The 144,179-nt window shown below is 38.4% G+C and overlaps 4 protein-coding genes and 3 long non-coding RNA genes across 10 annotated transcripts; 3 read left to right on the top strand and 4 right to left on the bottom strand.

Annotated features, from left to right (window-relative positions):
• The first annotated feature begins 15,828 nt into the window (after positions 1-15,828).
• On the top strand, positions 15,829-25,121 carry LOC139132870 (monocarboxylate transporter 13-like). Its single transcript, XM_070699226.1, has 4 exons — positions 15,829-16,181; positions 20,311-20,454; positions 20,901-21,712; positions 22,153-25,121. The coding sequence occupies exons 1-3, from the start codon at positions 15,914-15,916 to the stop codon at positions 21,161-21,163; spliced, it is 675 nt and encodes a 224-aa protein (XP_070555327.1). The 5' UTR covers positions 15,829-15,913; the 3' UTR covers positions 21,164-21,712; positions 22,153-25,121.
• Positions 25,122-42,827: 17,706 nt separating this feature from the next.
• LOC139132457 (uncharacterized) lies at positions 42,828-46,782 on the top strand. The gene is made up of 4 exons (XR_011552302.1): positions 42,828-43,079; positions 44,085-44,220; positions 44,505-45,030; positions 45,485-46,782. It is a non-coding gene; the product is annotated as an uncharacterized lncRNA (long non-coding RNA).
• Positions 46,783-50,014: 3,232 nt separating this feature from the next.
• On the bottom strand, positions 50,015-76,367 carry LOC139132824 (uncharacterized). The gene is made up of 9 exons (XM_070699082.1): positions 76,207-76,367; positions 58,617-58,763; positions 57,812-58,000; positions 55,695-56,036; positions 54,938-55,270; positions 54,300-54,707; positions 54,046-54,136; positions 52,365-53,092; positions 50,015-50,222 (listed from the first exon to the last, which is right to left on the bottom strand). Exons 1-9 carry the CDS (start codon positions 76,280-76,282, stop codon positions 50,104-50,106), a joined length of 2,433 nt encoding a protein of 810 aa, XP_070555183.1. The 5' UTR covers positions 76,283-76,367; the 3' UTR covers positions 50,015-50,103.
• Positions 68,380-69,852, bottom strand: LOC139132607 (kremen protein 1-like). Its single transcript, XM_070698888.1, has 3 exons — positions 69,573-69,852; positions 68,812-69,144; positions 68,380-68,561 (listed from the first exon to the last, which is right to left on the bottom strand). Exons 1-3 carry the CDS (start codon positions 69,850-69,852, stop codon positions 68,380-68,382), a joined length of 795 nt encoding a protein of 264 aa, XP_070554989.1.
• A 3,931-nt stretch (positions 76,368-80,298) lies between the features above and the next one.
• On the bottom strand, positions 80,299-84,745 carry LOC139132823 (uncharacterized). The gene is made up of 2 exons (XR_011552454.1): positions 84,345-84,745; positions 80,299-81,673 (listed from the first exon to the last, which is right to left on the bottom strand). It is a non-coding gene; the product is annotated as an uncharacterized lncRNA (long non-coding RNA).
• Positions 84,746-92,525: 7,780 nt separating this feature from the next.
• On the bottom strand, positions 92,526-115,958 carry LOC139132456 (uncharacterized). The gene is made up of 4 exons (XM_070698796.1): positions 115,788-115,958; positions 111,733-111,867; positions 94,553-94,643; positions 92,526-94,346 (listed from the first exon to the last, which is right to left on the bottom strand). The coding sequence occupies exons 1-4, from the start codon at positions 115,873-115,875 to the stop codon at positions 94,190-94,192; spliced, it is 471 nt and encodes a 156-aa protein (XP_070554897.1). The 5' UTR covers positions 115,876-115,958; the 3' UTR covers positions 92,526-94,189.
• Positions 115,959-117,358: 1,400 nt separating this feature from the next.
• LOC139132871 (uncharacterized) lies at positions 117,359-141,484 on the top strand. 4 transcript variants are annotated; one of them, XR_011552464.1, is made up of 5 exons: positions 117,359-117,737; positions 130,489-130,695; positions 132,000-132,121; positions 139,554-139,630; positions 140,672-141,484. It is a non-coding gene; the product is annotated as an uncharacterized lncRNA (long non-coding RNA). The 4 variants fall into 4 exon arrangements; XR_011552463.1 differs by lacking the exon at positions 130,489-130,695 and having other exon boundaries at positions 117,395-117,737; XR_011552462.1 differs by lacking the exon at positions 130,489-130,695 and having other exon boundaries at positions 117,399-117,737; positions 132,006-132,121.
• Positions 141,485-144,179: the final 2,695 nt, after the last annotated feature.

Raw genomic sequence — 144,179 nt, 5'->3', positions numbered from 1 at the left:
GCGTGAGTGTACACGTAAACTCTTTCAGCTCTTTCTCGGTCCTCACCGGCTAACTTGGCAGATTTTTTCGGTTCTGTTTATGTTTCTGTTTATGTTTTCAATGATTGTTACGAGGAAGCAAGACTGCAAGCTTGTGTTACCTCACTGGCCAACACAATCTGCCTGGCTGGCTTCTCGGTAAAGTCGTGGACAGTGCAAATGGAAAAAAAAACACTACGGTGACAGAAGGGCTACGTTTTCTGTCTGCGGCCGTACACGTAGTATAGTGGTAGACACCCGTCGTACTGACTAGCAGTGCTGTTTCGTTAATGAGTGATTTTTTCCGTTTTCGCATTCTAGTAGCTAGCAAGCATACAAAAACTGTAGGAAATAACATCGACTGCAAAAAATCTCCGTGGATAAATACGGCTACTCTGTATCCCGCACACGAGTACGTGAATATAGATGCGGCTAGAATGATAGCCGGTAAACAGCTGCGCGTTTCGGCCATCCCTGCTAGCATTACCGTGCGTGCTCGAACTAGACTGGCACATTTTATAACTCATGTAACTAGCAAATAATTTTTTTAAGTATTGATGGTCATAATGTGACATTAATTAAATACTTTATTTATATATAACATCAGTGACCCGAGATTATAGGAGTAAACTTTGAAAGAAATGAAAGATTAATCGTGTAACACCCGCGCCGTGTGAACTACAAGTGGTTTGGTCGCGGTAAACAGCGTGGAGTGTACGTAGCGTTACGGGTGTTCGTATACTCATAGACCCTCGAGATCTACGTATACAGCGATATGGTAACTGCATGCCAACATTCAACACTGCCGCAAATACATGTCCATGGTCGCACGGTCATGAAAATTTCACCAAATGTTGATAATAGTTAAATGAATATTTTCTGAAATTTTCGGCTTAGCTTAAGACCTCTGAGGTCATTATCGAGCTGTTTTACGAAAAAGGTGAAGTTTACTTCCGCATTTGGCGGGTCGACCTCGCCACCAACTTTGTAGCGATTTAAATAAAATCTTCTCAACTTTTGTGAGTTTACCCAGGAAAACAGATCATTAGTATGTATGCTACAACTGAAAGCAAAAATTATAGTTCTAGCTATGTACGTTTTGCTGCACGTCGATATTTAAAGACCACCCTTTCGCCGTATTTTATCCCTCACTGCAGTGGCGGTCAGCGTAACGAAACGAGGCTCTCTAACACGAACTTTTATGCAAATTTCATAGGCTCCTTTACAGACTGGTAGGCTGGACGTAAGGCGTATTACGAGGTCTGAGTGAAGGTTCATTGTCCGTATGACTCATATTCATCAGTCGACGATAGAGGTGCACTTGACGGCGACAGCAACGCCTGCTGTATACGAGGGGCATCGTTTTGGGGATATCGATGGCTATTTACTTATGGATATGGCTGCTGCGATGATGGGTGACCAGTGTTAGCACTCCCTGGTTGCTGCATTACGGGCATGTAGTATGGTGAAAACCACTGCCCGTAGTGATGTGCAGGAAATGGTTGACCACGATATTGACTGTGTTGCTGACTGCTGACATTGCTTGCTAATGGCAATTCATTAGTGGAATTCTCACTGTGTGTAGTTTCACGTGGTTTGTTGGGAAAAGTGACTCCATGCAGTTCCAACAGCCGTTCAGTTGGATTACGAGTATACGGCGTTGTTTGCTCGCGACGTGTTTCACGTTTTTCTGTCAAAGAAGCGATGATTGATGGCCATATTTCACTTTCATCGTCAAGGTTGTCGGGGACTTTACCATTGTAGTACCTGCGCAGTATTTCTGTGTCCGCATTGACAACCACCTGTCTTACACGGCCGTATTTTAGATATTTTTCTGGGTCGCTGTTGATCAAGTGTGACGATATTTTAAATTCGAAACTGTTTCTCATTGACTCTGCTGTCTTCTCTTTCACTTCAAGTTCTGTTTGTAAACATTTCAGTTCATCTCAGCTTTTTGCTTCAGATGTGCTAGACTTGAAAGCTCCCTTTTGCTATCCGCATGGAGATCAATTTCGCCACAAACCACTACACTGTCACATGGCATTTTTTTCGGACACTTCGTCTTTGTGTGACCCGCTCTCATATGGCAGTTGTGGCACAGTTTCAACGTTGTATCCTTGAAAACATTAGGAATAAACAATTTTTCCTTGGCACGGTATTTATCGCTCAAAGCTTTTACTGCTCTTGCTATTTCTTCTACCTGAAGTCTTTTCCGTCGAAGGTTCAGATCGATTGGACTTTGATACACCTTTGGACGTCTGTTTTCAGGCTGACTCAGGTCACCCATACCAGCGCTGTATGTCAGGGTATGTCTCGTCGGAGTGACACTACTCAGTCAAAGAGTCTGCCGTAGAATTCTTTTATCTTGCAAGTCTTACCGCAGGTGATGTTCCCTCTTCAACCCGTACATTGATGGTTGGGACGTTACCATGTCGAGAACAGGAACAATGACGCAGAAAACGATGGGTGCTCCGATTACACAAATCGACAAAGGTACCTTCGATATCCTTGTAGCTGATGCGCAGAAAAGAAAGTCGGGTTAGATACGATACCTCCTGCTGGATAATTTTGGTGTAACCAATATAGTCCATTTCATGCAAATCGTTGTACCGAATCTCTGTTACTGTACATCGTTCCTTGTTGTAATAATCATATTGAATCTTCACATCTAAAAGCTCAAATGGTGATAAGCTCGACACTTTTGATAGCGCCATTGCCAAGCTTAGGAAGGGAGTCCTGATATTTTCCCCGCCTCAGTGCGCAATTTGCCAAATTTGCAACATTTGCCATTCCAATTTATTTTGTATATCAGTGGGGTTGCGTCTCATATGTGAACTGGTCTATACAAATGATTCTTTGGCAAGTTTGTCCAATTTCAAATATTATAAAAGTCTGGCGGATCACTCCTCCAAGGAATATCGTGTAACGTTTATTTTAATGCGAAAGTACGTTAATCTCAGAAATCTGTCGATTTGGGCTTCCATCCCTTTTTTCAGAATCGTCCGTTCAAGATATACTCACCCGCCAAATCCCATGAGAAATGCAACGTCCTTCGTAGAAAATAACCAAACATACAATTCCAAAATAAAATTGTCAGTCCATCGGTAAACATGGAAGCCACAAGAGTGAACAGAGTAGGTAGAGAGTGGGAAATTGGGAAAGCCCTTAGTAAAGATCTAAGAACACGTGGAAAGTGGAGCGAATGAAGAAAACAGAAATATTCCTCGTGGCCTAATATCAAATATTGCTCGAACGTTTCGTGTTTCGCCCTCTTCGGTAACAAACGTATGGATGAGGTACTGCGAAAGTTTGTCGACCGACAGGAGAAAGGGAGCTGTCGGTCGGCAATGGAAACTTACCACCGATAAAGAAATATACATTGAGTATTTGAAGCGAGAAACACCGTCAATCTCACATGAAGAAAGAAAGTTTAAGATAATTGCTCTCACAGAAATATGGCAGATTCGGAACAAAAGTATGTTCAACATGGAGAATTACACACTGGAAACAAGGTGTAGAAGTCATTGTAAAGGTGGAGGTGTTGGGATTTATGTACATACATCTATACAATATAATATTTGTGACGAAATTTCAGTACCCAATGCAGAATCGTTATGGTTAGATTTAAAGATAAAGGCAAACAGTATATTGTTGGTGTAATTTGACCACCAAGTGACGATGAAATATTATTTATAGATGGCCTTGAAAATACTTTGCGTTTAATAAACCACAAATATCGTGGTTGTGTTTTAGTTGGTGATTTTAATATCAACATCAACCAGTCTTCAAGTATGTCTAATAGGTTATTGAACAATCTCCATTGTTTAAACTATGAGCAAGTCATTCAAGATCCAACTAGGATTACCAGTTATTCACAGACCACCATTGACCATATTTATACAAATCTCTGTGACAGAAGCATTGATGCTGGTGTTCTCTATGCTGACATTTCTGACCACTTACCAGTTTTTGTATTTTTTAATAATTTTTGTTTATCGCTACCAGACAAAGTGCCTGTTGTGTCAAGGGATTTTTCCAATTACAGCAAGGATATCTTTACAAATGACCTCAGAAGAGAAACGTGGGACGATGTTATCTCTTGTCAAGATGTCAATTTAGCTTATAGAAACTTTTCGACAAAATTTCTCAATTATTCTTCAAAACACGCCCCTTTTAAGGTGAAGTACTACGAATAACGTCAAAATTAGGTTGTGGTGTCATTTTCTTGAAACTTTGCACAAATATTCTTGGAAGTTGTGCAAGTGCAAAAGTGAAATAAAAAATGGGGGTCACCACGCTCGTTTCCATGGAAACGGACGTTAAAATGGCGTCGTTAGAAATAAATAAAAATGATATAATTCACTTAAACTAAAGAAAGCAATTATAAAACGCTTAGCAAATGAGTTAATTTTAATAAATACCAAGACTTAAGATTCATATCTATCGAATGTATAGCTTTCATGATGTTTGTAAAGAAATTTTAACATAAGTATCGATTACAAAATGACGATATCGAAATTATATCACTACATAATTTTCGAACTTTCTTCCTGTCGCTTTGAATGGTGTCATTTTGACCAAACTTGGCGAATAAAATCCTGACATAGTACCATTTAGTTTACGCTTTTAATAAAAGGGTGTCACCACGCTACTTTTTACAATATCGCCAGGTGAATGGGTAATATGCACCATGTAAATGGGAGAGAAATGTTAATTTTTCGCTCATATTGAATAAAAACCAGCTTCCTAGGGGGTCAAAATATGAAAAGGTTATAGGTCACATGTATTTCTAAGAGACTGGGTCAAAAAATTAGGTAAAAGCGCAATTTCAACAATGACAGGTGATGTTAAATACATGCGCTACAAAATAACCCATTTGCGGCAGGCTGGTGTTAAATCTGCGCAGAAACGTTCTAAAGCGTGTGCGCGTCCGAATTCGTCGGCCTTTACCTTAAGTCATTCAGCAAGTTAAACAAAAAGAAAAAAACCTTGGATTACCCCTGGTATAAGAAAATCAATAAAAGCTAAACATAGTATGTATAACAAATTAATCAAGGGTGGGTTCCAGGAACCTTTTTATAGCAAATACAAGAAATATAGAAATTGTCTAAGTAATATCTTGAAGAAAGCCAAAAAAATGCATTATTCACAGCTTTTCATGACAAAGAGTAACAATAGTAATGAGATGTGGTGTGTAATAAATGAACTTTTGGGTAAGAAAAAACGAAAGAATCTTAAGATTCCAAATCAGATTCATGTTGCATCCAATAGCAGTATGGAAAGTACTTCTGACTTGCAAAATATGGTTGAACTTTTTAATAATTACTTTATTAATATAGGAGAGAATTTAGCATCGAGTATTGATACTTCTACTGCACTGGACAGTACTTAAAGAATCGTAATCAACAGTCAATGACTTCTTTTACGTCCTGTAACTGAGGTTGAAGTAAGGGATATCATTGTGTCACTTGATATTGAGAAAGCAGCTGGCCATGATAACATTAGTGTTAAACTTTTCAAAGATGCTGTTGAAGAAATTTCCAAGCCACTTTGTCACTTGATAAATCTTTCATTCTCAAAACGGGTGTTCCCAGATATTTAAAAATTGCTAAGGTACTACCAATTCACAAAAAAGGGAATCTAGATGACATGGGCAACTACAGGCCTATTTCCATTTTACCGGTGCTCAGCAAAATTTACGAACAGACAGTTAACAAACAGGTTCATCTCTTTTTTAACAAGCATAATTTATTCTATGATCACCAGTACGGGTTCCGTAAACAGTTTAGTACAAAGTTATCACTAATCAGTCTTTCTCAATATCTACTTCATGAATTTGACAATGGCAATCCCACTCTAGGTATATTCATAGATTTTTAAAAGCATTCGACACAATCAATCACGATGTTTTACTTGCAAAACTTGAATTTTATGGTATAAGAGGTTTACCTCTTAGCTGGATTCAAAGTTATTTATCGTCAACAAGTCAGTTCGTTGGTGTACACGGTGTGAAATCTCACGCAAAAACAATCACATGTGGAGTCCCCCAAGGATCAATTTTAGGTCCTACCCTTTTCCTAATCTATATAAATGATATTCCTATGTCATCAGACGCGTTTAACTTTCGACTTTATGCCGATGACTCGAATTTATTCCACTCATTTTGTAACAGTTCAAATTGTATTAATCTGCATACTATTAATGACGATTTTAGGCATGTGAGTAACTGGTGTGACGCCAACAAACTGACAATCAATTTCACAAAAACAAATTACATTATCATGAAAAGTTGTAGAAAAAATATTGAGTGTCACGGTTTACTTCAATGGAAGAACAATGGCATTCGTAAAGTGGAATGTGCTTCTTTTGTTGGAGTAATTATCGACAGTAACCTCTCTTGGAAATAACACATTGATGAGGTATGTGTGAAAATTAGCAAAATAACTGGTGTTTTTTACAAATTACGTCACATAATGCCACAATCGATCTTAGTCCTGTTGTATAACGCCTTTGTATTTCCCCATCGTACTTATTGTCTTGAGGTGTGGGAGCCACCTGTACAACATACCTTAATGAAAATATTTGTACTTCGAAAAAAGATGATTCGCACAATGACCTTTAGTAATTGGACAGAACACACAGCACCACTTTTTAAAAAACTAAATATACTTGATATTTACAAACAGCATAAATTACAGCTTGCAGTCTTTGTTCATAATGCTCTTCACGGCAGACTTCCATGTACTTTTCATGACTTCTTTACTCCAATTTCACATACATATAGTACAAGACAAAAGGAACGAAATGATCTGGAAATCGAAATGATCTGGAAATACCCAAAGCTAAACACAGAGTAGGTCAGTTTACAGTAAAATATACAGCAACAAAAACTTGGAACAGTATACCTGACATCATACGGAACATAACGAATAGGAATCGTTTTAAACGTGAATATAGAAAACATCTCCAATCTCTTGTCTAAAGAAATGTATCACTGTAATATATTTCTGATTTCTTTATATTTTTTTTCTTTTCTGAGTAGTTTTCTGTAATGTAATTACGTGTGTTTCTGAGGAACAGCTTGCCCACATTCTTTTGCCGAAATATGTTGATGAGGCTGGAGGCGGACTCGATTAGTTGCTGGACAACTATTTTCCGCACTCCTTTTCCCTCCTTCTGTGTAATCGAATCATTGTAAATTTACATTTGATCTTCACTTGTTTTTTTGGGAATAAACATTATTATTATTAACAAAATTAGCAGAAACAGACTGATTTTTCGCAAGCAGAGGTTTCATTATCAACTATCTGTCGGACGGTCAGAAATCGTTTATCAGAACGTAAATAGACTTGGAAGAAGATGACAAGAGTTGCTACAGAACGTCTCACTGAACGAAATATAGTGTACACCCAAATGTACATTAATGCTCTGTACCAAGTCGACGCGTTTCGCGTCAAATTTATGGACGAAAGCGGCTTCAGCTTTCCAAGCGTGAGCAACAGGAATTACGGGCATGCTCCCAGTGGAAGCCCTGCAGTTCAAGTTCAGCGGTATGCGAAAGAGCCGAATTATACTCTAAATTTGCTCGTTAGCGCACATGGCATATGCCATGCCAATGTTGTCCATGGCCCGTCAAATATTGATACATATTTACAATTTTTAACGAAGCAGCAAACACCGTCATGGAAGATGAGTCTCCAGGGTTGGTTGCAGGTGATATTGTTGTCGTTGACAATTGCCCTGTGCATCATAATAACGGCGGTCGGATTCTATCTGAATTCTTAGACAATATGGGTGTAGAGTATATTTTTACACAAACTTATTCTCCGGATTTTAATGCGACAGAATATGTATTTGAACATCTCAAGATTATTTTCAAGCAGCCTCTATACAGAAGACTTGCGGAGGAAAACACAGCTTATGCAATCTTGAGAGCTACCGATGCTGTTACTGCTGCTCAGTGTTATGGATTTTACAGGCAACTTGGCTATCTCAACACTTGAAAATTTAACCATATGCATTGATATGATGCTGTCTGTTGAGGACAACGGAGTGCCTTTGGTTTTCAGTCTTCATATAACTAAAATGCCAATTGTTTTGTAATTCAAGAATCAAAAGAATGTATATCTGAGTTTCAATATTGAAATATTCGAGTTTCAATATTGACTGAATCATGAAAGTTTTCAAGTATATTGTGATTTGCTGACTAGAGTATCTTAAGAATATGTTACAGATCTGTGAATACGTGAAATTCGTGATTTTGCTTGATTATATTATATTATATTGCGCTTATTACATTTCCCGTTGATGAAACTGCACAGAACGCTAAGGACAGTTTCGGTACAGAGGTACAACGTTGATGTTCCCGTCACTGAATTGTTCCGTAAATGAGAACAGTAAACGTCGTATTGGGTTAAATTTTTGCAAAATCTAACAAAGGGAAGGTTTTTATAATGAATGCAGTCGGCCGGCGTTGTTTTTATCGCCTGACACGTTTTTCTTATCACCTAGGCAAGTTAAAATTCCAAGCTATTTTGATAATTGCTTAGGTGATAAGAAAAACGTTTCAGGCGATGAAAATAACGCCAACTGCATTCATTACAATCCCTCTCCTTTGATAGATTTTGCAAAACTTGAACACTACACGGTATTTTGCTGAAGATAAAGATTCGTGTGAAATTGATATAGGTGAATTGGATTATTTGAAAAATAAATTTGCCTATTTATCAATCTGCGTAGCTTTAAAGATATTGAATTTCATGGAAATGGACTAAGAGTAATGAACACAAAAGATGGTGTGCAACTTGAAATTAGGAAAAAAGATACATCGGTGAAGGGCACCGACGACATACTGAAAATACTGAAAATACTGAAAAACTTGCCACAAGTTACAGCTAATGTCCCTTTAATCGACAACAAACTGTTTAGATACCATCAACATAATAAGTATTTCGGCACCTCTGTTGTGTGTTCTGTCCAAGCACTGAAATAAGTCGGTTCTCTTCATCTACAATGTTATATACAAAACTGGTGTGCGGCGTAAAAAAGTGAACGTAATGTATATATACGCCATTGTCCACCTTCCGTGACTGTAGTTGTAGGTCTAAATATATGATTTCTTGATAAAATTTGAAAGTTAGATTCATTTTGTTTATGTTTAATATGAATGACTTAAGCTCGTGTTTAGTCCCAATGAAAATCAGAAATACATCGTCTGTGGATATCTCTTCTGTGTGTTGCTGTATTATTCTCATTTCTGTCTCTAATGAAATGTAATGTCGGCTATTTCTGGTGACGCTGGAGATTCCGCACAAGAATCGCGTATCTGGCGATAAAATTCATTAGTGAATTCGAAGGAGTTCTTTTAAAAGATTATTTATAGCATGCCTAGCATTGGTGTCTTTCGATTATGTAATATTATGGTTATCTTTCTTTATTAAATGCTCTGCTGACTGATTCAATTGCTTCATCGCGTAGTGTATTAGTGTACATTGATATTATACGTCTTTTTTTGTTAAAGTGTTGCTGTGGCCTGAACTTTGATTGTCTCAATTTTCTCTTTAAAACCTGTTCTATATTTGATGTATGTTGCTTGTTTCGTCACGATTTGTTTCATAAAAAAGTCAAGGAATTCTGATATATGATAGATTGGACTGGAGCATCCATTTATAATTGGACGTCTGTGAAGACCTCAAAGTGGTCCCCGACTTCAAAGTGGTCCCCGTAGTAGTATTTGAACTTAATTTTTATGCACTCCAGGGATTTTTACATTCATATATTTGCATAAGGTTATTGAACTTTGTAACATTGCCAATACTAATCTGTTATTTTGGTCCTTTTTTATATTTGCGCTCACGTTTATTACTTTTTCCAAATTCCGATGCATTTTCCTATGCGAAACCAGCCCACACTGCACGTAAAATTTTTTCATCTGCTTAGGGTGTCTCATATTAACATCATGGAAGTTTGCACTGCACACGGTCAAGACCTGGCGACCAACCGATCACCGTACGGATATGAGGATGTCCATGGCCTACCAGTTTAAACCCCACCATAACCAATATCTGAGTGAGTACCAGCTCAAACAGTCATTAATTTCAACCTTGTTGCTCGACGCTATATTTCATACTCGCACACAGGCGTTCTGTTTACTGGGTAGTTTGTATAAGTGTAGTTTATGCTACGTTCCGACGTTCTGTTCCGTAGCCTTATCACCTATGGAACAGAACGTCGGAACGTAGCATAAACTACATTTACACAAACTACCCAGTAAACAGATCGCCTGTGTGCGAGTACTGATTGTCTCCATCCAAAATCAAATTACACTGAGTGAACTTGAAGAGGAACATCGCACAATGATGGCCCTGCGTACGATGCTGTGTGTTTCCGGCGTTATATAACGCAGAGCTAGAACTGCTGTACCTCTCGGGGGGGGGGGGGGGGGGAAGGCACTTGTTCAGAGAAGTGGTAGGGGTGTGCGGCCGCCGGTATAAAACCTAGGGTCCATTTGAGACCTAAAATCTCGTTATTTAAGGACCCCATTTTAGATCTTTATGACCTTTGACCCACATCAAAAGTCATAGCGTCAAAATTTTTAAAACGGAAAAAGCAAGTATTTGCCCCGGCAAAGCCTACCACTGTAAGCTTATACCGCGTGTAGAGCTATGTTGTTGCTGGCCAAGCCGTGATTCCGAAAAACATGAGGAAATAATAAAAAAAATATTTGTGAAAGAAAATGCCTTTCACTCTCACCAAATTTTGATCCAGCTTCTACAAATTATCAGTTATCTGCAGTTACAGTCTGACTGGTGGTTTTTATTTGAAATTACAATTCACAACAAACCTCACTGTTCGTCTGTAAAGCAATACTACTTCATATGGCCATGGTCAACCCGTCTGTCATGAATAATACTAGGAGCAGTAGAGCCACTTTGTTTGGATATTTTCTATTGGGCAAAAATCTGCCATATATAGAGTTCTGACAAATCAGTGACAATGTTTTAAAACAAAGTCCATATTTACTTTTGCTTAAGCCAGGGGGTCTCTGTAATGGTTCCCTTGCCACAGAAAAGATATCGATGCTTATAAAGTGCAGCTCAGAACCCTGCTAGCGAGACGGGAACAGATGGTTGAAATTTGTTCTTGTGTGGCACTCAAAAATTCAACCCCATTTTAGACCTTGGTTTACAGTGGAATCGATACCCCCATTTTGGACCAAGTTGCTGAAATACCCACCCCATTGGGCGGCACGTATCCATATTGGCAAGTAATGGAAGTGACCCCCGACCTCTCTTTTCCAACTTAGATTTTTTTACCTGTCCGTGGTATTTTTTGGGGAAAGGGTTTTCAACACAGTTTGTCAGGAATTTATGACCCTGGCCCACGGGCCCATTAAGCCCAAGGGCTGTATCGTGCACGCACAGGAAAGCAAATTTAGCTGCACAGAGTAGCCCACGGGCTGCGTCCGCTTTTTCGGTAGTTTTGACCGAGTACAACACGACAGAAAAAGTCGACGCACTGCCCGTGGGCTACAATTGTTGTAGCTATTGGTAATTGTACAGTTGTGGTGAGGGAGCCGTTATTGTTTGTGGCGTTGAGTTGCCCCTCCCTGATAATTACACTTTGATGCCTAAAAGTAAGATTCATGTTTCTTGTAACCCGGCCCACTCACAGGTGCTTTGAATTGCCAGTGTGGTATACACAGAGAGATACGCTGCTATTTGTTGGCCATGTGTCACTTGTGATTGGAAATGAAATTCATATAATTTTTCTGTATGAATAAAGAGTGATCAGTACGGATTAGTTGCATGGCTGCCTGAGTGAGATATAACAGTACAATATGGTTGTTGGGTGTTACCTTATATGATCTCATGTTGTCCTCCTCACTAATTTTGAATTTGTATCAGGCATTTCATGCCCTAATAAAAATATTCAATTACATATCAGGACTAATGTTAATGTATACTGAACACTTCAAGGTTCTGTGGGTAAACCCTAAACATTTTTTAGCATTTTCAATGAATTCCAGTGAATTGTTAGAATTTTACTGAATGTGGGTTTCTGGCAACACATACTTGAAAATGCAAAAACATTTACAGACCTACCAATTCTAATAATTTAATTTAATTTTTATTGTAGGCTGAAGTATCATGGGATGAGATCACAGAAGACGGGAAATGGTATGTATTTTTTTGTCTATATTTGAAAAATCTCACAAAGACAGTGTGTATATTTTGTCACCTTATCATTAATCATAACAATTTTTTTTATTTTGCAATGCAGTATTTCTTGTTAAAATTCTTTACTAACTCTTTCTTTCATCTCACAGGAATGATGGAAATCAAGAAGATGGGCAAGCTGCAGAAAGTGTGACATCAGGTCTCATTTAAAAAATATTGGTACATAGTGAATAGTTTTGTTTGATGCTGAGAAATTTAACAATAATATATCTAGTGTGAGAGTACTGTGATATTTATCTTGATAAACCATCAGCAGAAGTTTAAAAGAATGCTCCTGTTGATTGACTTAGTATCAATGTTCATTTTTCACATCGTGCACATCAAAAACTAAAAACCCGCAGCTCCACCATTGTAGTATTTGGTGTACTGGTGCTCCTAGGGGTGGAGATCTGAATTTGTTCAAATGAAAATGTCAGTCTTCAAAATATGATAATGAGGTAAAAAAAGAAATGTGGTACAAAACAGAGAAAGTCCAAAAACGCTAAAACTCTGTACCCGCAGTCTAGATTTTGTTGAAACTGTATGCAGGATGTTTATGGTGATTTTCGTTAGTATTGTGGTGAAATTTTCATTTTCTTTTTTTTGGGGGGGGGGGAGGCATTTTTTCTGATTTGGTCTTTTTTTCCCTCTGAAAGCACTTGTCTATAGGCTTAAACACTGGTATGCATGATCCTAGGGTTGGTCTGTGTCAGATTTGTCGAAGTTGTTGTGCTATCTATATTCTTTCCACGGTTTGCTATGACTGAGATGTTGACCTACTTTATTTATTAGTTTTAACTCGTAGACTATATACTATCTTCGTCCTAAGAGCCTCTAATGATGCGTACCGTGTCTTGTAGTGACTTGTAAGCCTGTTGGGCTGGATGACCTCTCACACTTGTTTATGTCTTAAAATTAGTTTACTTTGTATTGGTGATGTTTATATCACTATACAATAGATAAAACTACTACTACTACAACTGTGCGATGTCACCAGGGATTAAAACTGTTCAGAATTCATTTTCCCTATACGGCGCTTTCCTCGTCATGGGTAAACTTACCGCAATAGTAACGCTGCAACACAAACTAGCTATGTAAAACGGAAGAAATTTAATGCATTTGGTAATGTGTTACATCTCAGAAGTAAATAACACAGGCCTATGCGTTGTATTCAATGAAACGAAATGAGGAAATACACAGTTCACAGACAACCTTTGGTCTTGTATCAATGATTAGACATTTTGTGTTATACATACATATATATATATATATATATATATATATATATATATATATATACAATCTGATGACTTATAGAACTGGGTAGTTCAAAGTCCGTCTTGCTTCCAATCCCGAGTAGCAATAAAATAGCGACGTTTCGGTGCGACTAGCGTACCTTCATCAAGCTTTACAACAACACGAATACAAACGAAACTGGAGGTACCACTGAATGGAATAAATACTCGTGCACACTCGTACACGGAGGGCGAGAACATTACAACTGAGGGGTGGGAAATGTGCATATACACAAAAGGCGACAACATTACATAAGAGGGGTGAAAATTACATGCGGTAGGCAGAAAGTTGCTTAATCTGAAATTGCTGTGGGTTCATATTCATTGAGTCCCTTTGGATGGATTGTTCCTACTCTGTAAATCCAGAGACTCTCTAATGCTTTTGCCATTTGAACATTAGTGTTTGATATGTGACAAAGTACTGTGGCAATTAGAGCATTGTCTTTCAAAGTGTGGCCAGGCATTCTAAAGTGAGGAACAACGTAGGGAGATCTGTCTGATTTGTTTGTTTTAATATTTGAGCGATGTCCATTGAGGCGTTTATGAAATGGTTGTGTAGTTTTACCAATGTATTGAATACCACAAGTTTTGCAAGTAAGAGCGTAGATTACATTGTGAGATTTGCAATTCACTGCATGTTTTATCGTGAAAACTCTTCCTGTTGTAGTGGATTTGAAGTGTTTGGTGCTTACAATTAACTGACAACAGGCACATCTTGCAGTATTGCATGGTTTGCAGCCCATGAAATTGTTTCCGACGTGAGTGTTTGATGTTATTTTGACGCAGTAGGTTTCCAAGCGTAGCTGGTCTGCGTTGTGCAATGATAGGTGGATTAGGCATAACCTGTTTCATGCGGGTAGACGATTGCAAAATAATTTGATTTTCCTGGCTTATTTTACGTAGATTAGGTTGTCGTGGATCATAGGTAGACACCCAAGGTACACGGTCAGACACTTTCTTCTCCTTGTACTGAAGGATTTCCATACGGGAACGAACGGATGCGCGGGCTATTTGTGTGTTGATTATCTTGCGTGAATATCCGGAATTACGAAGGTGGCATGCAAACTCTGTCAGTCGTTTGTTACTCCACTGTGGTTTACTGCAGATGCGTCGTATACGCAGAGCACCTGAGTACACAATGGACTTGAATATGTGTGGTGGATGACAGCTGGTTGGTGGAAGATATCGGTGAGATGTTGTGGGTTTACAATATAGGTCAGTTTCGAGCTTATTGTGTATTAAGTGAATATGTACATCAAGGAATGGTACCGACTGCGTACTAATGTCAGCTGTGAACTTGATTCTCGGATGGCCATTATTGAGAATTATATATATATATATATATATATATATATATATATATATATATATATATATATATATATATATATATATATATATATATATATATATATATATGCTACACATTCAGTTTTGTCTAATCAACGTAATTAAACTACAGTGTTTACACAGACTATCTCTATCCGTATCGACTGAGAAAATGAAATGAACACAGGAATACTTCTCTTTCTGCACAACGAAATATATTTTATCAAAAGCAAAATGCAAAATACCGATAAAGAGTTAAGGGAACTTTCATTGACTGAGTGAACTAACTGACTGACTGACTGACTCGACTGTTGCACGGTTGCCCTTGATTTTGCTCGCCGCCTACAAATCGCACTTGACCGCTACTCATGCGGGGAGGATATTATCAGAGCATGGAGTTGTAGATCACACAACCCGGGCAGCGGTGACGAGTCCCTTTTACGGTAGGATTCGGAAGTCGATTTGGTAACGGCTCTACACATTAGAAGCATAGTTGCGAGTGGAGTGATACGTACCGGCCGCCGCGTACTATGCATAGAATAAATGCCCCTTATTCTATGCATAGTACGCGGCGGCCGGTACGTATCACTCCACTCGCAACTGTGATTAGAAGCACCTTTGCCTTGTAACACAGTACACAGTGCTGACAATACTTCCATCGGAGGTAATTCCTTGGTAACAAAGGTTGTTCAGGAATGAACGAACTAGGACAAAGTTGCTTTAGTTTAGATAATACTCAAACATCTTGGAACAGTGATGCATGAAATATCCTCTGTCCCCCATTTCCTGATACCATATAAACAAACGATGATATTATTGAACGAACAAATGTTTCAAATTTTAGCCCGAAAAAGTATTTGGGATTTGACAATGAGCCGTAGACGGAATTACATTTAGGAGAATTTATTACCCGAAGAACGCACTGCAGTTAAGTGGAAGGCACTCGAGTGCATTCACCCGAATAGCACATGCGCAGAAACAGAATCCATAACCGACATATGAGGTAATCAGGCAGGCCCCCGGGGCAGGCCATATCTTTGTTCACATAACAAAATGACGTCAGTAGAGTCACATAGACCATCCATGTTTATGAACGCAGATGAAATGTCATCAAATCAGCGCAGACACTCTGAGTTTGTCCGGGATGGTGGCTTCTACGGGTGGCTGGTAGTCTTCGGAAGCTATGTGTGCTGTGTATTCGCATATGGAGCGTATGTTGCTATTGGAATATTCTTCGTCGCCATACAGCAATCCTTCCAAGTGACCTCAGTTCGTGTATCGTGGATATTATCTGTTCAGATATTCTTGCAAATGATACTCGGTATGTTTGTTCTACTATTGAAAGTTTTGCATCCTTCCGTTTCAAAGAGTTAGGGAGTGCGTATCGGAATGTACAGAACATGCCAAGGGGATGTCCGAGGGGTACTGAACGCGTCATGTGCCTTAAAATTTCAGGCTCTTTTCTGATCTTCTTAAAATGTTAACAACTCAAAATTTGACGGATACACATTGAAGTCATCTCACTGTCATACGCATGCTCACTGAGGTTCTCTATGTAGTGGAAATCACTTCACAAGCAAGCGCAACGGCCAGGCCTTGCATTTTGCGATGATGAATGTATTTTAGGCATCAAGTTCTGAGAAATTAGGTGACAGCCTAGTACCTGCTTGGTTAGGCAGTGTGGAAATGGATCACTTGTTATCCCGTTTTCACGCTGATTAGGATGAATTCACATCCGGTCACGATATAGGGTTTGGTTTCACGTCGGAATTATAGCGGTGAATGTCATGCGGGTCAGTCGAAAAACAGTCCATATGTGGACTTTGCAGCGGGTACTTGTAAATAATGGATACATTAAGTGTAAGAAACAGTTGACAAGACCCTCTGCTAAAGTACAATAGATGTTTATTCTCCCTAACGTTTCGGACGTACACGGACAGCCTTCATCAGAGACTATACAAGCACATATATAGCCTCTGATTAAGGTCGTCGTGTACGTCCGAAACGTTGGGAAGATTGTCTATTGTCTATTATCTATTGTCCGGTAGCAGATAGGTTTTGTCAACTATTTTTCACACCTCAGATCTCGGTATTATATTTTGACCGAATTATATATTTCTGACATGAATAAATTAAAGGAAATGCAACAATTATATTTATGACGCAAGGCAATGAAAGGAAAAATGGTAAAGAGCGTAGTTTGTCAATAACTGAATTTGAATATAATTTGAACTCCTCATGACGGAGTTGCCAGTGAGTCTATTTATAGGTAATGGAATTTGTGGTTTTGGCTGTTTATTTGGGAATGCTTTGACGAGCGTTCGGTTCAACATGTCTAAAATGGGAAACACATTACGTGCGTTTCGAAATGATGCAGTTGATAACCAGAAATAGATCTTTTACCCTTTTCATATATTTTACATCCTCAGCCACTGTACCTATAGTTCCTTAGAAACCTGCAAGGGGTGCAGTAGATGTAGTTTATTAGTTGTAGGTAATGATAACTTAGCCTATCTAGGGCAATGCAAATCGTAGACACGCTTTATTCTTCCATCCTGGCGATATAGTGGAGTACCGGAGCTCAGGTGGCGTCCAAGGTATGCCCTTAACCTCAGAAATTACCTGAAGTGTGACTAAAATGCTTGTAACAGTTGGTGAACATTTCGAACTTCTCGATTGTGTTCAATGTTGGTGGCATATCACGTTACTTAGTACCTTACACTACTTGGTACCTTCTAAGTTGACATCCTGAACACGGTATGGGTTTTCTGTATTAGAGATCAAAGTGAATAGCGAAGCACCCATCGGTTGAACCATCTTTTTGTAAACAAAGAATGATATATTATTTGTTTGAATCATGTGATAGAACATTCTTGACATTTCAGTCAGAACTTTACCAGCCGATATTGTCGAAATCGAAATCCATGTACAGGGTTGCCGTAGACCTTTTATGTTACTGTTTACTCGAATTGTAAGTTCTCCTCAGCGTTCAGAGGTGGCCTCCTACACGAATGTATACAAAGCGTCACATTACACAGCCTATTGAACAAAGTTCCACTTCATGGTAGAGACTTAAGGCTACACCTGATACTCGGCTTTTTTTAACTCGAACACTCTTCCATTTTCACTCATTGTTGTATGAGAACAGTAAATTAAAAGTTGTAGGCCTGGTAATTGAGCACATTACATGTTCAGAGTAGCAATTAATAGTTTACGGACTTTATCAACACGGGCCTTGAAAGCAGAGACAAGCTATTAGAGCATCATCTCCGCTAGCCAAGGGTATTCAATTGGGAAGGGATGTATCCCCAACAACGAGACCTGACCTCCGACGACCTGATCAGGTCGTGAGGTCCGGACGATGACAAAGCAAACATGGCATCTCAAAGGTAAACGTCTGTAATCTGAGACGTCCTGACCTGGATTTCTGACCAGATCGTCACACATAGCATATGTATTCAGAACACCTGCAAGGCACAATTTTTAACGAGTTGATGAATATTTTTCATTGATAACACATTATCGTTTGATTTGAATACTTGCACAATACTCACTTTGTATTCATACAGTAAACTTATTCATGAAATCACAAGAAGTAGCTTCTACTGTCTATGCCGACATTGAGCAACAGATATAAACGTTAACAAGGACTTAATATTGTCAGACAGACGACAGCATAAGGTGAATGCACAATCATGTTTACATGTTATTTTCACTTCATTCAGTAATAAAACCTTTAACAAGGCCGTCTAGAGCTGTTCAGAGGGTTGAATAACATTGAAAAACTATTCATGAAGGGAACGAGCACAAAACAGCAGGGGCTGAATTTAAAGAGGGTGCGGACAGCACCTGCAGTGGGTGTTCGGGGGCTGCGAAAATTCGAGAGTACGATGGGGGTGGAGGCTCCAACTTTTCACTGAATGCAAATGGTCCCGAAGAACCACTATGGATGGGGCAGAAACGGTTCTTTCATAAACCAGTTTTCTTACTAGGTTATCCAATGAAACAGCTATTTTTTAATGACTGGCGATCATAAACAGTTTGTGCTTTTGAATACAATAACGCAAACTGTAAGACTTGGCATTATAGTGAGGGAATGACGAAAGGCAGCAGCAGTTGACTATCGTAGGATTACCAAAAGGCAGACAATGGGCTGGGGAAAAACGATGTTTAGGCAAATTAATTATTTTACCAGATATAGCAAGTTTTATATTGAATTTATTTTCATAGTTTGCCCAGTAGACTCATATGCATAGTATATTGATATCTTATGATGAAATTTCAATATCATATTTATTGCACACCTAAGTCTTTTTACCCTGTTCTAGGGAATTGAATTTACGGCAATTGTCAAACATATACAAACGCACTAAGGGAATCATATTGTTATAGTTTGTGCTTAGACTACAATGTGTATTGAAATAAGACTTAAGGGTCAAATTCCAAAATCAAATTTGTTGTATACGAATGCCCTTCTAATCACTATATTTCAGTGAATTACATTGATATCGGTAGTATGTTGGCCCTTGTTGTTAATATATGTAGGTCAGCCTCCCATGCGTTTAGGAAGATAGGGAAAATTCGTAACATGTTAGATCAGAGCACTACGGAGAAACTTGTTCACGCTTTCATCACGTCTCGTTTAGATTATTGTAACAGTTTGCTTTTTGGCCTGCCAGCTTATAAAATTCAAAGGCTGCAAACGATTCAGAACTCTGCAGCTCGTTTAGTTACTAGAACAAGAAAAACAGATCATATCACACCTTGTCTTTACAGATTACATTGGCTTCCAGTTAAGCAAAGGATAGAATTCAAAATTCTTAGCATCACTTTTAAGATTCTCAATGGTAACGCTCCAAAGTATTTAGGTGAATTGCTAACAGTCCGTGACACTCAGCGCACACTTCGCTCTCACTTCAGTGTTGTAAATCTATATCAGCCAATAGGAAACAGTGTATCACGGTGATAGGGCTTTCTCAATTTGTGCACCTCGCTTATGGAATTCTCTGCCATTATATATTCGAGTGGTTCAGTCGTTGGATGTTTTTTTAAAAGTATACTGAAAATTCACCTTTTCACGTCTTTTTATTCGTAATTCTTGTAGTTTTTATGATGAGTTTTTATAACATGTTACTCATTTTACCTTTGCTTTTTTACTATCAGTTTAAAACAATTTTATGTTTCATCCTTCTATTTGTTGATTTTAAGTGTAAAGCGCATTGAGATTGTTTTTAATGTAATGCGCTATATAAGAAATAAAGATTAAGATAAGATTGATGAATCTATATATTACTGCACAGACATAGCTTGTTTTGTATTTATGTTGTTCCGAGATTGGTCAATAGGCAACCATATATTGTGAAATGATACTTTTGGTGAAATTCGAGGGTATACTTGTTGTATCAATGTCGGATGTATTTAGTGAAAAAAAATAACTTTTTCATCAACAGGCCCGCTTGCAAGTATATGCGTCGAGAATATTGGTTACCGGCTGACAGTTGGCATAGGAACATTGGTGTCGTCTCTCGGATTGTTTTTGAACGCCTTTGCTCAAAATGTTGAGTTTTTGTACTTCAGTTTTGGTGTTTTAGTCGGTAAGTTTAAAATTATGTGGACAGTGAACTGGATGATAGAAATCACTCAAACCCCCAACAACGAATGTGAAAACCGAAGCCAATTAGAAACTGGCTAAACGGCCACTATGATAAGTAATACGCTTACTTTCAAACGTACGCATTATTATGAATACTCAATGATACGATAAACACTCCCTTTCCGTAATAATTTTTAAAACGAGCCTGCTAAAGTTGAAAAATCTTGAATAGTTTAAAGAGATTTGAGAACAGGACAATCTGTCACCGGGGCACATTCAAATAGCCACCTTGATATGTAAATATTATGGCTATGATTTATTGTAAGATATTCATCAGACATAATCAGTCATTTTTTACAGTGAAATACTTAAAACAGAAATTATAGAGTTTCATATCTAGTTGCCTCTTCAACCGTAACACACTTTCTTCACTTCATTCATCGAAAGGTGTTGGATACAGTCTAACAGGATCGCCAAGTCTTGGAATAATACCATTGTATATCAATAAACGTTACGCAGTGGCAAACGCCTTGTCTTTGACTGGAGCTGGCACTGGATCGTTAGCACTGGGAACGCTGATGCAAGCTTTAATAGGCCACTATGGTTGGAGAGGTGCTTTCATTGTATTTTCTGCAATCAACGCACAGATGGGCATTTCTGCAGCTTTGTTCAGATATCCAGACTCGTGGGAAAAGACCAGAAAGCAATGAGATACACCGATAGCTCAGAGAGAGGTTCCTTTGTCGTGTGTCGTGCCATATACAGAATTCTCGATTCAAGTGGATGTACCCTTCTTGTTGAATATCCACTGATTGCAGTTTACAGTGTGTCATCACTATTTGGAGTTGGCATCAGTTTGTACGGATCGCCTGCGCACATGGTTTCTCGCGCTGAAATGTGGCAAATCGGAACAAAACAGGAAATTGCTCTGCTCGTTTCACTAAGTGGTTCTGGCAATGTACTTGGTCGGTTAGCGGTTCCAGCAGTATTACACTGTGGATTTAAGCGTATGAGACTTTCACATTGGTTTGGATTGTGTCTGCTGATAATTGGATTATCAAACATCCTCAGCGCGTTTTGTAGAACATACGTTCTCTATGCTAGCTATGCTTTCTTCTTCGGATTTGTTAGCGGGGTTTTGTACACGGTGATAATACAATCTATAAAAGAGACGGTCAGTTCTGCCCTGACGACAGCAGGCATTGGTCTGTTTTATGCCTTCAGTGCGTTTGGAGTGCTAATCGGACCACCATGTGCTGGTAAGATTTCAATATTGGTGTATCTTCTTTACAGTGGTGTACAAAGAAATTTGGCTACAAAACTAAACTTTCGAATTGACAGGTTGAAAATTGCTTCCGCACTAGTCTTGTGAGCATACAATGTACTGTAGAATTACAAGTTACACTTAAGAGAAGAGCAGAAAAGAAAGCAAAAGCTAAGCAGATCAATTAAAGTTTTCATTTCGAAAAATTAAATATACAACGTTTAATGTTGAAATAAGAGAGACTGATAGTCCATACTGACATGAATATGGCATAGCCTCTTTTTGGTTTACACACACAATCACGGACTACACATACGACTATGCCAGGAGTATTCGAAGAACCATTTTTGTGAAAAACAGAAATAAGTACATTATTACATTAATAGCGAACACGTGAATACGGTTTCAATTCGTTTTTATTTTTGAATTTTTCAGGTTTTATATATGACATGACAGGGGACTACAACAACTCCTTTCACTTCTACGGCGCCTTACTTCTACTTTCTGGAGCTTTTGTGCTTATCTTTGCTCCTATAGCAACGAGGCGACGGAAGGATGCCAATAATACTAACCATATAGAAGAAGTCAACACGATGCATTTATACTGCGTCGACAAAGGCACACAGACAGGATTTGCATAATGAACTGGTATTTTCAAATTTTGTGTGGAACCCTGTGCAGTGAGTCAGTTGACCAATCAAATGATCCGTCTCTTTTTTGTTTGCGGTGTAGACTCTGTTGAAAATAAAAGCTCTGACAAAAGAGGCGATGTAAAATACACTTGACTTTCCAGATAACCGATGAATCGGACATGAACAGAGTGAAGCAACAGCTCAGAGTCTGTGAACTTTAATACTCGTCTTGAAAACGATATACTTTATCTTTTTCTCAAGTGTTTTTCGATGAAACTCTCAACCATTAAGCTTACCAAATCAAAAATAAAATCAGGGGTCGGCGTGCAAATTTTGGTACTAGAGAAACAAATTACATAAAATTGACTGATATTCGAAATTTAAAATGCCCCCTCCCCCGTGTTTTTCTCTAGGAAAAATAAACTTTCGATTTTCACGAGATTAAAACCGTCTGAACTTTTCTTAGCCGTAGAGCTTCAAATATACAGTTATACAGGTGAAGTAGAATTGGGCCCTTTAACTTAGCACTGAATAGTACGAACAATACACAGCAAAAAAACAAAGAAAAGATTTGGCCCTGTGACAGGCCCTGTACAGACCCTGACACAACCCAGGTCTTTGTCAGCAAAGACGTCCCATTGCTGTGACAGGGGCTGATGTACAGGTCTGTGGCTAGTGCTGTGATGACATGGCTATATACAGTACTGTAGACACAGTGATGTGACAGGGCCTGAAATTTCTGCCTGTCCCATCACTGTATTTACAGGACTGTACACACTTACACAGCAATTTGAATACAGACCTGTAACAGGATCAATTTTTTAAATGTGCACACGATTATGCCTGTATTCATTTCTGTCATCCAAATTGGCCAATTTTTCTTAAAATATAACCCTAAAATCTGACAAATTTTCAGACCCAGTAACAGGCCCTGTAAATTCAACACTAACACACCAATGTTTGTACGCCAGTATTTCAGTCATGTGGTCACAGCACTGGATACACTTAGAAATTACATCACTGTATACATTCCTTTATTACCAAACCTGACTTGTTCATACACCCATGATATCTTACCAATTTTACAGGTCCTGTAACATATTTCCTTTGATTGTTACAGGTACTGTTATAGGCATACACTGATATCTGCCTTTAGTTTTTTTGCTGTGTAGTAATACAAACGACCTACCGATTATGTTATACAATTTATCCATTGAAGATGAACTCGAGGCGACTGATGAAGAAAGTTTGACCACTTTCGAAACATAGTGTCAAAGGATCGCAGTTTATGCAGTCTCTCCACTCTTGAGTAGAGACTGTAGACCGACACTCAGATTACAGCTGTGTCTCGCTGGTTATGATCATATTTAAAAGTGAATGGAATAGAGAAGTCGTTCAGGGACCAAAGACAAACTTGTAATTAAACTTTTGGTAATCTGATCTCAATGACCCTTCAACAAAAGCCAAATAGTGATAAAACTTGTGAATTCCTTATATGAAATTTTCCTACGAACGCCCTCTATCATTTCTGATATTTCCAATTTTATAATGTTCATTACATTTATAAGTTAGACTGTGTCATCCGCAGCAGAATGCACTCAATAATCAGCCTTGTTTTCCTTTTCGTCAGAATTACTCTCTCACCATCGAGTTTTTACCAACACACTGTACTGTTTACATCACAGGCTTTTCCAAGCATCCCCTATTTTCGCTATTACAAGTGAGATTTAATTTTTTTCCCTTTCGAGAGTTTTCCCCTTTTACAACTCGATGATTTGATAGAAATGCCAATTACATGTTACAAAGAGTAGCCCCGTAATCCAGGCTCGTTACATTTGTATACCCACGCAGAGCTGGCACTGGCGCCGCATAGGTTAATTCAAGGCAACGAGACCTACATAAACTGGCTATAGATACCACTGCACATCACTGAGATCAATGAATCAATTCACCCTACATGCTGCAGGCATGTTTTTCATCTTTCCTGAATATTTACATTATTCTTAAAGGCATGAATAGACATGTCAAGCTTTTGAAAAAAGTGCAGTTTACTCCGCAATTATGCAAATCATGTACCTTTTAAAAGGCAGGATAACACTGCCTTCGGGTTGTTTTTATTGGCCTTCATTGTGTCCTGACCTGAATGAAGGTCAAATTATCCCGTGCCTCGCATACTCACATTATAGGTAATCTGCATGCAATCTGAATACTACACATGTAGGGTTTTGGGAGCGTTCAGTTTTTATTGCTTGGGTTACCTCCGTCAAAATAAGTGGAGTCAAACCCGCTTAAATAATTTATATCCTGACATGAAATGATAAAAATATAACGCTTCTTCCCGCACGCCATTGCAAGAGTAGATATTGATATTTCGATGTTTTGTGCTTAGGTACATAAACTTTTTATCAACGGACGTCAGAGGAGCATTTTTGCAAGACGCGGCCTATCCTTTTTCCAAATCTATTACATTCAATGTGCTATATCTCAAAAAACATCGAAACGTTCTCAATGCACTTGAGCTGTAGCAAATTTTCCTGCATTATCATTATCATAATCACCACAGTAAAAGTTTGAATCTGAATGTTACCATGATTGTTATGTACAGATTCCAAGTGATTTGAACCTTTCTATTTCCCTGCTGTTCTGTACTTTCCAGAGTATAAAGTATGTAATTCTTTAAATTCTGCTCATGTTCCCTTTGGTCAAAAGCTTTGGATTTTTTCAATTTTATTTTCTGAATTTTATTTCTCAGAATAAAGGGAGTACTGCATATGTTTCTGGTCGCCAGTTAGACAACAACAGTAGAAATATTTATTCAAAAGCATAAAATGCACTAGGCATTATATAGTGTTAATAAGATATGTACATGTATTGAAACTTTTAAAAGAAAATCGTTGACTTAACTCTCTTATTATGTCGTAACAGTAAAACCTTAGTTAATTTCGAAGAATGAATGCGCATATACACGTGCAAATTATACAGTTATAAGCCTTTTTGATCAGTAGGTGGGTATTTTTTTAAATGAAAGACGTCCTCGCACTCTTCCAATTTCGGGAGTCCCTTTCCCGCCTGATTTTGCGGTCCACCCGGCCATGGCCATAATAAATGACGCTCCCTAGAGTTCTGAGTATACTGACGTACAGTCACCAAAGGTGACCTAATGTCAGGCAAAGAATCATTGAAAACAATTTTATTTGATGTGACATTGTTACCTCAAATGACCTTTGACGGTTATGTTCATACTCTGTTCAAAGAAGACGAAAAGATGCCGGTGATCTAGAAATTACATTGATTTTGAAAAGTAACGTGTTAAATTCTGACAAAGCTGGACGGTAACTTTGAACACGTTCAGGACAGTGGCTTAAACGAGTATTCCTTATGCTATACATATTGCCATACATATATTCTTCGTCGGAGTTTAACAAGATTATGGTTATTTTCGCTGATATTTACACTTTTTAAAAATGATTTCCCTCTATTTGTAGATTCTCCAATTTACAAGTGTGCTGATGATAAGACTTTGCTTACACCAAGGTAAAAACAGTAGACGATGTAAACGAAGCTAGAAGTAACGACAATTTTATCATTGAGTGCAAGTCACAAAAGCTTGAAAATTAAGGCCAATGAGAAACACAAAGTGACTAAAAGTGTACTTAAGGTAGGGATGCACTGAACCGACACATTTTCAAAACAATATTTCTTATCAAAGACAACATGAAAACCCCCTCGTACTTTGTATTTCCAAGAAGCAGAGAGTCTGAAGTGTAGTTTGGTGCCTGAAGTGTAGTATGGTAGTTAGAGTTCACTTGAGGGGTGAAGCTGTAGATATTTAGCTTAGGGAACCTCAATTTTGGTATTGATGCCAAGTAAAAAAAACTACTTTATAAAATTTAAGCACGAGGACCATATTATACCAGAGGATTCCTTAGCTCGAGTCACCTGTCTTTACCTCATACGATCATCGTTGTTTCCGTTCTCCACCTGTCTGACTCGCCAGGTTAGTATGATATCACCATGATCCCCTGGGCTCATGTCACTTGCCTTTGTCACTTCATGTCTTTCACCCGGGATCGTATAACGACTGTCCCCCGGGTCTGATTCCCGCAGGCTCCTATCATCACCATGATCCCCAGGGCTCAAATTACCTGCCCTTTGCACTTCGCTTTTCCTACCTGGGTTCATACAGTCATCTGTCCTCTACGATCCCTCTTCCCAAGGCACGAATCACACTTGCTTATGAACCCCTCGGTTCGAGTTTCCTTATTCTTTTCACTTTACTTGATGTCACTCCCCGGGCTCGCACAGTCGATCTGTCCCTCTGGCATTTGCTCCCCGGGCTCGTACCATAACCCCTATGATCCTCTGTGGCTCCAACTTCCCACAGTCCCACTCTCTAGTATCATGCCTTGCATGGATCTACATGTCCTATCCACATCACAAACTGTCACACTACATATCTTCACACATTCCCTCTTTCATGGGGTCACTTCAGTCATTCTTCCTTAGTTTGGGCCTTGGATTCCATCCTGACCCCCATTCTCGGGAATTCTGCTAGTTGTTACGTGCAGAGAAAACGAACAAAAGGGTGAACTCAGCAGTTAACGTTTAAACAAAATTTATTACGAAAATAAAACTAATTGCTAAGTCAGGGATAGAGTACAAGCTTTAAAAGTGTACAGACTACTTATCTCAGCTGGGACGGCAAAGCTCCAGTCTCAGAGTTGTAACAGTCAGTCGGATGAATGAACAGTCCTTTGGCTTGCAGGCTTGAAACTGCACAAAGTCCACAGTATAAATCCAGCGTTGGCAGTGAAGGTCTTGAAAGGTCTTGAGAATGACTACTGCTGGAGTTTAGTAACACACAAGAGACACGATCCCAAAAGTCTGACTGGAAGCTGAGCGCGTCCCTTTTATAAAGGCATATAAGAACAATCTAGAACTTTTATTGACATGCTAATTACAGTTCTAAAATTATCTCCCTTACACAACTAATCAACTTTCCAGAACATTCCAAACATGACTAATTGAATTCAAGGTTGTGAGGTCATCAAGGGCAGTGACCTTGGGAATGTTCTAGACTAATTGAACTCAGGTCATGATGAGTGTGGGGGAAATGACCTACATAACACACCCCCTCTTCAAAAAAAGAAAATTTTTCAAAGAAAATCTTTCTTTTACAAATGTAATCTTGAAAAGGATTTAAGTACTCAAATTTTGTTTTACTCTAAAGTAAAATTTCTTGAAAGTGAACAACAATAAACTCTAAATACGAGAGAGACAGTCTGCAATTAAATTGTCTCTGCCTTTGATATGTCTAATGTCAAGATTAAACTCCTGTAACATTAAACTCCATCTTAGCAATCTCTGATTTTTGCCTTTAAATTCTGCAGAAAAACAAGAGGGTTGTGATCAATATAAACCACTATTGGCTGATTTGAAGAAGTAACATAAACTTCAAAATGCTGTAAAGCTAATATCAAAGATAAACACTCTTTTTCAATTGTAGAGTAGTTTCTCTGGGATTTGTTAAATTTGCGTGAAAAATAGCAAACAGGATGATCTATACCATGACTATCCTCTTGCAATAAAACAGCACCAGCAGCCGTATCACTAGCATCTACAGCTAATTTGAATGGCAAAGTGAAATCTGGTGCAGACAATACTGGGCACTTTGCAGTATGGCTTTAAGTGTATCAAATGCCTGTTGGCATTGCTCTGACCAAACAAACTTTACTTTCTTTTTAAGTAAGTTAGTCAAAGGCTCAGTAATTGTGGAGAAATTTGACAGAATTTTCTGTAGTAACCAGCCATACCGAGAAAGCGCATCAGTTGTCGTTTGCAGTTTGGTATGGGAAAACTTGAAATGGCACTGATTTTGGCATCAACAGGTTTTACCTCACCCTGTCCTACAGTATGTCCGAGGTAAGTTACCCTTGCCCATACCAAACTCAGATTTGGCAAGGTTGACAGTCAACATTGCTTTACTCAGTCTCTCAAAGAACTTCCGCATGAGCTTGATGTGTTCCTCCCAGGTGTCACTATACAGAATGACGTCGTCAACGTAAGCTGCACACCCGTCTAGCCGGATATGACGTCGTTGATCATCCGTTGGAACGTTGCCGGAGAGTTCTTCATTCCAAATGGCATCACCTTGTACTGGAACAATCCGTCTGGCGTAACAAAGGCGGATATTTCACGAGCACGATCTGTCAGAGGGACTTGCCAAAATCCTTCAGTAGGTCAAATTTCGTCACATACTTGGCTTTTCCCACTCGGTCGATGCAGTCATCAATCCTCGGGATTGGGAAAGTGTCTGTCTTTGTTAAAGTGTTGACCTTCCTAAAGTCCGTGCACATACGATAACTGTGATCTGGTTTGGGAACAAGTATGCACGGCGAACTCCAGTTACTTTTACTGGGTTCAATAAAGTCATTGTCCAGCAGGTATTTGACTTCTTCCTGGAGATATTTGCTTTTGTTGGATTCAGTCTGTATGGATGTTGTTTTACAGGCTTACTGTCCCCAACATCAACGTCGTGATAGATGACGTTTGTCCTCGTTGGAACATCTTGAAACAGGTGTTTATATTCGTGGAGCAGTTCTTTCACCTGTTGTTGTTGTTCTGGCTGGAGGTGTGCCAACTTTGTAGACTCCAGCTTCTCCAGGATTTCTGAGTTCTGAAGCTTGACCGAGCCCAGCTTTGAGTTTAGAGTATTTTCACTCAAGTCAGTTTCAGTATCACTATCTTCATAATGGCCAGAACTGACGGTACTGACAGGCTGAGTTATAGTAGGATTATCCCTATCCAAATATGGCTTAAGCATATTTATGTGACATAGCTGCTTTTGTTTTCGCCTGTCAGGTGTTATTATGATGTAATTTAAATCACTCAATTTCTTATCGATTAGATATGGCCCAAAGTAACGAGCATGGAGTGGTTTGCCAGGAATTGGAAGTAGAACAAGAACTTTTTGACCTGGTTCAAACTTCCGTTTTGAGGTGTTTTTATCGTATTTGGTTTTCATTGACTGCTGAGATGACTCAAGATTTTCTCTGGCTAATTCACATGCTTTAGAGAGTTTTGTACGAAAATCTGACACATATTGCAAAATATTCAGACAATCATCATCGTCTGATAGGAATTTCTCTTTAACGAGCTTAAGTGGGCCACGGACTGTATGTCCAAATACAAGCTCAAATGGGCTAAAACGAAGAGACTCTTGAATTGACTCTCTAACAGCAAAGAGCAGAAAATGAATTCCTTCATCCACTGCTTCTCTGTGTCAAAACAGTAGGTCCTAATCATGTTTTTCAAAGTTTGATGAAATCGCTCAAGAGCACCCTGACTTTCTGGATGATAGGCGGATGACCTATACTGTTTAATGCCTAGCTGATCCATTACTTGTTGAAAAATACCAGACATAAAGTTGGAGCCTTGATCGGACTGGACACATTTAGGGAGGCCGAATAAAGTGAAAAATTTGACTAAAGCTCTCACTATAGTCTTTGTCTTTATATTTCTCAGTGGTATGGCTTCTGGGAACCGAGTTGATGTACACATAATTGTCAGCATGTACTCATTTCCTGATCTTGTTTTGGTAGGGGCCCAACACAGTCTATTAGTATCCTACTAAATGGTTCTTGAAATGCAGGAATTGGCTGTAAAGGGGCCTTTGGAATGGTCTGATTTGGCTTTCCTACCATTTGACATGTGTGACAGGTTTTACAGAAATGTGCTACATCCTGCCTGAGATTAGGCCAATAAAAGTGACTGAGAATTTTGTGATAAGTTTTCCTTACTCCCAAATGACCAGCCCAGGGGGTTTCATGGGCTAGGCGCAATATTTCAGCACGATAGGGCTTTGGAACAACAATTTGATGTTTTATAGCCCAATCGTCATCAACCAAGACATCTGGAGGTCTCCATTTACGCATGAGAATACCAGATTTTGTATAATAGGAAACAGAGCTATCTGAAGTTTTACCTTCATCATCTACCCTGTCAAACAAAGACAAAATATCTGGGTCTTTGTGTTGTTCTGCAATGAGATTTGATCTAGAAAATGTCTGACTTTGGTCAGCAGAAGTTTTACTGGAAGTTTCAAATCCACGAGGGATAACGGAATGATCCGTGTCAAACACCTGACTGAGAAAGGTGTCTTTTAAGTCAACATCTGTGACATTATTTTTGAGAGTATTTTGATTCTCGGAAGTTTTCTTTGACATGGCTCGAGTAATGGCACATGAAGGAAATAAATCGGGTATCTCTTGTTCAATTGGCTCTGGATCCTGATCTAAACTAGGATTATCAGTCACAAGTGGATTAGTAATGACCTTGTCCCCAGCAAGTCGTTTCAAAAGAAGGTGAATCCCTTAAGCAAAAGGCAAACAAAAGCCTATACCTAAAGCCACAGGTCCAGAAACAAAGTCCGAAGACAAATAGACATTATGGAGAGGAACAGGAATGTAGTCATTACAATCTACCCCCTTAATAAGAACTTTAGAACCTGAAAATGACTTTTCAGAAAAACGGCAGGGTATCTGCCAACAAAAGAGACTGGGAAGCCCCGGTATCTCTTAAATTTTGACAGGGGTAGCGGAAGAGAAATCACTAGAAAGTGATATAAAACCATCATGAATAAATGGTTCGAAAATACCCATAATGCTATCTTGAGAAGAATTGACCTTGACCTCATTAATTGGGGTTGAGAGGGATTTAACCTCAGAAAATGTGTTACACACATTATTAGACTCTAATTGAGTTGATGAAGAAATAAAGCCGGTGGGCTTAGATCCACTTTGACCACTTTGACCTTCACGTTTTCTTTTCAACTTGAAACACTCTGACATTAAATGGCCGTCTTTCTTGCAATAATTACAAGAAAGTGTACCGAACTGTTTGTCAGAAGGAGATTGAGACTTGGGATCTGATGATGTGGGAGTGTTACTTGAACTCTGTGAACTGTTGTCATTTGATTTTCTACTGTCCTTTGAAAAATTCTTGGATGAAAAGGAGGAGTTAAATTTACCTGCATTGTTTCTGTATGAAAGGACTGGGATGGTTTGCTGAGAAATGAAGATTTGTGGGTCAATGAATAATCATCGGCCAAACGTGCAGCAACCTCCAATGTATCTGCCTTTTGTTCATTGATAAACGTCTTGATGTCACTCCGGATGCACCTTTTAAATTCCTCAATCAAAACAAGCTGTCGTAATTGTCATAATTCTGACTGACCTTTTCAGAAGAGCACCAACGATCAAACAGTTGTTCTTTTGTTCGAGCAAATTCAACATAAGTTTGATCCTTCACCTTCTCACAATCCCTAAATTTCTGACGGTAAGCTTCAGGCACCAATCATAGCCCTTGAGAATTAATTCCTTCACAGAATCATAATTTGAAGCCTGCTCTACTGACAACTGAATGTAAATTTCTCTGGCTTTACCCACCAAAGCACTCTGCAAAAGCATAGACCAGGACTCCTTAGGCCAATTCAGACTCTGAGCAATTTTCTCAAAATGAAGGAAATATTTATCAACATCCTTTTCTTGGAAAGGGGGAACTAACCTGAAATGCTTAGTGATGTCAAACTTGTCTGAAGGGAAGAATTTTCCTGATTGTCCAAGCTCTAAACGTCTCATTTCTAACTGTAGTCGATGTTCTTCCAATTCTCTCTCCTTTTCTCTCTGTCTTTCTTCCATTTGTAATTCTTTGTCTTTCATTTGTAATTCTTTGTCTTTCATTTGTAATTTTTCCTGCCTTTCCCTTTCTTCCATTTGCAATTTTTCCTTTTCTAATTCCAATTTCTTAAGCTCCAAATCTGCCTGTATTTCTAATTCTAATTTTTTGAGTTCGAAGGAAGACTCAGGCTCATAATCTTTTAAGGCAGACTCCTCAAAATGGCCAGAATTAACTAAATGTTTTGCAATCTTGAACTGAATTTCTCGCTTGCGCATAGATCTTTTGACATCTACTTTAAGGAAATTTGCCAGTGCTATGAGGTTGTCTTTTCTGAGGGAATTAAATGTGTCCTGATCAAGGTCATCCATAAATTCGTCTGGCTTGAATTCCGCCATGATTGAATTTCGCTGAGTTCACAGTATACAGTAGTTTTGAAAAGGCTGTCAAAATGTTTCAAACGGCTCAAAATATTCGTCTCCCGGACGAGCCCCCAATTTGTTACGTGCAGAGAAAACGAACAAAAGGGTGAACTCAGCAGTTAACGTTTAAACAAAATTTATTACGAAAATAAAACTAATTGCTAAGTCAGGGATAGAGTACAAGCTTTAAAAGTGTACAGACTACTTATCTCAGCTGGGACGGCAAAGCTCCAGTCTCAGAGTTGTAACAGTCAGTCGGATGAATGACAGTCCTTTGGCTTGCAGGCTTGAAACTGCACAAAGTCCACAGTATAAATCCAGTGTTGGCAGTGAAGGTCTTGAAAGGTCTTGAGAATGACTACTGCTGGAGTTTAGTAACACACAAGAGACACGATCCCAAAAGTCTGACTGGAAGCTGAGCGCGTCCCTTTTATAAAGGCATATAAGAACAATCTAGAACTTTTATTGACATGCTAATTACTGTTCTAAAATTATCTCCCTTACACAACTAATCAACTTTCCAGAACATTCCAAACATGACTAATTGAATTCAAGGTTGTGAGGTCATCAAGGGCAGTGACCTTGGGAATGTTCTAGACTAATTGAACTCAGGTCATGATGAGTGGGGGGAAATGACCTACATAACATAGTTCCCACATTTTCGGCTTCGCAGGATGGATTCCAACCTTGGGGCAGCTGCTTGACCTTAGCTCTAGGTCATCAAGTATCCTCTTTCACTCCGCTTGCTTGACTGTAGGGACCCTCTTCTAATTTTGTAGTGGTAGTCATGTTTTACTTTACTTGGATTCACAGCATAATTTTGTATAGCTTTCTAGAGAAGTTTTGATGTTATTACATTCACTTGCAGTTTGCCATGGGTTGCTTTTTCATTCACAATAAAACTTGGTTTATCTTCAATGCAGTATGGTGGGTTCACAAATGTCTCATTTGAAACTCGAGTGCATATGAATCGACAATTTTGTTTAGCATAGTCAACTTATTCTCAAATGGCAGGATTAAAGACTGACATTAAAAAAATATAGTTCTTGAAGAACATAATGCGAAAATTAACATTTGACATAGCCAGAACGGAATTCAATTGTTTTGAAACGTTGAAAATGGGAGAAAAAACATGCCTATAAAAAATATGCCTAATTGATGTGTAGCGGAAAACTTATAAAGTTAATACAGGGTAAAATGCTACACTGTAAAAATAGCGGACGCAAGAGGCGTCTTTACGCTTTCAAAATGTAGATTTCTGTGTTCAAATTTGAACGGCTAGTGTTCATATTTTTAACACTAGTGTTCATATTATTAACAATGATCTTCTAAACCTGAACACTATGTGTTAACAACAACCATCTCCTTCAAGTGTTCAAAAACTCAGCATCACAGAAATTTTGCAATACTGTAAAACAATTGTTTAATGTTTTTCACTTTACTGTGGCTATATTAAATTTATTACTGCCTCGCTGTCCGGCAAATGTACACGGATTTTGATGTAAACAATTTCCCACTAAGTGAAAAATATTTCCGGTCTAAAATTGCTGAAAGCATGTTTTTTTCTAAAAAAGGAAGTATACAAAATAATTTTACAAGTTTATTACGGGTTTAAATTTTGAAATTTTGAAAAGAAAATCAGATAACCACCTTGAACGTTATCGGCGTGCAAGAGGCGTTCTACTCCTTAACACTTGGTGTTCAAGTTTGGTGCCTTTTCTTATCCCGTCATGCATCAAAACGGAAGTTGCGACATTTTTCTTGTGAACGCACGCTCAAGTCGTGATCGTGCGGAAAGAAGACCAGAAAGGTAAGTTTTCTCTCCAAAATAGTAAAAGGTGTTAAATTTTGAAGCATCTGTATTGTTATCCTTTGAAATTATTTGTATGGTATTTTGGAATAGGTAAAATACGTGAAGAATCCTTTTTTCTTTCAGTGGCTGGTATACCATACACTAGCTGTGAATACGCGGCGGTGTTTTCGGCCATGGCATATCGATCGCACTCGGGTCAAGGGTCATCACCGGAGAACTGTAGAGATGACCCTTGACCCGAGCGCAATCGATATGCCACATTACCGCTGCGTAATCACAGCTAACACATGTCTTTTAGTAATCACAATTGCATGTAAATTTAAAACATTAGTTAAACATCGCAGAGTGTACACTCTATTGTTTCAGCATGTGAGAGTTGGCTTTTCTTTAACTTTTCATCAGTTGATGACAATAAGCAGCCAATATTTTGTAACATTATTGAACAAAGGCACTGTATACCAAAGTCACCCCTTTTCCTTCACCTAAAAGGCCACCTTGTCTTTCATTTGAAGTCTCATGTCGCCGTATTACCTATTGTTGCATTGCTTTAAGGATGTGAAAAGTTGGATAAACGTGAAATCGAAGAGTTGTTAAAGAAGCTGATGGTACAGAAATTGAAGAAGATGAGTGTACAGGTAGCTGTCTGGAAACAAGCTTGAGAACCTCAGTTCATCTCTAATGTTGATTTAAACTTTCGAGGGTCAGTAACTGAGTTTGATAAGTTTCGGTATTTTTGTTCTGAATTTATCTGAGCTTTGGTAGAACGCTATGATCAACTAAATGTTACTGGAGAATAAGCTTTCAAATACGTGTAGTCTCCCTTATCAGATGCAAGGGTAGAATGAAGAATTTAAGCAGAAAGCGACAGAAAATTCACAGTAGAAAATGTACACTCTGAATTTCTGAATTTTTTCTGAAATTTTCACTATGAAGTTTCTGTCGTTTTCGGCTTCAATTCTTCATTCCACCCTTGCATCTGATGAAGGAGACTTCATGTCTTTGAAAGCTTATGCTCCAGTAACAGTTAGTTGATCATAGCCTGCTACCAAATCTTAGATTATTTTGTATTGTAGATCAACACGTCTTTTGTTCTCGATTTGCTACTGTTTTTAGCTTTGCTGTTAAGAACGCAGAGCTTATATCATAGGTGAATGTGGGCCTCGTCCTCAAATTTTTACATCCCAAGCTTTTTCTTCAAAACGGCAGTACGATTCCTTTTATATCTGGAGTACAGGTTTCCAGGGCTTATCTTTATCATATATGTACAAGTTATGATGTAATACGCAAATTTGTATTTTTGAAACATTAAAGACATTTTAGACATTTTTAAGACATAAGGAATTATGAAAATGTGATATATTCAAGTACTAAGCCAAATTTTGAGCTTTTTCAGAACAGATGTTTTTGTACGTTTTTACAAGTATGAACATATAACGTAATCCACAATATTTAAGTAAAACCTGTTTTGTCATTACTTTGTTCATATTGTTTGTAAACGATCTACAGTGTTTATGTGGATTTTCTTTTGTTTATGTTTTGATAGGAAGGTGTTAACACCGTTGGTGTTTTCCTCTGACAAACTTTACAAAGTAGCCATGTTTATTTGCCCATTTTACACTAAATAATTGTATTTTACTCAAGGACTTTGTGTGTATTTTTAAATAAAATAATTTAACTGAATATCAGTGGTCTGTTTTGTTATTTCCAGGCTTGAACACCCCCTGAACACCCAAAATTAAAGGTGTTCAACAAGTGCATATTATATGTTCTAGCCTTTACTTGTAACACACTTATCGTTGAACGGCGTCCATGCGTTCAAAAAGTGTTACAGCCCTTTGAACGCGTAAATGCGTTCAATTTTTTGAACACATTTCATGTGCAACGTGTGTTCAGATACGGAACACCATGGTGTTCAATATAATGTCTGATGAACACGGAGTGTTCAAAATCTGCTCACGTGTGTTCAAAAATTGAACATTGGTTGAACACCTAGTGTTAAATTTCTGAACGTCTAGACGCGTTCAAAAAGTGTTACAAAAAGACGTTTAATTGATGTTCTATCCTTGAACACTTAACTTTACAGTGTACGTGTGGCGGAACCTGATATAAATATCGCTATTTCGTATGAGATACTGGGCGGTGTCATGCTAATTTCTACAAATTGTACAGGATAGTCTCTTCAACTATTTTACTGTTACACGGGTTTTGCTTTAAAATGCAGGTACATGAGAGATGTCATCACCTGATACTACTGATACTAACATATAAACGCAAGGTGAGACGCATTGCAATGTGCTAATGTTTGTAGTCAGCCTCTCCATAACAAGGTTGACCCGTAACATGACCTTTCCAAATCAATGAACTCAAGACAAACAAGTAATTCTAAACTAAGCTGTATGGCGAACTACCGAACTGTTTAAGAGTACAACAACAATTTTACTTCTACGAGTCCTGCCTCCTACTCGCTTGATAGATAAAATTTGTATTTTGGCCCACGGCAACGAGGTATGAAAAGGAAAATAGTAACGCGGAACATATAGAAGAGGTCAATACGCGGGATCACCTGCGACATAAGTACACAGACGTATATATGATATAATGGTATACTGAAATAGGCCTTTAAGTCAAGCAATATGATAATCAGTGAATCAACATCTTTTCAGGCTAATCAATATCAGTCGTCAGTGTAAACAGATTGGTTCGAATAATATATAAGCTAGCAATGAAAAAAGGCGGCACATGACTGAAAAACCTCAAACAGCAATACGCCTGCGCAAAACATTTCAGTAGAAGCAGTTGGCAGATACTTTATTTTCAACCAAGAGAAAAGATTCTTGCGAAAATGTGTTTGCACACTTGACAAATAAAATTATTTCCAATAAAACAATCTGGTACCTCTCAACTTCAATTCGTACTTATCATTAGACATTAACATCTGTTTGATGTTTTATAATGTCTCCTTGGAAAAACAATTTCAGGTGTGATTTTAAAAAAAATCAAACGTGACGAAACGTTCGAATCATTTTCCTTGAGGACCAATGAAATATTGGTATTACAAGTACGGATCACATACAAACTAACTGACAAATGTATCAAGAAGTCCGGGAAAAAGTACAGAAGACAGTTGGAGAGTTACCTGGGGAATGATATGTGTAGGATCCAAGACCCTTCCGTATAGTTCGGGCCCCTGATTTACACTCTCCACTCATATATGGTTTAAAATGGCACTTTAATAACGCTGTATCTTGGAGCAACACTATTACTCAGTAGGGTGACCAGACGATTTTTAAAACTGATTTTTTTTGCCAAATCTTGATGGCACCTGTTGAAAGTGTTGGTACAAAATCCAAATCTGAAAAAAAATTTGGCTAATTAGCATGATCACAATTTGGCAGCCTCTGGAAAATCAAGTTCCAAATTCTTTCCCTGGGAATATTGTAATGAGGAATAATGAGACAGTGTGACCAAAAATCGGATCAAATATTGCTAAAATGGCTCAAAGATGACTAACTGTACAATAATGAATCCGGTGAAAGGTGCAATGATAGTTTCCAAATTATTTCTGTGAGAATATTGTATGGGTTGATGAGTCCAATGAAAGAAAATGGAAGATTGTCCTCACGCTGACCATTGTGTTTCCAGTATCATGGATACAAGCCATTGTTTCTGGTCAGAGACACATGCGCACGGATGAAAAAGCACGTTGTTCAAGTACGGCACTATTGCGAACTTTACTTCCTGCTTTGGAAAAACCGTGGGCGCTAATTTGCGCTGCATAGATATAGCTGAGCTATTTTAGGGCACAAAACAAGTAGAAAAATATCTGAGGTACAATTTGCCCGCATGGCCATTCTTCCCTTCTTGGAAAATGATGCCAAAAGTCATAGCCGTTTCAAAGTAAAAATTTCGCCAGCAGTTTCCCAGAAGAAAAAAGAGCTTTATAGGATATTTTTCCACTCATCTTGACTTTGTAGTCTTCACAACATTCACTGTGAAATGCATCTATTTCCATTGACGCGATCTCCCATAGCGACCGTTCGCGTACAAGTAGACGACTTCCAAGATGGCGTCCCCTCTGACTTTTGTTGACAAAATGTGTTCATGAACTTCAAGATTTTCACGTTATTACCTTGTTCACAGACATTAATGTGCACAACTGTTGCATACCTAAGGTAAATTTGTACAATTTATCACTACCTGGGTCCCCCTTTATGCCTTCGATTTCGAGCATTCACCCTCAGAAAACTTGTGTCAGCCCCATTGTAGGGAATAGGAGGGCCTCTCGTCCGGTCACCCTATACTCAGTAATTACAAAGTGCATATTCCATTTCACTTCTGTGTAAACACAAAACGAATGCACATACGGTTCTGAATAGTAAAATATACAAAAAAAATTAAGGTAAGTCTCAGGTAAGCAAATACAGCGTATAATTTACAAATGGAAGCTTGATATACATTTGAAGTGGTCTCAGAAATACAGAGGGGATGAAATTTGAAACTTCTTCATGGCGCATAGTTGTAGTTGTAGTCCTCGCCTCATACTGTAACAGTATATCTGCGTTTCAAAGACAATTTCCTCTGGGCTTGAAGAAACCGTACTGTATTCAGTTGAATAACACAGGTAAGTCTTACCTCAGATGGTGACGTTTTCAGGGGAAGTAAATGCAAGTACAGGAAAGTAGTACGAATGAGAAAGCTGACAGCAACTGACTGCTAGCCAAAGAAGTGACTGACTTTGAAAACGTTGGCAAGTCTAAATTTATACTTGATCATTATGGAAGGTATTTATTCATAAAATATGAAGACTGGCCATTCAGGAAACAGTATGTGGGGAAAGCAGATGTAGTGAATGAATGAATGAATGTAAGAAATGAACACACGTACCACAGTGTTGTGATACAATCTACCATACCAAAGTAAAGATGTCCTCTATAACATTGTAGTACATTAAATATATGTAAGCAATATTTCGTAATTCATTACGCAGTAGTATTTGAGAAAACTCACAGAAAGCTCTGAGTTTTTGTCTATGTTTCTGTACAAATCACACGCATCATGTAAAATTCTGACTAACAGTATTAAGATTTTCACTAAGTCTAAACTTTTGCTGCTAATTAGCATATTCTGGGTAAATGAGAAGTTCAATTGAACGAATTCCCATTTATAGTTGAGCGTGGATCTAAACAACAAATACAAAGCACAGATGTTCATCCCCAAGATATGTCATCCCCAAGAACCTTCATATCAAATTTGAAAGCAATCGGAGCAGCAGTGTCAGGAAAGATTTTTTTTACAAAAAAAGAAGGAAATGACCAAAAGATACAAATTTGCTAAGTTCACCACGATTGAGTTCACCCGTCGACAGTTTCTCTACTGTCTATAGTTCACCCAAGGAACATGAATACCAAGTTTTGTAGCATTTGGGTAAGCGATTTCAGAGATGATTTATCGACCAAAAAGTAATTGCCCCTAAAATATATATATGAAAATTCAACCACAATTTGAACAGGCCTAACAGAGCTAAACGCAAGGATCATGCCTACCAAGTTTCAAAACCATAGGGCTTAATAGAAGAAGAATTTTGAGCAAAAATTAGAAACATTGCCCCTGAAATACAAACATGAAAATTTCACCACAACTTGATCAACTCTAACCGAAGTCAACCTGAAGAACCATCATATTAAGTTTCAATCAAATCTAGCCTGTGATTACAGAACTTTAGCAATTTGCAGGATTTTGCCTTTTTTACCTCATTTACATATTTTCGACACTGACACTATAATTTGAAGAAATTCACATCTCCACCCCTTGGTGCACCTGTACACCAAATCGTAAATTGGTAGGTGCTGCGGTTTAAGTTTTTGATTTAGACATACATACCTACCTACCTACCTACCTACCTAATAAATAAATAACATACATACATACATACATACATACATACATACGTACATACATACATACATACATACATACATACACACATACATACATACATACATACATACATACATACATACATACATACATACATACATACATACATACATACAGACAGACAGACAGACAGACAGACAGACAGACAGACGGACAGGCGTACAGACATACAGCCATGCAGACGCCATTGGCATATCAGATAAGTTACATATATACATACATACATACATACATACATACATACATACATACATACATACATACAGACAGACAGACAGACAGACAACGACATACATACATACATACATACATACATACATACATACATACATACATACATACATACATACATACACACACACACACACACACACATACATACATACATACATACATACATACATACATACATACATACATACATACATACATACATACATACATTCACATATACAGACAAACAGACAGACAGACAGTCAGACAGACAGGCGCCATTGACTTATCATATAAGCTTTTTTTGGTGTGTATATATATATATATATATATATATATATATATATATATATATATATATATATATATATATATATATATATATATATAATATGTGTGTATGTGTGTGTGTGTGTGTGTGTGTGTAACCCTGGTTACGATTTAAGTCGTGTGTTTAGGTCTACTGCGTGTTGTTGAGTGTGATGACACGTGCGGAATGTCATTGATAGCGTCTTCACCCGCAATGCATTGCAATGCATCTTTACAGATTTTCACTGATTGAAGACAGTACTTTGGTGTGGACGTACATTTAGGAATTATTATCAGTTTTACTATCAAGAAAAAAATCCAAGACAGCGTGGTTGGTCTTTCTACTGACTGTGCTTACAGGTATGTGTATTTGATACTTTGGTATTGAGAGCAATGAACTTTTAAAGCTCTCAGAGTGTGAGACATACCCTCAGTGTAGTTTAAAACGTGGATGGACCACACGTTTTCCCAATTGACGTGACAAAGTTTCTAAGTTACTTTTTGTCTCATTCTGTATGAGATTTTTAAACAGAAGGAAAAAATAGAAGAAAACGCTTACATAATTGTCGTTCGTCTTTTTATGTGACTATGCTTACAGAGGAGATCCAGTTAATGTATGATAGATAGACTGTGTGTGTTCCTATTGTGTGGCCTGAGCGGAGAGCCAAGGAGAGCAAAGTTGCTGTTCGTGTCAATATCAGATTATCATCGACTCGATTACTGCTAGGATCGTCTAGAAGAACTCTGTGTGTAAAGTGGCTTTCCTATTGGATAGACTGTCGACCCCAGATTCAGCTATTGTAAGTCTTAGACTATATGAACGTCAGCTAAATGAATGGACCCTATGACAACAGCCATTGTATAATCACCTTGAACGGTAGAATAGTGGGTGAACTTTAATTGTGCGCCTGGAAATACGTTTCCAGTAACAATACTATCAGTTTGATTATTGTAGACTGGTGATGTATTTTTTTGTTTTCTTATTATTATCATTAGTAGTAGAATTATTAGTTGTAGTAAAATAAACCGATATATAAACTGCAACGCAAATTGTACGATAATCATTCTTTCCTTTGTTTGTTGTTCGGATAATATATATATATATATATATATATATATATATATATATATATATATATATATATATATATATATATATATATATATATATATATATATATATATATATATATATATATGATCAGTGGCTTGGTGTCAATTCAGGCAATGTATAGTGCGCGATGCGTTTCCGCAGGGCATAGGTATTGCTAGACGTGGAACTTGTCGTGATTACTCTACAGACTGTTTCATGCGCTTGGCAATCGTCAGGAGTGATGTTGGCGGGCTCGTTGCAGACCCTACAGACCCTATATTTTGGTAGCAACGAGCCCGCCAACATCACTCCTGACGATTGCCAAGCGCATGAAACAGTCTGTAGAGTAATCACGACAAGTTCCACGTCTAGCATATATATATATATATATATATATATATATATATATATATATATATATATATATATATATATATATATATATATATATATATATATCGAAGTATACAGATGTCCTCGTGGGAAATTACAGTGCTCGATGCTAAAGCAGAGCGTTATAACTAATAACACAAAATTGCTTCAAGTACAAAGTAATGATATCTGTGACTTAAGTTTCATGCATCCTGCAATTATCAGACAGAAGAAGTGAAAGGACTTTTTAGCTCGTCAGTCTTATATATGTATTATCGGGACGTACCATTCTATTTGTAGGTGGTGTTAAAATTTGATAAATAATATGTATTCTGTGGCGACATTTTGAAACAACTCCGTGCGTTTGTTTAACGCTGACAAATCCACGCAATTAAACAAATAGAATGGTACGTCCCGATAATACATATATATATATATATATATATATATTATATATATATATATATATATATATATATATATATATATATATATATAGTGCGCAACAAATATTCACAACAGGATATATCTGCCACTGTACCCATGGTGACTCTCCACGTCACGTGGCAACCATAATTTATAGCTATGTTTGTAGCTTGGGCTAAAGTCCAATCATTGTAATAGTCCACAGCATAGCAGTGAAGGAGGGATAAAGTACAAAAATCTTGTGCTCAACATGAACGGAGACCCTTCGAACCATACGAGAAGAGCAGGACGAGTCCAAGACGGGGGTATTTATGGTTGGCTTGTGGTCCTCGGTAGCCATATATGTTGTTTGTTTGGGTTTGGTACTTCTGTTGCAATAGGTCTATTCTTCGTTCAATACAAGAACACTTTCAAGCCTCATCAGTCAGTATATCATGGATATTGTCACTGCAGATGTTTTTGTTTTTTGGGTAAGTTTAGTACACACATAAGCCTATAGTTTGAAGTGGCTCAAAGCTAGTGCCATCGCTCTTAGAATTTTTCACCGTAGTTGCGCTGAGGGTTCAAAGTTCGAAAATCTCTTAAATATGCATTTTAGTATTTACTCATAGTGTTGTCCATATGAGTCGAGCAGTGTGTAAGTACAGTATGTATATTGATTGATGGGGACAGGTTTAGCACGACAATTTAAGCTTGAAAGGAGATGAGATATTTATGGGCCTCAGCAAGATTGTACTGTAGACTGTAGTGTTAGAATTTTATGAAGAAATGAGTATGAAAACACTTAAATGAAGAAACATGGTTACAGTTATCCTTTCTAGATCTCTTTTCTTGTCATGTTGACGTCAAAAAGAAATTACTTAATAAGATGCCCAGGCGCTCTTTGACTCTACAGTGTCAAAAGTATATAAAAACCAACTTTAAAATTTCGATTATCTAAGATTGATAACACTGCCTCACGACTTCATTGTCATTAAATTATTCTCAGGATGACATGCGCCAGTTATTACCCTTGACAGTTTCAGCTTTTGTGATAAAAGTTGCCATCATAAATATCTATATATAAAAAACAGTATTATGAAATGGAATTCATCTTCAACATTGTTCGTAAGCGAAGCATAGGAACAACTTCTGTGTTTCGAAACAGCTTTTGTTATCTGTGGCATGGACTATCGCATTTGTTGAGACTCTGTGTACTTTTTATTTCAGCGTATTTTTTCCATTAGGGCACATAGCCAAAATATTACGGCTAGAACGAGTACTGGATTATGCATGAGGTGAACAATATTCATTGAAAACTAATCACCAGGTTTCGTGCTATGATTGAAGACATACTGTGACAAAAAAAGGAAATATTTAACATTTATCTTTTATAGTCGTGCAATTATCTCAATATAGCTTCGATCACTCGTTACATCTATACATGTAAACGTACAGTAATGAGTATAATCTGCTACATTTCCTTTTGACTATAGGACCGCTAGCAACTGCATGTGTCAATAAAATTAGTTTCCGTTTGACAGCCGGAATTGGAACAGCGACATCTTCTCTAGGATTCTTTTAAGCGCATTTGCGTGGACTTCTTGTACTTAAGTTTTGGAATTCTTGTTGGTGAGTTGACATTATTTAAAACTTGTAACCTCTAAGACTAGGCTCCAAGACTTTAAGAGTCCTGCAATGTATTTTCTCACAAAAATGGTTATTTCCCGTTATGTACAAACGATATGTTCAAAATCTACCCGGCCGTTATTGTACATATTGACTCAAAAACTCGTCATCCGTATACGTTCATTTGACAGTGTGTCTGAAATATGACAATCGCCTCTTAAACTCGTTCTTGCTATGTGGGAATGCATATTTATTATAATTTCTCACATCTTCTTCTAATATTGAAGGTTTTGGTTACGGTCTGGCGACTACTGCTTATATCGGGATCGTACCATTTTATGTGAAGAAGAAATACGCCCTTGCCAACGCGCTGACATTAGTTGGATCTGGTACTGGAGCGTTGGTGCTGTCGCCTTTAATGCAAATGTTGATAGATTACTACGACTGAATGGGTGCCTTCATCGTGTATTCTAAGATCAACGCCCAGATGGGCATTTCCGCTGCATTATTCAGGCCGCCAATCGTCGAAGTCGTTGCCGAAGACGAGGAAAATAAGCGCCAAGGTGTAAAAGAAGCAAAATTTTGCTCTTGTCGCGCTTTGGCAAATATCTTGGATTTGTGTGGATTCACACTCTTCATTAAATATCCGTCGCTCTTATAATATTTGTATGGCGATGGTGTTGGGACTTGCCATTGGATACATAGGGTCAACGGTAATGAAGGATTTAGTCGGACCAGAGATGATTACAGCCTCCTATGGTCTTTCCATGTTACTTACTACAGTGGGTGCGCTAATTGGACCTTGGTGCGGAGGTAAACTGTCCAATTACAGTATGTACTATGGTTGAAAGCCTTCTTGAAAGTTACAATATAGTGAATTATCGAATAAAAAGTGTTGTGCTTTAATGTAAATAACAATCTTTGAGATTGCCAGGCCCAACAGCAGATAATATTATTTGCACACAACCAATATTGGTTTCGCGACACATCTTTCCTTGATTAACCTAAATAGCGGCGACATGAGACAACGTTGATAAAGAATGCTAGTATTCATTTAAAAATTCCATTCCGTCACGTCTTCGTTAATGAACCAATGCCAACAAGGACAGGGATGCAGTAAACTTGAAACAATAATTAGACTAAAAGGATACAAAGAAATTAAGCATACGTCATCATTCAGTATCTAGAACATATAATTCAGGCTCTGTTGTGAATGAATGCACGATTGCCAATTAAGTTCCGGATTCTCAACGTTTTACCTCTACAGGTTATATATTTGACGTCACAGGCGACTACAATAACTCGTTTTATTTCTATGGTGCTCTCCTACTTCTCGCTGGATCGATGATATTCGTCTCGGACCCAATCATCTTCAGAAAGCGGAACAAGGAAAACAGTAGTGTGTCATCACCAGCGATAGAAGAAAACATATGACCGTGTGCAAGACAAAAACACCAAAATCATAAGTTCAATGAGAATGTCAGGACAACATTCAATTGACCTGAAAGAGAATTTTCCTCAAATATTTACCCACTCGGAAAAGTCACAAGCATGGAAAGATCTTGCTCGAATAAATGACATGTATTCCGAATGTATTCGGTCTCAGGGCAATATTAATATGTGAGATAGTATCATGGTGAAAGGTTATTCCGAAAACTGATCAAATATAGGAACTGTCGCCAGTAGCTGTTATCTGCCTCTGAATCACATCCATACATATCGGAGTTGGTATCTTTATGGCCATTTGAACATCATATTCTTATCGTTCAAGTGGGAATAGCTGTGACCTTTTTCATTATTTAATCCGAGAAAAAAGTTCACTATAGCTTCTCTATGCCTGTATGTTTAAATACACAGTATTAGACTTGCAAACACAACCCATTGCCCTGCAGGGTAATTGTTGACAAATGAATCCTTGTCAGGATTAGTTTAGTTGTTTATGATTATATTTGACATTATTCACACACAGACTGTGTTAACTTGAACGCTGGGGATTTCGAGATGATTTTTGGAGTAGAACGACAAACAGTATTACAATCAGAAAGTCATATTGGAATCTCACCAGAAGTCACAGCTAGTTTTTGCGACAACAAATATTGTCACGGAATGGTTTTCCCGTCCGTTTAGGCGTAGAATATACACAAAAAACTCCTTAACACGACCCGTGACACATTTTCTTTGAGATAATCTACAGGTTAAATACCTTGCACAAACTATGACCTGAAGACCCCCAAAAGCACTGTTCGCCTTGTTGTTTCGAGACTGCACATGCGTTAATTTACGCCCTCTATATTTCGATATGACAAGAAATAATTTGAAATCCGGTTTTGGTTGGTAAACCTCAGAGTATATTTTGAAAGATCAATGGAAAGAAAGAGAGATAAATTTAAAATCTCTGTAAAGATAAACGCATTTTGAAAATAATGATCTAAAAAACAAATGGAAATTTTACCGTTTTCGTTAAAATATGTTAAGGTGACCTCGCAAGGTATACTCTGTCTTCCATAAATTATCGTGACATGTTAACCTAAACTGTAAACTCCTGACAGGGGGCAATAAATATAAATGCTGACATACCCTATAGTCTGTTGAAGTGGAGTGTAACCGATGAACATGATTTTCGGAATGTTTGTTTTTCGGGCAGTTTATAGTCTTTGCAATAGGTCTAGTTATCTGAATTCAACGTCAGTCACGAGCCGATACTAGCGCCCTCATATCTTGCAGTGTCTGTCGTGTATATGCTGAAATTAGACGGTAACATTTTAGCTTCCCTGGTCTGTTTACCACCCTCATGGGCTTGTAACCTACGGAAAGCAGGCTGATCTGGCACGACCTACCAAGGTCTGACTTTGAACAAACGTCCGGAAATGAAAATATTGGAATATATTGTCGAAACCGGACAAGCAGATAAAACTCAGCATGCAGGGCAACGGGACTCGCTTAACCTGTGTCTGGGTCGCCTGTCTCAAGGACTGGTGCTCATGCGTGACACTTGATGCCCTTTTAACGTGCAGAAAACAGCAGGAAAGTCTCTGTACAGAACGTCGATGTTGTTTCGGCTCTCTTATGACTGTTGGAGGGTCTAAAATAAAATTCATTTGTGATCTGTTTCCGAATACCTTATAGCATTCTACGTTCACATATGACACATTGATGTATTATACCTCTAAATCATACATAATGAGACGATCGATGTGTTGAGAGAACGACGATAGAAACAAGTTCTGTTTTGCATGTAAGGCATGCACAGTCTTACCAGAAGAGTGTGTGATTACAACGCACTGTGGATATGTCTTCTTCAGTGATAGAAGCAGAAAACAAACGGTTTTTTTTCTTCGAGTAAAACGCACAGTTATTATTAGGAAGGAGTTGAAGGGTCTTTGTTGTTGAGTCTACGTATAGAGTAATACGTTCGAAAGGACTCGAACAAATATGTAATTTTCAAGCACATCATTTTCTAATTTTACAACTTTCCTTCATTTAGAACAATATCAAGTATTTAAAACATATGCGCCTCTCGATAGCAGTTACTAAAAACACTGAATTAAGTTCGAGTATGATCCAGTTTTCAACCATATTTCATCAACTAAGGCAATCAAGCAAAGACAAAAAATTAGCTTGACCGACCACTTCCGTGTGATCCTTCATTTTATAATTCCTGCAGGAAAATCATCGTATTATCAATTATAGTAAAAGTTTTCCATAGTTTTGATTAAAAATTTGAACATATGTCCTCAATAACATTGGGTAAATATACATATAGGAATGAAGACTTACTCGAACTTGGAATATGAAAGCTATCATTCTAGAAGGAAAGATGGTTCATTGTATAAGACTTACCATTTATCAAATCTTCTGAAGGAATGGACGCAAATTGTGAGTGATTATCCCTTAATTCGTGTATGAAATGTGGCGAGTTTAACTCTTCCCTAACTTTCAAATTGAACAATTTTACAGATCAAAAAATCAAAGTAGCGCCCCCTTCGGTCACCATCCGGTGATGTTTTCACTGCATATAATATCGTATCGTCATATGGCAGTTCGCAAGCAGGTATTTTTTCAAGACATCAGACCCTTGTTATCTCAGTAAATAACGATTACTTTCTATCGCCATTAGTTGCCTGAAATGAAAAACGTTATACAACCAAGAGAAAATTAGGTTTTTTAGAGTTAACAAGGGTTTTACAGGATTTGTACTCATTAGTCACGCTAATGAAGTTAAGCTTTCATGTTGCTTTAAGTATCAGACAGAACGAGACACAAATAGATCTACAGTGATCCATATCACTCGTATAGTGGTAATAGTACAGATCAATACTTTGATATGGTCGCCATATTTTCGTCGTCAAACAAAATTAACAGGCAGCGTTCATGATGCCAGCTACTCAACCTCGGCCAAATAAACAATATGTGTGTATCCGGTAACCCAACTGACCCTAGACATTTTTTCGCATTTTCGAAAAAGTTGAAGTAAATTCTCTAAATTTACAGTACTCTATGGGTGGCAATTAACAAAACTAAAAATGAAACGTAATTTCCTCCTACTATCCACCTTAATTTTCAGGGGTATGTTACCGAAAAACATTTTTTGCACTTAATACACTCAATTTACACAAAATGGAAGCGAAATTTGAGAACACTTCGAATTGTCTGCTTGTGAATACGTCACTTTCAGATGGGAAGTGGCGGACAGCAACCCATAGGCAACATTTCACCTGTAAGCTATTAGTAGGAGCAGGTCTAGTTCAGCGAACCATAAAAAACAATTGTTCCAACTCGTTGAACAAAGGATGCACAACCTTGTTGACACAGGTCGTTAAGGAAAACGCGATTTTACATGAAAACTGTGCGTGTTGTCCCCATGACTGCCCATGAATAATGAGTTGACTAAGTTATACATGACCAAACAGTAAAATTGCAGATATCTATGGAGCCAAGATCGATTTATTCCGCAGACAAAACGTCACGTCTTTTGTTGTTCTTCGTTAGTCAATATTCGATTACGTGCAACTTTAAACATTACCAGTATACATGCATCCAGTTTCTGTTATGGTCATATCAATCCTGATTACATGGGGGAACACCAGCAATGCTCAATATCGCAACGTCGAAAATGTCAAGTAGATAGCTGAATATATCACATTCCTCAAGAACCAAGATGTTTTTAAACATCGTTGAGTTTCAAGGCTGCTTATCAGTACCAGCAGAAAGTAACAGTGAAAAGTTTGGGTGTCTATGTGTAAATACTGGGCAGAAAGTCATTGAAAAACAATGCGTTTAACTCTTATGCGACATAAATAACACTTAAAGTTTCAGTTCCACATTTATTTTTCGGAGGTAATATAAAATGAAGTGTCTAAAAAGTGGGTGTGCTTTTAACGACTTCCACTTCACATAATTCGGTTGGAATGCTGTGTTGAGGGTTGGTTGTTCAGAATGGACCACTTATCTCGCGATTGCAGACAAGTCAGTAATCTAACCATAGAAACTTTCAAATGGTGTTGTTAAGGTAAATTTGGCCAATCGCTCCGTGTATGACAAACCAGCCACCCATTCGCAAGATCAAACTGAAACAAAATTCCACGTTGTTATGTCGTAGATATAGTCTGTTGACATCGCTTTGGCAAAAGTCTGACACAATAACATAAGTCAATGCATGGGTTGACCTTCAGAGAGCTATAATGACCAAGGTCAGCAACACGTACTATCCACATATGGTGTTCTGTATCCTTGGGCTCCTCATTAAAATTACACCTTCATCGGCGGTGTACTTTGCTTCTTTTTATGACATCATTAATGTCTGATATTTCTATCCAATTGCGTTTTATTTATTAATGCTCTAAACCTGAGTGTGTGCTGTGGTTGTTTGCCTTCCGTAGTCTATCATTAATCATCTTCAGCTGCTCTCTTACGATGTGGAGTAAAATATACGAGGTGGTCCTGTCTTGGCCTCGTTGTCCATGTACCATATTGTGAAATTGATGGCCCGAAACGCGAATTTCCACCTGTTGAAACAGGGTGAAAGGTTACGTTCTGAAAGGGTGAAAGGTAATTTTGGGGTGAAAACGTTAGCGTCTTCAGTTGTCATTGAGTTCTGGTCGAATAATTTTCGTTGTAATGCTCGAGTGTGATTTATTAACTATATAGTTTTTTGACAACTTTCATGATTTTTCACTCTGATTTTCTAGAGTTCCCCTTGAGATATCTTTGGTGAGCTAGGTAACACGTACTTTGCGTTGTCAAAGTGTAGTATTTGTTTGTCAAGCGAGGTGTTGGGCGATTAACAAGGTTGAGAGACAAGCAAGGTTAACCAACCAGACAAGTCAGTATAAACTAAACAGAACTGACTGGCAATTGTGAACGACAAAACATTTTCGAACTCTACGAAAATTCACGCCAACTTGTCCCGTGCGGATTCGAAACTCGAGAAAAGTTATGATAATACATGATGTTCATGCATCTCTCTCTCTCTCTCTCTCTCTCTCTCTCTCTCTCTCTCTCTCTCTCTCCTTTTAAGGTCTATCGCTCACAATTAATTTTTTTTCATTTATTCTTGTGGCTGTGGTTTGGTGATTTTCTAAAATAACTGGCCCTGTCACAGACAGACCAAATGACAGCTGTTTCTATCCATTCTTTATTAAATCAATCACAATCTCAGAATTTCAGAGACTTTCTCATCTTTGCACAGGAATAATCAGCAAACATTAATCATTTATATAGGTCAAGCCTCGCCCCAAACGAAATTTTATAAGAATAATGTGTTGTTGATGATAAAGAGTATCGGAAAAGAAAAACATGCAACATTAAAAAAAAATTACTTGTATGTTACCGTACGATGGTAACGGTATTATGGATGACGTCAAAACAGATATTGCGATAACATAAATGTCAATACGACATTGCCAAAGAACTAAAACAAAAATATCAAAGGGTTCTTTCACGTTGTCAAAGAGTATTAACCGGTGCTCTTCTTTTCTCTACTCCGTTTCTTATCTTTGCTTATAAGCATCTTATACATTTCGGCGCCGAATGAAGAAATTTCACAGCTTGCGAGCTGTAGTTTCAGATTTTGGTGGCCAAGGCTTCATTATCGTTTTTGAATGTTATATTTGGTTGCTTCACTTTCTGTCTCGCACACTGGCACAGTTTTGAAAGGAAATTGTATACGTTGACATCGCACACATTAGTCTACAGCGTTCTCTGATAGACAGCGTAACTGAGTGACGTAGCGAAGGACGTAGCGAAGTAGACACAAACGAAATCATAAAATTAATTACCGTATTTACCGAAGTTACAAATGTTCAGTTTATATTATGAACGTGACATGGATTCATCGGCAAAGATTTCAATTTTTACCCCGATTCTAAAGTAGTTTCTATGTTGTTGTTTTCAAAGTATTATCGCATTCACCAATATAAGCATAAAAATAAAACTAATAACTGAATAGACTCTTGATCCATTTCCCCAAAGCCAATGAACTACGCTTTTTAACTTCCGCGATGAGATTACGAATAGGATTGTGACAAAAAATAATGTGAGAGAAATTCTAGTCGGTTATACACAAAGAAATATGATCTCCCACAGACATGCTTTCAATACTATAATGTCGAATAACAAATCTCGACAGCTTACGAATTTGAGAGTTTAAACCAGAACGGATCACATGATACCAACAACATCTTAAGTTATTTGAAATGACTTTCATAATGTTAGCACACTGGGTTTGAAAGGCGATTGCACTGGAGGAATGAAGTTTTAAATTTTGTCTTTAAGTTGTATAGCTATTGCCAAATAACAATTTTGAATTTATAAAATTACAATAAAAATTAAAACTTCCACCTCAATTAATTTAGCAAAACAAAATATCCCTGAATACACATGCCATCGTAACGAAAAAGGGTTCTGAGATGATAAATTCTGTCATTTTTGTACTTTAAATAAATTAGATCCCTATCCAAAACGAAAAATTGCGGCTTTCATATTATGTGTATGAACCAAAATAGAAATGAATACCGGAGTTAATTTTCAAGTCAAATTAGCTAAGTCATACAGCATGGAATCTCCTTGATAAATATCTCGCACAGTCTTCTCAGTAGTAATTCATGCATTGCTACCGGCTGACTCGTATATGATGTTATCCACAGTACCTTCACCAGATTGGCCGTCACGTATGATTCGTGTGCCGTCGACAGAGTTGCCGTCGACATAACCCTCATTCTTGCTTGCTTTGTTCTTCTCCGATTTGTCCACGGTCGCGTAAACGTGTTGAGGGTCGTCATCTTCGAGACGCAGTTGACTTCTAACTGGCACAGCTGGTACATCGACGTCGTTCGTTGCATCGTTGTGATTCTCCGATTCACTGGATTCGAGATCTCTCTCTGCGTTAGATCTTTCCGCTTCAGATGAGAAGTCACGTCGGCCTTGCTGTGCATTACTCAACTCCTCGTCGTCAAGTTTTTGTGTGAGGTCTTTCTTTTTGTTGACTTCTGCATATACACGTGTAGTATCCCCAGGGTCTGCTTTCATTTCCTCGTTACCACTTTCTGTCGAACTTTCTTTGTAGTTTGATGTCTTGGCGTAGCCTGGATCGTTAGCGAAATTAGAGGGCTGATCTTTCGACAGTCGTGTGTCATCCTGCTGACCGTCGGCAGGACCAAGTACGTCATAGTCTCCAGATAGGGTCACTGGATTCACAATATAAGAACCCGCATGTTGAACACTGTCGTCAAAATCGCCAACATACAAATTTCCGCCATTTATAGATTCAGCCTGTGTCGAGATCATACCATCGTAGTTTTCGACTCCGAGGGAGTTACTGTTTTGATTGTCATGAACTGTTGTAAGTGTATATTCTGTGCGTTCCTCTTCTTTTTTCCTGAAACAAGTAAATGTATGTCACGATCATGAATCATCCATCCGAATTGAATAATTTTTCTATGTGCAAATATTAGCAGCAGCAGCAGTAGCATGCAGCACTCATTCTACTTATGACCGATATCACTCTTCGTAACCCTATAGTGTTTGCTGTACGTGAATCTACTGTTTTAGCGGGACGTGTCGCTGTTCACAGGATGTTTAAGTGGGCACCGTATCCCCTAAAACTCCTATCAAGGATCTCTTATACTATAATTGCGGATGTATTAACGATTGTTATTTTTTCAATGATGCCTGCATGCTACCGATAGCATTGCTTCGATAAGGTCACCTAAACAATACATGTCCTTCAACAAGCATTGTAAGATGAAAGTAACAAAACCCATAAACGACCCGAAATGACCAACGAATGGCCTAACATCACTTAAAAAAGGGGATCGCCGGAACTGCGCTCAAAGGTCGTACAGGACCCATACGACCGATTTAAACACTGTATGCAAGTTGTTGGGATTGATAAAAGTTAAAACATACATGTATTCGTCATAATGTACATCGTAAATTTAATGTAGCTTTGTTGACGTGATGTATCTAGATATCGTGAATGAAATACGTTTGTAACAAGAAAGTCGTTCAGGTGTAATTTCGACGATCCCTTCCCTTCCCTTTAACTAGAATGCCTCTCTACTCTTTCTTTGTTGTTCATCAATATCATCGTAATATTACACGTTGAGAGGGTAAATGATGCAGAAATAAATCTGTAACCCGACTCTCTGAAGATATGTGCATAAATTAACTCATTCCAATGAGAATATAGATATTTCTATTTAAATGTTCCTTTGGATGAAAATTTATTATTCCAACTCAATGTTTTCCTAACATTGCCATAACGATTGTTGTAAATTGTGTAAAACTGTTGAAAACAGTGGATGTAGCCTAAAAATACTGATTCATCACCTTTGTAATTTTCGTCTGTACAATACAACCAATAGAATGAAGAGAAGAAGGACCATAGCGACGACAGCGACAATTATGTATGCAAATATGTCTGGAAAAGAACAAGAAATATGTGTCTTAAAATGAAATTTTGAAAATACTTTTAGACATAAATTGTTACATTTTCGATTTCTGTTCTTAAATTTACCCTTATTATTTTGAACTGACTATAAAAGTCAAATATTTAAAAGCCATAAATCGTGTTTAATACTTACAGTCTTGTTGTTTCCGTTGTGTGTTGTTTTCTGTCAGCATACGTGTGTATCCACTGGTAGTTGCCAGGTAACGCGTGGTCGTATCTTTCCCAGTCGACTCATGATGTGTCGGCGATGTACCGAATCCTGTCGCCGAAGATTTTCTGTCAGCCTCCGTCGATAACAGTGACGTGCTTGTTGTTGAAATCGTGACCATCTTTGTCGTCGTTTCGCCCATCGTTTTCTTACTAGTCAACATTTCAGTCGCAGGATCTGTGAGCAATGTCATTTCATTGGTCCTCCAAGCAGTTAAGGTGACAGCTGAAGGCGATTGTCGACCAGGAGTCATTGCCATACTTGTTACTTTGGTAGTGTCTGAGGTCATTTGCGTCGACTGTTGTACAGGTGTACTCACAGTAATCTCATCGACTGTTGGTAGAATGTGTGCAATTTTTAACGTCTGTTTCTAAAGCATAATTGCTACTTGAAAGCTGGTAATCCTTATATAGATTAATTAGAGTGTATACAAGAGGTTTCAATGTGTTTATGGATGCATATTAAGTCGAACCATAGAGAAGAAAAGCAAATCAAGTCCAATAAGAATGCAATGTCACCCTATCGGTAATCATTTTGTATTTTGAAATATATTGTATTCTTACCCTCATACTGCAGTACAAATCCAAGATCATTGCCCGTATTATCGGTGATCATCTCAATACGAAGAGTATTTGATGAACTGTTTAATGGCTGTGGTAGTGAATAACCAGTAAAAGTACTGATAGTAGAGCTATGGTCTTCTATCCCATCCTTCACAATCACCATGTCATTGTCTTGTAATCTCAGCATAAGAGTGGTTAGCTTTACTATGTGTCCAGGATCCACTGTTATTGTCCAAGTACACGATTGTTCGTTGGTATAGTTACCGGGGAAATTTGGAGAATATATGTATCCACTGGAATCAGTGTAGTCACCGCCACAGGCACCAAAAGACGCTGTGAAGGAACGATACAAAATCAGGGACCGTTGCCAATCAAAGACTTGTTTATAGCACCATCGAAAGATACCCATATGCATTATTAAGCGCTAAATTTGGCACACTATGAAAACTATACTGATGTCATATACTTGAAAGATTTATTGTGAATGCAAAGATTTTAAAATTATTTTAACTAGAGCAGTGTAAATTTAACCCTTCGTTGCGATAATCTCAGAAAATTGCCCTGAACTATGACATAGTGGTCGGTGATAAAGTTGATATACCATTTATTAAGTCTAAGCAATATTATGTTCATGGGCAATTTAGTGACATCATTAATTTTCTTTTCACGTTTTCGAAGACTGAAATGCGTAAAGTGTACCATCGAGTTGTTACTGAAAATCCATAATGAGATTCCTAGTACTGTTTTGTGTACGTACTGTTGTAGACATCTAACTGCCAATCTCCTCCACATCCCTGCATGAAAGCTGTCGTGCCGTTATCACCAGAACACTGCAGTGTGTTGTATTTCACAGCCTGTGTGTCAGGCAGTATTGGTAATCCTGGAATAGCCTCTCCATAACGCCAGTAATCAACAGAGTCATCACCACAGTAACACTCATCGGCACTTGGGAGGACTGCGATAGTCTTTCCTTGATCCCGACACTCTTTGATGCATTTTTGTATCGTGACATCATACTTGGGTATTGGCAATGCCATATGTATTGGAAATATCCTGATATTATCCTCTTTATATCGACCAAGAAAGTCTTTTTCTGGGACTATGAGGGGAAGATAAGAAAGCTTATTCAAATTTGTATCAGGACATAGATGTCAGTTAATTCTGAATAAAATAAGACAACTTGACGATCGTGGTTTGCATAAGCTTATTTTGAGTTTTGAAATTGTATCAACTAAAAACATGCATAAGCGTAACTCTGGGCGACAATTCTTGGAAGTTAGGCCGTAAAGTAGGTGGCCATCGGCCAAATAAAGGAGCAAGTCTCGTGCTGCAATCTTAAGTATCTTTCTGTTATCGTGTATTATATTAAAGTGTCATTACATTTTTGACATGTCTTTAAGGTTGCCAGATTTTTGAACTGTAGTGTTATCCGACAGAAATGCTGAGATACATGTCGCAGGACAGAAATTATGTGTACTGAAATGTATAGACATTGAGATAACGTAGAGGCAAGTGATGAAAGGGAAACATTTGAGTAGCCTTTTCGTCATTAGATTGATCATCGAGAATACATTTTATATATACTCGTTACACGGCATGCAGTGTTGTCAATAAGACAAAGGGCATGAACCTGGAAGTATTCCATAAAGTTACTGATCATAAGGAGTAATTTTATTGATTTACAGAGATGTTGTAATGCGAAAAAATGAACTGTGCTCAGAGAACAAGTTTACTCGGAATTGGTACATATTAGGTATTTCTCAAACTTACAGTTATTTAACACAGTAAGAAATCAGTGCCAGTCACATGTACACACTTTATTGGTGAGTGTTTGGATGCATGGTAAGAGGTCAATCAGATAACTGGGGATAAAGACCAGTTAATTTGGAACTATGTTTTTAGGCGGAAAATCCACCTTTTTTAAAAACTCCAATGATGTTGGAATTCGTTTTGTTTCGGACCTATTTAAGGGTCAAACAAAGGATTCGATGGGAGGAATTTTGAAAGGAAAGGTTTAAATTTGAATAGTAAGTTGAAATAGATGGGTTTGCTGAGTTTAATTTTCTGTTTTTCTGACGTACACAAAAAAATTAGAACAGGTTTCAAATCAAATTTTCATTTGTAATGAAGATGAAAAATTGTTGTTTGAATCTTTATCTAAATCCAAATTCAAAGATATGTTGCAGCAACTGAAGAAGATTATAACTAGACCAAAATCTAAAGAGCAAAAATCTCTTGAACTACCAAGCTTAGAGTGGAATAAGATGTACAGACTGATTTTGTCTCAATTGATGGCAAGTCAAAAGTGTTTCAATTTAAACTTCTTCATTAATATTTTGTAAACAAATTCTGTAAAATATCCTTCGAACTTGTGTTGAATTAGTCATAATTTTGACCAGAGACAATAGAACATTTTAGTTTACAACTTTAACCATATGAAAGCCCTACGGGGAAATACTATAATGCAATGGGTCAATCATTAGATCTCTGTTCGACTCCATCAAAGCTTTGTATGATTCTTGGTGATCCAGCAGATAATCTTATTGTGAATTTTGTTTCTTTGGTAAATCGTTAATATGATTACAGATCAAAATTTAGCACAATTCATGATATTGAATTATGTGTAGTTAAGACAAAGATCAGCTTGATACTCATAATGGAAAGTGGTCACCATTTCTTGACCTTTTTAAGTAAATATAAAAAGCTGACTCTGGATACCACATTGCTCATTGAACTGTTGTTTTCCCAGTCTTGTCTTTGTCTCAATGTTGCTTGATTGTCTACTGTACTGCTTTTTTCCTTTGTCAATAAAAAAATGTTCAAAACCCCCGCAAAAAACAAAAAACCCCGAAAACAAACAAACAAAATACTTACAATAACACGTGACACCGGTACCCTCATGCAATGTCGACCCACAACTGTCACACCCCATTCCATTTTCGCCAAAGTTAATGTCACACTCGTCCAGCGTCGACGCAAAGGGGTTGCAGCTTACACCGCACACTGTGTAATTCAGATCGCTAACGCCAAAGTTTCTATCATGCCACATTACTGTATTGAAGCCTGAGAGAGAGAGAGAGAGAGAGAGAGAGAGAGAGAGAGAGAGAGAGAGAGAGAGAGAGAGAGAGAGAGAGAGCAGGGGAATATAGCTCGTCGGTTTAACAGTATGTTACTGCACATGTGCTGCTTTTCGATGCCCATCAAACATAAGGATTTAGAAACATAGCATTATACTATGGGTCTATCACTTGTTATGACAACGTTGTACCGATCTTCTGCAATCATTGTTATTCTGTTGAAGTAGTCACAGCTTTACTTATAGTAAGGCGTCTCTTTCAGCGATGATCGCAGAAATTAGGCACTCTTTTCGGCTAAAGATGGCACATTTCCACTCGCGTGACGAATAATAAATGCTGTACTATTGATTCAAATTCCACAGCGGTGATTCATTGAAAGTGTTTCCGTGTACGCTTACTGTATTAGCGGCCATTTTATCGTTACACTTTTTAGTTGATATTATAATCGCGTCCTCATTTATGCCAGGAAAGAACTATTTTCGAACTATTTTCGGTCTCACTTATTGCCTTTATCAAAATGCACTCTTTCTGTACCTTTAGTATTACGAATGAAGCACTTACTGCTTACTGTAAGGTTTAAGTCTGTTATGATAACTACATACCTAGTTGTTTGCAAGCAGCTCTAGCTACTGTGAGGTTCCAGCCTGTATCTTTATCAGTACACATCGATTTCCAAGTCGTGCTTCCATTTTGTCTTACTTCAACTCTACCTTCAAATGGTGTATTGCCATTAACTAATCTAATTTCGACTGGACAAAATAGCAAACATTACAATACAACATAGTTCTTCTCTAGAAACTAGCTCACAACATATGGGTAAGCTTGCCGAGATGAAATGCAGAATACTGTTAATTAAAATACCCACAAAAGCAATAGATTAGAAAGCTGCAGGGCGAAACTTTTCATCTGCCTGCGGTCTCTCCAGGACCATCATCTGCAACAGTCTCAATGCTTACTTGCACATTACAGCGCGCTCCTGCGAGGGACTGAGTCACCACCTTTGATAGTATTTAGCTTAATTCCGTTTCATAAGTGAAGCTTTTTGTATGTTTTCCTCGTCGATGAAACTTGACTCAACATAGAAGATGTTGATGTGCAAAAAATACGATATTCTTGTTTTTAAATGTATCTTTTGCAAAACAGACCTTAACTAAGCCTTAGAATGTCACAAAAACAGTGTTATGTGATAGTAGTGTTTAAAAGTTATGAACACCTCCATTGCACAGTATGTGGAGCGTTCACAATGCAGGTAATAGTCCATTTTGTACTGTTGATCATATTGAATATTTACGCCTTTACAGGTATGTATATTACTTCTTATAAGATGGGTCTATACTCACCTGAGTGGGTTTGTCGTGTGAATAAATCAATTAAAAGTATCAATAATCCGGAAGACAAGAAGAAATATAAATCCATGACGTCCGAAAAACTATGTTTCTTTCTGGCAATAGCATTTGGGAATTTCCTTTCCCCTACAAATGTTAGTCGTGCTCGCTATGATTTATCACATTGCTCTGTTCGTAGGTTGTGTCTGGATTCATATGCTAATTAGCTGAACTAGACAAGAAGGAACAAGGAGTAATGAATATTTATGTAACGACCATTGCTACTGGTTGAGGGTAAGGTATAGCGGTTAGACCTACTCAAAGTGTTCTAGTGTAGTGACCTAGACCTGCCAGTGATAAAAGTCTGTGGGCATATACATATCAAAACAGGATAAATCGGAGGACTGTCGCCTTGGTGGTAGAATGTTGCCTAGATCGTACGTGAATGCGTTGTAACTGCTGCCGAGAAAAGAAAAGTGACCGGGGCCAGTCTAATAGACCATGTTCCGAACCGCGCGAGATATTCCGAGATATCGCGAGAATATGTGGTTCGCAGTGGACGTGTTCTCGCAACACAGGACAAATTGCGTAAAACAGGACAAGTCGCTAATTACGTTTAACACTGCATAAATATATGAAGTTGCAATCTCTGCTCAGTTCTGCACTTTTTCTAGTTCCATACAAAGTTTGACTTGTATTACTAAGCTGGAATCATGTTTCTACGGGCATGTATTAAAGTCTCGCGAGATCTCGCAATCAGCGGAACATCGTCTATTGTGACCTAGTAAATGTAGCACATGATTTGTCTTGTCTTGGATACTGAAGGCAAACTTAGGTCTGAATGTGAATACTGAAGTATACCAAATAATACCAACAAGTGTTAAATAATGTCAAGGGTCATGGTGTATTTTCAGAGTTTGACAATACGGTCGTGAGGGGGCGCCCCTATGCAAAAAGTTCTCATAAAAAGTAAAGGGTTGTTGTCCACTTATTCCGCTAAAATGAATGTTACATCGACAATATCATTGTACAATGGAACGAACGTATCAGCAGTATATAATGCTGACGACTGAAAGATGATTATACATATGTTTCTACTTCCGGTTGAGATAATAAGATGAATTAATAATACTGTTAATACACGTAATCAAAGTCTTGTATATCATTATTCTCTCTCTTGATGATGCAACAACCTAAAAATAGCAGCAAATTATGAATATTACATTTTATCTAGCTACGAAATACTCTTCAAGCATTTCATCACATGTCGCTTGGACGGTTAGATACTGCTGTACGTTAACGCTTTTGTACAAATAGTCGAATTTTTAACGCATTCAGTTATTCTTGCTGTCAGGGTACATGTTGCGTTCTTCTGTTCGTACAACCTATATCTCATTGCTATGTATTAATTACTTTTGGGATACACCATAGTGTGTGGGTAAAATTTAATATCGAAATAGTGGGGTATCATTTACATATTAAATGTGCCTTGGACCTTATGTTTACTGATTTGTATTTGAAATCGCATCTTGAGCGTTATCCATGAGAATTATGTAAATTCGTCTTGATATTAATGGAAGCAACACGTGACCATTCTTTCCCTTGTAATAGGCAAACCGGGGTGACAAGTTGGAGACACGAAAGACACAAATAAACGAAAAAAGCTGCATAAGTAAACAGAAACTGCGTCAGTAGATGACGCCCTAGAAAAAAATTAATTCACCTCACACACATTGTCCCTGACCTCACGCTTAAGCCTTGCAATTGGTAGACTGGGCAATGGTTGCAGCACACCCAAAGTTACGACATCAATTATAGAGTGATTTTGGCGAAATTCGAGTCGAATGATTTTGACAGAGCCAACAGGAGACTGTTAGTACAGCTCTTTGGAATCAAGGAAGAAGAAGAGATCGTCTCTAAGTTTCAAACTTTACGCGCGATAGTATCAAGGGTGAATAACGATAGATTATGTCTATTAGATGAAAGAAATAAAACTGAGTCCAATACTTGCTACGTTTGGCAAACACGCTGCTCGATTTTGCTTAAAAAATAATAACCACATTTCCATTTTTGCGGTTGCCGACACACATCTTCTTCGTATACTGCCACTGGTAGGCATGCGCTCTGTCCGAAAGCATTGGCAGCCGAGTCCATTCAGTAAAATGTGTACCATCACATGCACTCGCAATGGACTGCTACAAGCGGAAGCTCACACACGCAAATCTTGAATTTGGTACTACTGTTCCGGATGTAATGTAATTCCATTTGGGATTGTGTGAGGAAAATGTAAAAAGTGTGCTTGTGAATTAATCTGCACTTTCGCATGTTTCTGTTTGGCGTTGTGACCGTATGTTGTGTTCAGTCAAAATACTTGTATTAGGCTCGTAGATTGCGAGGGGCAGGGCAGAACCTGTTCTTCTGTGCTTCATCATAGTTTGTACATAAATTTATTACATGCCTCGTATATCGAACGTCGCGCGCTCCATAGGATTCAATGGTACTCGCCGATGACGTCGCGGGCCGCATAGTCATCTCTAGACTGAAAGTGAACCGGAACTATTTTCAGCTTGAAAACTTTTGGATATAAAAGTCTTGAAATTTCATGTTTTGCACAGAAATCATCCGTTTTTTGGAAAATTTCGCATAAAAATATTGATAAACCGCATAACAGTAGTTTAAATATATCAATGCGCCATTCGATGATGAAAATCGTTCTATTTTTAACCGTTTTTCGTCTAAAATGAAAATAAAGCATTTGACTATAATTTGCCAATAAACGTAAATATTTTTGGTGCAAACTGAGTAAGAGAGACATGTAATAAAAACATTATAGCCCAAACAAGGGACTATGTACCCTCGGGGCAGGAGACCATTTGCCCTCCTTACGTCGGGCAAATAGTCACCTACCCTCGGGCACATAGTCCCATGTTTGGGCTATAATATATAATATAACCTGCATATCGTTAGCATCTAATTTTCCAAAAATTTTACTGGGCATCTGCCCCTTTAGTCTCTGGTACAACGTGGAGGAGCTGTGGTACAAACGGATCTGTAATGCACCATCGCCCACATCGTCACTGATGTCCGCCAAGAGCAGAAATGTACTCTATTGGGGTACGTTTTTATATCCCCGGCAAAAAAAAATAAAACAGTTGCAATGACTTTGAAGAACAAGAATTTTGAAGAACACGAATTTGAAAAACACGAACTCCAACTATTTAGTACCAGCATGATTTTTCTATCACTTTACATTTAGTTTACAGTAGCCCTGACCACGGTCAGCCTATCCAAGATCCCACACAGCCTCGCCATATTATGGGCGCCCTCCAGAAAAAATTATCGTTTACATATTATATTTTGATTATCTTTCAGTTCACGCCCCACGTCTGGGAAACTGACCCTGGGTACCTCCCCTCCTAGACTTGGTTCAAGTCTATGATTTGTGAATGTTTGAGTGGGGTGAACGCGATGATTTGTGTTCTGTTTTCATAAGAAACGCGTGAGTGGGGTGACCGCAACGAGTGGGGTGAACGCTATACAGGAGTTTCTCCCGGAATCACAGAATCCGGCAGAAACTAACTCACTATACTGCGCAGACTCAAAGGTAACGCGTTCAATTAATCGCAAGGAAACCTGGCCTTGGCTGCCAAATTCCAAATAGGTTTGTATGAAATAGGAGATCACACGAGAAACTATTACAAAAGATTTTTTTAGAAATTAACCGACTTGAAGCAAGTCTACTTTCCTCCGAGAAAGTTGTATTCGTGGGTGCATCAAGAGGGCGCCCTTCGAAAGCCTACCACATATCGGCTTTGACGATGTCGCAAAGGCAATCACGAAGCGTGACCGTCACTGTAGTCATTTCGAAATCCATAAGAGTTTGTCACTGCAGAAATACACAACCATGAAGAGAAATGTAGCAAATATTGTCGGTAGCTTCAAATTATCCAACTCAAATTATGGATAGGTTTAGCAAAAAAGTTTTTGTTTCATAATTTGTCATTTATTTTGGGGTACATGCAAGAGATGCCTTTACGCTGTTACCTCATCGCCAGAAACAAATAACTTGCTAGAAATCCCTCGTGCAAAATATTAGCAGCATTTATATTACAAACAATCGCTAGCAGAATCCAAACTGACGCCATTTCTGTCTGTGGTGAGGTTGCAGAGCTTACTTAAATGTGCCAATTGCAGTAGAACCAAAACCACGCATGTGCATACGTAGACGGTTTCTGAATCTATTTATTGTCGATATGTCTTTCAAATATAGATAAATTAATTGAGGTTTCTAGGTATATGAAACAAGAGGAATACCAATTTAAGTGAGATGACAAAGGCGACCATTACGACGTTTTGATCAAGGAAGACGAGAGGGCGTACTTTGGGTTCCAGTTAGGTCGTTGGTATATCACTTTACCCGTTAGTTGGAAATTGTCTGCTTACATCTACCACACATTGAGTTGTATATATATGTGCTGTATCTAGCAATGCCAGAATGTTAGGTGTCCCATTCCTGCAATATCTCGACCAAAGACATGTCCAACGAAATTTTATATAGATGTTAATACATCCGGTATAGAGCCGAATAACTGGACGATGAAATCACGGCTACCGGATACATTCTCCTAGCTCTAATCCGATGGATAAATGACGCAATGGCTGGTTACTCTTTATCATCGAAAAGCGTTCTGCGTCCTGTTAAGTTCCTGATACAATTAGGCGTGTCTGTAAATTCGGAAATTCATGCTTTTATCATTACTAACCATAAAACGTATTTCCTACAGCTAGCTAGTCGGGAGCTTTTCGAAATATAGAATAATCACCAATATCAATATGATTAAACTGACAGATACTTTGCTCTAACAATCGTTTTCCTCTTGAAGGTAATTTTATTCTTCATAAATGAAGTCATATATCAATATGCATTACTTTTACCAATTTTCTTGCACAAATAGTTTTACCACACTGTATGACGCATATATATGGCAGCAACGTGACCTCGGTAAAACATTATTGAAATGAACGATGTGGTAAGTGTTATGAACTCAGAACTTGACCACAAGTTTAACTTATTTTTGGTCACAAATATTTTCAAACAGACATTCATTTCAGTTACTTGATTAATTTCATTTCTGAAATTTCCAGAATGGCGAAATACTGAATTTGCTACTCATATGAAACTTTAAAAGATGATCGCAGCATCAAACATATTTTATATACACATATCTTCCACCGGAAACTTTCCAAAATAAACAATTATAATGACAGAGTCAAAAAATGTACAACGAACTACGGCGTGTTTGATGAAGAATAAATTGTTAACACTCATATGCTAAACATAATTTTACTGTATAGTAAAGCAGTAATCAGGAAAATCAGATTACAACAAATTCTGCCATGGTGCACTATCAACCATACTCAACAACTCACAAGCAGAAATGCAAAACATTATTACACCAAGTACCGTCTCTTTTTGGGTCTTGGTCGCAATACTCGCAAAATTTGAATTTATCTTTTAATTTTTGGCAAGAACAGGCTGGCATTTAAATGCCGTAGCCAAATACTGAAAATGGAAATCGAATTCTGACCTTTTTTCTTGACATTTGAGTTTTGTTCTCTCGGTCTTTCACATAAACATCTATGCTGAAAGCTGTTCCACTTAAAATGAACAGATGATTCATGTTTTAGCATCATAAAAAATGCCATTTTACAACCATACTCTCTGAACAAGAGGAGCATCGTAGTAGTTTACGCGTGATAAATATACATTTAGATTTACATTCTGTCTTTTCAACACACTTTACATATTTTCTACAAAAGGAAAATGGACCAAAATTCTATCGTCATCAATACCATTTGTTACTTTATATGCAGACAGTATTTACGAGTTGAATGTTTCTATTTCGACGTGATTATCGAAGTACAAATGAAAAAGCAATATTTTACAATCTGAAGATAAGTGAAGAAAACACATCAAGAATTACAATAGCTAATGCTGCTCTAAATTTTGCCTTCTTTCTTCAACTTTTCATAATGACTTGGTGATATTTCGTCCAATCTTAGCGATGTATAAATTGAATCACCTTGACAAACACCATTCCGCACGTCACCCTGTCCTAAAACAGCTGAGGGCGATGTTTCTTCCGGACTATGCTCCCTACGAACAGACAAGATTAAAGCTGAGGAAACATTACCCTCTGCGTATATGCGGCATGATTTCTATCGTCGTCGTCGTCTTCTTCGTTGTTGTCGTCGTCGTTGTTGACATGTAACTTAATTATCATTACACAAAGGCTGTGAGATAGAAGATGACTTCTGAAAGCCAGGTAACGACATCAACAATGGAACCAAAAACATCAAATTTAATGAGAACGCTCAGGGGAGTTGTGAAAATTGCAGAACTACTTCAGAATGCGTTGCTTGGATCATAACACCACAGTATCGATGATGGTTGAAACACATCGTTGCCGAAAAGCAGGCAGGGACTGGCTACAAAACTGTCACAATCACACGTAAACTTCTATAAGGTGGAAGACAATTTTTTGTTTGTTCTTTAGTAACTTAATGAAAAATCAGCGAACGCTTGAATAGTAATTTCAGGGTTTTAAAATTGCGAAAGCAAAACAGTTTGGTCGGCTGCTTTTAATACGGTATCCGTCAATTATAGGAAACACACATAGGTTTGATTTGCTTATCTAGTAAAAAAGTTTTTCGTATACTGGAGTGCTGAGAAATATTTTAATGTTTCTTTCAATACGATCGATATAATTATGGACACTTTTTAGACCACAGAATAAACCCCCTTAAATTTACAGTAAGAAATTCATCCGCAAATAGGCAATACAAAAAAGAAACTGGAGGTAATAAAGTCAACTGAAACACGAACTGTTTGGTATTTGATAGAAACGTATATGTCACGATATTTCATGATGTTTTTACGGGAGACTAATTGAGCAATAAACCACAGCCAGCGACAGTATCCCACGAGATTTTGACCAGTTCACGACATATTTGCGCAAGCGAGTATACATATGCAGTGAACTGGTCAAAGCCGATTGGTATACCCGTTCTTTAGGTGGTTTATTGTTTTTACACCATAACAGTACATTTAAATTCTGCCATGGAATATCAAAATATAAATTTTGCTCCAGCTGGGAGCTCGCACGCGTTTATATCCGTGCTGGCACAATCACATGGACACATATTTCAATATATACGTGTCTGTACATATATACGACCGATACATGTCTCAATATATTTCAGTATATTACATTTGAACATACACTATTCTCATCTTCGTATACTTCATTTGTCTGCCGTGCTAAATATATTAATTCCTGTACCACAGAACGGCATTAAAGTTATGGCGATTTATTTATGCGTTGAGCGTTTTTTGATTTGCATATTAGCAATACGGACTGTTTTCAGAATTTTGCACACTTTTAAAAATTTCCGCTGTTTTCAGTGAAGTGATATTAGTGCAACGTTATGTCAAATGTGTTCTTTTGTTTGTTTCATATTCATATTTTGTTGGTTTCTATTAAGATAATTGGCAGCTTATCTCGCGGTAAGAGGCGGCTTCTAGTTGCTGTTAAAACTAAATCCATGAAGCCCTTATGAAATCATAATAAATTATGTTGACCTCACATTGACGCAATTTCGATGAACACTGTACGTACTATATTTGTTAGGATATTCGTAAAAATGCATGTCATGAGTTGATTAAATAGTGCAATGTTTTAGAAATTTTTTATTCAATACTGTTGATTTGAGTGAATTCTACACTATATTTACTGTCATTGGAAATTATTCATACATAGTATTCGAAATGGAGGAGAGCTACCAAAGACCAGGTAATGACTACAATGGCAACAAAAACATCAAAGCTAGGGTTTGGGATTGTTGTGAAGATTGTAGAAATACTGATAGCTGTGTTGCTTGATCAATAACACCTCAGAATCGATGCTGGTTGAAACACCCCGTCTGAGTTAAACGAACAGAATCAGGCTTCAAAACCGGCACAGTTTAAATAAGTCAAATGCTGTTTTACTGGATTCGCTATACCTATACGTAATTACAATCTTGTTCGTCATGCATGAACTACGTGTATATTTTGTGCATTCCCCTTCTTTCATCGTGAAACAGGCGTATGAATATTATGATCATGAGTCGACAATCCATGTTAAACCATTTTCCTGCATAATATTAGTGGTAATAGCAGAAGATTCACCTTAGTGCGCTTGTAATAAAACTCCATAAACGCCCCGAAATGACCACCGTATGAAAGGCTTAACATCTGATCACAAGAAGACATCCGATAACACAAATGCCTCTTGAGTGATTTTTATCAACATCACAATAATATCACACTTTTGCAGACATATACTTATCACGTCAAACTTTTGAGTAATTATCATAAATTAACTCACTTCATTAAAAAAATCTATTCATCTTTTCGAAGTTTCTTTTTTATGACCATTTCATATCCAAACTCAGTGCTTTTCTAAGACTGCCATTCTCGTAAATGTGTGCAACTGTTGAAGACAGTGAATGTAAGCGCAAAAAATGCTGATTCATCACCTTTGTAATCTTCGACTGCGCAACACAACCAATACAATGGCGAGAAGAATTATCGTAGCGACGACAGTCACAATAATGTATACAAATATTGGAAAAGAACAAGAAACAAATATTAAAATTTTGAAGATACTTTTAGACATAAATTGTTACATTTTCGATTTCTGTCCTTAATTCACTTTTATCATTCTAAACTGACTATAGAAATCAAATATTTAATAGCCACACTTACAATCTTGTTGTTTCCGTTGTGTGTTGTTTTCTGTCAGCACACTTGTGTATCCATTGGTAGCGACCAGGTAACGCGTGGTCTTATCTTTCCCAGTCGACTCATGATGTGTCGGCGATGTACCGCATCCTGTCGCCGAAGATTTTCTGTCAGTCTCCGTCGATATCAGTAATGTGCTTGTTGTTGGAATCGTGACCATCTTCGTCGTCGTTTCGCCCATCGTTTTCTCACTTGTCAACATTCTAGTCGAAGGATCTGTGCTGTGAGCGATGTCATTTCATTGGTCGTCAAAACAGTTACGCTGACAGCTGAAGTCGATTGTCGACCAGGAGTCATTGTCACAGTTGGTCCTTTAGTAGTGGCTGAAGTCATTTGCGTTGACTGTTGTACAGGTGTACTCACAGTAATCTCATCGGCTGTTGGTAGAATGGTTGCAATTTTTAACGTCTGTTTCTAAAATATAATTGGTACTAGAAAGCGGGTAATCCTCATAGATTTGTAAAACTTAATTAGAGTGTGTACACAAGAGATTTTCATATGTTTATAGATGCATATTAAGTCGAACAACAAAAAAGGAAAATAAATTCAGTCAAATAAGTATGCAATTTACCCGAGTGCCACCACTATTTGAAATTATTTGATTTTTGAAATATATCGTATCCTTACCTTCGTATTGCAGAGCAAATCCAAGATCATTCCCTGCGTCATCGGTGACCATCTCAACACGAAGAGTATTTGATGAACTGTATAATGGCTGTGGTAGTGAATAACCAGTAAAAGTACTGATAGTAGAGCTATGGTCTTCGATCCCATCCTTCACAATCACCATGTCATTGTCTTGTAATCTCAGCTTAAGAGTGGCTAGCTTTACTATGTGTCCAGGATCCACTGTTATTGTCCAAGTACACGATTGTTCGTTGGTATAGTTACCGGGGAAATTTGGAGAATATATGTATCCACTGGAATCAGTGTAGTCACCGCCACAGGCACCAAAAGACGCTGTGAAGGAATGATACAAAATCAGGGACCGTTGCCAATTAAAGGCTTGTCTATAGCGCACCATCGGAAGATGCCTATATGCATTATTTTCGCTAAATTTTGGCACATTATGAAAAATGTACTAATGTCATATACTTGAATGATTTAGTGTGAATGCAAAGATTTGAGGATTATTTTAACGGAAGCAGTGTAAATTTAACCCTGCGTTGTGATAATCTCAGAAAATTGCCCCGAACTATGACATAGTGGTCGGTGATAAAGTTGATATACCGTTTCTTAAGTCCAAGCGACATTCTGCAGTGCATTGGCAGTTTAGTGACATGATTAATTTTCTTTCATGTTTTTGAAGATTGAAATGCGTAAAATGTACAGTCGAGTTGTCAACGAAAATCCATAATGAGATTCCTTGTACTGTTTTGTGTACTTACTGTTGTAGACATCTAACTGCCAATCTCCTCCACATCCCTGCATGAAAGCTGTCGTGTCATTATCACCAGAACACTGCAGTGTGTTGTATTTCACAGCAGATGTGTTAGGCAGTATTGGTAATCCTGGAATAGCCTCTCCATAACGCCAATAATCAACAGAGTCATCACCACAGTAACACTCATCGGCACTTTGGAGAACTGCGATACTTTTTCCTCGATTTCGACACTCTTTGATGCATCCTTGTATCGTGACATCATACTTTGGTATTTGCAATGCCATATGTATTGGAAATATCCTGATATTATCCTCTTTATATCGACCTAGAAAGTCAGGGACTATGATGGAAAGATGACAAAGCTGATTTAAATTTGTATCAGGACATAGATGTGATTAATTCTGAGTAAGATATGACCACTCGACGATCGTGGTTTGCAATTTTTTTTCGTTAACACAATTGGAACTAATTTGGGATAATTGGATGGTAAAGTAATGTCGATTCAATATTGAAATGTAACCTCATCTACTTTTCTTTTAAGTTACACACTTGTTTTTATGAGTATTTTGTAATATCGCAACATTCAGCTATACGGACCTAACACTTTTGCGAAATTTGAAAAATATGAAAATCCAATTATCCCAAATTAGTTCCAATCGTGTTCGTTGTAACATTGTATAAACTACTCTCGACTACAATGTCCGGAAGTTTTGCCATAAAGTAGATGGTCATCGGCCAAATAAAGGAGCAGATTTCTTGCTGCAATCGTTACTTTCTTTAGGTTATGATGTATTATAATTATCATTGCATTTTTGACATGTCTTTAAGGTTCCAGATTTTGGAACTGTAGTGTTATCCGACAAAAATGCTGAGATACATGTCGCAGAACCAGAAATTACGTATACTTATATATAATCCCCCCGTATTCCGAACAAGTGTGGCTGCGTCGCGGACGAGTGATTCCCCGTGTAGCGGCCGTATCCCTCCGAGCCGAAGGCGAGGGGGGGATACGGCCGCTACACGGGGAATCACGAGTCCGCGACGCAGACACACGAGTGAGGAATACGGGGGGATTATATATTTATCACATACATAGACCCAGTTTTCCTTGAATAAACCTTTCAGATATGATATCCCACACTAAATGCCGAGGAAAAAAGATAGGGACTATTTGAAAAAAAATTCCTCCGCTCATTTTATGCGGTCATGGTTGGGTCACAGCTGACTTGACCGCTCTCAGCTGTTCATGGCCACGCCATAGTTCATAAGTTCTTGGAGCACACTGAGGCTGCTCTTATGGATAATAACAACTCTTGTTGGGGGTATTCTGTGCGAATCAAGCGGAACAACGAAAGACCAGGTATCGTTTAACACAAGGTATTTATTTGATTTATTCCATAACATCAATGTCAGTGAAAATTCATCGATCAAAATAACAATAACAATGACGTGCGAGTGAAGCGGGACGGCACCATTACTCTGTCACGTTGTTACCGAGAACAGATATCAATCGCGAGCATATTTCAAAAAATGTCGTCATTGTTTGAACACCATTCAAAGAACACTGCTTTCCAAACTTTGTATGAACTTTTGAAAACTTTGTTTGACGAAATTATCAATTGTATATTTTATATTTTACGAAAAAAAACTAACTCGTTTAAATGTAATTACAACGGTGTGCGGCTCGAATTAAAAACTCAGTACTACGAATGTCCGGAACCTCAAAGCACTTCTATGACAAGGTAATTTGGGAAATTTATGCATACTATCATGCAATACAATAAATACAAAATGCAATTAATTGAACATTCAAGTTCACTGAAAATCCTGCGAGCTGTCGTCGCTTTGAGAGAACAACACAGCGTTTCTTCTGATGCGTCTGTAGTCAGGAGAAGTATCGTCGCTGCTGTCTGAAATGACGAACGCTCTTCGCTTCCTTGGCTCGACTCGTTGACTGCTACCAGATGCTCCGGCAACGTTGATGGTGATGTTAAACTTGCAACTTGTCAAGGTTGCTCCAGAAACATCCCTGCTGCTGCAGCTGTCACGGTACTCTGTCTTGGGTCATCGTCGACGCTCCGTATCATGTTGTTGGTGGACATCGACAGAGGCTCGACAGCAGCAGGAGACGATCGTTGCGGCATTGGCATCAGTTGATTTCTGGGGTTTTCGGCGCCGGTCAAAATATCTGACATTACTTCCTGTTGATTTAAAGAGTTTACGGCGTACGAATTGATAGACTGGACATTTCTGTGACCAGAAAGTTGCATTATTTGGGTCGGAGGAATACCATGCTCACTGAGTTTCTGGATTGCTGTCTTTCGTGCACTGTGATTCGTTTTGCGCCCCTTTATTCCGGCTCGTTCTGTGATGGTTTTCACAATACTCTCCAGTTTGTTTTTGCCCATCGGTTGTCGTTTGTACCATATCTGGGTGGTTGGCTTATAATTTATGGCCAGGTAGAACGGAGAATGTAATTCGCACATGTCATCTGGGCGATGGTCTTTATATATTTTGTAGGTTTCAACGGGACAGATACTCTTGTCTTCAACAGCGAACATTTTCGGTGGCGTACGGACGAACGTTACCATATTGACCGCTCCTGGTTTTGTTGTCACGTTCGGAAAACTCAAGATACTCGCGACCCGCTGTTGTTGTTTTCAGAAGTATGTCACCCAACACAATTTTCTGTTTTCGTCACAGGCTCGAAAACCAAAGAGCTTGGTGTTATTCCACAACACTGTGTACAAGACCGATTCTGGATTGTAGTTACCGAGTATTTTCTTTTCTCGCATAAGTTTAATGTCATCGTCTGTCAGTGGCTCGGCGGCTCGAGATTTATTTCCTTTGCCCTTCGACTTAAGATCGCAACGCTTCGCTCTGAGTGCATCTTGAGACATCTTAAAAACTGTATCCCTACAGATGGAATATCGGTAGCCTTTCTCTGAAAGGTAACGATCGATGCCTCGTTGGTAGCTGGTTAAAGTATCGGGTTCGTACTCACTGCCATCACTCTGTCGGGCTCCGATGGAAAACTTGGCAAGGTGTTGATCCAAAATTTCTGGTGGCAACAAATAAAATTCTACTTGACTGCACTCGGTGGCCTGCAAAAAGCTTATGAACTGCTTGACTGATGTGTTGGTGGCTTTTACTGTGTTTTTTTCAGCGTTGATTTGCGATGAATTGGTCAATTTCTTCACCACGGACATTTACGTGACGCTGCTCCGTTGCTGACATTTTGTGTTGTCCACTCGATCGTCAAAAAGTGACAGCAGACTACAATTTTTCCCGCCCGCACATAAATTAATGAAAATTCTAGAATAAGCCGTATTTTATATTTTACACATGTATTTTAATACCCCGTATTTCCCTAAACTTCATTACCCTCCCACTTTTGCTTCTCGAGAAATTCAAAGCGGTGTTCATCGTGTCCTGAACAGCTGATTGTGTTTGTTTACGTTTGTTGAAAGTAGTCCGGGTCCCATATCCACCACATGTGGAATATGGATTCATCGTAGTCATATACCTATAGTGTGACGTCATACTATAGGGATAACTGGGTCTATGTATGTGATAACGAAATGTATAGACATTGCGATAACGTAGGGGCAAGTGATGAAAGGGAAACATTCGAGTAGCCTTTTCGTCATTAGATTGATCATCAAGAACAGAATATACACTCGTTACACGGCATGCATGTTGTCAATGAGACAAAGAGCGTGAAACTGAAAGTATTCATACAGTTACTGATCCTCAGGAGTAATTTTATTATTTTAGAGAGATGTTGTATTGCGAACTTTAAGTAACACGTAAGAAATCACTGCCAGTCACACACACTTTATTGGTGAGTTTTTGGATGCATGGTAAGAGGTCAATCAGATAACTGGGGATGAAGACTAGTTAATTTGGAATAGTAGTTATGTTTTTTAGGCGGTAAGTCCATCTTTTATAAAAACTCCAATGATGTTCGAATTCATTTTGTTTCGGACCTGTTTAAGGGTCAAACAAAGGATCCCATGGGAAGAATTTGAAAGGAAAGGTTTAAATTTGTATAATAAGTTGAAATGGATGGGGTTGCTGAGTTAATCCCTGATTTTCTGAAGTACAGAAGAATAGAACAGTTTTCAAATCAAATTTCCGTTTGTACTGAAGATGAAAAATTCTTACTTGAATCTTTATCTAAATCAAAATTTAAAGATATGTTGCTGAAAAAAGATTATAACCAGACCAAAATCTGAAGAGCATATAGAAAAATCTCTTGTCTACTAAGCTTAGAGTGGGATAAGATGTACAGACTGATTTTGTCTCAATTGATAGCAAGTCAAAAGTGTTTCAATTTAAACTTCTTCATTAATATTTTGTACACAAATTCTGTAAAATATCCTGAACTTGTGTGGAATTAGTCATAATTTTCCAGCGACAATAGAACATTTTATTTTACAACTATAACCATATGAAAGCCCTATGGCGAAATATTATTCATACAATGGGTCGATCATTAGATCTCTTAGTTACTTTGTTACAATTAGGTTACTTTGCAATCCCACTGCTTTCATGTACACTACCCTCGATATACTTAGTTTTCTTTTTTCTTCTTCTTTTTATTGCTTTAACATCAAATGGCTTTGGGAATGGACTAGACTAGCATCTGCTATTTTCCGTTTCCGTTTACCCTTTATCACAGCACAACTCAGATGTACATTCATTACTGAATTGTAATATTATAAGGGTAATAAAGATTATTATTATATATATTATCATTAGATATCTGTTCGACTCTATCAAAGCTTTGTATGATTCTTGGTGATCAAGCAGATAATCTTAATGTGACTTTTGTTTCTTTGGTAATTCGTCAATATGTTTACTGATCAAAATTTAGAAAAATTCATGATATTGAATTATGTATAGCTAAAAAAGAAGATCAGCTTGATAGTCATAATGGAAAGTGGTCACCATTTCTTGACCTTTTTCAGCAAATATGAAAAGCTGACTCTGGATACCACATCGCTCTTTATAATGTTGTTTTCCCAGTCTTGTCTTTGTCTCACTGTTGCTTGATTGTCTACTGTACTGTTTTTTTTTTCTTTGTGAATAAAAATAAATTAAAAAACGAAAACAAACAAACAACTTACAGTAACACGTGACAGCTGCACTATTGGTCGATCCACAGCTAGTACACTCTGTTCCTTCTCTAAAATCAACGTCACAATCGTCTAGCTTCGACGCCATGGGGTTACAGCTTACATTGCACACTGAATAATTCAGATCGCTATCACCAAAGTTTCCATTATGCCACATTACTGTATTGAAGCCTGAGAGAGAGAGAGAGAGAGAGAGAGAGAGAGAGAGAGAGAGAGAGAGAGAGAGAGAGAGAGAGGGGGAATATAGCTTGTCAGTTTAACAATATTTACTGCGCGTGTGGCGCTTTTACGATGCCCATCAAACATAAGGATTTAGAAATGCTACGGATCTATCACTTGTTATGAAAAACGAATGACCGATCTTCAGCGATCACTGTAATTCTGTTGAAGAAGTCACAGCTTTACTTATAGTAAGGCGTCTCTTTCAGCGATGATCGCAGAAATTAGGCACCCCTTTTCGGCTGAAGACGGCACATTTCCTTTCGCGTGACGAATAACGAATGCTGTATTATTGATTAGAATTCCACAGCGGTGATTCATTGAAAGTGTTTCCGTGTACGCGCACAGTATTAGCGGCCATTTTATCTTTACACTTTTCAGGTGATATTATAATCGCGTCTTCACTAGTACTTATGCCAGGAAGGAACTTTTTCCGAATTATTTTCGGTCTCACTTATTTACTTTATCAAAACGCACTCTTCTGTTCCTTTAGTATTACAGGTGAAGCACTATTGCTTACTGTAAGGTTTAAGTCTGTTGTGATAACGACATACCCAGTTGTTTGCAAGCAGCTCTTGCGACTGTGAGGTTCTAGCCTTTCTCGTCATCCGCACACATCGACATCCATGTCGCGCTTCCAGTTTGTCTTACTTCAACTCTACCTTCAAATGGTGTATTACCATCAACTAATCTAATTTCGACTGGACAAAATAGCAAACATTAAAATACAACATAGTTCCTCTCTAGAAACCAGCTCACAACATATGGTCAAGCTGGCCGTGAAGAAAATGCAGAATACTTAACAAAAACAACAGATTAGAAAGCTGCAGGGCGAAACATTTCATCTGCCTGCGGTCTCTCCAGGACCGTGATCTGCAACAGTCGCAATGCTTACTTGCACATTAAAGTGCATTCATGCGGGGACAAAATCGCCACCTTTGATGGTATTTAGCTAAAATCGGTTTCATAAGTGAAGCTTTTTTATGTTTTTCTCGTCGATAAAACTTGACTCAACATAGACGATGCTGACGCGCAAAAAAACTATGATATTCTTGTTCTTAAATGTATCTTTTGCAAAACAAAGTTAACTAAGTATAGAATGTCACAAAAAACAATGTTATGTGATAGTAGTGTTTAAAAGTTATGAACCTCTCCATTGCACAATATGTGGAGCGTTCACACTGCAGGTAATAGTCCATTTTGTACCGTTGATCATATTGAATATTTACGCCTTCACATATCCGTATATTACTTCTTATAAGATGGGTCTATACTCACCTGAGTGGCTTTGTCGTGTGGATAAATCAATTAAAAGTATCACTAATCCAGAAGACAAGAAGAAATATAAATCCATGCCGTCCAAAGAACGATGTTTCTTTCTGACACTAGCATTGGGGACTTTCCTTTCCCCTACAAATGTTAGTCGTGCTCGCTATGATTTATCATATTGCTCTGTTCGTTGGCTGTGCCTGTATTCATATGCTAATTAGCCGAACTGAACAAGAAGGAACCAGGAGTAATGACTATTTATCTAACGACCAATGCTACTGGTTGAGGGTAAGGTATAGCGGTTAGACCTACTCAAGGTGTTCAAGTGTAGTGACCTAGACCTGCTCCAAGTCTGTGGGCATATACATATCAGAACAGGATAAGTTGGAGGACTGTCGCCTTAGTGGTAGAATACTGCCTAGATCGTACGTGAATGCGTTGTAACTGCTGCCGAGAAAAGAAAAGTGACCGGGGGCCAGTCCAATTGTGACCTAGTAAATGTAGCATAAATGATTTGTCTTGTCTTGGATACTTAGGGTACACTTAGGTCTGAATTTGAATACTGAAGTATACCAAAGAATACCAACAAGTGTTAAATAATGTCAAGGGTCATGGTGTATTTTCAGAGTTTGACAATACGGTCGTGAGGGGGCGCCCTATGCAAAAAGGTTCTCATAAAAAGTAAAGGATTGTTGTTAACTTACTCCGCTAAAATGAATGTTGCATTGACAATATCATTGTACAATGGAACGAACGTATTAGCAGTATATAATGGTGACGACTGAAAGATGATTATACATATGTTTCTACTTCCGGTTGAGATAATAATCGATTATTTTATCATAAGATGAATTAATAATACTGTTACTATCACGTAATCAAAGTCTTGTATATCATTATTCTCTCTCTTGATGCAACAACCTAAAAATAGCAGCAAATTATGAATATTACATTTATCTAGCTACGAAATACTCTTCAAGCATTTCATCACATGTCGCTTGGACGGTTACAGATACTGCTGTACGTTAACGCTTTTGTAAAAATAGTCGAATTTTTAACGCATTCAGGTATTCTTGCTGTCATGGTCCAAGTTGCGTTCTTCTGTTGGTACAGCCTATCTCTCATTGCTATGCATTAATTACTTTTGGGATAGTTTGTGGGTAAAATTTAATATCGAAATAGTGGGGTATCATTTACATATTAAATGTGCCTTGGACCTTATGTTTACTGATTTGTATTTGAAATCGCATCTTGGAGCGTTATCCATGAGCATTATGTAATTCGTCTTGATATGAAAGGAATCAACACATGATCATTTTTTTCCTTGCAATAGGCAAATCGGGGTGACAAGTGGGAGACATGAAAAAACAAATAAACAAAAAAAGTTGCATGAGTTAACAGAAACTGCGTCAGTAGATGACGCCTTAGAAAAATTAATTCACCTGACACACACATTGTCCCTGATCTCACGCTTAAGCCTTGCAATTGGTAGACTTGGCAATGGTTGCAGCACACCCAAAGTTACGACATCAATTATAGAGTGATTTTGGCGAAATTCGAGTCGAATGATTTTGACAGAGCGAACAGGAGACTGTTAATATAACTCTATTTAATCAAGGGAGAAGAGGAGATCGTCTCTAATATTCAAACTTTATAATTACGCGCGATAGTATCAATCGTCGCCTAAGGGTGAATAACGATAGATTATGTCTATTAGATGAAAGAAATAAAACTGAGTCCAATACTTGCTACGTTTGGCAAACACGCTGCTCGATTTTGCTTAAAAAATAATAACCACATTTCCATTTTTGCGGTTGCCGACACACATCTTCTACGTATACTGCCACTGGTAGGCGTGCGCTCTGTCCGCAAGCACTGGCAGCCGAGTCTATTCAGTACAACGTTGTACCCTCACATGCACTCGCGATGGACTGCTACAAGCGGTAGCTCACACACGCAAATCTTGAATTTGGTACTGCTGTTCCGGATGTAATGTAATTCCATTTGGGCTTGTGTGAGGAAATGTAAAAAGTGTGCTTGTGAATTAATCTGCACTTTCGCATGTTTCTGTTTGGCGTTGTGACCGTATATTGTGTTCAGTCAAAATACTTGTATTAGGCCCGTAGCCTCACTGATTGCGAGGGGGCAGGGCAGAACCTGTTCTTCTGTGCTTCATCATAGTTTGTATATAAATATATAACCTGCATATCCTTAGCATCTAATTTTCCAAAAATTTTACTGGGCATCTGCCCCTTTAGTCTCTGGTACAACGTGGAGGAGCTGTGGTACAAACGGATCTGTAATGCACCATCGCCCTGACGATGCATCGTCACTGATGTCCGCCAAGAGCAGAAATGTACTCTATTGGGGCACGGTCCCTCCACAAGAGGGACCATGATTGGGGTACGTTTTATATCCCCGGCAAAAAAGAAAACGTTAGTTGCAATGACTTTAAAGAACAAGAATTTTGAAGAACACGAATTTGAAAAACACGAACTCCAACTATTTAGTACCAACATGATTTTTCAATCACTTTACATTTAGTTAACAGTAACCCTGAGCACGGTCAGCCTATCCAAATCCCACACAGCCTCCCCATATTATGGGCGCCCTCCAGAAAAACTTATTGTTTACATATTATATTTTGACGGTCTTTCAGTTCACGCCCCACGTCTGGGAAACTGACCCTGGTACCTCCCCTCCTAAACTTGGTTCAAGTCTGTGATTTGTGAAAGTTCGAGTGGGTTGAACTTGATGATTTGTGTTCTGTTTTCATATGAAACGCGTGAGTGGGGTGACCGCAACGAGTGGGGTGAACGCTATAGGAAGAGTTTCTCCCGGAATCACAGAATCCGGCAGAAACTAACTCACTATACTGCGCAGACTCAAAGGTAGCGCGTTCAATTTATCGCAAGGAAACCTGGCCTTGGCTGCCAAATTCCAAATAGGTTTGTATGAAATAGGAGATCACACGAGAAACTATTACAAAAGGTTTTTTTAGAAATTAACCGACTTGAAGCAAGTCTACTTTCCTCCGAGAAAGTTGTATTCGTGGGTGCATCAAGAGGGCGCCCTTCGAAAGCCTACCACATATGGGCATGGACGATGTCGCAAATGCAATCACGAAGCGTGACCGTCACCGTAATCATTTCGAAATCCATAAGAGTTTGTCACTGCAGAAATACACAACCATGAAGAGAAATGTAGCAAATATTGTCGGTAGCTTCAAATTATCCAACTCAAATTATGGATAGGGTTAGCAAAAAAGTTTTTGTTTCATAATTTGTCAGATATTTTGGGGTACATGCAAGAGATACCTTTACGCTGTTACCTCATCGCCAGAAACAAATTTCTTGCTAGCAATCTCTCGTGCCAAATATTAGCAGCATTTATATTACAAACAATCGCTAGCAGACTCCAAACTGACGCCATTTCTGTCTGTGGTGAGGTTGCAGAGCTTACTTAAATGTGCTACTTGCAGTAGAACCAAAACCACGCATGTGCATACGTAGACGGTTTCTGAATCTATTTATTGTCGATATGTCTTTTAAATATAGATAAATTAATTGAGGTTTCTAGGTATATGAAACAAGAGGAATACCAATTTAAGTGAGATGACAAAGGCGACCATTACCACGTTTTGATCAAGGAAGACGAGAGGGCGTGCTTTGGGTTCCAGTTATTCGGGTCGTTGGTATATCACTTTACCCGTTAGTTGGAAATTGTCTGCCTACATCTGCCACACATTGAGTTGTATATATGTGCTGTATCTAGCAATGCCAGAATGTTAGGTGTCCCATTCCTGCAACATATCGACCAAAGACATGTCCAACGAAATTTTATATAGATGCTAATGTATCCGGTATAGAGCCGAATAACTGGACGATGAAATCACGGCTACTGGACACATTCTCCTAGCTTTAAATGACGCAATGGCTGGTTACTCTTTATCATCGAAAAGCGTTCTGCGTCCTGTTAAGTTCCTAATACAATTAGGCGTGTCTGTATTTCCTACAGCTACCTTGTCGGGAGCTTTTCGAAATATAGAATAATCACCAATATCAATATGATTAAACTGACAGATAAATTGATTTAACAACGTTTTCCTCTTGAAGATAATTTTATTCTCCATAAATGAAGTCATATATCAATATGCATTACTTTTACCAATTTTCTTGCACAAATATTTTTACCACACTGTATGACGCTGATATATGGCAGCACCTCGGTAAAACATTATTGAAATGAACGATGTGGTAAGTGTTATGAACTCAGTGTTTTTAATAGACTGATAATGGACAGTAAATATAGTCATGGTAAAAACGAGTCTATTTGACCACAAGTTTAAACTTATTTTTGGTTACAAATATTTTCAAACAGACATTCATTTCAGTTACTTGATTAATTTCATTTCTGAAATTTCCAGAATTGCGAAATACTGAATTTGCTACTCATATGAAACTTTAAAAGATGATTGCAGAATCACACATATTTTATATACACATGTCTTCCACTGGCAACTTTCCAAAATAAACAATAATGACAGAGTCAAAAAATGTACAACGAACTACGGTGTGTTGGATGAAGCATAAATTGTTAACACTCCTTGCTAAACATAGTTTTACTGTATAGTAAAGCATTAATCAGGAAAAACAGATTACTACAAATTCTGAGATGGTGCACTATCAACCATACTCAACAACTCACAAGCAGAAAATTAATGCAAAACATTATTACACCAAGTACCGTCTCTTTTTGGGTCTTGGTCGCAATACTCGCAAAATTTGAATTTATCTTTTAATTTTTGGCAAGAACAGGCTGGCATTTAAATGCCGTAGCCAAATACCGAAAATGGAAATCAAATTCTGACGTTTTTCTTGACATTTGAGTTTTGTTCTCTCGGTCTTGAGGCCACAAATACTGAAATAAACAATCAATCAAAAAATCAAAAGTCTCTCGGTCTTTCACATAAACATCTATGCTGAAAGCTGTTCCACTTAAAATAACAGATGATTCATGTTTTAGCAATATAAAAATGCCATTTTACAACCATACTCTCTGAACAAGAGGAGCATCGTAGTAGTTTACGCGTGATAAATATACATTTAGATTTACATTCTGTCTTTTCAACACACTTTACATATTTTCTACAAAAGGAAAATGGACCAAAATTCTATCGCCATCAATACCATTTGTTACTTTATATGCAGACAGTATTTACGAGTTGAATGTTTCTATTTCGACGTGATTATCGAAGTACAAATGAAAAAGCAATATTTACAATCTGAAGATAAGTGAAGAAAACACATCAAGAATTACAATAGCTAATGCCGCTCTAAATTTCGCCTTCTTTCTTCAACTTTTCATAATGACTTGGTGATATTTCGTCCAATCTTAGCGATGTATAAATTGAATCACCTTGACCAACACCATTCCGCACGTCACCCTGTCCTGAAACAGCTGAGGACTATGCTCCCTACGAACAGACAAGATTAAAGCTGAGGAAACATGATTATCCTCTGCGTTTATGTAGCATGATTTCTATCGTCGTCGTCTTCGTTGTTGTTGTTGTTGTCGTCGTCGTTGTTGACATGTAACTTAATTATCATTACACAAAGGCTGTGAGATAGAAGATGACTACTGAAAGCCAGGTAACGACATCAACAATGGAACTAAAAACATCAAATTTAATGAGAACGCTCAGGAGAGTTATGAAGATTGCAGAACTACTGCAGGATGCGTTGGAATCATAACACCACAGTATCGATGATGGTTGAAACACATCGTTGCCGAAAAGCAGGCAGGGACTGGCTACAAAACTGTCACAATCACACAAAAACTTCTATAGGGTGGAAGACAATTTTTTATTTGTTCTTTAATAACTTAATGAAAAATCAGCGAACGTTTGAATAGTAATGTCAGGGTTTTAAAATTGTGAAAGCAAAACAGTTTGGTCGGCGGCTTTTAATACGGTATCCGTCAATGTATAGGAAACACACATAGGTTTGATTTGCTAATCTAGTAAAAACGTTTTTCGTATACTGGAGTGCTGAGAAATATTTTAATGCTTCTTTCAATACGATCGATATAATTATGGACACTTTTTAGACCACAGAATAAACCCCCTTAAATTTACAGTAAGAAATTCATCCGCAAATAGGCAATACAAAAAAGAAACTGGAGGTAATAAAGTCAACTGAAACACGAACTGTTCGGTTTTTGATAGAAACGTTTATGTCACGATATTTCATGATGTTTTCTCGCCTTGTAACGGGAGACTAATTTAGCAATAAACCACAGCCAGTGACAGTATCCCACGAGATTGTGACCAGTTCACGACATATTTGCGCAAGCAAGTGAGTATACATATGCAGTGATCTGGTCAAAGCCGAGTGGTATACCCGTGCCTTATTGCTTTTACATCATAACAGTACATTTAAATTCTACCATGGAATATCAAAATAGAAATTTTGCTCCAGCTGGGAGTTTGCACGCGTTTCTATCCCTGCTGGCCGGCATAATTACATGTACACATATTTCAATATATACGTGTGTGTACATATATACGACAGATACATGTCTAAATACATTTCATTATATTACATTTGAACATACACTATTCTCATCTTCGTCTAAACATACTTCATTTGTCTGCCGTGCTAAATTAATCCCTGTACTAGAGAACTGCATTAAAGTTATGGCGATTTATTTAATGCGTTGAGCGTCTTTTGATTTGCATATTAGCAATACGGACTGTTTTCAGAATTTTGCACACTTTTAAAAATTTCCGCTGTTTTCAGTGAAGTGATATTAGTGCAACGTTATGTCAAACGTGTTCATGTGTTTGTTTCATATTCATATTTTGTTGGTTTCTATTAAGATAATTGGCAGCTTATCTCGCGGTAAGAGGCGGCTTCTAGTTGCTGTTAAAACTAAATCCATGAAGCCCTTATGAAATCATAATAAATTATGTTGACCTCACATTGACGCAATTTCGATGAACACTGTACTATATTTGTTAGGATATTCGTTTAAAAAATGCATGTCATGAGTTAAGAACAAGTAGTGCAACGTTTTAGAAATATTTATTCAATACTGTTGCTTTGAATGAATTCTACACTATATTTACTGTCATTGGAAATTATTCATACATAACATTCGAAAAGGAGGAGGGCTACCAAAGACCAGGTAATGACTTGAACAATGGCAACGAAAACATCAAAGCTAGGGTTTGGGATTGTTGTGAAGATTGTAGAAATACTGATAGCTGTGTTGCTTGATCAATAACACCTCAGAATCGATGCTGGTTGAAACACCCCGTCTGAGTTGAACGAACAGAATCAGGCTTCAAAACCGGCACAGTTTAAATAAGTCAAATGCTGTTTTACTGGATTCGCTATACCTATACGTAATTACAATCTTGTTCGTCATGCATGAACTACGTGTATATTTTGTGCATTCCCCTTCTTTCATCGTAAAACAGGCGTATGAATATTAGGATTATAAGTCGACTGACCATGTTAAACCATTTTCCTGCATAATATTAGTGGCAGTAGCAGAAGCATTCACCTTAGTGCGCTAGTAATAAAACTCCTTAAACCCCCCGAAACGACCACCGTATGAAAAGGCTTAACATCTGATCACAAGAAGACATCAGATAACACAAATGCCTCTTGAGTGATTTTATCAACATCACAATAATATCACACTTTTGCAGACATATACTTGTCACGTCAAACTTTTGTGTAATTATCATAAATTAACTCACTTCATTAAAAAAATCTATTCATCTTTTCGTAAGACCATTTCATATCCAAACTCAGTGCTTTTCTAAGACTGCCATTCTCGTAAATGTGTGCAACTGTTGAAGACAGTGAATGTAAGCGCAAAAAATGCTGATTCATCACCTTTGTAATCTTCGACTGCGCAACACAACCAATACAATGGCGAGAAGAATTATCGTAGCGACGACAGTCACAATAATGTATACAAAAATTGGAAAAGAACAAGAAATATGTGTCCTCAAATATTAAAATTTTGAATATACTTTTAGACATAAATTGTTACATTTTCGATTTATGTCCTTAAATTCACTTTTATCATTCTGAAGTGACTATAGAAATCAAATATTTAATAGCCACACTTACAATCTTGTTGTTTCCGTTGTGTGTTGTTTTCTGTCAGCATACTTGTGTATCCATTGGTAGCGACCAGGTAACGTGTGGTCGTGTCTTTCCCAGTCGACTCATGATGTGTCGGCGATGTACCGAATCCTGTCGCCGAAGATTTTCTGTCGGCCTCCGTCGATATCAGTATACTTGTTGTTGGAATCGTGACCATCTTCGTCGTCGTTTCGTCCATGGTTTTCTCACTTGTCAACATTTCAGTCGCAGGATCTGTGAGCGATGTCATTTGATTGGTCCTCCAAGCAGTTATGGTGACAGCTGAAGTCGATTGTCGACCAGGAGTCATTGCCATACTTGTTCCTTTAGTAGTGGCTGAAGTCATTTGCGTTGACTGTTGCACAGGTGTACTCACAGTAATCTCATCAGCTGTTGGTACAATGGCTGCTATTTTTAACGCATTCTAATTTTCTAAGGTATAATTGGTACTTGAAAGCGGGTCATCCAGATTTATAAAACTTAAAGTGTGTATACAAGATATTTTCATGTTTATATTAAGTCGAACCATAAAAAAGGAAAATAAATTCAGTCCGATAAGAATGCAATTTACCCGAGTGTCACCACTATCGGCAATCATTTGACTTTTGAAATATATTGAATTCTTACCCTCGTATTGTAGAGCAAATCCAAGGTCATTCCCTGCGTCATCGGTGATCATCTCAATACAAAGAGTATTGGATGAACTGTATAATGGCTGTGGTAGCAAATAACCAGTAAAAGTACTGATAGTAGAGCTATGGTCTTCTATCCCATCCTTCACAATCACCATGTCATTGTCTTGTAATCTCAGCATAAGAGTGGTTAGCTTTACTATGTGTCCAGGATCCACTGTTATTGTCCAAGTACACGATTGTTCGTTGGTATAGTTACCGGGGAAATTTGGTGAATATATGTATCCACTGGAATCAGTGTAGTCACCGCTACAGGCACCGAAAGACGCTGTTATAAAATATTAAAATTAAATGTTTGCTTCATATAAAATATGCATTGTAACATTACTGTTTTCGCCACCTTCATTGTACTACATAACAATTATCAGGGAATGTTAATAGTTAAGGAATCCAGTTTGATTCTCAGAATTAAATAAAACTGACCCTGGTCGCTGAATTAAGCTTTAGGCGGTCACATTTCGACAGTAATCATAACTTACCGTATCGTTAAATTTTTGAAGCAATGGATGAATACTTTAACTGCAAACTACGGATAATTGTCTAAGGCAAAGTTAACGTAATATGAAAGGTAGACCATGATTCTCTGTAAAACAATGATTGACAACGCTTATTCAGAACTATTATTCTTTGCTTTCATTAGGAATAAGAATATGTCGAAAACACGTTTGTATCACAAGACGAGACTTCACGTCGACTGAAACTTCATAATCGATGTAAGTTGAACATTTTTCTTTGAAGAAATAATACAGTTGCGAGGAAAATGTTCTTCTTCGAGCTTCGCCTAGTCAGACCTATATGATATCCGTTATACGATCACCTGGTTCTACAAGTTCTAAAGTCTCTTTAAAGTTGGATATTATGGATGAGACATACTATTGTAAACATCGAGTTGCCAGTCTCCTCTACAACCTTGCATGTATGGCGACGTTCCATTATCACCAGAACACTGCAGTGTGTTGTATTTCACAGCCTGTGTGTCAGGCAGTATTGGTAATCCTGGAATAGCCTCTCCATAACGCCAGTAATCAACAGAGTCATCACCACAGTAACACTCATCGGCACTATGTAGTACTGCAATAGTCTTTCCTTGATCCCGACACATTCTTGTATCGTGACATCATACTTCGGTATTGGCAATGCCGTATGTATTGGAAATATCCTGACATTATCCTCTTTATATCGACCGAGAAAGTTAGGGACTATGAGGGAAAGATAACAAAGTTGATTTAAATTTGTATCAGGACATATATGTCAGTTAATTCTAAATAACATAAGACCACTTGACGATCATGGTTTGCATATGTTTTTTATTTTAAAATTATCTCAACTATAAGCAGACATAAGAGTAACTGTCGATGACAATTTTGGGAAGTTATGCCTTAAAGTAAGTGGCCATCGGCCAGATAACGGAGCAAGTCTCGCGCTGCAATCTTAACTATCTTTCGGTTATGATGTATAATTATCATTGCATTTTTTACATGTCTTTAAGGCAGGCAGAATTTGGAACTGTAGTGTTATCTGATAGAAATCCTGACATAAAACAATCAGGAATAATTCAAGTATGTATATTCAAATATATAGACATTTGGATCACGTCGTGGTATGGGACAGAAATAGGAGACGTTCCGGTAGACTTTTCACAATTAACGAGAAAAGAATATACACTCGTTATACGGCATGCAATGTTACAGTTACTGATCATAAGGAGTAATTTTATTGATTTAGTGATATGTTGTAGTGCGAAGAAATAAAGTGTGCTCATAGAATAAAGTTTACTCGGAATTGGTAAATATAGGGTATTTCCCACACTTACAGTAACACGTGACACCCGTACCCACATTCAACGTCGATCCACAACTGTTACATCCCATTCCATGTTCGCCAAAATTGATGTCGCACTCGTCCAGCGTCGACGCAATGGGGTTACAGCTTACACTGCACACTGAGTAATTCAGATCGCTAACGCCAAAGTTTCTAATATGCCACATTACTGTATTGAAGCCTGAGAGAGAGAGAGAGAGAGAGAGAGAGAGAGAGAGAGAGAGAGAGAGAGAGAGAGAGAGAGAGAGAGGTGAATGATTGTGTGTTCATGAGTGAGCAAGGGCAGTATGTTACTGCGCGGGTGCCGCTTTTACGATGCCCACCAACATAAGGATTTAGAAATGTACGGGTCTATCACTTGTTATGACAAACGATTGAATAATCTTCATCATTCATTGTTCTGTTAAAGAAGTCATAGATCGTGTAATTATTCGAACTTTTCGGCTAAAGACGGCACATTTCCTTTCGCGTGACGAATAATGAATGCTGTATTATTGATTCGAATTCCACAGCGGTGATTCATTAAAAGTGTTTCCGTGTACGCTCACTGTATTCGCGGCCATTTTATCTGTACATTTTCAGGTAAAATTATGATAGTGTCTTCATTCATGCAAGGAATGAATTATTATCGAACATTTTTTGGTCTAAAAATGCACTCTTTTTGTACCTGTAGTATTAATGTGAAGCAACATTATTTACTGTAAGGTTAAGTGTGTTTTGTTAACTACATATCTAGTTGTTTGCAAGCAGCTCTAGCTACTGTGAGGTTCCAGCCTTTATCTTTATCAGTACACATAGATTTCCAAGTTGTGCTTCCATTTTGTCTTACTTCAATTCTACCTTGAAATGGTGTATTGCCATCAACTAATTTAATTTCGACTGGACAAAATAACAAACATTTCAACGCATGTCAAACATGACTTTATTAGCCCAACATTCCTTATATTGTGGAGCTCTTCTCTAGAAAGAATCATACAGCATGTAAAACGTCAACATTCGCAACACATGGTCGAGCTGGCCAAGATGAAAAGATAGAGTGCACTGTTAATTAAATCAACTAGACAAAGACAATAGATTAGAAGACACGGCGAAACATTTCATCTGCATGTGGCCTCTCCAGGACCGTGATCTGACAGTCACTAACAAAGTGCACTCATGCGATGGACTAAGCCACAACTTTTGATAGTATTTTGCTCAGTTCGGTTTAATGAGCAATGCTGTTTTATGCTTTAATGACCGATGAAGTTTGACGCAAAATACCTGAAGCCAACCTGCAAAAACCTAATTCTACTTTTTGAATAGAGTCTTTGCCAGGTAAAGCTGAACTAAGTAGAGAATGTAATAAGACAGTGTTGTATGATAGTGTTGGTGTGTAAAAGGTATGAAACTTGCACAATATATGGAGCATTAATGCAAGCCATTGTTCGTTTTGTACTTTGATCACATTAAATATTTACGCTTACACACTCACCTGAGTTGTTTTGTCGTATGAATAAACCAGTGAGAAGTATCACCAATCCGCAAGAGAAGAAGAAATGCAAGCCCATGCCGTCCGAAGAACTGTGTTTCTTTCTGACACTAGCATCGGGGAGTTTCTTTTTCCCTTCAAACGTTAGTCGTGCTCGCTATGATTTATCACATTGCTCTGTTCGTAGGTTGTGTTCGCATTCATATGCTAATTAGCTGAACTAGGCAAGGAGGAACAAGGAGAAACTGAATATTTACAGACGTACCGCCAGTGCTACTAATTGAAGGTGAGGTAAAATGATTTAGTTCCTAGGGATACTCTAGGTGTTCAATTTGTTTGACTCAGACATGCTGAAAGTCTGTGGGCATATAAAAATCAAAACAGTAAAATTTGGGAATAAAATTTAGCAAACTGTCGTGTGAGTGGCAGGCTGTTGCGTAGCCATGGGGTGAACGTGTTGTAACTGCTGCCGAAAACCAAAGCAACTAGGGGTCAGTCTTGTATTGACGTAGCAAATCTAACATGCATGATTTGTCTTGTCTTGGTACTTAGAGTACACTAAGGTCTGAATTTGAATAGTGAAGTAGACAATTATGTTAAAAAGTGAATACCCACAAGTGTTCAATAATGTCAAGGGTCATGGTGTATTTTCAGAGTTGAATAATACGGTCATGAGGGGGTGCTTCTAATAGTTAAGTGTTGTTGTCCACTTATTCTGCTAAAATGAAAGTTGTATCGACAATACCATTGAACAATGAAACGAACGTATCAGCAGTATATAAGGTTGACGACTTAGAAAATTAATATGAAGATATTTCTACTTCCGGTTGTGATAATTATAATCGATTATTTTATCATAAGATTAATTATTAATAATCGAATCAAAGTGATATCGTTGTGCCCTCTCTTGATGATGCTGCGACCTTAAAAACACAGCAGCAAATTTTGAATATTAGATTTAATCTGGCTACGGAATACTCTCCGAGGATTTTTTTAATAAATGTAGATCACATTTCGCTTGGAAGTTTCCACCTACTGTTGTACGTTAACGGTTTGTATCAGTGGTCGAATATTTAACTCATCCAGCTATTCTTGTTGTCAGCGTTCAAGTTTGCGTTCTTCTGTAAATGTACAACCAATCTCTAATTGCTGTGTATTAAATTCTTTTGGGATAGTGTATGGGCAACATTTATATCGAAATAGTGAGGTAGCATTTGCATATTAAATGTGCCTTACACCTGTATGTTTACGGGTTTGTGTCACATCACGAAGGGATATCCGTGAGCATGTACATTTGTCTTGGTGTGAAAGGAAAGTAGCGACCTGTGATCATTCCTTCCCTCGCAATACACTAGCCCATAGGTGCGATCGCTTGACAATCCAACAGCAGGCCGGGCGTTTGTTGTTGGGGTTCTACAGACCTGGCTTGGTCTAAGTGGCATGCAATCCATCGTTACTGGAGCAAAGCTGGGCGCCACTTCACCATCTGAACGTAACCCTGGGCCTGCAAGTGGAGCTCCGGCTAACAGAAATGCAAACCGGTTGGAAAGTTGGAGACACGAAGGAAAAAAAATAAACGAAAAGCTGCACGAGTAAACAGAAACTGAATCAGTAGATGACGCCCTAGAAAAAGCTAATGCACCTGACACATTGTTCTTGACCTCACGCTTAAATTGGTAGACTTGGCAACGGTTGCATCATCTTGAATTACTGTTACGTATATGATTTAATTCCATCAGGGCTTGTGTAAAGAAAAAAAAAAACTGTGCTTGTGAATAAATCTGCACTTTCGTATGCTTCTCTTTGGCGTTGCGATCGTATGTTGTGTTCAGCTCAGAATACTCGTGTCAGGGTCGTAGCATCACTGACTGCGAGGGGGGCGGACAGAACCTGTTTTACATTATCTATACTTCATTTATAGTTTGTACATAAATATATGACTTGCATATCGTTGGATTCTAATTTGTCAAAACATCTACTGGGGATATCAGCCCTTTTAGGCTATGGTACAACATATAGTTTGCTGGTTGTAATACACCATTGCCCTGACGGTGCATCGTCACTGATGTCCGCTAAGAGCAGAATTGTCCTTGGGTATGTTTTTATATATCCCCGGCAAATTAAAAAAAAAAATATTTGCAATAAATTTTAAAGACTTTTGCAACTTTTTAGTACCCAAATGATTTTCAATCTCTTTACATTTAGTTTACCGTAACCCTGACCATAGGCAGCCTATCCCATGTAGCCTCGCCTTATTTTGGGCGCCCTTCAGAAAAAAATTATCGTTTACATATTATTTTCGTCTATCTTTCAGTTCACGCCCACGTCTAGGAAACTGACCCTGGGTACCTCTGCTCCGAAAAGTTGTATTCGTGGGTGTATCATGAGGGCGCCCTTCGAAAGCCTACCAAGATATACGATGTCGCAAAGAGAATCACCTCAGTAATTTCGAAATCCACAAGAGTTTGTCACTGGAGAAATACGTAACCATGAAGAGAAATATGGCAAAAATTGTTGGTAGCTTCAGATTATCCAACTCGAATTATGGATAGGTTTAGCAAAATAGTTTGCATGTCATAATTTGTCAGCTATTTTTAGGGTACATGTAAGAGATGCAAATAATCTGATCCCTCATCCCCAGAAACAAATTATTTGCTAGCAGTCCCTCGTACCAAACATTCGCAGCACTTATATCACAAACAATCGCTGGCAGACTCCAAAGTGAAACAATTTCAGTCTGTGGTGAGGTTGCAGAGACACCCACACTGAATTGTGCCAATAGCAGTAAAACCCAAACCACGCATGTGCATACATAGACGATTCCTGAATTCTATCTATCGCCGATATATCTTTTAAATATAGATAAATTAATTGAGGTTTCTATGTAGGAGAAACAAGAAGAATACCAATTGAAGTGAGATGACAAAGGCGGTCATTACCAAGTTTTGATCAAGGAAGACGAGAGGGCGTACTTTGGTTTCCAGTGATTCGGGTCGTTGGTATATAAATATCACTTTACCCTTTAGGTGGAAATTGTCTGCCTACATCTACCACACATTGAGTTGTATATGACTAGCACTGCAAGAATGTTAGGTGTCCCATGCCTGCAATATATATGGACGATAGACATGCCCCACGAAATTTTATAGATGCTAATTCATCAGGTATAGAGCCAAATAACTGGGCCATCAATGAAAATCACAGCGGCTACTGATTACATTCTCCAAGCTTTAATCATGGATAAATGACGGGATACTTCTGATCATTGAAAAGCGTTCTGTGTCGTGTTAAGTACCTAATACTATCAGGTGTGTCCACATATTCGAAAATTCAGGCTTTCATCATTCCTGACCATAGAAAACATGTTTCCTAGAGCTGGTCAGCTGAGCACTGTCAAAGTCAACTATCCAAGTCGCCCTTTTACAAAAAGTGATGAGCAAGTTCTCTTCTTTTACAATGGGGATCCCTCGTACTAGTTTGCTCATAAGATAGATTTTATATGGTGCTGATCTCAGCACAAAACCTAATACGTGTTGGAAATTGAAGGTAATGCAACACTTTCCAAGTTGCCACAAGAAAACCAGACTGTTATTTCTCACCTGAATTATTCATAAGTTATCGATCATTTGGAAGCGAAATTGATACCGAGACCAATAGTAGCAAAAAGAAACAGGCACTGGCTAGAGCGTTCATGGCGTTAAGCATACAAACTCACGAGTGGATTTATTCTGACTTAGCTATCTCCGTTTACGCATGGAATAATGACTTCCCAGGCTCAAAGTCAATTTCGATAATTTTGACCGTTTTATTTTTGCATAAAATAGGCTTGTCGTACTGTGATCGGAGACAAAACAGAAACATTCATGTCATATGACGCAACTCAGTGTTTACTTAGAACAGTGCAATACACACTGCCCCGTTGTCGCTGTTTCCGACATATCAATAAACTCAGTGCTCTTTGACAAGGATCTTTTAAACCCGCCTGATTTAAACAATTGACAAATGATTTGGATTCCATCAGAAATGGTAATAGCGAACAAGAAGGTGATTTCTGTGGTATTATGAGCGTAGGCTATTGATCAACCAGATGACTGTCTTGAGTATATAGTATTTGTATAAGAGGCATATTTCCTATAACCGGGAGATATTCGAAATATAGAACAATCACCAATATAGATATAATTTAACTGACAGATACATTGCTTTAATACATTTTATTCTTTTTAGATCAATTTATTCTGCATAAATGAAGTCATACATTAATGTTCATCAATTTTACAAATTTGTGGCACAAATATTTTTAGCACACTGTATGACACCGACGTATGGCAGCACCATGGTACAACATTGTTGAAATAAAGAAAAATCCATGTCTTATAAAATCAGTGTCTTAAATAGACTGATAACATTTAATATAGTCATGGTAAAAACTAGTCTAAACATAATTATTTAGACTGACAAATCTTTTCAAATAAAAACTCGTTTTAATTAATTAATTTCATTACCAGAATCACGAAATACGGAATTTTCTCCTCACAAAAACTTTCAAAGATGACTAGAGCACCCTTACATGTAACCATACATATTTTATCTATTTACAAATATATTTATCTTCCATCGGAAACTTTCCAAAATCAACAATTATAATGACAGAATGAAAAAATGTAAAACAAACTACAGTCTTGGATGAAGCATAAAATGTTAACTCTCCTTACTCTCGGTACTTCTCTGTATCTCTTAAAATTATATTCAATTATACATATCATTATCTGATGTTAATTGATGCTTGGATAATGACACAATGAGGATTATATCGCTTCTTATTTGAGTCACGGTGATGCATACGTATTTTGACCAGTTCTGCTGCCACCAGTCAAAACACGGGCTCAAAAATAAGAATACAGTGTGATAGTGTTCAAACTTCATATAATAATTATAATAACCCCCTCCATCATACATGCATATCTTTGTGATAACTGTTTTTGTTTGCACACTCCGAAGTCAGATGTGAAATCGATGGCACTGTACACCATGCTTACTCGTCCTACTGTGTCGAGAAATGGGTTCACGGAGACCGTATCACTATTTATATCATTGCAGAACATGGTACTACTACTACTTTGTGAGAGTGGTTAACGTTGGAGAAAACATTGTAGAAACGTGAACAACTCAAATATTGAACTTTCCACAAAGGCTTAAGTTCTTTTCAGGATGTTTAAAACAAACTTACGCGGGACACTGAGAATGGAATATAGGACGGGGATGAAATAATGAATGATTTTCGTGACGTCATGCCAGGTCATGTTGTTTTTCCTGTACTGGCTTGTCTAACTTGCCGACAAACTTGTCTACCCAACTTAAAAACTAAAGGATGACTTTCTGCAGAATAAATCAAATCCAATGACACTGTGTAACTTCATGCAATATCATGGGTGACTCGGAATTACTTGAATCGAGAACACAGTACATGCTCTTATGTTTGATGTCTTTCAGTTTGTTATCACATTTTGGGTAGCTGACAAATTGTTATGCTAAACATAGTTTCACTGATTAGTAAAGCAGTAATAAGGAACATCAGATTACAACAAAGTCTGCCGTGGTACACTATCGAATATACTCAACAACTTTCAAGCAGAAATGGGATGGTAAAATTTACTTCTTGTTTATAACAAAAAGAAAGTAGACTAAAATTCAGTCGTCATCAATTGTTACTGTGTACGTAGACAGTATTCACGAGTTTAACATTTCTATTTCGACGTGATTATCGAAGTACAAATGAAGAAACTATATTTTACAATCTGAAGATTAGTAAATAAAACACATCACGAGTTGCAATAGCTAATACCGCTCTAAATTGCTCCTTCTTTCTCTAACTTTTCATAATTACTTGGTGGTATTTCGTCCAATCTTAGCGATGTGTAAACTAAATCGCCTTGACCAACACCATCCCTCACTTCAACCTCTCCTGAAACAGCTGAGGGCGATGTTTCTTCCCGAGTATGCTCTCTACAAACAGACAAAATTAAAGCAAAGGAAACGTTATTCCTCTGTCCACGTATTCCAAGCACTTTGTTGCTATGGAGATCACAAATGTTAGAGATTCAGCTGAACACTTAGTGGTTTCATGAAACATATGATCACAAGACACGTACTGACTTCCTCACACTAGTTTTTACCTTTAAGTGCTCGTACATACTTAATAATGGGCTTACCTTCTTTTTCGCCAGATGATAATTACCAGGATGATGGCAATACCTGTCATAATAGCCATTACTGTGACGCCGACAGACAGAATAAGCATGCCTGTGTAAAGATAAAGAAATATTATTGAATAGAATAACCGAAGGCGTACTCATATTTGTAAGTTCCAATCTTTAAATTCTATCAGTAGTAAGAGCTAGTCGGTCGACTTACTGGCGAGGATGTGCAACAGTGACTTGTCCAAACATGACGTTCCTATAAGCGTCTGGAATATTACATACTAAAATGCAATATACAACATCGGTGTCTGACATCTTGCTTTTCATCGGCATAAATAGTCTATCAAATTCAATCATTGCGCTCACTCCTGTTGCTTCGTTAACTTTGCTCTCGACCTTTGCAGATGAGTGTCCATTATTACTCAGATTAGACTGTTGTCATGGAAATCGTCCGCCCTGGTGCAACATTACGGCACTTTCCAACCAATAAACTCAGACACATTCGCAGTGACGGGATAACTTGTACTATCAATTCATGGTCCCTGGAAATACCTCAAAATCTAAGCATGAATACTTATTGCTCATGATTAATGAGCCATAAAGTTGCTCTTGGTCAGGCTCTTATAACCAGTTTTGCGCTCGTTGCAGCAGAGGTATCGCCTCACATCTGTAAGGCCAAGCAAGACAATCGAGACAAAAAGTTCAGTCAAAATGTCTCCAGTATTTAAATAGATTTTATTGGCAACAATGGTGCAAGGCTACACCGATTGTCATCATTAAGGGTTCTTATATTTCGTTGACTTTTCCTCGGCATTTAACACCATTCAACCGCACCTGCTCGCCGAGAAACTCATGTCACGTTTCAATTTGCATTTTAAATTAGTCGGGTGGATTTTAGATTTTTTAACAAATAGATCTCAGTGTGTGAGGGTCAACAGGTGTATGTCAAAAATGCGTTTTACATCTACGGGTTCACCTCAAGGTTGTGTTCTATCTCCCCTGCTATACATATTGTACACTGACGACTGTAGAAGTCAACATGTGAACAGACATATTCTGAAGTTTGCCGACGACTCGGCTATTGTCAGTTTATTGAATAACTGTGAGACCGGCCACGGTCCCATAGTAGATGATTTTATCGAATGGTGTAATAGATCATTTTTACAATTGAATGTTGGTAAAACAAAAGACATGTGTATTGATTTCAGAAGGAGCAAATCTTCTCCGGAGCCAACAGTTATAGACGGCTCCGAAATTGAGATAGTCAGCAAGTACAATTATCTTGGCTCTACAGTGGATGATAAGTTATGCTGGGATGACAATGTCGATGCTATTTGTAGTAAAGGTCAACAACGTGTGTTTTTCCTGAGGAAGTTGAACCAATTTAATGTAAATAAGTCTCTGATGACGTTATTTTATAAATCTTATATTGAGAGTATTTGCACTTTTTCAATGGTCTGCTGGTATGGCAATTTAAATGTTAAGAACAGAAACAGAATTAGTAAGATAGTTAAAGTCTGCAGCAATATTATCGGAGAACAACAAGTGGGCCCCACTGACTTGTACGAGAAACATGTTTTACGTAAAGGGAATTCCATCATACATTCCAAGTTTCAGCACCCTCTACAAAACGAGTTTGACTTGCTACCATCCGGCTGCCGTTTCAGAGTACAGGCTTTTAAAACCAATAGAACCAAAAACTTTTTTATCAACAGAGCTATTGGTCAACTGAATAGATTGAACTAGTTTTTAAATATACTTCTTTTATCTCTCTGTGATTTTTACTTATTGGATGTGCTGTTTGGTATTTTAACCTTTTTTAGTTTGTCATGTTTTTTTATTGATGTACTGTGTTTGTCACTGCTGCAATGTCAATTGCCCAGTCATGGGTTAATAAAGATTTATTGATTGATTGATTGATTGATTATTCCTACCATTTTATTCAACTTACGAAAATTTATTTCTTGCAATGACTAGAAGTTCTGTTTGACATGTAGTAAATCAATGGCAATTATTTGTTTGCTTTTTAATGAAAATATAAATAGCTATGCTGTAGGTGTAGGATAGTTAAAAAGTATTGGAAAGCTAGAGTCTCCGTGGATGCAGACTTGATCTAAAAGTAACAAAAAAATACCACTCTTCCTAAAAACCTTATAATACATTTCAGAGGATGTCAGAACTACACCATTTATGTTACCCATGTAAATTCTGAGTTGTGACGTTTTACCATTCATTTTTCGCCAGACACAGATTATTAAACGTCTGTAAAGAAACTTGTCATAATTCAACATCTACAGGCTGACTCATTTAAATTGTATAAATTTCAAATTTCAAAGTTTTTCACTTTCCCCCCAAGCTTTCATATCTATGGGATTTCTACAAAAGTTATTAACTTTTCTCGTAAATAGACATTTCATCAAATCATGCGTAAAAACAGATATTCGAAATCAACATACTAGTTTCTTTCTTACATGAACCGTGCAAGTTTCCTAATTTGTTCCTCGTCTATTAACTGTGCACAGTAGCCAGTATATGTCCTTCCCTACACCCTGTAGATAGTCTCGCTGGCGCCGAAATTGCGCTGTCTTGACGCACTGCATCTCCATTTACAGTGTTGTCCTTATATTTGAAAGTAGCCGGGTTATTTAAGAAAGTAGACGGGTGGAGTGCGAGGGAACGAAGCGACCGAGCGGCGAGTGAGCGTAGCGAACGAGGGGGGAGAGCGCGAGAGGGGGTGTCCCCCTCTCACAAGGCGAAAAAATGAAATTTTGGAGTGGAAATGGTGTTCTCTGGTGGCATCTGAGGTGACATTTAGCTGAGACAGTACTTTTGTTGTGTGTCTTAGACGTGGCTCACCTTCAACAAAACAAAACACATTCGCTTTTGTTAAGAAAAACATCGGTGAGATAATTCACTGTAACAGTGTTCGCACTTACGAAAAAAAAATGCGTATTTTGAAAACTCATAACAATGAAAAAAGGCGTAGAGAGTCGATCCAATGCGTAATAATATTACGCATTGGATTGAGTCTCTACGCATTTTTTCATTGTTATGAGTTTCTATACGCAAACGATAATAGTAAAATGTTTGCGAAAGCACTCTCCGCGACTGAGCTTAGGCGAAAACCAGACGAGATGAGTGCCCGCTTGACATTAAATTTGTTACAACATTTCTGTCAATCACTCATTTTGTGTGAAAGGTTTCGGATTCTCTGAGTGTAGTCTGCAAAATCGGCATCGTCGAGTCAGAGGCACGTTACCATGTCAGCTGTGCCTATGAACTTACTACGTTGTAATTTTCAGGCTAGCGACAGTTTCTGCAACTTATGACACAAAGTGAGTGATTGACAGAAATGTTGCAACAAATTGAATGCAAACCGCGCACGATCATCGCGTCTCGCTGTCCCCAAATTTGATCAAAACTGATATGCAGCATGGCGTCGGAAGGAAACAACTCTATTTTCTTTCAAATTTGCTCCACGAGTCCGTGAAAAAAAATAATTCAGAGGGTCCATCGAAATACACTATCGGGCAACCCAACATGCGGAGAACATGGAGAGGCGCAGTGAAATTGAACCCATGCCGGAATTCACGACGTATTGTCCTATTGTCTCAAGCAACAGGGGATCAGCGCCACGGTGAAGCCGTGAGCCGTGACGATGATGCGCCGCTCGGCAACGGTCGGCAACACACATACCTGTGACCGTGGATTCTAGTACGTAAAAATAATCAATGAAAAAACTATCCATTCAAATAAACAGTTGCTTCTAAAAAATCAGTTCTAGCTCATTTTTTTTGAAATCTAGAAAATGCGTCGGTATTGCTCTGAGAATAACTTGATTTGTTGAGAAGATCATAGTCGTAGTGACCGTGACGTTGGCAGCCAGCCCGGCGGCGGAAAACTAGCTCATATTTGCCACAAATAGGGGGTGTTTTTCTCAGAAATATTCTAGGAAAGGGGGTACTTTTCAAACTTGGGTAACAAGCATTGGTACCCACCAACCCGGGGACTGCCACCGCCGGGTGTGCCAGTAGCCGACGCCACATTTCTTTTTGACGCCATCGTTAAAAATCATGACATAAGATGACCTTCATACTAATCAACCCAATTACACTGCTCTTAACAAAGACAATACCATAAGCGCGTCCATCAGCCAATCACACAATTTAACAAATAAAAGATCGGGCTCAAAAAGCCACAAACAGGTATTTAGAAACTGTTTTATGTTTTTGCAGTTCCATGCAGGGGAAAGAGGTCGCGAAACTGCTAATCGTACGTGTGCCGTCTAACAGCTGGCGGTGCAATCCCGAAATTACAGGTCTATAAAAATAATCTAATGACGTTAAAAGTAGCCGGGAAAAAATGCAAAACAGCCGGGTTATTTACCCGGCACCCGGCTTCGAAGGGGCCCTCATACCTCATACAACACTGCATTTAAATCCGATTTATTTTTTGTTACGTTTGTTTTATTTGCCACACTTTCGTATTACCCTCTAAACTGCCTGTCAAAATACCTGATGCACAACTTGTAAACATAGCCTATGTTGTGTATAACGATTATTGCCATTGTTAAAAACTGAATAAATCCGGTATATATTCATTTATAGTGGATTTCAAAATAGCTTGGAATTACAACGTGCCTGGGTGATAAGAAAAACGTTTCGGGCGATAAAAAAAACGCCAACTGCATTCATTTCAAACACTCTTTCGATAGATTTTGCAACAATTTACCCTCTTGGCGTTCACTCTGCCACGCCAGTCAACGGCTATTGACAAAGGTTGAGACGACCCAAACTAGCCAAAATTAGCCAAACCAGCATAAACCACCAAAAACGACCCATATCATCAAGTAAACGACCTAAAACAAACATTCTAGGTATTCAGGGATACAATAAAACTCCACCTTCTGGAGAAACCGTCGACAGAATTGCGGGCAGCCATGTTGTTGGTACTATCAATTACCAAGTTGTGGGGCTCATTTCGATGACACAACTGAAAACGAAAATAACTTCAGCATCGTAACTGGGCTCACCGAAGGAGGGCGCTTTTTCAAACTTTGTGCAGTGCAGTGCTAGTGGGGCATAATTGACGAATGTATGTATGTATGTATGTATGTATGTATGTATGTATGTATGTATGTATGTATGTATGTATGTATGTGTGTGTATATGCATGCATGCATGTATATGTGTATGTATGTATGTATGTATGTATGTATGTATGTATGTATGTATGTATGTATGTGTGTGTGTCTCCACATATAAATGTAGACATGCATGTTTCCTGTAATATGCCCTTGTATCAATATGGCCATGTGAGGGCGCTGTTTTTTTAAAGCGACCACCCACTTAATCTGTTATTTGCTAGATCTTCAACTTTCCATGGTAACCTGCATGCACGCATATATATGTTTGTGTGCATGCATGCATGCATGCATGCACATATATGCAGGTATGTGTATGTACATGTATGGAACCAGGGCCACGGCACATGTTATCTTAATATTTGGTTTGTAGAATTTATTCAAATAAATTAATGTTGGTATCAAAAAAAATGTGAATGAGCTGTAAAAATGTAATAAACTAAAAACTTTGATCTCATTCCTTGGTAAGCCACTAAACACGACAACGGGGAAATTCCCTGTGCTACACTTTACGTTGTAAAAGCAGTAACATCTTGCACAGCGCCCTCTATTGAAGAAACAAACCGATCCCCTTAAACTCGTTGATGGCATGTATAGGAATTTGCAATGATCGAAAATGCCGGCTGGTTTTCGCCGTTTTTGGGGCGGTTTCTCCAGAAATCTGAGACATATTTCATCCCTGTGCTTATTTTAGGTCGTTTACTTGATGATATGGGTCGTTTATGGTGGTTTATGGTGGTTTGGCTAATTTTGGCTAGTTTGGGTCGTCTCAACCTTTGTCAATAGCCCAGTCAACATAGTCTGTTAAAGTTGCAGCGCGTCGACTGAAAACCTTACCCTTACACTTCACTGACGTTTACAACAAAACATATCATGTTTATTTCATATTCAGACACTGAAGAGTTATTTCGTTATAGAACCTGGCGTGGCAATATACTACTCCCTATACACATGCACATGCAATTATCTGAAAATCTCGGAATACTGAGTTGACGTGATGAAGAATGCGGAATGGTGAACAAACTACACTAATTTTCATGTTTCATTGGGCGAGTAGAGAAAACGAGCTTAGAGTTTGTCTTTAAAGTTAACGCTTTTGAAAACTAGAAAACGATCGCTAACATTAATCTAAAAAAAATGAAAAAATAGTAATTGGTGAACAATATAATGTAAAACTCGGAGATAAAAACCAATCTGGGATCCACAGAATTCGAAAACGCACCGTGAGCTGTACATGAGTACACTCACTTCCGACGGTCGGCGAATGGACTGCCGCCATAGCAACGCGTTGGGTAATAGAAGGGGCATCGTTTAGTGGGTAGTGTTGGATATTTACATACGAATATGCGATGATTGATTACTGGTGTTAGCACTCCTGGTTGCTGTACTACGGCCATTACATAGTACAGTGTAAACTCCGCGCGGGAAACATTTGGGTCAGGATATTCATTACCTTGTTGAATGCTGACACTGATAGTAATGGTCTTCCGTTAGTGAGAACAGTTAACGACGTGTAGTGTTCAAGTTTTGCAAAATCTATCATGGGAGAGGGATTGTAATGAATACAGTTGGCGTTATTTTCATCGTCTGAAACGTTTTTCTTACAACCTAAGCAAGTTGAAATTCCAAGCCATTTTGAAATCCACGTGGATTTCAAAGTAGCTTGGATTTTAACTTGCCTAGGTGATAAGTAAAACGTCACGGTCTCAGGCGATAAAAATAATGCCGGTCGACTGCATTTATTATAAAAATTCCCTTTGTTAGATTTTCGAAACTTTAACCCAATACGACGTTTACTGTTCTCATTTACGGAACACGTTCAGTGACGGGAACATCAACGTTGTACACAGTGTACCGAAAATCTGTCCTTAGCGTTCTGTGCAGTTTCATCAACAGGAAATGTATAATAAGCGCAATACAAGACTGATACTCAAGCAAAATCACGAATTTCACGTATTCACAGATCTGTAACAAATTTTAAAGATACTCTAAACAGAAAATCACAATATACTTGAAAACTTCTATGATTCAGTCAATATTGAAACTCAGATATACGTTTTTTAGATTCTTGAATTACAAAATTGGCATTTTGGTTATATGAAGACTGAAAACCAAAGGTACTCCGTCCTCAACAGACAGCATCATATCAATGCATATGGTTAAATTTTCAAGTGTTGAGATAGCCAAGTTGCCTGTAAAATCCATAACAGTGAGCAGCAGTAACAGCATCGGTAGCTCTCAAGATTGCATAAGCTGTGTTTTCCTCCGCAAGTATTCTGTATAGAGGCTGCTTGAAAATAATCTTGAGATGTTCAAATACATATTCTGCCGCATTAAAATCCGGAGAATAAGTTGGTGTAAAAATATACTCTACTCCCATATTGTCTAAGAATTCAGATAAAATCCGACCGCCGTTATTATGATGCACAGGGCAATTGTCAACCACAACAATATAACCTGCAACCAACCCTGGAGACCCATCTTCCATGACGGTGTTTGCTGCTTCGTTGAAAAATTGTAAATATGTATCAGTATTTGACGGGCCATGGACAACATTGGCATGGCATATGCCATGTGCGCTAACGAGCAAATTTAGAGTATAGTTCGGCTCTTTCGCATACCGCTGAACTGGAACTGCAGGGCTTCCACTGGGGGCATGCCCGTAATTCCTGTTGCTCACGCTTGGAAAGCTGAAGCCGCTTTCGTCCATAAATTTGACGCGAAACGCGTCGACTTGGTACAGAGCATTAATGTACATTTGGATGTACACTATATTTCATTCAATGAGACGTTCTGTAGCAACTCTTGTCATCTTCTTCCAAGTCCATTTACGTTCTGATAAACAATTTCTGACTGTCCGACAGATAGTTGACAATGAAACCTCTGCTTGCGAAAATACAGTCAGTTTCTGCTGAATTTCTTCGTGGGAAATTGACGGTGTTTCTCGCTTCAAATACTCAATGTATATTTCTTCATCGGAGGTCAGTTTCCGTCGCCGACCGACGGCTCCCTTTCTCCTGTCGGTCGACAAACTTTCGCAGTACCTAATCCATACATTTGTTACTGAAGAGGGCGAAACACGAAACTTTCGAGCAATATTTGATATTAGGCCACGAGGAATATTTCTGTTTTCTTCATTCGCTCCACTTTCCACGAGTTCTAAAATTATCAGTCTTCTCAGATCTTTACTAAGGGCTTTCCCAATTTCCCACTCTCTACCTGCTCTGTTCACTCTTGTGGCTTCCATGTTTACTGATGGACTGTCAACTTTATTTTGGAATTGTATGTTTGGTTTTCTACGAAGGACGTTGCATGTCTCATGGGATTTGGCGGGTGAGTTTATCATTCCAACTTTTCCCCACACAGAAACTGGGCAGTTTGGATTATTCATACCTATCTTAATCCTACTGTTCGTAATGTTTATGTCGTAAACACATCTATCGCACACTTTTAACACCTTTCCCGGGTTCTTGAACCCGGTTGGTCAAAATTGGCTGTTCTGGCCTTTTTGATCACCCCTCTTAAAATGCTTGGATAGTTGACTTGGAAAACAATTAAAATTAAAAGTTTCATTAGCAATTAAGCCAAACACCGGAAAACACAGAAAACATGGCTCATTACGCGTTCTCAGTAGGTGAAAAAGTTGAGGCCCTCGATGACTGTTACTGGTGGACAAAGGGTGCAGTGAATAGCCAAACACACAAAATCAAACACAAACACCAATAGCCAAACACACAAAATCAAACACAAACACAGAGAACGAAAAAATAGTGTAGGTGATGTGTGCAGCCGCTTTCCCTTTATTACATTCCTAATCTTCATTGGAACTGAACACGAACTCCACGAATTCATTACACTAATCAACAAAATGCATCCCACTTTCAAATTTTCATATGAAAGTTCCTCACACGAAATAACATATCTTGACCTAGTCATTTACAAAGGTCAACGATACAACAAGGAAAAAGATACTGGACACCAGAACACACACAAAACCAACAGATACATTCCAGTTCCTACATAGAAAATCATGTCATCCAAAATCAACCTTCAAGGGCCTAATCAAAGGCGAAACATTAAGGTACATGAGGACATGTAACAATGAAGAAGACTTCAACAACAAAGTCAAAACATTTAATGAAAAGCTATTACTGCGAGAATATCCACAACAAGAAATATCAAACATCAATGCGGAAACAAATTACACTACACGAAGAACACATTTAAATCACAAACAAACGCACAACAACAACAACAACACAAATAAATTGATATTTGCTACCAAATATAGTCCACACATCAAAACAAAAGACATCAAACAAGCACTACTGAAAAACTGGGAAGAAATAGAAAAAGACCAAACACTAAATAATTTATTCACGATGAAACCGATCATCGCTTACAAAAGAAATCCAAACATTGGCGACACACTCATAAATGCACAAGTACACAATCTCAGAGAAACGACCGAACAAAATGCAACACAACAAACTGACCCAAACATAAGTATTCTAGCCTCCTTGCTAGACGAACAAAACACTGACGATAATTAAACCACGAACAGTGAAACATAAATCTAAGGAGAGCAATCTCCAAAGAAAAGCGACTGAGAAAGAAACCACACACTGGTTTCGAAACGTAGCGTCAAAGGATCACCCTGTCATTCGACAGCCAGATTACGGCTACGTCTCGCCATGGCGACGAACATATCACTGCACACGGGCACGAGCTTTAATAGGCGGCTTCAAATTGTCCCTTTCCAATGAACGTTAGTGTTGTATTTGTAGTGACATGTGTGGAACCAACTAATTTGTCCGCATGCTTTGTAAAGAGTAATTTTAATTCATTGCTCTTGTGTGGGGGGTTGTCAACCTGATGTAATCGCAAATCCTCAGATTTCCATCTAATATAAGTATGTACGTAAACAAGAAAAGTAAACTCATGAATTTTAATAGACGTGGTGGCTATGACCAATATCAGCCAGATTGGTCACAGCCACCACGTCTAAGTCTGTGTGGGGAAAAGTTGTCATGTCTTGAACGGACGATTATGAAAAAAGGGATGGAAGCCCAAATCAACAGAGTTCTAATGTCCTTCGGATTAAAATAAAAGCTACAGGATATTCCTTGGAGTAGTGATCCGCCAGATTATATTCAGAAATCTGAAAATGGAACAAACTTGCCAAAGCATCATTTGTATAGACTAGTTCATGTATGAGACGCAACCCCACCGATATACAAAATAAATTGGAATGGCCAATGTTGCAAATTTGGCAAATTGCGCACTGGGGCGAGGCGGGAAAAATATCAGTACTCCCTTCCGATGCTTGGCAATGGCGCTATCAAAAGTGTCGAGCTCTTCACCATTTGAGCTTGTGGATGTGAAGATTCCCTATGATTATTACAACAAGGAACGATGTACAGTAACAGAGATTTGGTACAACGATTTGCATGAAATGGACTATAATGGTTTCATCAAGTTTATCCAGCAGGAGGTACCGTATCTAACCCGACTTTCTGTACTGCGCATCAGCTATAAGGATATCGAAGGTACCTTTGTCGATTTGTGTAATCGGAGCTTCCATCGTTTTCTGCGTCAGTGTTCCTGTTCTCGACATGGTAACGTCCCCACCATCAATGTACGGGTTGAAGAGGGAACATCACCCGCGGTAAGACTTGCAAGATAAAAGAATTCTACCGCAGAGTCTTTGACTGAAGACGTAAGTAGTGTCACTCCGACGAGACGTACCCTGACATACAGCGCTGGTACGGGTGACCTGAGTCAGCCTGAAAACAAACGTCCAAAGGTGTATCAAAGTCCAATCGATCTGAACATTCGACGGAAAAGACTTCAGGTAGAAGAAAAAGCAAGAGCAGTAAAAGCTTTGAGCGATAAATACCGTGCCAAGGAAAAAATGTTTATTCCTAATGTTTTCAAGGATACAACGTTGAAACTGTGCCACAACTGTCATATGAGAGCGGGTCACACAAAGGCGAAGTGTCCAAAAAAATCGCCATGTGACAGTGTAGTAGTTTGTGGCGAAATTGATCTCCATGCAGATAGCAAAAGGGAGCTTTCAAGTCTAGCACAGCTGAAGCAAAAAGCTGAAGGTGAACTGAAATGTTTACAAACAGAACTGGAAGTGAAAGAGAAGACAGCAGAGTCAGTGAGAAACAGTTTCGAAAGCAAAATATCGTCACACTTGATCAACAGCGACCCAGAAAAATATCTAAAATACGGTCGTGTAAGACAGGTGATTGTCAATGCGGACACAGAAATCCTGCGCAAGTACTATAATGGTAAAGTCCCCGACAACATTGACGACGAAAGTGAAATATGGCCACCACTCATCGCTTCTTTGACAGAAAAACGTGAAACACGTCGCGAGCAAAACACGCCGTATACTCGTAATCCAACTGAACGTCTGTTGGAACTGCATGGAGTCACTTTTCCCAACAAACCACGTGAAACTACACACAGGGAGAATTCCACTAATGAATTGCCATTACCAAGCAATGTCAGCAGTCAGCAGCACAGTCAATATCCTGGCCAACCGTTTCGTGCACATCACTACGGGCAGTGGTTTTCACCGTACTACATGCCCGTAATGCAGCAACCAGGGAGTGCTAACACTGGTTACCCACCATCGCAGCAGCCATATCCGTACGTAAATAGCCATCGATATCCCCCAAACGATGCCCCTCGTATACCGCAGGCGTTGCTGTCGCCGTCAAGTGCACCTCTATCGTCGACCGATGAATATGAGTCATACGGACAATGAACGTTCAATCAGACCTCGTAATACGCCTTACGTCCAGCCTACAGTTAACTTTGTCCTATTAGACTATGTCAGTTTATGAATTCTGTTGATTACAGATTGGATACGATTACGACATTGATATCTTAGTTGTCGAAAACTATTTATTCCACATCTTATTTTTGCATTTGCTGTCCGAAAGTTAGTAAACATTCAAGTTGGTTTAGTCATCGTTCTATATCGCATTTTGGTAAGTTTTCAACTCAGTACTCCGAGGTTTCAGATATCTTCTAGTGCATGTGCTTTAACATTAGTCTATTACCTTGCTTTGTTCAGAAACAAAACAGCTGTTCAGTGTTCAAACATGAAATAAAAATAATGTTTTGTTGTAGACATCATTGTACGAGTGAGTTTTTCAGCGGGAGCGCGGCAATTCGCTCTCACTGACGAGTGAACGCCGTATTGAGTTAAATTGTAGCAAAATCTATAGAAACAGAATGTTTGTAATGAATGCAGATGGCGTTTTTTATCATCGCCCGAAACGTTTTTCTTATCACCAAGGGACGTTGTAATTCCAAGCTATTTTGAAATCCACTATAATAACAGAAAGATTGAATATAGTCCACCACAAATGAATTTTGTACAGTTGACTGATCATACATTGGAGAAAAGCATAAGTAAATGATCGTTTCAGAAAATGAAAATGGTGGCGGTGTTAATACAGGTACTGCTATTCTCCCTTTAACCAACTGTAGCAAATTCAAAGGTAGGTGAATATAATGTGAAAATAATAAGGGTAGTGATTACAGTACCGACGGCACATTTTTTGAGTTTGTAGTGTGAGGGCATGTTACAACCGATAACGTAGTAACTAACCGATAACGTATCAAACCCGATAATGTAGTAAAAATTTACCAATAACGTAGTAAATCAACCGATAACGTAGTAACGAACCGATAACGTAGTAATTTTTTCTAACCGATAACGTAGTAAAAATTAACCGATAACGTAGTAATTTCTCCTAACCGATAACGTATCAAAAATTTACCGATAACGTATCAATGAACAATAACGGATTAAACCAACTGACAATATAGAGTAGTCAACCAATACCACATCAAAACGACCAATAACGTATCAATTAGTTGATAATATCTGATTAAGCGAATCATGGGGAGCAATAGATCGATCGATCGATAGATAGATAGATAGATAGATAGATAGATAGATAGATAGATAGATAGGTCGATCAATGTATCGATAGATAAATCAATCACTCAATCGATAGATCGACCGATCTATCTATCGATGTTTGATAGATGGTCGGTCGATCGATCGATCAATCGATTGATAGATAAATTGATGGGCAGATCGATCGATAGAACGAAGGATCTATCAATTCAATAGAAAGATATATCAATTTATCGATAGATCGATCGATCAATTCGATTAAATGGTCAATAGATAGGTGAATAGTTATAGATAGATCTATAGATCGATTTGTCATCACATTGTCTCTTACTCAGTTTATATTTCTTCTATTAATTTTGTCCGTTTAGCGTAAATTGTTATAAATATATTTGTTTCTCATCCTAGACATATTGCAAAACTGATGCGGTGACGCGGTTTTTTTCTTCTCATTTCTTTTACTCTTCAACCAACAAGAATGCGCGAAAAACATGAAAACGACATACGAATTTACGCAGAGATAAATGCACGGTAGTGTTGTTTAGTATGTTTGTATAGCAACAGTTCTGCGGTTTGACTTTTAGTGCAGCAATGCACAGTTTTGTCAGCTTAATATAACAGTGACATATGTGTACTTTTCTGAATGGAATGTTAGTGTCAGTTATTTTGTTTACAGTTCTGTTTTATACAAATTCCTCATGAGCAGAAAAAAAGGTTGACGTAGCGGGTCTCAATTGACACGCGCGAGGATGAGAAACAAACATTTATTTTTCTTGGCCTAAGCGGTTTTTTTCTATCAGCACTATACACTGTACTCAATAATTTTGAGCTGTCTTCGTAATAAGATGTGAATCGACGTGAATAACAACAGAAAGGATAAAAAGGAAAGAAAAAGCGATACGTTGTCTACAAAATCTGTTGACTCGGCTTGCTTACAGGAGTAATTTGCAAAATTAATGAATTTTGATTATAAGGAATTCAATTGAGCAATGAGTCCAGATTTACCTGTTCAGTCCCAGAATGAGAGTTACATGAGTGTGTACTTGTGCTTTACTGTCTGTTCTGTTTTGTGTCTATGTTTATAACTAGTGTATTACGAATTTTTACCTAGTGTTATCAGATTACGGATGGGTATGGTTACGATTATTTTGTAAAGACTTATTGTCATTTTGATATACTGACGTTGTATATAAAGTAACGAAATTTTATAATCGGTCATATTGAAAACTTTTTCCAAGTCCTCCCAACTTAGAAAGTGTGTCGATAAAGACACTCTCATATGTGTTGTATCTTTAATTCTTTCTGCAGGAATACTTATAAATTGGTTCACATTTCCAAAATTGATGAAATTCGATTGGTGATGTCTGAGTAATATCAAGAAAACAGTATACTTCAATTTGATACGTTATCGGTAAATTTATTGATATGTTATCGGTTAGGAAAAATTACTACGTTATCGGTAATTTTTTACTACGTTATCGGTTAGAAAAAATTACTACGTTATCGGTTCGTTACTACGTTATCGGTTGATTTACTACGTTATCGGTAAATTTTTACTACGTTATCGGGTCTGATACGTTATCGGTTAGTTACTACGTTATCGGTTGTAACAGGGCAGTCAGGAATATTTAGAACCCCAATTGCAATGGAAAGTTACTACTTTTTAACTTCCAGAAATTATAATTAGTGCTAGAAAATAGCTTTGTCACATAAAAGGTACATCAGTAACTTATAAGTTAAGCATGGATTAGATTGGTCAACTGTAATGTACATTGTGACAGTGTACTTTTCTTGGAAAGCTGCCATTCTATGACGTCAATGCATATCTCAATACGATACAGGACATTGACAACTGTTAAAACATTGGGTAAATCACAGGCGCCTCGCTTTCAATTTTTCATAACATATCATTAAATTACATTGAGACGGATGTGCATTTTTGTAATATGTTTACTTATCATTTTTTCTCACAGCAAGCAAACTTATTAACTTATAGATATGTCGTATCAACTAGTATAAAATGGCTCAAACTTCCAAGCTTTCGTGATAATTACTGTACAAATGAATTAATCGAACTCAAAAATTCCAAAATATTCAAAAATTTTGCAAAGTTCTCATTTGTGTATATCGCACTTATCTTACTGAAATTATTATCACAATATTACAATTATTAATATTTGACTGTATATGCAATTGAAAATGTGTATCAAGACATTTCATATCGACATTGAAATATACTAACTTCAAAGGGCAGCATATACAAATGTTAATCCTTGTACACGTTGTTGTATTTTTAGTTCCTTGACACGTTAAAACAATTCACTGATATGTCGAAATTGTAACACTGAAAAACAGTGGGGTGCCAAAGTAATTTTCATATTCAAGGTCTTCAAATAATGGCGTATTTTATGCATAATTATTACCTTATAACAAACAGTGACATTGCCTCACACGTTTTGAAACAACTACAGGCATCGCAAATGCGTTCTGAATGTTTTTAGCGTTGTCAAATGAAGTATGAAAGAGAAATTTTGAAAATGCTTCTGTGGTTCGGTGACATAAACCTTCTTCATATATATAACGTCTCTTTTGGGTGCCAGATGCAGCCATGCATAAGAAGTCAGCTTTCTCCAAAATTGAAAAATAGGCTAATACAACTAGCTTGCAGGCCACCCTCTATATCTTCCATTACCATTGACATTGTAGAAAGTTTTGGAAAACTTCTGGTAAAGTCTGTCATCTATGTTTAGCAGGAATACTTGATTGCGGTAGTACACGTCATGAAATTGAAAAAAAGAAACTTTTGGTCCAGCTTTACCAAACGAAACTTAACATTACAGTCTAAACAAATCCGGTTAAAAATCAGGGGTCATGGTGCAAAGTTTGCTACTAGAGAAAGAAGTCACCTAAAATCTACCGATACTTACAATTCAGAATGGCTACATCTTTGTGTTACCTCTACAGAGAAATTAAAATTTTAGATTTTCACAAACCAAGGCTAGTAAAAACTTTACTTACTCTCCAATAGCTTTAAAATGAGCACCAACAGAGAAGAATTCGAAAATATTGAGAATCAAAATATATGTGCCTGGGCGCATTTTACCTAGCCATAAATCTGGCCTCTGAGCTGGCTATAGTATACGATACGTCGTGACAGCTAGTATTTACAGACTGCAGTGCATCATTGACACCATTCGTGTGAACTGTACAAGTAAACAATATGAGAGTAACGTTTCCCAAATAAACATATCGAGATGGTTTATCCGTGCAACTGAGTACCGTGTTTAACACTTGAGGCATCCAGAGTTCTAACGTCGCCTCATAAGCCTATTGTAGTTGTGTTATTTCATAAAGTAGCATAGGTTTTGCTGCAACGAACAGCTTGCAACCAGATTGGGTCAACTACTACGATTACACGTAGGCAATTGTCTATGGTTTGCATGATGTATTAACTTGACACATTGTACCCCGGCCAGTGTTTGCAGCTGCCATATTCAATCATTTTTGAGCATGTCTGTCTCCGCAACACTGTACAACAGGGCATTGACATTGAAGTGAACACTTGAAAACTGAATGGGTGGACCTCACGTTCAAATATCAATTGTCGTTACTAAAATGTTAATTTCAGGTTTTTTTACGAAAAATGATTATGAAAATCATACGTTGTGGTCACGTACATTAATGAAAAACTCAACTGTTTATTATAAGTTCGATCACAAGTTTCCTTTTTTCCACTACTTGTGGGGGCCTAATTTAAAGCTTATCAAGTATATGAAGTTTTCACCGGCTTTTATTTTGTGGAAACCGAAAATTTAAATTTTAACAATAGAGGTAACGCAGAAATAGCAACAAGGATTTTGAATTTAAAGTGTCGCTAAATATTGATTCATTTGTTTCTCTAGTAACCAGATTTTGCACGGTGACCCCTTCTTTGTATTGTTACTTTAAAAGGAAACGAGTTACAGTTTGTCTTTCGGTTTGAGCAAAAGTTGAAGTCTTTCAGTTTCGAGGCTCGTACCACCCTAACTTCAGAGTTTGAAAACATGTATCGGCATCACCTATCAAGATAAAGCAACCATGAGATCAACAGGGTATTTCATTTACCATTAGATTGATTCGGCATATTCTTCTCCTGACCAGTTTCTCCATCTGAAGGCCTGGTTGGAATGCTCAATCCTAATGTAGTTAACATTATCTGTGCCGCATGTTGCGGTTTCACAGTCGATCGTATTGAAATACCTGTAAATATGAGAATATTGAAAATGAAATACGATGGCTAAACATACTGCAAACTAGTATTTGAGTATTAAGATAGGAAACAGAGTAATGGCTACATTTTGCCAAATTGTGAAAAATGAGTACAGTGATCTACCGAAAAAAATATTTTTTGCAAAGGTACGAGACATGTATGTTAGGTGCTACTTAAAAAGTTTTACAAAATTGACAATACTGGAAGGTTAAAATTTTCCATCAAATACACGTTCCAATCTCTGAAATTTTTGGTTTAATAATGCCAAATTTGGTAAAAAAGATAATTCCATGTTGTCACACATTTTGTCATTTAAATTAGAGTCTTTACTGTTTAAAGTTTAAATTTTGTGATATTATACGATGATAATATAAATAGGGAAGAATGGTCTGCTCAAAAGTATGTTTTCAGCATTATTAAAAGTAGCCAATAAATTTGTCTACAAACGGGAGACATTGTCGACTTTACAGAGGAATCTCCAATGGTACAAATCATAATGAGTCTTAGGATATCTCCAAGACTGTGGAGCATCACTAAATTTTGAAATGACCAAGACTTGAGTCTAGCATGTGAATGCATCAAGCGGGCCTTCCCAAAGTGGTGACAAAATTCGCTATGTTGATTTTAGGATATCGTAGCTTTCCAAATACCAACAAAACATTCTGCAGAAACGCTTTTCTGATTGTTTGAAGAATAATCGCAATCATACCAATCCATAATCCAATGACAGTAGGTCGGAATTGGCAAGACAATAGTTGTAAACATAGACACAAAACAGCACAGAACAGACAGTAAATAGACGGTACACAAACGAAGTCATATTCATGAAAGAAAGATATATGGACCTCTGGCCAGAAGACCAAGAAGTGATGTCAGGTGTTTCGAAAATAGTAAGCGCATCCTGCCCCACATGTGGCACCCGCCATATATCAATCTATAAGTCAGATAGGTAGTGGTCACTAACTAAGGCCCAATGTCACCGATGCCATCAGTGATCATTTGTCGAACAGAGATATTGTATTTATCTACCAGCTTGCGATACCTGCCAAAAAAGCTAAAATCATCTCTCTTGTCATGTAGCCTAGTAGAAAGGTGACCATGAGAGTCAAATTCAAGTAAAATGTCCAGATATGAAGCAGAAAAGGCCGTTTCTGTAGTTTCTTTAATCTCCAATTCTGGAGGATAAATCATAGCGAGATATTTACTGAATTCAGAGTTATTCATAGAAATAACATCGTCTATGTATCTATATGTTAGATTGAAAGTTCGAGCTACAGAGACCTTTTTCTGTTTAATTAAGTTCTGGATAAATTCTGCCTCATATGAGAACAGAAATAAGTCTGCAAGCAAGGGAGCACAGTTAGTGCCCATAGGAATTCCTATACACTGTTGGAAAATGTGCCCTCCAAATTCTACAAATATGTTGTCGATGAGGAAATCAAGCATACTGATAATGTCTTTCTCGGTATAAAACACTTTAGCGTTAGTTGTATTTTTAACAAAATATGTAGAATTATACCCTAATACCACATATTTGTAACGGCGTGAACCATTTTTGTAGAAAAATGCTTGGTTGATGATGTTTTTCAAGCGTTCTTTCAATTTATTATGTGGTATTGTGGTATACAATGTGGAAAAATCGAAAGTTTTAATAGATGTTATTTTTGAAACAGATCTTGATTTCAAATTTTCCAAGAGTTCTTTCGAATTTTTTAATATCCACATTTGATTTATACCACTCCGAGAAAAGACAACATCACAGTATGCTTGAAGTCCCCGTTTAACAGTACAAAGAACAGAAGTCAGTATCTTCGATAACTCTGTAGTTGAACATTTTGAAGATCCTGCGATAAACCTAGCTTTGTGAGGTGTTTTGTGGAGCTTTGGTATCCAGTATAAGCTAGGCAACTTATTATGGTCATCCTTTATTGTAACATTAAAATTATTCATGAATGACTTATGGTTTGCCAAAATTTCAGATTTGCTGAACATTGATTGTCTGTAAGTGGAGTTGGTGGAGGTCTTAGTTACACCAAGTTCGTCTATAAGACATTCAAAATAATACTTCTTACAGACAAACACAATGTTATTGGCAGCTTTATCAGCAGGAACGACAACATATTTGTCATGGATATCATTCAAACACTTAACAGCATCAGGATCTTTAAATACACAATAGGGTCTTCTGCAAACATGTGATCTTAGTCGACCAATACGACCACAACTATTTTCCTCACAGATTTGACCCATTCTGACAGTGTGTCCAACTCTACATCCTCCCTTTTAGCCCATTTCCTGGCATATTCTTCAACAGAGTCCATAACGATCTTAAAATTATGGTTCCAGTTGATCCTGCGAGGTTCTCTGAGCTTGGGTCCACAAGATAATATCTTACGAAGGTGATGATGTTCAACCAAGTTCAGATCACCAGTGATGACATGGCCAACTGGAGTGTATTTGAAGGGAGATGTAGAGCAGTCACAGGATGCTGGTGTTTAAAGGAATTCATCAATTTTAAGTGCCGCAATGCCTTATTGTAATTGAATATTTTATTGGAGATTGTCTTGGAGATTGTCTTGAAGTTTGAACTTTGATATTCAGATACCAAGCAATCCACGAAATTTGCTGTTTAGGGACAAAGTATTCTTTCATTCTTTCTGTATCCTTTTCCTCAAGTACAGTTACCATTTTTAGCTTTAAAAAGTCTGTAGAGTTGGGTTGAGTTCAACAAAGTTTCATATAGTGTGTATTTATTCTTCAAAAATATATATTCCCAAAATTATGTGCAATGTTTTTGGGTTCAGCAAAGATTTGAGTTCATATAAACTTTTTGTGTATGGTTATTGGTAAGGATTTATGCATGTCTGTTGTTCGTTCATTGCCTTAGCGGTTTTCACCACTGTTTACAACGCACAGTGCTAGCTTTATGAAGAGGCGTTTCTATGATGCAGCATTGTGTTGTTTAATTTTATCCTGTCAGGGTGTTGAAAGTGTTAGACGTAATATCTTTTTTTCTATTTCCACCATTGTTTAAAACCGAGTCAATGTCAACATATGTGACAGAAGACTGAAGTTAATACAATTAAATGTGGAATGAATATCACAATAAAATAATTACTGAGATTTGAGTTGCAGCTGAAAAGTCGTATTTTCTTCATTAAATGTTTTATGAAATGACATACAACAAATGCAATTGACATTACCAAAACTTCTTTCGTAATAAAAATCGGTTCAAAGAAATTGTTAAACCGTAATATACATATATGTATTAAACTGATATTTGACAAACATTGACAAGTCATTATCTGACGCCTATAGCAGTAATGCAATTGTGAACAACTTACAAATAATCAGAATACAAGTGCAAATCCATGCATATTTCACTAACCTACCCATACCACATATCCTATGCAGCAGATAAATTGTCAAACAATCTATTAAAGCTGGTTGGTAATTAATCACCGTAGGCGGCAGCTCCAGATACCACTGAAGATAAAATCTTCTGTCTCACGGTATATGGCAACAAATTATTTTTTCTTACAGCATTCCTTGAAGCATTTTCCCCCTGCCCTCTTAGTAGATAAATTTATCCCCCTAAAAAGGCCAGCAAATATTTTTTCGAAAATTCTCCAGCCGCTCCCAGAAATCAAATGTTCCACTCCTAATGTTCAATCCTCTGTGTTACTGGTGAAGTTAAACGAGAAAAGCGTAACCATCGTTGCATTCGGTTTGACGATAGTGGTCGTGACACATGAAAATTATTGTCTCTCTGAATGCATGGACTGCTGTATGAAAATAATGCAGGTGTTTCTATTTTAAGTCGACGTTTTACTTCCGTGTTGTATAGACCAGTACCACTACAAACCAACACATAAACTGAAAAGCTTGATGAAAAAAACTGTACACATACCTTGATCTGTAAGCTTACTGGAAAAAGCGCCGAGTGAAATGCACAGTAATAGCAGTGAGAGAACGTCAATGACAAAACTCTGTTTCATGACGTTGTCGATATCAGCAGTGAAACATTTCCACTAAAGCAGCTCTTTAACCTCAGTGGTGAACAAAAGCCTCAGTTGGAGCTATTTCTGTTGTATTCATGACATGCAAATGTTTGATTTGCATGAGGAACCATGACCTCAATACAGCACGGCAGCACAGTGTTTGAACTTTCACAGAGGTCATCAATGGAACTGGGTAACACCACAACTGAATAAAAGGCTTAGTAACACAGATTCTGTCTTGAAAAAATGTAAAAACTATTTGCTTTTTTAATTAGAATGATCGGAGAATCGTGATTTTGATGTTGTATAACTCACGCATTTTGCCTTTATTAATAACAGTAAAGTTCTAGATTTTCCTAGACATACAATGTTCACCGAGAGTTAAAAAAACGATAATGTTACGAAAACTTGATTAGAAGTGATGATAATCTACCATATTGGTATATGGGAGACTAAATAGGGAAAATATGTAGGAACATGTTGTATTTTGCCCTTATTACCCTTCACAAAAAGCAAAAATACGTGAACACGTTTTAACAAATCCACGATAGTGAACATTTATTAGAATGAACCATGACAAGGACAAATCCATTTGAATGGCAAACTTTGATATGGCCGTTTGATTTTGTTATTAAGCTACAGTTAGCCAATGGAAGGGCTGTTTGTACTATTTTAACCCGATCATTGAAAATGCCATGTGTATGTCTTGATGTAAAAATTATGTCCGAAATAGAAGTATTATTTAATGCATGTGAATTGCTTGCATATCAGAACAGCATGCAAAAGCATCGTATATTACCCATATATATACATTAAAGAATATCACACAAGCACACATCTGCGCTCCGGAATTGTTCATTACGTGTTCATTTTCTTCTGCGGGTACATCCTTAAAGAGATCTTGTCGGCTCAGTATCACACACACCCTCGACTCAGTGCGCGGTCTAGCTACGGAACAAACCTTGAATAAGTCGGCTCAAAGTTCAAACTCTTGGTCTATTTTGACAAATTGATTAAATTAAGAAGGATACAATGTGCACATTGTCCAACGCAATATGCTACTGTAAGGCATACTTGCTTCCGTCCCCAAAAGTCGATAAGTTAGCTAAATTAAACCCAACCTCTTGCACCCGTCATATCCCATCCAACAAAATTTTTCTGTCATTGTCAAACGTTTCAGCCTGGCGTTTAAAGAGAGTCATTTTATAGCGGTAACACATGGATTCTCCAATAAGTTAGCAAACGATCATGCGATCGTCATCACTTTAATAGGATTGGAAAAGATAAACCGCAGGAATAGAATACAAAGAAGCACTTTGACTCACGTTTAGGGTACTGGATTCCAATGTTTAGCTGTCAGACCGTCGATACCCGGGCATGATCAAGTCGTGGTCACTCAAGAGTTAGTATACCAGGCTTATAGTAAGGTGCGTTTTTGTAAGAAATCCTGATAAGTTTTTTCAGCCATTGCATAAACAATTATCGCACGATATGAGGCACGATTCATTTATGCAAATGAGATTTTGGGTAGCGAAGGGTAGCGGAGGTAGCGGATCATAATTTCAAAGTTTCATCTATTTGTATCTTCTTAGTAATTGTTTAAAAGTATAGTACTTGTTTAATGTCAAACAATTACACCAAACTATCAACCTTTAATGTGTCAATTAAGCCCAACACGGCACGCACTATATTCTGAACTCGGATGGTTATGTCTGCCGTGTGTGCGTAACTAGTGCGAACAGCTTCAGCCGGCCAGCGGGACCGACTGTACAGCAACGGTCGTGGAGGGTCGTGGTACAGCACATCTACCGAACACTAACTACGTTCCCGGTTTTTGTTCAAGTTAAAGAAAGATAGTGGTAAGTGCCCACTGCTTTGTATTCCTATAAGACACTGTGCGGCTGTTATGAAGTTAATAACCCTTTCCCGATTTTTGTCGCGGGTAACTTGTGAGCTGCAGTGGCTTCTACGAGTCACTCGACCCACGCTCGACCCTTGACCGTTTCGACCCCTACGGTATGAATGAAACTTGTATCATTATCATCTCGAAAGTACGTCCTCAGATTTTTCGATGCTCATAGCACTTTGAAAGACTTTAGTGGAACCTTGTAACGTCGGGAACGCACCCGAACGGCTCGACAGATACATTGTGTGCGGTGGGACGCCGTATAACGCCGGGAACACACAGCACGGTAATCAGGGCACAGTTTAGCCTAGACTCTCCACAGTCGCTGTGCCTTGTTTTGTGCGCGCCGCGATGGGCCTGCATTCGAAGGCTGTGCAGCTGTGAGCACGCGCTGGCAGACACAGCGACTGTCCGTTCTTGCAAGTATCAGTGGTCGCGCTTACTTTCGCAGTTCTGCGTCCCTGGGGACGCAATGTTGCCAAAATATGCGTCCATTGCTATTTTGATTGCGTCCCGACTAATTTGCATATTAACTAGACTCACTTTGGTGAAGTTGTTCTTGAACAGTTTCTCACGTCGTAAAGGTCATATAAGGTCAATCACCCAGTTGTTCATGGTAACAAACGTTCAACGTGTTTAATGTGCAAAATTAACAGTTCGAATCTTGCAAGTAATTTATCTCAGTATTTTTTTACTTCTTTCGTTTCTTTTCGATTTTAAAGGGCCATTATTTGTAACTTTTGACCATTTTTACCTCGGAAAATTCCATGTTGGAGGCTCATATTTGTTGCAAAATGTTGTTTTACGAAGAAACAAAGATGAGTAGTGATGTTATAGCCACATAAAACTGCTAATTTTTGTTCAAATGTGTTGCCCTTCCGAGCTCGTTTGTTGACGTCTGGCATGCTCAGCGTGCTGGGGAGAACGCAGGTATGGTGACGCCGCGATCACGCGAGATAACATTGCGTCGTGGATTGCCAGACATCTGGCTACGCAACGTGCTCGGACAATGGACTACGACGTAAGTACCGGGCATAAGTAATGAATATTTATTTTGAAATTGCTGTAAATGGCTCGCGCAGGTGCAGAAGAATGCCTACGTTGCAATCCGCGTGTCAACAGAGTTTGTATTTCTGTCCGGACAAAAATTGAAATTTTTGTTGTAAAATCACATGTTATTTAGTTGTAGGGCACGTAATGTTTCCGAATAATATGCGATTCTCTGTTATTTGACAGGCTATTCAACATGAGCCAGTGATCATTTCAATCAAAACTAACGGAAAAATCGCCAGAAGATACAGCTAATGGAACTTTAAATATGGCTATAGCTTGATTGATATCGAAGTCCTGTAGTGCTGGACCGTGTATGCTTATTAGCATTAAATCATCAACATGATCATCGGAGAGACGGCTGCGTCGAGCACATTTTATGCGATTCTGGGTACTAAAACCCCTTTCACATGGTACACTTGTAACAGGGATAACCATGCTATTGACGCGAGAACTGCGTAATCGGGAAATATGTCGGCATAATCGGTTGTGAGCACACGGCAGGCATCCTGAAAAGAACGAACTCCATGACCCCGAAGTGTACGCTTGACTGCGAGGAACTCATTGCGTAGATTGCCGCCATTCAGTAATGGCTCTACCTCAACTCCCGTCGCGTCCTGTTTCGGCTGCCCGTAAAACACTGAAAGTCGTTCAAGACTTTCAGTTGCATAGTCTCGAAGACGTTCGTCGTCATCAGGGTAAAGACTCACATTAAACACCTTATCGAAGCTACTCAGCAGATCTAACGCGTTGTTAGGGAAACGATCCTCTAGTCTGGCGAGTCAGAAAACCCGGACCGAGACGAGTCGAGACGAGACCAAAAGACCTCCTATCTTACTGATAGAAAAGTTACGGTTTTTTTTGCACAAGGCAGCATCTGTACCAATGCCACGGGAAAAAAAGGACGTTGATCCACTTCTGTCTTAGTCAAAGAAGTGATATCCCACCCCTACCATCGACTAATGCTTGTTCATTTTCGTACATTCTAGTCAGTGGTTACATAGTTCTCCGAATTTGAATCTCAATCTGAGGCTGCCTCAGATTCCACACACATAACATACATGTACTATAGTATCGGTAATGTAGAAAAATAGTGCGCAGAGCCACTATAGGTGCCTGTCAATAGACAATTGGCTATTGACACGCGGGACGTTTTTCTTCATAATTCACCACATTTAGTGAAATAAACTGCTCTTCTTCCACGTAAATGAAGAACACATTGTTCTGCCATGTAGTAATTACAAAATAAGTTCTAATACGTCGGAAAATCAATATTTTGCAATGCTAGCGAAAGCCGTCACGCACGGTACGTCGTACGCGTTCACCGTGTCACTCTAGCATAACCACGGTCCTGCATACGCGTATTTTTGCCGATTGGTGATACTTATTTGGTACAATGCCACCCTTTAGTGATGATGAGGTCCGTTTTGCATTGTAAAAGTCGGAAAATCTTAGTAGTTCACGTCAGAGAACTGTCATGACAGGCATCGTGATTTCCGATGGCCGCGACATTGACAGCTTGGTCGCTTTCGACATAACTCCGCATGCCTGCATTACGATGGTGACAACATTCTAAAGCTTCGTCAGCTAATCCAAAATAGCAAGCAAAATGCACCCGAAGCGTAACTTCACGGCCTAGAACGGCGCGAGGCAAGAGCCAGAGAGAAAGATACAAGGAGTCTCACACGGGGAGCCGACATTTTAACCTTGACCTCCAGTTCGGGTCAGCACTGGTGTGCTGCTTCCATGGTATAGTAAAGCCAATGACCTTGGGTACGACAAAACTGTACCCGGAAATTAAAACATTTTGGTAAAATTTTTTTCTCGCTGTAAACATTGCTATCACTTTCAATATCATGTCTTTCCTTTTCAATGTGCAAAAAAGTTTTCAATATGGATCTATACTTGACAAATAGGTTTGCAGGAGAGCAAAGTCTCCTTGCCCCCACAAATTGATTTTTTTACCTAATAAACGTTTTGTTTACTTTATAACATTATTCTCAGAACTATTCTTAAAAGATGATGCCATTCAGAGAAATTCCTGACTCTACAATTGCAATAGCATTACCTCTTATCCACAGTTGCAAGTGGAGTGATCGTACCGGCCGCGTACTATGCATAGAATACGCGGCGGCCGGTACGTATCACTCCACTCGCAACTGTGCTCTTATCCTCATATTTCGGCTTTTCCTTTGCAATTAAAAGAACCGTGGACGACGACTTTGTTCATTCTTACGAACAAAATGGCAGAGGAAAACATTCTGAGAAGCATGAGGAAGTTTATTTCGCTAAAATCCGGTAAAATTTGGCTAAAAAAGTCCCGCGTGTCAATAGCCAACTTTTGTCCTATTGACAGGCGCCTGTCAATAGCCACGGCATAAAATTAAACCTATGAGCTCCCAGTTTACTTTCCTATAATGTGTTTATAAATGGTGAATCTAATTTCTAAAAATGATTACTTAAATCTCCTGAATGTATGTTTCTAATACAAGGTTACCTATTTTGAATTCACAGTAGATATCATAGTAGAATCTGAATCTGGCGCTTATCGCTTAGCCAAAATGCCGACGTCGCATCGCAGTTCGCATGTTTCGAGCTCGCCTTGAACTCAAGTTGTCTTTTTTCAGTTGTTCCAATCGTTGATTGTGCTATCTCTTGCTTTGTGCATCGATCTTTGACACTCTCAACAAACTGCAAGCTTTCTGTAGTATTGTATATATGATGTATTTACAACGCCTGGCCTGAGGGTCATTATGGTCTCGTCTCGACTCGTCTCGGTCCGGGTTTTTGAGACTCGCCCTCTAGTCTCGATATCAAATGTTCGATAAACGATTGTCTCACACGGTTGTGAGCGGTTATATTTGCAGCCGCAGCATATGTTACTTGTATTCCACGAATCGTGCGGTTGTTCTGTTGAAATTCCTGATTGAAACGTCGTTCACTGTCGCCAGACATCGGCTCATCGAGGAGATCGCGAAGTGCCGCAATAGTTGTGCCAACCATTGGCTGCACTCTCGACAGATAAACACTCTCTCGTTGAAATACTAAGTTCAATCGATCCATAATTAGCAGGACGTCTGTGAGCGTGTAGGTCAACGCAATGAATGAGTAAGGTTTGATCAGTCTTAACAAGCCTTCTGCCGTGGGATTTTTTCTTGCATCCTCCTCCAACTCTAGCACTAAAGCAGGCCAATTGCTTTCAATTGACTTTACAGCCCGTGACAATGACAGCCATCTAACTGAACATGGCTGCTTTAAACTCAAGAAATCGCTGACATCGAGGGCTTTGTTGAGTTCGCGCAATCGCTCGTAACGAGCAGCGGAATATTCAAAGTAATTATATACCGTATTAACTGTATTTCTATATTTGGCGACTGCTTCAACACCCTTCGCAGCATCGGACGACACGAGTGCAACTCGATGAGCAGCGCAATGCACCTGTAACATGAACGGGTTTACACGCTGAAGGCGTACTCCGACTCCGTTGAGACGTCCGGTCATTACAGACGCGCGCACCGTCTGATCCAAGTCCAACTACTTTGTATTTCGAAATATTCATGCGCTCAAACTGTTGTAATATCGCCTCAGTCACCGTTTCAGCATTGCCTGCTGTAATTGTTACATTTCCGGAAAACACAGTTTTAGCTTCTCCGTTCTTTACTATGCGAATAAATATGATAAGTTTCTTATTGACCGTAATATTTACGGTTTCATCCACGATGACCGAAATGACGGGACTTGCAGCAATCTCTTTATCAAGTTCTGTCTGCAAACTTTGGCAATCGCGGCTTGCATCTCCCTCACACTTTCGTGGTGTTTGTAGTATTGGCCGTCTGAAAGCGCTTGACACTTATTTTCGTTTTGTAGCTCAAGCAAAGATGAAAACATATCATCTGGTAATTCCTTCTTAGCCATAAAATATACTGTTCGAAGCATTGCCGCATGTGAATCTTTCTGTTTTCCTTGATTTATTTCCACGGTCTTTTTCATACTTGACTGAAGTGGCTTGTGTTTTCACTGCGTCGATATGATCGGTGTGTCCAGAATGACGTACTAAAGCTGAGCGTTGCATGTCGCTACATCCTACGGCACTAGTAAAGGAATTTTTTTGCCACTACTTTTGCACAGTGAACAAAACATCCTGTCTTCACTTTTCCCGTCAATAACGGCGGTCTTGTTCAGTAGCCATGGAAATTCCCTCTCCCACTCCGATCTATATTTTCGCTTTCTTGATTTAGCTGGCGTAGTGCTCGAGTCGGGAGTCACATTACCGTGTTCAACGGCTGCGGCAATACTTGAAGTTTCTGGCTGACGAACCTCACTCGGAGTCGCAGTAGTTTCATCACAAGTTTCTCCCGTTTCGCGACCAGCTGTTGAACATTTGTCACCTGATGAACCGGAGTTGTGAATTTGAACCGGAACAGGGTTGACTGTTTACGAGACATCATGTATGCTGAGGACGACGACGTACAAACGGTGTGATCACACTGTAATGAGTGATTGATATTTGAAATTTCGCAACCGTTTTAGGATTTCATTTTTAGAAAGTGTCAAAATTGTCAACCAATGAGAAAAAGGGAAACAACGAAACGTGTCGCAACCTTATCAATCAAAATCATCACGGAGACGATGCGACGGTTTTGATTAAACTCGATACGCTACAAATTGTTTCATGTTTATTTTAGTGAAAGCGTTACCACTGGTAACTGTCAATCACCCTCGCGGCCGGCCGTCTTTGTATATTCACACGTGCAGTTGTTGGTACCCCACATGGAAGCTAATGCGTCCCATTGGACGCAGATGCCATCAAAACTGCGTCCACAAGCTTGCTATTTGCGTCAAATACGCACAATTATGCGTCAAACGCGACCACTGATTAGTATATGAATATTCATAAGGGTAGTGACGTCAAAAGAAAAACCTATCTAACTGGGCGGAGAGAATATATACTAGTAACTGGTACACTTATATACGCAGTATGTTTTTATTTTTCACTTTTCATTTTATTTGGCTATGGTACTTGTCATTTGTTTTTGATTGACGGATGCGTAGAGTTCTGTAAAGTACCCGGATCAGGCAGAAATCCGACCGGTCGCTTGCAAGAACGTCCAGACCCTGGGATTCGCGTCGCGTCTCTGAAGGGCGCGCGCGTGTTCCAACAGGGAAGAACGCGAATCGCAGGGTCTCTGCCAGACTAAGTTTAGCCCTGCGTACGATGCTGTGTGTTCCGCTACAGCTAATAGCCCCGCTCATAATTCTCTGTGGTGAGCGGGGCTATTAGCTGTAGCGGAACACACAGCATCGTACGCAGGGCTAGGCACAGTTACGTGTGGTTCATTACACAGCGGCCGCGGTTATGCATACCACGGCCGCCGTGTAATTCTGATGCAGGGCCAGGCCGGGCCGAATAAAAAGAGGTCAGTCAGTTGCGAGCTGGGCCAGTAGGATTATGGTTATATGATGAGACTACAGTATTCTTCTATTTTCTAGGTCTCGCTAAGCAATGTCAATGTCATTCATGGGCGCGATGTTTGCAAACTTCCTTCCGCCATGGAGGTTATCTCGCTTCAACGCTAACTACACGATGACATCGGCCGGAATGTGGTAATTCGTATTTTGCTTCCATTAAAATACCTTTGAACCTACGATTTACTACCGTCAAACCATAGCATAAAACGTTATTCATCCAACGATCAATGATTAAGTCATTGTTACTGCCAATTTATACCTCTCGATCGTACTCCCTACCCGCGATCTGCTGAAAGGGTGAGGTCGACCAATGTGTTTTTCAGAGTTGAACGTCAGACGTTCTCGTTGCTTACTGAATGTTCAACAAAATAACATAAAAAAACTAAAATTGGCATGCATATAAAAGCATCTGTTGACAGTGAAGAGAAAATGTATTGCACGCAATGTAAGTGGTAGACCTCACACGGCGCGGGCACTGGCCGAGCTCGCAACTGGCAGACCTCTGTGGTTACCGGCCGTTGTCCTAGCCCTGTGTGTTCCCGGCCTTATACGGCCCCCATATAACTCTGGGAACACACAGCATTGTACGTAGGGCTAGGCCGGGTCCATCAAAGTCGCCAAAAACTATGAACAGTCTGCGCGCTGCGCTTGGTTGTAAAAGTGTCTCCGCATTTTGTGTATCGAAACAGCTAAATTGTTTGTTTTAGAAGCCAATTTTCCCAGGAAAGATACATGATATATTCAGTAAAACGTCATGAAACAAGAAAGATATGACAAGGTAGAGGTGAGCACAACAAGAGAGTGTGAAATACTGGGGTCGAAACGGACAGGGGTCGAGGTGACTTAAGAGTCCTACTGCAGCTAATATTATGAGCTCTGTCTCAAAAAATCTCCAATCTTTCAGTGGAAGCGCAAACGGTGCGCGTCTGGGCCATGTTGGACCACAGGTCCATTAGGCATAGGATTTGTGATAATTTTTTCCTATAATTATCATAAAAAATAATTATGAATATTAATAAATTATTAATATGAATGTTACAGAATATTAAAACTTTTTTACACACAATGTCGTCTACTTTGTGTAAATGCCATCTGGACACTCCATTGTTGTGATAATTATGATTATGAATAAATTATGATTATGATTAATAAAGTCATATTTTATACATTGTAATGTGAACAACCCTCTGGGAACCCTCATACAGTTTCACAATCTATGCCAAAATATACAAGTCACAACATTGCCAGGTTCAGTCTACGGCGAGAGTTACCATTGCCCAGGTTCAGTCTACGGCGAGAGTTACTACACAGTGTATATAATGAGAAGGTAGCCAGCTCCACTCGACAGTAAACTGACATACCCATGAATTACCTCCGTTTTCTTCACTTCTGCATGTTGATTCTCAAAATTTCTCCCGGTGTTGGCAAGTCCATAAATCAGCCATCAAATCTACCCAGTTTAGCCACTTAGACGGGAAATTTGTGAAGTTTGAGGCTGCGAGAAGGTATATATCGCCAATGAAATGATGCTGCCTTAGCGGAATCGACAGCATCCGGGATCTTTTAGGGCCGTTTGCGAAATTTGAATGTAGCCGCCAAGCGGGGCCGAGGGCGGAGCCATGATTTAACGTTATTAGATATGCTGACATAATTGATCGTACGGCCAATGAACGCTCGTGACCTTTGATTAGACCTCTCATCAGTTGACCCGAATGTACATGTGTCTGATCAACATCAAAACGTGGAATGAGTTTCATTTCTCTAGTTGGACGATGTATTTTCGAACTTTATAGCAGTTGTAAGGTTGCTCCAAAGCAGCTTACTGGGTATGCGATCAGTGGAGATGGTAGCTTCAGCGAAACGAGGACAGCATCAACTGAACAAACACCGCAGTAGGCAGCTCAATAGATTGCTGCGATCGTGTTTGCCAGCATTATATACACCTTATCCATATTATTTGATGACACCGTCATCACGTACGTCCATTACAAACGTCCAGATGATCAAATTCCGACGACAGTGAGCACACCGTCATCAACTGTGACCGACTCCTCTGCCCCTCCTCCGCCAAACACATCAGCGACTAATCCGTAGCAATTAAAATGTTTCCATTAGCTGTGATATTTGACCGTGGCGGTGACCTTTGATTTGAACGAGTTCGCCGCTGCGATATCACAGTTAGGTTTCCACGGTATCCACCTATTCCCGAAGAACCTCCGCCATGTGCACATCGTACCCACAAATACCTTGAATAGCAAGGAACACGACTAACACTTCCAGGCTTTCAAACGTGCTGACATTTTCTTGCCCGTTCTCGTTTCAAAATTTAGTGTTTTTTCCATAGACCCTGCTGCATCCGTGTGTAGCGTCAATTGTTTTTCCAAAGACACAGAAAGTCCTCGCTTCAGTTTCTGAGTGTGATAAAACTGCAGAGCTTCGGTTAGGATTTCCAAATCTGCGTAAGGCTGTTCGCAAATTGTTTTTCTATTTGCGTAAAATGTACCAAAAATGCGTACAACATGACTACATGTAAGTACCTATATATAACAACTGTCTACGCGATATCGAAACCGGTTCAAAAGTCAATGAATAAAGTGTTCAATAAACAACATCAGTGACAATGTTTTTTCTTTGATATTAGTTTCACAATTTGTTCTGTTCTATTTTCTGTCGACGATTTTCATTTCTTACTAATTATTTAGACTACAACTTCCCACTATTGCCTTCGCTGCTTGACCTATCATCGCTGCTCTGAAGTCAAATTCACTTAGTCTCGGGCCTTCCATGGTTATCGCCATCAGATCATTTAGATCAGGCATAGTCACTTAGACAGCTACGTTTCCATTTTGTAATCCTGTTTTGGGTACTGAACCCACGCGCTCACACGGGACAGATGAGACTGGAATCACGGCTGCAATTATGGCCAATTTTGCAATATTCTGGAATAAGTTTGCAGACCGGCATAAAACTATTATTTTTAAGTCTGCGTAGCATTAACTTAAACTTGATATTCGACTAGGAGATCTTCAGGGTTTACAAGTATGCATTGGGCGCAGCGAAAAAACCCCATTTTTTGCAATAACGACGAACTCTATTGAACTTGTTACATTTCTATTGGTACAGACTTGAAGGAAAACGTGATTGACAGGATGTAGGACAAAATATTGCTAATTATGAACATTTTTATCAGCAAACAATTTATTTTTAGTCCTGGATAAACTTCACATTGAAGGGAAACTACGTGTGCTCATGTCTTTGTTACAGAGACTGCGCTTTTTAATGCGTATCGGATTACGCAGACGTCATTTTACTTTGCGTACTTCAAAGTAATAACATGCTTGAAATACGCAGGATTTTGCGTTAACGGAAGCTCTGTAATAAAACTATTGATAATATTATTAAAATTTCAATTTTTCTCAGTATTTTTTGCAAGACATGGATATATTTGTCTAACATATTCATAAAAAAGTAACAGGTCCTCGTAACGCCAGCACGCGCACGCCTTTTCAATAAAAAAGATATCGATTTCAAGGTACATTGTGCTTTGTCTGTAAAACACGTCCGTGACTGCGTTTTTAATATTTTGTTGGGCAGCAAAATAGACGACAGTCAACGCTGCCTGTATTTTCATTGTAAATCGCTGAAAATCACAAGTTCAATTGGAAGGTGACTGCGTATTTGTACGTACGTACGCTGTTTTGAGGTCTCCTCGCCAAGTCGCTGAACTTAACATATTTTCACAATGTCAACGGGTATCTATCATAAACAAACGTATCTGCAACCCGTCATCCGTTTGTAATCACACATACATAGCTTGGACCGTTGACTTGAGGCATCTCCATCCTTGGACAGACCATAAAGTAATCGTACAGTGTAAGTGTAACTTTCATGTGTAAAAAAGGTCACGAGCGTTCATTGGCCGTACGATCAATTATGTCAGCATATCTAATAACGTTAAATCATGGCTCCGCCCTCGGCCCCGCTTGGCGGCTACATTCAAATTTCGCAAACGGCCCTAAAAGATCCCGGATGCTGTCGATTCCGCTAAGGCAGCATCATTTCATTGGCGATATATACCTTCTCGCAGCCTCAAACTTCACAAATTTTCCGTCTAAGTGGCTAAAACTGGGTAGATTTGATGGCTGATTTATGGACTTGCCAACACCGGGAGAAATTTTGAGAATCAACATGCAGAAGTGAAGAAAACGGAGGTAATTCATGGGTATGTCAGTTTACTGTCGAGTGGAGCTGGCTGCCTTCTCATTATATACACTGTGTAGTAACTCTCGCCGTAGACTGAACCTGGGCAATGGTAACTCTCGCCGTAGACTGAACCTGGGCAATGTTGTGACTTGTATATTTTGGCATAGATTGTGAAACTGTATGAGGGTTCCCAGAGGGTTGTTCACATTACAATGTATAAAATATGACTTTATTAATCATAATCATAATTTATTCATAATCATAATTATCACAACAATGGAGTGTCCAGATGGCATTTACACAAAGTAGACGACATTGTGTGTAAAAAGTTTTAATATTCTGTAACATTCATATTAATAATTTATTAATATTCATAATTATTTTTTATGATAATTATAGGAAAAAATTATCACAAATCCTATGCCTAATGGACCTGTGGTCCAACATGCGCTTCCACCGGAAATCTGGAGATTTTTGGAGACAGAGCTCACTCTTCTTTTGTTCAGTTGTCGCTTGATTCTTCGCTATTCGTTCAGCCCTTACCAGTGAATATAAACCTTACCATTGGTATCACATTGCCTTTGACTGTGTATTCCAATCCAGCTTAGAATACCTAGGCCAGTCCAAACATTCAATAATTGTTGTATTTTTAAGTATCTTAAGGAAAGCTCTTTCCCCTATATATTTCCTCTTTGTCTACATATAATATAATTGAAGTTTTTCTATGGGCCTGGGTGAAAGAGATTTTATTAAAACATTATATCATCATGTGAAGTAAGAATACTTAGATTATGTGTTAATATTATAGTATTCTTGGGAGTTTGAAACTAAATCTTGGCTAATAAATATAAAGTTCACGAGCAATAATTATTGTTTATCGAGCATATCCTTTGGAAAAAAAAAATAATCATAAAGTCAGCAGTGTTCTCCCCAGGATCAAGCAAAAGCGTAGCGGCTAATTTGCATAATCATTTGCATATCATTTGCATATGGATATAAGCTTGCACATGCACCCAAGCATTCATGTACACTCACAACAAAATGCAATGGTAACACACAAGTATGCAATTTGAACATCATGGAAACTCTTTATTACACTTAAATAAATCATCACACTGCACAGTATAGTACAATTGCAATTAAAATAGAAGATTCAAACAGTAACAGCAAGTTCAGATTGAAAGCAAGAAATGGTTCGTCTGGTTGGAGTTTCATTAATACATATATTGCTAATAAAATTGTCAAAAATTGCCAACAAAGAGGAAAATTCATAAGTTTAAGCTTTACACAATTCAAATGTAATTGAGTTTTATATTATTTTTGAACGACTGACACCGCGAATAATGTTTCATCACGGGGATCAATTTCAACCAGCCGACCCCCCCCCCCCCCCCCCGCGTAACTACCACTGCCACTGAACATCGTCGTTCGATTCTTGATTTTAAAAATACCACCAAGATGATCACAAGACATGAACTAAGTACGACTAGAATCGCTCGAAAATCAGGTGTAAAATCTTTCAGAAAACGTGTCAGAGTGGAACCACACGCGACGCCAGGATCAATGTCAACACGTTATAAACACGTCGGCCAACATGGCCGCCGCCATATTGGAATTTATGCAATGTGAACTCGATCGCGATCGTGATCGTACTCGGACAAAAAAAAAGATCATCGTTGTAAAATCATAATCAACCTCACTAGTCAACTGCTTCTTTTGTTTCTTTTGCGGTCCATTCCGTTGATCAAAGCATGGGAATGTGATCAAAGGCCCCGCTAGTGCTACACCGCCAAACTCTGAGAAAACTTGTCCTCGATGTATACCGACTAAAGGTCTTTGTTGGTCGTAATAGTCGTTGCGTTGTAGAATGAAAACTTGTGAACGACCCAGCCAATTCTTCTATTGTTTTAACGTTCCTCTCAACACTTACGGACAAGTTATCGGACGCATACCATACTTCACACCTTCCACTCTTTCACCAGGTTGAAAGTTGCTGTGAGCGCTAATGTGTAGACAATGCATGATACAGCTGGTAGCTACGCAGAGCGCTAGCGTATAAACTAAAGGATGGCGGGAATATTTTAAAGCGTAGCGGGGAGAATCAAAGCGTAGCGGGGAGAGGCGAAAGCGTAGCGGGACCGCTACGCTAAAATGGCCTGGGGAGAACACTGGTCAGCCATGCTGAAGGGGTAAGCCTAATTTATGTTTCACATTCCATAATCATGTACCAAGTTCCCATGTCTTATGGTTTGCGATTCACTCAGAATTTAATTCAGACGTGTGGCTGACTTTGCTGAGAAAAAATCGACATGGAAGCATGAACAATCTTCATTTCCTGGCATGCTGTACTATCAAAATATTTTCAAGATTTCAGTGTGTTTTAATTCCCAATAACAATCAAAAGCTATGTTTCTTGTACCAAACTCAACTGAGGGAGACTTCAGTAATTATGAGCAGGTGGGTCTGGGGGTTAATTGGTATGCATGAGATCAGGAGACACTCCCATCCCTTTTTTTCTCAAGTTCTACCCCCCCCCCCAAGTCTGTATTCACAAATCAAATGAAACCGTCCATTTCTTAACATCAAGACGGCAAATTCTCTGACATATTGGGGAATAGCAATTCTGTTTACATATTAATATAATAAATCTTGTAAATCGCAACATCAATGGTCTCCACGATTGGATTGAAAAATTGTGCTGCCTCATTTCCATATTTTAGCATAACATTAGCATACTATTTGCCTAAAATTTGAGTACCTGTCACAACTTTCCTAAATATGTCACTCTACTCAGTAGACATGATGATCACATGATGAATACACTCTCAAAAAGCAATTGAGAATAACAACTTTGTAACTACATGGAACTTAACTGTGTATCAAGTGAAGTTACATGTAGCATGAAGCTGATCAGTTTTCTAGAAAAAAATTTTCTTTGAAATTGAAACACTTTGTAAGAGTATTGACACTGATAAAAACCGAATGTTTTAATCCTTCAAAAACTACCGCAAAAATACAGAGTTGAAAGAAAAGTCACATTCCAAAGTGGCCTTATGTTGTTACAGTTTTGTAAGTGGGTAATTCCAACACTCAGCTAGCTGCCAGATTTAATGGGCCTGTGGAGAACTCTGATTAAAAAATACAATTTATACTCTTTTAATGGGGTCCAGTTGCTGTAAGTTTGATGAAATTTTAAAAATTGCAGTCTGTGCTATTTAAAGGGGAAGTTTACCAAGGCTGATTTTTACATGTGTGCTAGCTTCTGGGTTGCTATAATATGGGAAAGCCATTTTCGCCATTTATAACTCCCATGATTTTTTACAAAAACGGGTAAAATTAGTCACAGAAATTGCAGTTTAGGGCTTCATCAATTTGATTTATTTTGAATCATGGGGGAAAAGTGCCAAGGTTGTAGAAGTGGTGATCAAGACTCAGAGTCATTAGCTCTCATTTTGAACTCACTGCAGTGTGTATGTGATTTGTTCTTTTAAAGGTATAGGAGTTGGGTGAAGATGTTGTCATGGATACCTGTCCTAGGACACTACCATGGATCCCAGTCCTGAGGTCGCTGTCATGAATTTCTGTCCCAAGGATGTTGATCGTAAAAGTGATATTGTAAGTCTGAATAATTTTCCTAATGCAGAGTATGTTACGTGCAGAGAAAACGAACAAAAGGGTGAACTCAGCAGTTAACGTTTAAACAAAATTTATTACAAAATAAAACTAATTGCTAAGTTAGGGATAGAGTACAAGCTTTAAAAGTGTACAGACTACTTATCTCAGCTGGGACGGCAAAGCTCCAGTCTCAGAGTTGTAACAGTCAGTTGGATGAATGAACAGTCCTTGCAGGCTTGAAGCTGCACAAAGTCCACAGTATAAATCCAGCGTTGGCAGTGAAGGTCTTGAAAAGTCTAGAGAATGACTACTGCTGGAGTTTAGTAACACACAAGAGACACGATCCCAAAAGTCTGACTGGAAGCTGTGCACGTCCCTTTTATAAAGGCATATAAGAACAATCTAGAACTTTTATTGACATGCTAATTACTGTTCTAAAATTATCTCCTTACACAACTAATCAACTTTCCAGAACATTCCAAACATGACTAATGAATTCAAGGTTGTGAGGTCATCAAGGGCAGTGACCTTGAGAATGTTCTAGACTAATTGAACTCAGGTCATGATGAGTGTGGGGGAAATGACCTACATAACACACCCCCTCTTCAAAAAAAAGAAAATTTTTCAAAGAAAAATCTTTCTTTTACAAATGTAATCTTGAAAAGGATTTAAGTACTCAAATTTTGTTGTACTCTAAAGTAAAATTTCTTGAAAGTGAACAACAATAAACTCTAAATACGAGAGAGACAGTCTGCAATTAAATTGTCTCTGCCTTTGATATGTCTAATGTCAAGATTAAACTCCTGTAACATTAAACTCCATCTTAGCAATCTCTGATTTTGCCTTTGAATTTCTGCAGAAAAACAAGAGGGTTGTGATCAATATAAACCACTATTGGCTGATTTGAAGAAGTAACATAAACTTCAAAATGCTGTAAAGCTAATATCAAAGATAAACACTCTTTTTCAATTGTAGAGTAGTTTCTCTGGGATTTGTTAAATTTGCGTGAAAAATAGCAAACAGGATGATCTACACCATGACTATCCTCTTGCAATAAAACAGCACCAGCAGCCGTATCACTAGCATCCACAGCTAATTTGAATGGCAAAGTGAAATCTGGTGCAGACAACACTGGAGCACTTTGCAGTATGGCTTTAAGTGTATCAAATGCCTGTTGGCATTGCTCTGACCAAACAAACTTTACTTTCTTTTTAAGTAAGTTAGTCAAAGGCTCAGTAATTGTGGAGAAATTTGGACAGAATTTTCTGTAGTAACCAGCCATACCGAGAAAGCGCATCAGTTGTCGTTTGCAGTTTGGTATGGGAAAACTTGAAATGGCACTGATTTTGGCATCAACAGGTTTTACCTCACCCTGTCCTACAGTATGTCCGAGGTAAGTTACCCTCGCCCAACCAAACTCAGATTTGGCAAGGTTGACAGTCAACATTGCTTTACTCAGTCTCTCAAAGAACTTCCGCATGAGCTTGATGTGTTCCTCCCAGGTGTCACTATACAGGACGACGTCGTCAACGTAGGCTGCACACCCGTCTAGCCCGGATATGACGTCGTTGATCATCCGTTGGAACGTTGCCGGAGAGTTCTTCATTCCGAATGGCATCACCTTGTACTGGAACAATCCGTCTGGTGTAACAAAGGCGGATATTTCACGAGCACGATCCGTCAGAGGGACTTGCCAAAATCCCTTCAGTAGGTCAATTTTGTCACATACTTGGCTTTTCCCACTCGGTCGATGCAGTCATCAATCCTCGGGATTGGGAAAGTGTCTGTCTTTGTTAAAGTGTTGACCTTCCTAAAGTCCGTGCACATACGATAACTGTGATCTGATTTGGGAACAAGTATGCACGGCGAACTCCAGTTACTTTTACTGGGTTCAATAAAGTCATTGTCCAGCAGGTATTTGACTTCTTCCTGGAGATATTTTGCTTTTGTTGGATTCAGTCTGTATGGATGTTGTTTTACAGGCTTACTGTCCCCAACATCAACGTCGTGATAGATGACGTTCGTCCTCGTTGGAACATCTTTAAACAGGTGTTTATATTCATGGAGCAGTTCTTTCACCTGTTGTTGTTGTTCTGGCTGGAGGTGTGCCAACTTTGTAGACTCCAGCTTCTCCAGGATTTCTGAGTTCTGAAGCTTGACCGAGCCCAGCTTTGAGTTTAGAGTATTTTCACTCAAGTCAGTTTCAGTATCACTATCTTCATAATGGCTTGAACTGACTGCACTGACAGGCTGAGTTATAGTAGGATTATCCCTATCCAAATATGGCTTAAGCATATTATGTGACATAGCTGTTTTGTTTTCGCCTGTCAGGTGTTATTATGATGTAATTTAAATCACTCAATTTCTTATCAATTAGGTATGGCCCAAAGTAACGAGCATGGAGTGGTTTGCCAGGAATTGGAAGTAGAACAAGAACTTTTTGACCTGGTTCAAACTTCCGTTTTGAGGTGCTTTTATCATATTTGGTTTTCATTGACTGCTGAGATGACTCAAGATTTTCTCTGGCTAATTCACATGCTTTAGAGAGTTTTGTACGAAAATCTGACACATATTGCAAAATATTCAGACAATCATCATCGTCTGATAGGAATTTCTCTTAACGAGCTTAAGTGGGCCACGGACTGTATGTCCAAATACAAGCTCAAATGGGCTAAAACCAAGAGACTCCTGAATTGACTCTCTAACAGCAAAGAGCAAAAAATGAATTCCTTCATCCCACTGCTTCTCTGTGTCAAAACAGTAGGTCCTAATCATGTTTTTCAAAGTTTGATGAAATCGCTCAAGAGCACCCTGACTTTCTGGATGATAGGCGGATGACCTATACTGTTTAATGCCTAGCTGATCCATTACTTGTTGAAAAATACCAGACATAAAGTTGGAGCCTTGATCGGACTGGACACATTTAGGGAGGCCAAATAAAGTGAAAAATTTGACTAAAGCTTTCACTATAGTCTTTGTCTTTATATTTCTCAGTGGTATGGCTTCTGGGAACCGAGTTGATGTACACATAATTGTCAACATGTACTCATTTCCTGATCTCGTTTCTGGTAGGGGCCCCAACACAGTCTATTAGTATCCTACTAAATGGTTCTTGAAATGCAGGAATTGGCTGTAAAGGGGCCTTTGGAATGGTCTGATTGGCTTTCCTACCATTTGACATGTGTGACAAGTTTTACAGAAATGTGCTACATCCTGCCTGAGATTAGGCCAATAAAAGTGACTGAGAATTTTATGATAAGTTTTCCTGACTCCTAAGTGACCAGCCCAGGGGTTTCATGGGCCAGGCGCAATATTTCAGCACGGTAGGGCTTTGGAACCACAATTTGATGTTTTATAGCCCAATCGTCATCAACCAAAACATCTGGAGGTCTCCATTTACGCATGAGAATACCAGATTTTGTATAATAGGAAACAGAGCTATCTGAAGTTTTACCTTCATCATCTACCCTGTCAAACAAAGACAAAATATCTGGGTCTTTGTGTTGTTCTGCAATGAGATTTGATCTAGAAAATGTCTGACTTTGGTCAGCAGAAGTTTTACTGGAAGTTTCAAATCCACGAGGGATAACGGAATGATCCGTGTCAAACACCTGACTGAGAAAGGTGTCATTTAAGTCAACATCTGTGACATTATTTTTGAGAGTATTTTGATTCTCGGAAGTTTTCTTTGACATGGCTCGAGTAATGGCACATGAAGGAAATAAATCGGGTATCTCTTGTTCAATTGGCTCTGGATCTTGATCTAACTAGGATTATCAGTCACAAGTGGATTAGTAATGACCTTGTCCCCAGCAAGGTCGTTTCCAAGAAGAAGGTGAATCCCTTCAAAAGGCAAAAAAGGCCTAATACCTAAAGTCACAGGTCCAGAAACAAAGTCCGAAGACAAATAGACATTATGGAGAGGAACAGGAATGAAGTCATTGCAATCTACCCCCTTAATAAGAAACTTTAGAACCTGAAAATGACTTTTCGGAAAACGGCAGGGTATCTGCCAACAAAAGAGACTGGGAAGCCCCGGTATCTCTTAAAATTTTGACAGGGGTAGCGGAAGAGAAATCACTAGAAAGTGATATAAAACCATCATGAATAAATGGTTCGAAAATACCCATAATGCTATCTTGAGAAGAATTGACCTTGACCTCATTAATTGGGGATAAGAGGGGTTTAACCTCAGAAAATGTGTTGCACACATTATTAGACTCTAATTGAGTTGATGAAGAAATAAAGCCGGTTGGCTTAGATCCACTTTGACCACTTTGACCTTCACGTTTTCTTTTCAATTTGAAACACTCTGACATTAAATGGCCGTCTTTCTTACAATAATTACAAGAAAGTGTACCAAACTGTTTGTCAGAAGGAGATTGAGACTTGGGATCTGATGATGTGGGAGTGTTACTTGAATTTTGTGAACTGTTGTCATTTGATTTTCTACTGTCCTTTGCGAAATTCTTGGATGAAAAGGAGGAGTTAAATTTACCTGCATTGTTTCTGTATGAAAAGGACTGGGATGGTTTGCTGAGAAATGAAGATTTGTGGGTCAATGAATAATCATCGGCCAAACGTGCAGCAACCTCCAATGTATCTGCCTTTTGTTCATTGATAAATGTCTTGATGTCACTCCGGATGCACCTTTTAAATTCCTCAATCAAAACAAGTTGTCGTAATTTGTCATAATTCTGACTGACCTTTTCAGAAGAACACCAACGATCAAACAGTTGTTCTTTTGTTCGAGCAAATTCAACATAAGTTTGATCTTTCACCTTCTCACAATCCCTAAATTTCTGACGGTAAGCTTCAGGCACCAACTCATAGCCCTTGAGAATTAATTCCTTCACAGAATCATAATTTGAAGCCTGCTCTACTGACAACTGAATGTAAATTTCTCTGGCTTTACCCACCAAAGCACTCTGCAAAAGCATAGACCAGGACTCCTTAGGCCAATTCAGACTCTGAGCAATTTTCTCAAAATGAAGGAAATATTTATCAACATCCTTTTCTTGGAAAGGGGGAACTAACCTGAAATGCTTAGTGATGTCAAACTTGTCTGAAGGGAAGAATTTTCCTGACTGTCCAAGCTCTAAACGTTTTATTTCTACCTGCAATCGCTGTTCTTCTAATCGCAATTCTTTTTCTCTCTGTCTTTCTTCCATTTCTAATCTTTCCTGCCTTTCTTTTTCTTTCATTTGCAATTCTTTTTCTTTCATTTGTAATTCTTTTTCTTTCTGTCTTTCTTCCATTGCTAACTTTTCACGTGCCAAATCTGCCTGTATTTCTAACTCTAATTTTCTGAGTTCAAAGGAAGACTCAGGTTCATAATCTTTTAGGGCAGACTCCTCAAAATGGCCTGAATTAACTAAATGTTTTGCAATCTTGAACTGTATTTCTCGCTTGCGCATAGATCTTTTGACATCTACTTTAAGGAAATTTGCCAGTGCTATGAGGTTGTCTTTTCTGAGGGAATTAAATGTGTCCTGATCAAGGTCCTCCATAAATTCGTCTGGCTTAAATTCCGCCATGATTAAATTTCGCTGAGTTCACAGTATATAGTAGTTTTGAAAAGGTAGGCAAAATGTTGTCAAACGGCTCAAAATGTTCGTCTCCCGGACGAGCCCCCAATTTGTTACGTGCAGAGAAAACGAACAAAAGGGTGAACTCAGCAGTTAACGTTTAAACAAAATTTATTACAAAAATAAAACTAATTGCTAAGTTAGGGATAGAGTACAAGCTTTAAAAGTGTACAGACTACTTATCTCAGCTGGGACGGCAAAGCTCCAGTCTCAGAGTTGTAACAGTCAGTTGGATGAATGAACAGTCCTTGCAGGCTTGAAGCTGCACAAAGTCCACAGTATAAATCCAGCGTTGGCAGTGAAGGTCTTGAAAAGTCTAGAGAATGACTACTGCTGGAGTTTAGTAACACACAAGAGACACGATCCCAAAAGTCTGACTGGAAGCTGTGCACGTCCCTTTTATATACACATGATAAGAACAATCTAGAACTTTTATTGACATGCTAATTACTGTTCTAAAATTATCTCCCTTACACAACTAATCAACTTTCCAGAACATTCCAAACATGACTAATTGAATTCAAGGTTGTGAGGTCATTAAGGGCAGTGACCTTGAGAATGTTCTAGACTAATTGAACTCAGGTCATGATGAGTGTGGGGAAATGACCTACATAACAAGTATAAATATATGCCAGATAGACTCAGATAGTATCATGCATCTAGAAGTCATGTTATCATGGTACAAATACTGCGCAACAGTATGTGTGTACATATAGGAATAAATATGACCATTTTATGCATTTGTTGTTGTTACTTCCTTGTTTTGTCGTAGTTGAGCAAAGGCACTTCTGCAGTTGTGGACTCAAATAACCAATGGCTCATTTGCATATCAACCAATCCGATCACTTCAAAAAAAGATAAACAAGATGTCATCAACATCAAACACTCACATGATGAACTACATGTATACTGTACATAAATTAAATTTCATTCCAAAGTATCACTTTGTTTGCTTTTCAATCTTTTAGGCCAAAAACGGAGTTGGTTTTTCATCATCGAACTTATTAATATAGACCAACTGCATCAACCTCCCTCCTAAAATATCAGGGGCTGTATGTGCCATATTCATGTAGCTAAAACTATCAATTGCCAAGAAAATTGCAAACATGATAGTCTGTGCATGTTTTGTAAATAAACTTTTTCCTGGTGCCTTGGGATTCATCAACTGTCTCAGAATGCTGCACATGCTCTTGTTCTTGCATCTTGCAAATTTCTTGGGGGCATGGTGCTCACAGAACATGAAATTGATGGACTGGAAGATCAGGCTTCATTACAGTCTAGAGTGTTTTAACTGAAGGAAATTTGGCATTGTAAATAGATCACGTCTCCCATTCAAAGTCATTTGAAAATATGAGAATGAAAGTTACCTTGTTTTTAAAAGCTTCTCATTTTTAGCCTTCTTTCTCCACTATCATGATTTGGGAATATTCTCCTTGTTAATTGTTTTTTTTACATAAAAGGTAGTAAAACTTGTGAAGCAAAACATGTCCCATACGTTGCATTTTAACATAGACTTGAAGATTTGAAGGTCCCTGAAGACAGAGATACTGTACACATGATTTTCAGACTAAAGCTGTTACAATATATAAAGCCAAGTGGTTGAAAATACATATAGTTTTGGCTCAATACTGCTTTTTACTGACTGTGCAGGTGGGAAAGTGATACTGTCTGGCAGGTATTCCCAAATCATGATTGAGTAGTGCTCATAAGTTATCTCTTCTTCTGCAATGTCAAATACAGACATTCTGCATTTCTAAGATGAATATTCAGTTACATGACTGCAGGTAAAAATATTTAGTTTTGCTAAATGATTTATACATGATGTATGCTTTGTTTTTGCTTAGCTTCAAGGGAAAAGATGCAAAGGAAAAGAAAGCACCATGTTCTTCTGAAAATGAGAAAGAGAAGCCATATAAAACTGGTAAGTGAATTGTTAATGATATACTGACGCCTTGCCAGTGTACTGAGTGGTTGTAAGGACAACACAGTACGTGTACATGTGTTTGCCTGTTAAGTTGTGAGTTACCTGAAATTAAATAATTTCCTTTAATTCTTAAATTAAGGGAAATTATTTTAGTAACTTTCAGTCATTAGGGCCTACAGCCAGTCAGTATGTTTCTAGATATAGACCTCATTTATGCACACTAGAGGGATGAATTATCATTGATAGGGTTTCTTTGTTCCTCTCACTCATGGCAGCTTGGATGTGGCACTGACGTGAAGTAATGATGATATTAAACTGTGGAATTTTATTCTCCTTCCCAAGTTTTTTGCAGTAATACCTCTTCTTGACCTTTATCCTGTCCTTTCTTCCCTTTTAAGTGAGGTATAAACTGCTTTTGTGAAAAGATCTCCACCATCTCTGAGTCTGATCCTGTCACATCCGGGGTCCATTAGATATGTGTATGAATAGGTTGCATATATTCATATCATCAAAACCAGATTCTGTGGTATCCAGGGAAATTCAGTGAAACCTTTTTTATATTGACAATTTTTCAAAACAAACTATACAATCTGAGTTGACTGCAACCTATCTATTCAGAACAAATGTCAGACACTCTGTTTGTTCCCTCAGAACAGTAGCTGTAAGTTTTGATGATATTGTTATTAATTTTGTGTTCAATTGTACCAACTGCACTGTCACATGGATTTTACTATTTGGGAGGGCTTTGGAAGGAATTATCATGGGGTGAATATTAGACAATGTGAGCGGTTATACTCAAGTGTAGGCTATCATTGAACAACACTAATTTTGATGCCTGGCAGTATCATGAATCCATATAATCCTCTTTACAACAGGCTCCATAGACAAACCATAGAAATAAATACCACTTGGGAGAAAGAGGATTAAACAAACTGACATCCTGAACATGAAAAGAGTTTCAAACAATGATCAAAGTTCAGTGTCCTCATGTCTCTAATTTTTAAATTGTTCAATTTCTCATTTCTTACCTTTCCATAGGAAGGAAGCATGCTACATTCATGGATGAAAAGTACCACCGACTGAGGCTGAGGAAGAAGCCATTGACAGGCACTTTTTGTCACAGTAACAAAGTCTGAAGCTGAAAAATACCATGTGCAGGAAAAAGTTTTGTACAACAGGGACTGGAAATAACTGAAATGCCATGTTAAAAGCTGAGCCATAGCATTAGGAAAGCAAACATTTACAAGAGACTACAGTTTCACTATCACTATAGACTACTCCTAGGCAATGCAAATGCAGGATCATATTAATTATCACACTGGTATGATTACGGTAGTCCAATCCCCATGTGGATTGCATCTTCATATAAATGATACATACATGTACAAAGGAGTAAAATTGATGGATGATGTAATTCTGACAAACTTAAATAGCTTTTTAATCCCTAGACACAAGGACAATGTATTGGAGCATACATATATGCAATGTTACTTTCTTTCTGATATTATCAAAATTTGCCAGCCATTATTATTTTCATGTCTGGAGCTATTACTTTGGCATGTGTGAACTGAGGAAAGTGCACCATGACCCACGTATGTCCAGTAATTGTCTTCAAATGTGATAAGATCTGAAATGTCAATGTGATGGCCTGCTATCTGTTTAATTTTTTATCATGCAAAGGGCAATACAGAAAAAACAGCAATACTTTGTTGGTGATTTTGAGTCTTCTCACTGAATTGCAAGCACAAACATTGAGAATTTCAAATAAGATTTCATTCAAACATATTTCTTTTTATCACATGCAAGAGGTCTCTATATATTTCAATTAAAGCACCTATTTACCAATTTTAACTATATCATCTTTCGTGAGTTCTTTTTCAGGGGGTGTCAAGTTACATAATGTTAGTTGCATTATGGGTGAACAAGTTCAACATCACCTTAGAGTTTGACGATGTTGAGTATTGTGACTTTGATGGAAAAATGCCTTTACATATATTTTCTTTGCATGTGTGTTTCGTCTTTCATGTAGTGAGAATCAGTGCTATACAATATCTTCCTTTCACACTAATTTTGCTCCTGAAGCACAACACTTCTTACAGACTGCTTCATAAGTGAGATTTTAGCCTGCTGTCAATGACACAGAGCTTTATTCAGATAAGTGGATTGTCCTCAGTCCTCCATCCTCTGTGTTCCATCAACATTCATCTTCTTTTCAGGAACTGCTAGTTCAGTAGCAGGTTCTTAGGGAAAACTGAAGTTCAAATTTTGCATATTTGTATTGGTTGGTTTTTTTGTCAAAAAATCTTCGACTCTGAAATCGTTTGTCCTATTGGTCTGAAATTTGGTATGTGGTTTGCTAGAGGTAACCAGAGTTTGTTCGAACAATTGCGGACTTTGTAAGTTCGGGACAATTCCCATTTTTGGTCAAAAAATCTCTAAAAAGAGTTTGTTGCACAAGTTTGAAATTTGATGTGCAGGTTGCTAGGGGTGACATGTCAGGTTTGTCAAATTGCAGTGATTTTGCATATTTGTATTTGGGGTCAGTTTTTTCTGTTTGTGGTCAAAAAATCTTCGCTGACTACCAACTTTGAGCCAAAGGATTTTTTGAGTGACAAAATATTAGAAACCTGTTTCAAGCCAAATGATATTCGAGAGTATGCAGCTCCAAGATTTCAATTTTTCTGGAAATTTTGTTCTGTTTAGGGATGGACCATTAGACCTTGGGGGGGGGGGTGGTCACAATGAATTGTGAAAAAATTTTTTTTACTATTGTAAATTTCATATTTTTTTTTTTCCAATTGAGATTAGCTGTGCAAATTTTTTTTTTCAGAGTAAATTTCAGATTTATAATTTTTTTTAGTTCGTCGCTGTCTGAAGATATAGGGGGCAAAGATGTGGTGCCAAGCACCACAAGCGGCCACGCAAGCGGTCACGGGGGGGGGGGGGGGGGGAGGAGAGAGGTCAGGAGAGTGTGTTCCCCTGCGGCTGTTGGAGCTTTTGAAAAATAGGTGTTATTTGGTGGCACTTGGGGAGTATTTTTGCGGGGGGAGGTCAGGAGGGGGTGTCCCCCTCCTGCCGTTGGAGCTTTTGAAAAATAGAGATTAAAATGGTGTTATTTGGTGGCACTTGGGGAGTATTTTTGTGGGGGGAGGTCAGGAGGGGGAGTCCCCCTCCTGCCGTTGGAGCTTTTGAAAAATAGAGATTAAAATGGTGTTATTTGGTGGCACTTGGGGAGTATTTTTACGGGGGGAGGTCAGGAGGGGGGTGTCCCCCTGCGGCTGTTGGAGCTTTTGAAAAATAGGTGTTATTTGGTGGCACTTGGGGAGTATTTTTGTGGGGGGTGGTCAGGAGGGGGAGTCCCCTCCGCGGTTGGAGCTTTTGAAAAATAGAGATTGAAATGGTGTTATTTGGTGGCACTTGGGGAGTATTTTTACGGGAGGAGGTCAGGAGGGGGGTGTCCCCCTGCGGCTGTTGGAGCTTTTGAAAAATAGGTGTTATTTGGTGGCACTTGGGGAGTATTTTTACGGGGGGAGGTCAGGAGGGGGTTGTCCCCCCTCCTGCTGTTGGAGCTTTTGAAAAATAGAGATAAAAATGGTGTTATTTGGTGGCACTTTGGGAGCATTTTTTTTGGATTACACATCTTCCTCTGTCTGAAGATATAGGGGCAAAGATGTGGTGCCAAGCACCACAAGCGGCCACGCAAGCGGTCACGGGGGGGGGGGGGGAGGTCAGGAGAGGTGTGTTCCCCTGCGGCTGTTGGAGCTTTTGAAAAATAGGTGTTATTTGGTGGCACTTGGGGAGTATTTTTGCGGGGGGAGGTCAGGAGGGGGAGTCCCCCTCCTGCCGTTGGAGCTTTTGAAAAATAGAGATTAAAATGGTGTTATTTGTGGCACTTGGGGAGTATTTTTGTGGGGGGCGGTCAGGAGGGGGAGTCCTGCGGTTGGAGCTTTTGAAAAATAGAGATTAAAATGGTGTTATTTGGTGGCACTTGGGGAGTATTTTTACGGGGGGAGGTCAGGAAGGGGGTGTCCCCCCTCCTGCTGTTGGAGCTTTTGAAAAATAGAGATAAAAATGGTGTTATTTGGTGGCACTTTGGGAGCATTTTTTTCGGATTACACATCTTCCTCTGAAACATGGTCTTCTTGCTCCTCAGTAGCTTCCTATGGTTTTGAAAATTGACTATTTTGGTTTCCTGGCTTCCCTTTCTACTGCGTGGTGAAATGCCTACATTCACCCCACCAAACATCATGCATCTCATGATTTACAATTGATTTTGACAAGCTGAGAAGCTAAAATAAGCTAAATAATATAGTTAAATTTGCATATCTGTGTTTTTAAAGCAATTGTTGCCCTTTTTTGATCAAAACATTTATTTCTCTGTAGCAGCATGTCCAAATTGATTGGATGTGTATAGATGTGTTGAAATTTCAATATTTGTCTTTTTAGGGCAATTTATGCCATTCATGGTCAAAAAATCTGCATTCTCTGAAAGGGCTTGTCCAATTTCTTTGAAATTTGCTACACAAAAACGATTATTCATGCAGAT

Source organism: Ptychodera flava, chromosome 5, assembly GCF_041260155.1.
Source record: "Ptychodera flava strain L36383 chromosome 5, AS_Pfla_20210202, whole genome shotgun sequence".
Classification (NCBI taxonomy): domain Eukaryota; kingdom Metazoa; phylum Hemichordata; class Enteropneusta; family Ptychoderidae; genus Ptychodera; species Ptychodera flava.
The sequence above is the reverse complement of the archived record's forward strand: the minus strand, read 5'-3'. Positions and strand labels throughout refer to the sequence as shown.

Bases quoted from the DNA above. Each gene is read 5' to 3' on its own strand.
- LOC139132870 (XM_070699226.1), top strand. From the start codon at position 15,914: ATGACGTCAGTAGAGTCACATAGACCATCCATGTTTATGAACGCAGAT. The intron at 16,182-20,310 runs GTATGTTTGTTC...TTTCATCAACAG, and splicing joins ATTCTTGCAAATGATACTCG to GCCCGCTTGCAAGTATATGC. The intron at 20,455-20,900 runs GTAAGTTTAAAA...ATTCATCGAAAG, and splicing joins CAGTTTTGGTGTTTTAGTCG to GTGTTGGATACAGTCTAACA.
- LOC139132607 (XM_070698888.1), bottom strand. From the start codon at position 69,852: ATGGCATTGCAAATACCAAAGTATGATGTCACGATACAAGGATGCATC. The intron at 69,145-69,572 runs GTAAGTACACAA...ATTCCTTCACAG, and splicing joins GCAGTTAGATGTCTACAACA to CGTCTTTTGGTGCCTGTGGC. The intron at 68,562-68,811 runs GTAAGGATACGA...TTCTACCAACAG, and splicing joins ATTTGCTCTGCAATACGAAG to CCGATGAGATTACTGTGAGT.
- LOC139132824 (XM_070699082.1), bottom strand. From the start codon at position 76,282: ATGGATTTATATTTCTTCTTGTCTTCTGGATTAGTGATACTTTTAATT. The intron at 58,001-58,616 runs GTATGTAGTTAT...TCTCTCTCTCAG, and splicing joins AGCTGCTTGCAAACAACTAG to GCTTCAATACAGTAATGTGG. The intron at 50,223-52,364 runs GTACTGTGGATA...CTGTTTCAACAG, and splicing joins TGACGGCCAATCTGGTGAAG to GTGGAAATTCGCGTTTCGGG.
- LOC139132456 (XM_070698796.1), bottom strand. From the start codon at position 115,875: ATGAAACAGAGTTTTGTCATTGACGTTCTCTCACTGCTATTACTGTGC. The intron at 94,644-111,732 runs GTAAATGAAATA...ATCTTTACACAG, and splicing joins TATGCCGAATCAATCTAATG to GCATGCTTATTCTGTCTGTC. The intron at 94,347-94,552 runs GTAAGCCCATTA...GTCTGTTTGTAG, and splicing joins ATCATCTGGCGAAAAAGAAG to AGAGCATACTCGGGAAGAAA.